Source organism: Microplitis demolitor, chromosome 5 (genome assembly GCF_026212275.2).
Source record: "Microplitis demolitor isolate Queensland-Clemson2020A chromosome 5, iyMicDemo2.1a, whole genome shotgun sequence".
Taxonomy (NCBI): Eukaryota; Metazoa; Arthropoda; class Insecta; order Hymenoptera; family Braconidae; genus Microplitis; species Microplitis demolitor.
The window spans coordinates 8,524,031-8,668,209 of record NC_068549.1 but is presented as its reverse complement, the minus strand read 5'-3'; the positions used below and the strand labels follow the sequence as shown (position 1 = coordinate 8,668,209).

Below are 144,179 nucleotides of genomic sequence, written 5' to 3'. Positions count from 1 at the left end.
ATTTCTTTAATAGTAATTTTAGATTATTAATTTCATTTACGTAAATGACAGTTCTGACTTTACGATTAAGTTTTATAAAAATAAGTGTAAATAATAAATAGTATTTATAGTGTTTGCTTAATTACAAATTACAATTTACATTTATGCTAATAGTTGACCACACCGTTGGTCTTAAATTAACTTGTTTCTAACTGGCTGCCTTCACTGAAACTTTAAGTTCCAATGCAGGTTATCATAAAAAATATCGTGTGTGACATGTTGAAGCACGATTCCAGGCCATGGATAATGTCAGCTCTCCTCTACAATTCGGGCAAATAACTTCACCCTCGTCTGAAATCGTTTTGTTTCATCTCTTGCCATACAATATACTATTAAAAAAAAGTGAGACATTCAGATTTTTTTAATTGAAATATTTGTAAACCCCTTGGATTTAAAGTACATTGATTTAACTAATTTATTATTAATTTCCCCTTAGTAAACTCTCTTTTTATATAAAATGTGTTATGTAAAATGTTTAAATGCAATAATTTTATCACATACTCTCATTATACTGATCATATCACTCTCTTTGTAATATAACTATTTTCAGTGATGAAATGCTATTGAATAGGAAGCCTCAATTATTAATATTTAATCGTCTATAATCACTGCTAAAAGTATTTATTTCTTATACCAAAAAAATCAATGTATATTATTGAAAAATTAATCAACGAATCTTTTCATTTCATGGGAGGTATAACAATTGAATGAGAAAATGTAAAGGAAAGGATGATAATTATTAGATAAAAAAAATAGTAGATTGGACATGCAACTATAGATAATTGGATTAATAAATATTTTTCTGTAATTAAATTACACGTCACAAATTAAATTTATAAATTTGGTGACACGTCCATGACAACTGACAATAACGACTGCGGTTGCAAGTGACTTTTACCGAATATAATTCATTTTATTTCTTCATCTAAAATATATTCAATCATATAAAAAACATACGAAAAATTTATTTTAAATTTATTATAAAAAATACATAAAACTTTAATTATACATATGATTGAAATAATTTTCCTATAAGAATAGGAAAAAATTTTAAGTGACGGCAGTGTCTAAACGATGACCGTCCCCGTCCCTTAATTAAATAATTAGTGACATTAGGTACAAAAGTGAAAATGAAAATAAAATTTAAAAAATCGATTATTTTCAGAAAAAAAATATTGTACGTAAGGAAGCATGAATCCATAATATTAAATGATTAATAATGTTATATATACATAATGTGATTCATTAAGTGTCATCCGTACAGACGAAGAAAAAAATCCAGCTTAGATCGATTAGCCAAATTATTTCTAAACATTTTGTCGGATAGATAAGTTGATCTTTTAATGAAAAAACCAAACGCTTTGTAACAATAATTTTTGTAAGTAAAAAAATATATATCACAAATAGTAAATGAAATAAATAATCTCCTACGCAATAGCAACGTGTCAAATTTTTGTATTTTTTGTAATATTACAATTTTTACTCATATAACAATCTTATAGCAATCTTGCCCAAACCTGGTCACTAGTACACTATTGTACTACTAGTTGTCTACGGCTTTGCATAACAATGGATTTTGCTGCAGACACTATTACGAAGTTTTAAATTGCACGTGTTGCGCAAGACTTGTTAAAAAAATTTTGTTATACATATTGCATATTTTGCGCCAGATCTGCTCAAGAAGTGTCGTATTACACTATCCATCTTACTTCTGTATCTGTCTGATACTTTTTGAGCAGATCGCGCAAAATATGCGTTAGTGTCTTCATGTAATTTCTAGTGCATTACCCACTCAAGATACGTGTAAGTTACTTTACTAACACGTCTTGAGCAAAACATCTTCAATGTTCTTTTGTACAATATCATGTACGAGTCCTACAACAATCTTGTCTTAGAATTTTGCATTAATATCTTGTGGCAAATTAATAGATATAAAAAGATGTAGACACCTTGGGATTTTCTGCAAGATACAAAAAAATAGTACAGGGCTACTGCAAGATTGTCTTGTGTACGTCATCTTGGGCGAATACATGGAGTAGCTATCGATAAATTTTTAAGATCAGTGCCTTGACCAAATGCTTGTGATGGAAATTGTTACATGGATAAATAACATATTTGTATGTAATATAAGTTATATTTTTCATATCATCTGAATATATGAGTTTTAATGCTTGTTAAATCAGTCATAACAAGTCAGTTTCTGACCGATATGTTTTCAAGAGTTTAAAATAACTGGTCGCTTTGCTAAAGCGAAAAACGTCTTTTTCACCATATCTGCACCGAAAGTTTACATTTATGTTGCACTGGCTTTAGACATTGGAACTTGGAACTTTAATGTAGGTAATCATGAAATATGCGCTCTGTTACAAAGAATAAAAGCACGATTTCAAACTTCATATGAAGCTAGGACTTACCTCCCCGTGGAAACACGGTGGAATCATGGTGGATCCAGGGTGGTTACAGGGTGGGTTTGTGCCATTTTATCACCGTGTATACACGATGGTTACACGGTGTTTCCACGATGGTTACACGGTGTACTCACCGTGATTCCACGGTGTATTCACCGAGATTCCACGGTGTATTCACCGAGATTCCACGGTGTATTCACCGAGATTCCACGGTGTATCCACGGTGGGTACACCGTGTAACCACCGTGGAATCATGGTGATATGATAAAAAACTCACCGTGTAACCGCCGTGGAACCACCGTGATTCTACAATGTTTCCAGGGTGATTCAAAACCGCGAGGGCTCCAATGAGGTCAATCAACCCGACCTTTAACTAAAATCATCTGGTTTTATCTCTTGTCACACAGCCTTGTTTAGAAAATATCATAGAATCCAATAGATTCTCATAAATTTGCATAGAAATTTTAAAAGAATGAATGAGTTCTATGAGAAGTGCTATCGATAATATAATTAGCGGGAAGTTAAAAATGAATATTAAAGTCGAGCTACTGAAAGAATGTTCGGATTGCTCTAATATTATTAATGATAGGGACTGTGGGTATAAAATGATATGCATATGCATCCTAAACAGAATTCTCCCCTATAGGTATATACTATAGTGTGTGCTGTGTATTGTGCATATGTGCGTGTGTAAGAACCTAAGAACGTAATATATATTTGAAATTAAAAAGAGTAGTTTATTTTTTACAACTGTACTGAGCTGTTTATATCGTCATGTCTTCATCAATAAATTCAAATAATGAAGAATCCATAAAGAAACGTTGTCGTCCATTTGATGAAAATCTTACTCGTCAATTGAAGGTTCACGTCGGATTAAAAGAATCCGCTGACAAAGATGAGAAAGAAAAAGAATTGCAAAAAATTTATGGTAAAGAGGTTATCATGATATTACTAAAATAATTAAATTATTTTTTTTATTTAAATAATTATAAATACCAGATCGAACTATGCAGTTGTTAAAAAATGGACCTAAAATAACTAATGATGTTACAATTAACAAAGAAAACAAAAAAAATGCTGGATATCACTTTGAACTACCAAGATTCAAGCAAATGGTTCTTACTAATAACCTTGAGTTAGAAGTCAGTAAAAAAATTATCATGGTAAGAAACTTAAACTACCTTCGTGTTTAAGTTAAAAAAAAAATAAGTCCATAATACCAAAGTTTTAAAGACCAATTATGCAAGTTAAAGATAATAATATTTTTTAATTACAGCCACTGGATAAACAGATATGTACTAATTGTAAACAGTTAAATGTCATCGATCGTACTTGTTGTTTCCTTTGCATCGAATTTCACTGTCCGAAGTGCCTCAACGAGTGTAACAAATGTCTGGAAGTATTTTGCCCAAAATGTAGTTTAACCATGTAAGTGGAATTTTAAATTACTTAACAGTAAAAAATGTTGTGTTAAAATTAACATAGTCTGTAAGTAACACTTGATAAATGTTGATAATATATAATTAGATGTACAATTTTTAAGTAATACAGTGATATGCGTTGATTTAACATAAGTGTAAATGTAGAAGACGTCAAACAAATTTTAAATTATTAATAAATAGTGTAAATAATTAATAAAATATAATTTTTAAAAAATGCGCATTTAAAAAATTAATAAGTTATTTATAATTTCAAATTTGTCTGATGTCTGCTACATTGACACTCATTGATTTAACATACAGAGAAAAATGGAGACAAAAAATGTACAAATTTTTATTATGCTGTTGACCAAACTTGAAATAGGAAATTAAGTTAAAAAATTATTATGCTGCTCTATAATTATTATTGTGAGCCTCAAAAAATTTTTCATGTTCTACTATAATTCCTAACTTAGACAGATGACATTCATTACAATTTATCGATATGGTTCAAATATATAATATTTTTTGTAGCGTAGCATAATAATTTTTTGACAACTCAATTTCTTGTTTCAAGTTTGGTCGACAGCATAATAAAAATTCGCAGATTTTTTAAGCCCATTTTTCTCTGTGCACAAACAGTCATGCCGCAATCACTCCATTAAAAAAAATCTCTATTCAATTCGCATACGGAGTAATGATTTGTTTTTTTTTTTAACTCCGAGTGACGGAGTGAATTCAGATTTAAATAAAATCCGTATTCACTCCGGATTTATTACCCATTTTTTTAATGAAGTTGATGGTAAATGTAATATATTAATATTATAAATTTTTAATTGATATTTATAAAATGTCGATTTCATTTTTGTTTTTCTATTAATTTTTCCGTAACTATCGGTTGAGTTTTTAACATAAATTTTGTGTTAATTTTAAAGTATCATTTATTAAATGTGTTGATTTAACACAAAATAATCAACACAAAAAATTTGGCTTGATGGGTTATCCCAATGTCTTATCGAAGAACGAACACAAAAAATTTAACGTGGACTGTTTTTGAAACAGATACACAATATTTTTTACTGTGTTAATTTAAGCAAATAATTAAAAAAATATTAATTAGTACAATTTAATTTTAATATTTTATTTTAGCTATGACGGTGGCGAACACGTTGAATGTTTAGCATGTTATCATTGAAGATTCAATCTATTAATAATATTTCGGTTGAACGTGTAATTGTTCTTTCTAGCATTAAAGATAAATATTACCTCAACTGATTTTAAGTTAAAGTAGCTTAAATTTAAATTTATAAAATTAATTATTTTTTAATTGATTTGTTTGTACACAAGTTTAATAAAATCATTAATATTTTTAATTTCTCATTATAAATTAAAACTTAACAAACTTATTATGGTTATATTTTTTCTATTGTTAGATTTTTGTTAATTAAAATACGAAAAAATAAGTTTAACTATTTTTTCTTCGAATACGATAGTTTACATTAAAATAGATTTTTTAAAATGAAATGTAAAATAAAACAAAACAAGCATTGTAATAAAAATAAAAATAAAATAATTGAACACATTTAATAATCGAATTAAGTAGAATAAGGTTAATAATAAATTTTATAAAAATTATTTTTCAGTCTTAAATATTTCAATTTCATAGTCATTTGAAAATACATTTGTTATTTTTTATACACTTAATAATTACATATGTACATAGATTTTGAAATATAAAAATTAATCTTTAATCTTTAAAATCTTTTCATTTGTCAATTAAATAAAATTGCTTTCTTATTTTATAAAGGATTCATAAATTTTATTACTGATGGTAAATATTAAGCAAATATTGTCTTACACCCCACACACACGCACACATATATGTGTCTGTTATTTATACATGGTAACTATTAGATTACATTACTTGCAAAATTAATTGATACTTGATAAAATAAGAAAGAAAATTTTTATCATTACTTTGTCTTCTGAATGTAAGCATGTTAAGTACAAAAACAAGTTTTCAATTATCAAAAGCAAATTAATATATATCACTGGTATGTGTAATAAATTTATTAAAAAATTATTAAAAATGTATTATGATATAATTTCTCCATTAACAGTAGAAATTTTTTGGTTTGAAAAATTTTTCACTGTAAATCCTACTTGATCTTCATCTATAAGGAGGCCTTCTATTTCATCTTTAGTCCCAAACAACCTATAAAAAATATATATTTATTTATAAATATCGATTGATCGCACTTTCTACGACGTTTCGTTTGCACTAATAATCTCTTACAGCTAGAGCAATATCGAGTAAGCAAATCGCTCATTTCGCAATTAACGAAAGATTATTAATATAATTTTTAGTAAATTTGAAGACCAGGCACAATAAAAGCCACAAGTAGTTAGATTATCAATTAGTATTTAATGGTGTTACGAGTAAATTAAAATCTTATTGATTAAAACCATTGATCATTAATGTATATAATAAAAAATATTGTGTTAAAATCAACATAATCTGTGCATTAGAAACGGTCCACACAATATTTGAGTTATTTTTTAATACAACTTATTTGTGTTGAATTTAAAGTTTTAGATACAGGTTTGGTAAAAAATAGTATACACGCCACGAAGGAAGGTAGGACGTCCCAATCCTTTCGGATCGGGTAGACAATTACACGTACGGGTTGGAATTTCCTACTAGGTGTGTAATATACTATAAGTTTTAAAACTCTAGGTCGGAATGGATGCGGATTGAAATAAAATTCGCATCATGCCGAAATTACTCACAAAAAATCTATTCAATTCGCATACAGTGATTTTTTTTAAATTCCGAAACTTCGAGTAACAAAGTGAATTCAGATTTAAATAAAATTCGTATTCACTCCGGATTTATCCCTCATTTTTTGTAGTTAATGGTAAATTTAATATATAAATAGTTTAAATTTAAGTAAAATTGACAGTTGATGGTAAATGTAATATATTAATATTATAAATTTTTAATTGATATTTATAAAATGTCGATTTCATTTTTGTTTTTATAATAATTTTTTCGTGACTATCGAGTGAGTTTTTAACATAAATTATGTGTTAATATTAAAGTCACATTTAATAAATGTGTTGATTTAACATAGATACACAATATTTTTTACCAGTGATATGGTGAATTAATTTATGATGTACATTAAAATTAATAAAATAGAAATACTCACAATTAGTTACATTATATCCCACTATTTTTTGTATTATATTATCTAGCAAGAAGGTGAATAAAAATTCATACAAAAATTGAAGTGCAAAATATGTTAACATAAGCAATATGAGAAGTTTGAATACGCACCGATAAAAAATTGTTATAAATTCATACAAATCATCATGCTAACGTGCTGATAAATTCAAATTTAATCATAAACAGTTTGTTAAAAAAATTGTATAGCTATTTTTTTTTTTTTTTTTTTTTTTTTTTTTTCATACCTCGATAATGTTGACGAAGAACGCAAAGGTTCTATAATTGAAGTATCTCTACTACGATGATTCATCGTAATTACATGTTCCAATGGTTTCGTACAATGCATCTGCAAATTTGACAAATACTCCGGAGTTTCTAAGGTTTGTTTGGTTGGCTTTTTATATCTATGATAAAAAATTAGCTTCATAAATAATTTTAATAAACTATAATTAACTGTTATAAATTATATCAGTTACAATTTGAGCATCAGTGAGCTTGCAACAACTGAAACTGAACTCAAGGCCATAGCAGCAGAAGCCATCCAAGGTTCGAGAAAAAAACCAAAAGGACTGAACAATCCAGCAGCTATCGGAATGCCTAGTAAGTTATAAATACTTGCAAATAAAAAATTTAATCTTATTCTAAATACAGTTTTTCTTGATAGATCTAGACATCCTACGACATCTAATAAATCATTCTGAAATATATAAAAAAAATAATTAATAACATCTTATTCTGATAAGTGACAAGAAAAATTTTTTCAAAATAATGATAATCTAACTTTCATTAAAACGACATCCGCAGCTTCAACAGCAACATCAGTTCCAGATGCAATAGCAATACCAACATCAGCTTGAGCAAGAGCCGGGCTATCATTTACTCCATCTCCTATCATAGCCACACGAATTCCTTGCTCTTGGAGCTTACGTATTTTGGCTACTTTGTGAGACGGTAGCACTTCTGCAAATATCTTAGTGATACCAATCTAATAAATTTAATATACATTAGTTAAATATTATAAAAAAAAGGAGAAAGAAAGACAGTTAATCATGTTTACTTGTTTCGCAACAGATGCAGCAGTTTTTCGATTATCTCCAGTTAATAAAATTACTTCTAATCCCATTTTTTTCAAAGTATACACAACTAAATGTGCCTCTGGTTTTACTGTATCCGCAACATTTATAGTTGCTACTAATATATTATTAATTCCGACTAAAATCGATGTACATCCTAAACTTTCTTGTTCCATCATTTGTACATCAACATGTTGAGGTATCGTGATACCGTTTCGACGCATCCACTCACGATTACCAATAAACACTTCATAATAATCTTTAGAACTACCTTGATCATTTGGCATATCAGGATCTAATAATTCAAGCTGAAGACTAGACTTGAGATTATTTAGATCATCATCTTTTGTTGGAAAATTTATTAAATCTACTGGAACATTATTTAAATTAAATGTACCGGAAGATTCAGGTCGCACTTGATTTAAATAATTAAGTATCTTTTCCGATTTATAAGCATAAGACATCATTGTAGATAAATGCGTAACTTGACACTTGAGACCACATCCTGCGACACCTTGGAACTTTATACACTTACCACTAACTTCAGTACCAAGAGTTTCTTTAACAAAACGAACAATAGCTGAAATAAAAACGAATAATGACTGAGTTAGTCCACTTGTTACGTAATATACTACTATAGAAGCTAATTTTATTTATTTACACTCTACTATATTTACCTGAAGCGATCGGATGCTCACTGCGAGTTTCTGCGGTACCAATAATAGCTAAAAGTTTGGTTATTGAAAATATATTTTCATTGACAAAAAGTCCTATTCTGGAGACGGTAGGTGTACCATGTGTTAAGGTTCCAGTTTTATCGAAAACAATACATTTAACTTTGTGCGCATTTTCTAGAGAATCAGCACCTTTTATTAAAATTCCATTTAAAGCACCAACACCAGTACCCACCATAACAGCGGTAGGTGTTGCTAATCCTAAAGCACATGGGCATGCGATTGCAAGCACTGAAAGAGCGCACCTAAATGCATACTGGAAAATAATTTCATCTTTATTTCTTCTAAATCCATTGATTTCATTTATTGTAGATATTGGCAAACCATTTATGTTTACATATCCCACTATGATCCAGACAATAAGTGTCAGGACAGATACTATTATTACAAATGGTATAAAATATCCAGCAACTTTATCTGCCAATTGTTGAATAGGGGCTTTGCTTGTCTGAGCTTCCTCTACTAAACGGACTATCTGTGCAAGTGTTGTGTGTTCACCAGTGTGCGTTGCAGTTATTAAAAGAGGTCCACTTTGATTAATCGATCCACCGATGACAATTGAATCGGGTTTTTTTAACACTGGCATACTTTCACCCGTAATTAAACTTTCATCACAAGCTGATTGTCCAGATAACACTCGGCCATCTACTGGGACCTTTGAACCTTGGAAGACTTTAAGTACATCACCTTGTTGAACTAAATCAATACTAATCACTCGTTCTGATAAAATCTCCTTGTTAGGTCCCAGAGTTACTAACACTGCGTCAGTAGCTTTCAGTGATAAAAGTTTTGATAAAGCTTCTGATGTTTTTCCCTTGGCTACGTGCTCGAGCCATCGACCTAAACTGATAAAAACCAATAACATCGGTGGTGTGTCAAAAAATGTTTGAGGACTCGTATGCTCTTGCATTGCGATCGCCGCTATTAATACACATAATGAATAAACATATGAGATAGTTGTTGTCATTGAGATAAGAACATCCATATTCATTGTACCATGCTTCAGAGCTTTGTACGCTTGAACATAAAAATGCCAACCACCAAAAAATTGTACAGGGGTTGAAAATATTAAAAGTAATAAATTTTCCCAAGACACCCCGGGAATAACACAACACATATCTTCATGGTTTTTATGATTAATCGACATGTCTAACATAAAATAAGTCATTATTATCATACTTGGAAGTCCGAAGATTAAGGATATTAAAAAGGATGTCCTCCACTTTTGAATTTCTTCTCTGTTTTTTTTTTATGTAATAAAATATTCTTATTAATTTATTGAATTAAATATTCAAAAAAATTAAAATTGATTGCATAATTACTTGCCTTTGACTTAAATAATTCCTACTATCTTTTTCATTATTGCTAAATAAATTAGCAGTAAATCCAAGTTTATTTATTTTTTCAATTATGTCTCGAGCACCCGTTTTCGACGAATCGAATTTAAATTTTCCTCTCTGGGTCGCCAAAGCTACATTTGCTGATTGTACACCTGGTAATTTACTTACCGTAGATTCTATTTTATTTACACAAGACGCACAAGTCATTCCTGAAATCTAAAATATGGTAAGAAAAAGTATATAGTTTATTTTTAAAAGATAATGAAGTCAAATTAAAACGCTCCACAAGTTGTTCAATATATAAAATTATTATTTTTAAGTTGAAAAAACTAATTTTTCTCGAAGTGTCCTTAATTATCGAAGAATAAACAGTATTCAATTTTTTCATTTATTTAGTTTATGTTTTTATAGTTAAAAAAGGCCATTTGATATCCGAAATGGAGGTAGATATCTTATTATTTATTTAAATATTTTCAAGTTTTAAGATAAGATTGAATAAAAATGAATTTTTTTTCAGCTTTTTTTATACATTTCGAGGTCGAAAACATTTGAAGGCATAATAATTGCAACAAACTTAGTAATGACCTTTCGAATTGAGATATTCAGATTTGAAAAGTATTACATGGCAATAAATTTATTTAGAGCAGTCCCAGAAATTTAGAAAAAATTAGGAGAACAAAGGCAACAGCTAAAATTCAATAAATAAATAGATAATTTTTTTTTAAGAAAAGGCGATTATAAAAGTAAAGTAGTAAAAATTAAAGCTCAGTTGATAAACTATAATATAAAATTAACGAAATTCAACTATTATGTACTAGTATTACTCGAAAGTTATTAAACACTAAAGCAAAAAATGTTTCTTTCAATTTTAAAATTCATCAAAATACTAGAAAAAATTATCGAAAAATAAGTAATATAGCACCAATTAAATTTAATTGAATAAACCAAAGGATGCAATCACCCGAAATAGATTAACTTTTTATGTTCAGAAGTTACTCGACCATAAATCAGCAAAAGTCGATTTTTTCGAAAAATCAAAAAATTTTAAATGATCATAGCTTATTAACTTTTTGGCTGATTTGATTTAGCGTTTTCTAAAACTTTAGCAGAGGGTTAAAAATTATAATTCTTCTCCGAGAATAATTGTTTTTAAATTTTTATCATATTCACTCTACGAGTGCAACAAAGATAGTTCCGTTCATCTTCTGATTGTGAGGACCAACTATATTTGCACATCGATGAAATATATTTAGGCAAGAATAAAACCGTAGAAGCGTAGTAGAGCGTGTATGAAAAACAATTGAATGATACTTAAATTATCATAATTAGTACCTGTAATTCTACTTCAGTTACACCTGTTCCAGGTTCTTCAATCAATGTTGAAGGAAAACCCAAATTCGTAATACTAGAAGCTATGTCCATAGGGGAGATTTTATCTGGTGCATATATTACTTCTGCTTTAGCAGCCAACAACCCGACTGAAATATTTTCAACTCCATACAATTTTTTACAGTGTTTCTCTATAGCAGCAATACATGAACTGCACGTCATACCCTGAAAAATTTTAGTTTTCATGTTTTAAAAAAGTTTATAAAAAAAAAAGATTAAAATAAAAATTTATCAAATTTTTCATTACATTTATCTGCAAATGACATTTAGAAAAATTATCAGCTTTTTTATAGTCACCAGCACCGTTAAGTGATAAAAAAGATTTATTACATTTATCTTTACTTATTGTTTTTGTTGGTGAGATCATAGCATTGCCATTAATTTCTTTAACATATGCATCAAATCCCATTTCTTCTATAGATGTTGCTATTTCAATTGGGGTAATATCTGCATCATTATATGTAACTTTAGCTTCTTTATCATTTAAAGAAACATTAATCTTTATTACACCTCGTTTCTTTAATATGACATCTAAAAAAAAGTAAATAGTATAATTATGAAACTTTCCTTATCAAAAAAAATCCACGTGGAAATGCAGCTTAGTTTCCCACATGCCGTTTTCGGATGGATTCCCATATGATTTCCTATAGGAATCTAGCAGATTCTTATATAGATTGTTAGGAGGATTTCTATGAGAATCCACACCATGAACAAATCCATATGGGAACTTAATTTAGATTCACATGTGAACATACATGGTTTACCATGTATGTTCACATGTGAATGACATGTGAAGAAAATTTTTAGATCGAAATCCAAATACCCAGGTTCCTATATACATTTATAACATGGGAATCCAGATATCTAAGTCTCTATATGTATTTTTTGTATGGGAATCCAGGTATCTGTAGTTTTTTATATGGATTTCTATAGATTCTCGTATAATCTTACGTGGATTTGTTTTGATAGGGTTTTGTTTTACTACATATTGATTTCTTATTTTATATATTTACGTATAATAAAAATAAAATCTTTATACCTGTAATACTTTTAACACAAGATTGGCAAGTCATACCATCGACATGAATGGTACATACAGTGGGATTAATTTCCAATTTATTAACTGCATCATAAACATTAACATCATCACTTTGTGATGGCTCTAAAGATGCCTCGAATCCCATATCATTTATAGCTTCTACTACCTCATTTCTAGATATTTCTTGAGGATCATACTTGACGTAACCAGCGCTCTCTTCTAAATTAACTCGAATATTTAAAACTCCTTTTTGTTTTCCTATTGTACTCTCAATATTCTGAACACAACTTTGACAACTCATTCCGATAATTTTAATTTTTATCGATACTGTAGTATCTCCATTAGTTTGGGATATTCGACATTCTTGATCATTTTGAATTGTTCTATCGTCGTCAGGTTCATCATCAACATCCCTATGAAAAAATTTTTTTATCATTATAAATAATATAACAATTCATCATTAATATTAAATTATTAATTATAATCAATGTTTATAGTAAAACTAATAAACAAATTAATACCAGAATATATCTGCGACCCTGGTAGTTTTGTTAATAAGTGGTATTTTATCAGACATTTTTTGCATAGTTGCAACTCTAAATTTGTTATTAGAACGGCGATAGTATTAAATTCTACTGAACAATGTGAACTATTTGAATAACAAGTTTTACACATGTGAATATTAAAAATAAACAAAAGTCGAAATTTTTTAATACTTATTTATATATTTTCTTATTAATTGAAAAAATATATTTTTCATAAAAACCGTACGAAGTTCAATATAGCTAATCTAACTGATAACGAATTATCTGCGTGATTTGTAGTAACTTTAAGTGCATACTCAATAAACGTCTCTTTGCTCAAGAGTTTCACAAAATTGAAAGTGTGTAGTTTCACATGATAACGATCATTAGTAAAAGCATATTTTAATATACTAATTGCAGATTTTTCTTAATGTGTTACTACAAAACAAAAAAATTTTTGTTTAATAAAACTTAAAAAATTATAAACAAAGAAATAATAAATTTGTTAATAAATCAGTCATTAGAATAAGTATTTATAAAGTGTTAAAAAGTTTTGTTATTTAATATCGAGAACTAGACACAAGTGACAGTAACTTGAACATTATGGTATGATTGCGCTTGTTAATGATCATCATTACAAGCTTAAATTACAGTTTTTGTACATTATATTAGATCATATTACTTAATAAAGAATTCGAAACCAAATGCAACAAGTATATTTTGCTTGAATATTTATAATCTATAACTATAATTTAAATATTATTAAAATTTAAACATCACGATTTTTTATTTTACTGGCATTTCTACACAGAAAAAAAAAGATTTCTTGACGTGAAAAATGTTTTCTTACATCAATAAATATTCTGCATTATGAATTGAAAAAAAAAAAATTCCTAAGACGAGAAAAATTTATTTAAAACAAGAACAAATTTTTACTAATTCTAAGATAAGTTTTAAATTATTTAAAATGTGTCCTTGAGTGTTCTATAAGCAGTTGTCTATTAAAAAAGTATCAATTCACAACAGTTTTGTTTTTTTGTTACGAACAAAAAGGAACCAAGGTCTATTCAATAATATTAAACTTGTCAGACTAAGATAAGTGGTTCAGAGACTATAACTCCCGAAAACTTTTCCCCTCTCTTAAATATATTAAAATTTTTTCATCTACAAATTTATAAAAAAAAAATGATCACACGTTATTTTATACTGTTATAGTTTTTCAATCAAAAACTTTCTTTATGTGAAACCAAAAAAAAAGTATACGTTAATTTACAAAGTCACTTTCGAACAGTCATAATGATGAAAGAAAATTAAAAAATTTCACGACTAAAATAAATAGAGTTTTTAAATATAAAAAATGAACAGCAAATTACTGACCCAAGTAAGCAAGCATTTTCATTAGCAGTATAATTATTGTACTTGTTATTATATCCATGAAATTTAACTGATTTCACAGAAGGCAAAAGATTTTCATCAACAAATTTTATCTGATTCACTGAAGTTTCTAAGTAAAAACTCATATTTAAATCAATAAAATAGTGCACAGTCCCAATAAATAAATTTACTCTTTAAGTAATTTTTTTATAAAAAAAATAAATAAATAAAAATAAGTAAAGTAAGTTTAATATTTAAAAAAATGTAGTGCACAGATGTCAGTCGTTTAATGAACTGAGTGGATGGCAATCCTTAAGAGAAAGGTACGCGCGTGCTCCAATTTGTGGACTCAGAATTGTTGGCTCTCACAAACATAGAAAACTAATACCACATCACACACTATGAGATCGCAGAATGAAAGTAAATAAGAATTTATGATATTATGAATTATTTGATTTAAATTCTATAAGTATGCTGAGAAATGTCCAATACTTTGTAAAAATGGAAATAAAATTTTAATGCTTCATTATAACTTAAGTCTTATATAATCTTTCACCAGTTTAATTTAACTTTGAAATTATCATTCTCTTACAGAGAAATTTTGAAATGATTTCTCTAATTTGTTACAGTATTAAAAAAATAAATGAATTGAAAATAGAAGTGTTTCTTTAATTATTGAGCTCACCAAAAATCATGGTTATCCAGTGGCTGATACCGCCAAGTTTGTTTAAAACTCTTTATTTTTATGTTGCTAATTAAAGAATATTTTTTGTTCAACACACTCATTTAACTCCAATAAATAAATAAATAAATTTTCATTAATAATATATAGTATACTATTAAAGTTATTTCTTCAGATAAAAATTCATTATTTGTGTCAAATTTTGAAAGATATTTTTTATGAATGAATTAAACGAATTAAGAATGATTTTTCAAAATATGAAGCAAATGAATAATTTTTATAATTTAATATTAAATTTTAAATTAAAAAAAAATTAAACAGCTTAAAATAAAATAAATGTAACCATTCATATTGTTCTTTATAATATAAATATTCGAAACAGTAGGAAAAGAGATAAGAATATCACGAGGCTCTAAGCGAGAATGATTATCACTCGGTTGATAAAAATTCACACATTAATCTGAATAAATATTAATTTGACTTTATATTTAATACTTTTCATTTTATTTATGTATATAGCTGAATAAATCACTAAAAGATAATGAAAAGTTGTATTATTATATGATCATGTGGGTTTATATAATCAACACTAAAATGCAGTTGACAAATTTCGTTTAAAACGAACTACAATATTAAACTCAATGTTGAATTGATAAATGTTTCATTAGTATAATTCATAGAAATAAAGCATACAAAAAGAAAAACAGCCTGAAAAATATATCAAAAAAGAAAATATTTGAACGAATTTTTATGATAGTATATTAGATAATAATAAATCAATATCATTGTAACGCTGGCATAATAATTTTTAATGTAAATTTTTATGGCTTCTATTATTATTCTAGAAAAAATATTACAAATATTTTAAAAAATGAATTATGAATCACAAATTATGACCGGCTGTTTTTTATTATTTATACTTTTATAATTACAATTTTTAATATTTTAAAAATAATAAACTTTGCAGTATATTTTATTATACTTATTTAATTTAAGTAAAAATTATTAACAATTCGATAATAAATGGATAGTTTAATCAATATTTAATGCATCCATTATTAACTTTTCAATAACTCAGTAGTAATAATTCTTTGACCACAGCTATTTACATTACAAGTATATGTACAAATACAAAAATTATAATGCCAGTATTATGAAATTGTCGAGTGCTCTACAGTAACTGTATTTATGCAACGAATTATACAAATAAACACTGATTTTCATTTTTGGTAGGTAAAATATTATAAAAGAATAATGATTGTTACGACGTATACTTTAGTTTCTAATATTTGAATAAATCAAATAATAACTCGATAAATATGTGTAAATAAAATATACTTTCATTTAAGGTTTACCAGTTGTGTGGATAAGGGATCTGTCAAAAAATTACGAGGATCAGTGATCGCGCCCAGCACTTAGAAAGAAAAATTTAAAAAACAGTTGACCCTGCAGGGCAGCTCCGAAACTTCCCGCCTAAAAACATTATTGTCAAGACATGTTCCAGCTCTTTAAGCTCGACAACACCTTCGAGTACATTGGTATTTTCGAACTTGAAGAGGTTTCGTATTAATCTCCGAGGAATTTTAGAAAATGAAAATAATCAATAAGGGTCGTTTTTTAGAGTTTTGCTAACGATTACGCTTGTTAAATTGACAGAAATGATAAAAATGATCAAGATGAAGAGTTACATGAACTTTAATTTAAACCAGTGAGTTAATATATACAACATGTGAAAAAATGAGAATATTCGTTATTTTTTAAATAATTCATAGCTGATATCTTTTGTACTACTAATAAACTGATTTATTCGAAATCAACAAAACACGATTCGAAAAAAAACGCTTTTTTGAAATTTTTGTTAATTAAGTAAATATATCTCTTGAACAAATGATTTGATTTTGATGGTTGGGGTTGCATTCGACGCGGCTTATTGAATTTGAAAGCTGATAAAATTTTGTAATTAATCCATGGAGTAAGTTAGAAGTTATTTAAAAAAAACATTTTTTTAAAAATGTTATTTTTCAAATAACTCCGAACATACTGTACTAATTAAGCTCAATTTTTCACTGATTTTAGAAACTAATAGGCCGCTTCGAATGCCATCTGAACGATTTAAATTGGTTAATCCGTTCAAAAGAGAGAATATTTACATACGTACACACATATATACACTCAGGCATCATCTCGAAAAGAGTCAGAATAGCTTCCTAAGACCTCAAAATGTCAAGATCTGTCGAAAACTCGATTTTTGAAAATTGGACCGAAACCAATGACCCCCTTTTTATTTGAAAATTTACAATTTTCTTAGTGGGAAGGTAAAAGGTGCTTCAAAATCTGATTTCTCAATCCTGCACCATGTCACTAAACTACTAAAGACTTTTGTTAAGAATCAAAGCTCACTCTCCCACTCTCTTTTTTCTCGAGAAATGTAGCTTCCCGGGAAATAATTTTGTATTAAATTTTAGAAAATTCGAATTTTGGTCTTTCACGAAATTTTGCGAAATTTCATAAAAATATATAACAATTTCATACCAATAACTCCTTGGCATCTTGAAAAGAATAATGTCAAATTTTACAAAATGTTAATAGTATAATTTCACAAAATTTTATGAAAAATTTTTTTTCTCGGGTTACTAATTCTTAAATGCTGACGTACTAAGTAATAATTTTTATTAATTACAAAACTCTCTTTTTAGAATATAATTTCAATTTTTGTTATGCTAGACTACAAATATTATACGTATAGATTAGACTGATTAAAAAAAAATTGGCCTGTTTCAAGTTTGGGAGACTATTATAATAAAATTTGATGTATTTCCTATTATATTATTTCAAACATTTTTATTCATGTATTGTTAGCATTAAAACAAAAAAATGACAAAAGAAAATAAGAATGAATATTTAATAAAATATAATTTTGAGTTTTTTAATTACCCATTTACTACTGGTTTATCAGCAAGCTCAGTATTACATTCTGCAATAAAAAAGAAAAAAAAATTTTATGTATATAAATATTTCGAAATTACGTGAGTACATGTTAACATTAAAATTTATAAAAATAATAGCATTGATTAGGTCATAAATATAAAAATCTACTTTATAAATAAAACTAAAAATATCAATTAAAAAGAATTGATGTCATACATTATTTAATTATATTCGTAATAATATTTACAAACCTTTTTTATCCGTGGGTGTTATTTTATTTGTAGCTAAATATTCGATTGAGAGTTCATTAGTTTTTAATACATCTTGGATTTCCATTGTTTCCTAGAACAGGAAAAATTAAAAAATTAACAATTTATTAATTTCAGATGGATGAATTATTTTTATCAATGAGAAATTTTACTGTTGTAGGCATTAAAATCTCTTAAAGTAAAAAACGAAATTTGTATTTTTATTTAATTTAATAATATGTGAATTTCATTTCAATAGCTGCGGTAATTCCGGAGTTTTATGCTATTGTCAGAGTTGTGACGATAATGTTAAAAAAAATGTTTCTCAATGATAATTAGCATGTCCGTTTAATTCGTTAATGAAATTAAATATTAAATATTTATTTTTTCATTTTTTAACGTATTCAATTAAATTTTATTCTTCATAAATTTTAATAAAAAAAAAATCGCTGACTCTTGAGTAAAATGTCTTAAATAAATTTATCGATTTTAATAGATTTTGCAGAAATTGAAAAAATTCATACAGAACATCTCATAAAATGTTGATTTGAATTAATTAGATAGTTTGTTAATTTTTCGAAAAATTTAAAAAAACAATTTTTAAAAAATTATACTCGTTATATATCTACTAAATTAATTAATTTAAAAATTGACTGAAACCTGATAAATGAATCTTAAAATTTTTTTTGTTTAATTGCTGACAGCTTTATTTGAATTTGAATTGATGTTCATTAATCAAAACTTGTTAATTTATTAGATCTGATTAGATCTTAAAAAATTAATCTGGCTAGTATTTGAAAAATATTTAAATCTAGTGTAAAAAAAATTTTTTTATTTCATTTTTTGAATAGTTTGAAAAAATATTTAATCGATTGGTCTCAAAAAATTATAAAACTAAATTCAAGCCTTAAACTTTTTTTATTGCTGCAAAAATTTTTAAAACTGATGGATGCGTTTGAGAAAATTGCAAAACAAAATTTTGATCTTCCACACGAGCTCGAAAATGTAATCACAACAATGTTTTCGAGCTCCTTGAGCTCGAAAACAGCGGGAGGTTTTGGGTCTGGCCCACAGGGCCAACCGATGCCCAAATTTTTTTTTTAATTTTTACCACAAAAAAATGAAAAAAAAAAGATATAAGGTTAAATTTAATAAAATTAAATTTTGTACACAATTATGAAACACAATAAATTTAACTTAATTCAAATTAAAAAGTTGAACTATTGAACGTTGAATAAAATCTTTAATCCAAATTTCAATAAAAGTAAATCAAATATTAGGTAATTTATACAAAATTGTTTTACTAATGAGACGGGTTTTTGCACCGATAAATTAATTAAACTTTTAAATGAAGTATAAAAAACAATGATTAATAATAATATAAAAAATTTATATTATTTTCTATTCGCAAGTTCACAGTGCGTAAATATTTAAATATTGACTTAATATAAAATTTTAATATATTGGTTTTTAAATAAAAATAATTTTTTTGAAATAAGGTATCACACAATAGGCTAATTAATTAATACACTTTAGCATCATAAATAATTTAAGAAATTTGTTTCCATAGATTTATAATAGAAAGTTCTTTGTTCACAAGTTATCTTAATTATAATTACTATTTACAGATTTATAAATATAATCAACAACAGAACTTTCTGTCTCAATACTCACTTGTTATTAAAAATGTACAATTTTCATTTTATAGGTCAATCCTACTGATAATTATGTATAAACAAAGTACTCATATTAATGTTTTGTCTTTATTAGAAAGATGAATGACTGATGGAGACTACGATCAAGACTATTGTCAAATGTGACGGCCCTGTTTCGATACTTTTACAGTACACACAATAGGTACAATAGTCAAGTTATAATAATAACTACCTTATCAATACCACGATTACTCTCTCCAATTCAGAAATCAAAATCCAAAGAAATATACTGCAGCGCTGCAAATGATATATGTATCTGTTAATATAAACTGCCAGGTGGGCAATACTAACCGAATTTTACTTTTCTAATTACGTTTTGAATAATTCCGTCACTCGAATGATGAAAATCTTCGGAAAAAGTTTGTCCTACACATTTTTTCGGAAGCTATAAAAATTTCTATAATAACATTTTATTAATAAATTAAAAGAAAAGTAAAATTCAAAAATTCGCTTAGTATGGCCCAGCCTTAATTTTAAAGTTTTCTGAGAAAACATGAAAACGCCATCCTGTAGCAGAAATGAAAATAGGTTTTTCATAATGAAAATTAATAACACCAAAAAATAATAATGTGGTAACACAGTTAAAAATATTGCGTAATTGTGTTTAAAATTTCAAATCGATTTACACACTATCGACATTTATCAAGTATTACTTTAAAGTTAATATAAAATTTATGTTGGAAACTCAATTGATAGTCACGGAAAAATTATTAACAAGAATAAAAGTGAAATGAACATTTTAAAAACGACAATTTAACTTGAGAATTCGAACTATTAATATATATGAATAATTTACTATTTACTAAAAACTGGAATGTTTATCATAATAATTAGAAAGATTTTAGTATAATTTCGAATCATTTCATGTCATGTGAAAATTATGTTTTCACTAAATGAAAGTTTTTTTGTCTTGTAAAGAAATTTAATTGATTTACCATTTATGACTGTTATAAAACATTACGTGATTTTTTTTTTTTTTTGGTATTAATGGAACATTGTTTACTATAAAAAAAAATAGTTAAATGTTGAATAATAGTTATTACTTTTGATAACCTCAAAATAATATGTAAATTATATTTAACGAATGTCAGCGGTACAAAAATGAAATGTAAACGTTAATATTCTTTTGTGTTGAATCACTACTGACATTTAAAAAGGGTTGAATTTACTTCTGATATTACCCGAATTTTGTGTTAAAATTTTCAGACAAATTTTGTGCTATTTTTTAACACATATAATATGGGCTAAAAAATATTACAAATATTGTGCGGATCTTTTTTAACACTCAGATTATGCTGATTTTAACACGATGTTTTTTACTGTATGGTAAGGGTTGCTCAACAAAAGTTTGCTTTGATTTTGCCGTCTAATGCTGGCAACAGATTTTGGGTAAGCTAAATTCCAAGTTGCTGATCGGATTTCCGTTCAATTTGACGGCAAATAATACGTCAACTTCTGTTCAGTTTTCTGATTATAATATATGGATGAATGCAATTTTACCACAAAATTTACAATTGAAGTCGTCAGAGAGTTGACCACAAATCTTGCTCTTCAATTTTTGCTAGGATTTTGCTGTCCGATGCCGAAAATTTTGAAATTATTTAATTTTACTTTTATTTTCATTCATTAATCGCTGGTTATTACAGTAACTTTTATAGCTTTTAAAAAAATTAAGAAAAAAATTTTTTTTTTTATTTTTATCATGTGAATCACACAATCTTTGAGACGAGGGTTTCCAAGTTATAAAAAAATTGGAAAAGCCGTAGTGACTCACACAATCTTTTATCGAACATTAAAATTTAAAAGTAGCTTCTTTGTAATAGGAAATAATGTATTTACAGTAAAAACTTGTTGAATACTCCTCTCGAGTTGTATGAGCGTAGAAAATTCTTGAAAATGGATTTTTATTTGGATTCTCTCTTTTTTTTTTTTTTTTTTTAAGCAAATGGACACGCATGCGTTATATCTATAATACAAATACAGTAGAGTCTCTATAACTTTTTCGTTCTGTAACTTTGACTTCCCTTAATTTCTCCTTCGACAGCAGGGGAAGTGTTCTCCCACTATCACTTAACTGTACATGCGCAAAGGTAAAGCGCGGTTCTGCGTCTGGTGGTAAAAAATCAAATTAACGATAGCTTACACAGTCAAGTAAATACACAATAAATGAATGTTGCGCGTTAACATCTTCAGTAAATTTTATTCAAAAAATTATTAAGAAATAAAAATCTAAATGGAAATTGGAAAATTTAGAGAACGTAAGAAGTAAAAAAATTGAGTATTTTGTGTAGTAAGAAATTGTCGAAGTAAAGCAAATAAACATTTTAACGCAGTTTTCTATTAATTTCCGGAGGCTGGTGATCGTTCAGTGTTATTAGAAAATTTTTTTGATAATTTGGAAAAAGGATTAATTAAAAACGTGGCAGAAATTATTAAAAATAAATAAAGTTACTCCTCAAATGAAAGTTTGTTCCTTACATTTAAAAAAAAACCATTATATATTGCCAGATACGTTTGTAAAGTTTAACCTAAAACTTAAAAATTGAAAATATTATTTTTGTTTTTTCAAGTAAATAAATATTAATTATAATGATGTTTTTATTATTCTGCAACTCTTTAAACTTGTACATTAATTTCATGGGGTTTTCTTTCACATGAGACGTTTGTACACAAAGCGCGGTAACCACGATCCCATATTTATTACTTTTATCACGGTTTATTCCACATTTAATTGAATAGTCGACCAATAAAATTAGTTCGGAATCGTGTATATTTTTTTTTTCTTTGGGTTTTTACCCGACCAAGATAATATCTCTATGAAATTTAATAGCACTTTGTTTATTTACCCTACTATCACATAGGTTACGCATTTAAAAGTGTAAACTATCATCCGACATGTTTTTAAAGCCACGCCTCCGTGTCAGTTCCCAATATTTACATTACTAGAATCAGTTCTTACTATACTTTTATTATTATTAGTAGCGTAATAATTTATAACATTTTTTAAACATCGCAAACAAAAAAAATTCAATCCAAAAGTCCCCATAGAATCCAGTCAAATTGAACAAAACCGCATAGTAAGCAATACAAACCTATTGGTTTTTATGTGGTTTTTGACCCATTTCAGTGGATTCTATAGGGACTTCTTGATAGGGAGTTTAGGAACGGACATAAATTAAACATAAATTAAATCACTACTTGGACTCCTGCATATGATGCACTTGAAGCTAAAGTTTTCGCCATGAGCGTTCTGTCTTCTTGTTTGCACTTCCAGTTTGTACTTGCACTTTAAACAAAGGCATTTATGTCCACATGGACAAAATGCAACGTTTGGAAGGTTGTAGCAGCATGCGCTGCAAGGTATTTCTCCATCCACCGCTTCAGTGTCATCAAAAATGATCCCTCTGGTGGACTCAGTAATCCACGAAGCTTCGGAAAAAAAACAACTTTCTTATGGTCTCAAAATTTAGTCTTAGGTATAACAATAATCCTTCCAAAAGAGCAGCTCGAAATCTTCATTTTAAATTGTATAACTTCGTGTTTTTATTACATTAAACAATTTTTTGATAGAAATTTATGTTTTTTTAACTGAGCTAATGCTATCTGTAAATTTTTTTTTGAACACATGAGAGAAATTTTCCTTACTTTCAAGACAGAACTTTCTTTTTAATTTAAAACCACAAAAGGAAAAAAAAATTCAATTCTCAAAAAAAATATTTTTCTTTCGAAATTCATACGGAAAATAAGTAAGATCAGGAAGAAAAAAAAACATTTTAAATACTTTTATATATATATATATATATAAAAAAAAAAAAAAAAAAAAAAAAAAAAAAAAAAAAAATTTACGTAATTCAAATGAAAAAATGAATATTTATTGAGCTCTTAGCAGGATTGAGCTTTCAAGCTGCTCTTTTGGGAGGATTTTTTAAATACCTAAGACTAAGTTTCAAGACCATAAGACTTGAAAAAAAAAAATTGTTTACTTTGAAACACCCTAGTATATTATATGGGATCTGGGAATCGTACTCAAATCAAATCGAATATGTACAACAAACAGATATTTCTATTTTAAATTTACATTCTAAACACAAGATTTATCAAATAATGATGAGACTTGTTGTAGAGCATTCAATATCCTACAAAAATATCTATCGTGCATAATTCGTTGATTGGCTTGTAAGTTAGAAAATTCTAAAAAATAAAAAGTTTTTTTCCCGTGTTATTTAAATAGGAAATAGAAAAATTGATTGACGCAAACCGTAGTATTATTATTAAGAGCTTGGATTGGTACCGAAATTTTTATTTTTAGATAGACTTTCAATTTTTGGATACCAAAAAAAAAAAATTTTTTTTTTTAACCAACTTAATATATATATAATTTTTTATTGATGTTTCCTTTTATTTTCGTGATAGTTTTAAACTCAATCAATACAGTTTTTTAAAAAAAGTTTTTATATAATCCTGAAAAATGCTTGTTTTAACTTTTTATAAAAATTGATTAAATCGGAAAGACAGATAAAATTCTATACTCGGATATTTTAAAAATTGCTGAATTAATGATAAATGAAATTCATATCTGCCCAAATTTTAATAATTATCAATACTATCTGAATTGTTATTTTCCGATTGAATCAGATTGAAACTGATTGAAAATTTTCTGTCGGATTTAATCGGAAAATAATCGATAAATGAATTATTATTTTCTAATTGAATCCGCTTCGTTTGAAACGAAATTTTTTTTTCTAGCCGACACAAGAAAATTTTGTTGTTTATATTGAGAAAAAAATTCCCTGAAAATTTCAGCTCTTAAATTTAATTTAAAGTACTTTCTCTCGAGTATCAAATTTTTCCATTTAAAAAGTATGTTAATTGAATAACATTTTTTTTTAATTGCTATAACTTAGCCAGATTTTAAGCTATCGTTTTGAAACCAGTTTTAATTTGCAGAGAATTTGTTAAATTTGAAAGTCTATAAAACAAATTGCTCTAAGTCCATCTATTATTTTCCGATTGAATCTGTTTGAAATTCAATCAGAATTCTATCAGTTTCAATCGGAAACGAATTTTCAATCAGAAATGTTCGGGAGCGTTTGAGGCCTAAAATGAGCCTAAAATTCTAACTTACTACGAGCGAGGTTATCTGTTTGATTACATATCTATAAAATGTAAAAATACCAAGATTTATAGTTTCCCTAAATTACTTTGTACTATTTTTTATAATACAATGATAAATTAACATTTAATATTCATTTTTATAAATAAAAGATTATGTATGTAAATTTTAAAAACATGATCTTGGAATGATAAAATTATGACTTTAATTATTTATATTTTAAATATTGAAAAACTATGTTTTTGTTATAATAAATATTCAATTTATTTATCTAAATAATAATTTTAGTTTATTCTAACTTAGTAAGTACTTCATAACCTAATTAGGGTTTAATTTGAGGGTCAGAGACTGCGACCTAAAGAATTCTGAGGGACAGAAACTGGGTCTCTGAATATGTTAATTTTTAAAACGTCAATTTAAATTATTAATTCAATTCAAGTAATTATTTTACGCACATGTCTCTAATTGACAATCCTAAACTAGTCGATAAAATTATTATTTTTCTCATTAAGTTAAATCTTACATTAATTATTATAGTACAACCTCAATTGACACTCTAAACAGGTCAGAAACTGAGCTCCTTACCTTACAGTGTTTATATCGAACATTACTTGTCTCGAGAATTTTATAAAATTTATAAAACGATTAATTCTGTTAATCGTAACTCTACAAAATATATGTTTATCAAAAAAAGAAATTGTCATAATTTATATATTTTGTGATATTAATTTTGCTTTTTAATTCTATGAAGAAAAAAAAATATATATGTATAAATATATACATATAATTTTCTCTAAAATTAAAAAATCCCGCTTGAATTAGTGCCCTCTAAAGACTAAAATCGTTATTTCAAAAGTAAAGAATCGATTGATCTAATGATTCGAGTATTTATAATCGATCGTGAATCGAACATCCTCACAATAATATTGTCATGGACCCTGATTATGACAGGAGTAACTAACCAAGTGTAAAGAATAGTATTGTGATTGAAAGTAAATTTAAAAATATCGAAACAAAGTCATTACAACAATTAAATTTATAGAACAATACGGTTATAAGAAATTTTGAACACTACTTACGTTCACGTTAATTTAAAATTTCTCTGTAAGTAGAAATGAGACAAGAAAGTTGCATTACAATACAAAAATATTAAATAAGGTTTAAAAAGTATTTTTGTTATACAAATTAAATTTGTAAATATTTTGAGTGATTATAATAATTTTACAAAATGTCAACAATTCCCAAGTGGGAAAAATATAAATATATTTATGATTTGCCCTATAACGAACGTGTGGAGTTTTGTCATATTTTAAATCAAAACGATAAATGGGAAGAACTTGCAGGTAAGATTGATTTAAAAATACTTATTTCACTGTAAGAGTATTGAAATTAATTTTTTATTGACATGAATTAGGTAGATGGATGCAGTATGACATGCTAATAATTCAAAATCTTAGAAGAGAAAAAAATCCTACCGATGAATTGTTAAATTTATGGAGTATTCACAATCATACAATTTTAGAGCTATTTGTTTTACTCCAAAAAATGCAGCATTATCGTGCAATGGGTTTGTTAAAGTCTTTTGTTGAAGATAAATATCATTTTTTGTTAGATAAAGGAGAAGGAAATTTACGATTAACCATCAATCGTGAAAATAATTATCCGCCAGTAAATGAATTAAAAATTGATACTAAAAATTTTGATAAAATAACTTATCGTACTCCAATTGCACCTAAAGTTACTATAAAAGAATATAATAACAAAATAATTAATCAAGCTGGGCCTATTAATTTATTAGAAACAGCTCCAAGCAATTCAAATAATCTTTTGGCCGCATCACCATTAGTAGCTTCCCGAGTTTCACCAATTCTTAATCGCACTGGAATTTCACAAAAATTGAATGCATTGACACTTAAAACGGAAACGACATTGCCCCAAATATCATTTGAAGAACTTACTCGCGCAACTGATGGTTGGAATCAGTGTAAGATTCTTGGGAAAGGTGGCTTTGGAACAGTTTATCGAGGTATGAATATTTTTTGATATGTACTTTATTATTTATCAAAATTATCAAAAAAAATTTGTTTCAGGAATGTGGAAGAATACAGATGTTGCTGTAAAAAAAATAGAACGTCGAGGCCCGGAATCCGATGATAGTTATATAATTCAACTCCAACAATCACTTAGAGAAATAACGATATTGAACTCTCGGCCACACGAAAATATACTGTCACTCTATGCGTTTAGTATTGGTGGTCAAGCACCATGTCTTGTCTATCAATTTATGATAAATGGTTCACTCGAAGATTGGATATTATTAAGACACAGATCACAACCTTTAACGTGGCTACAACGACATGAAATAATTAAAGGTGTGGCTAGAGGTTTGCAATATTTACATACAATCGGGGAGAGGCCGCTTATTCATGGTGACATAAAAAGTGCAAATATTTTGTTAGACAAAAATTTCGAACCACGAATTGGTGACTTTGGCTTAGCACGAGAAGGACCATTAAAAGATTTTATGAAGGTAATTGCAACTTTATCGAGATATTTTATTTTCTGACATTAAAAAAATTTAATTTTCCTTTAGCGATTATCCAATAATTTAAAAAAAAAATATGTTTATGAAATAATATTTAAAATATTATAAAAATTTCCAAAGTTATATATCGTCCTAGGTGAACATGCATAGTAAAAAATATTATATTAAACTATTTGTGTTAAAATTTAAACATGAAATTCGGGTAATATGAACACTAAACATTGAACTATTTTTTGCTAGTAAACAATGTTTTTATTAGTCACGATTAAAAAAAAAATCACTTAATATTTCATAGCAGTTGTAAATGTTACATCAATTAATTTCTTTGAAAACAAACAAAAACTAATTTTTATTTAGCGAAAACATAATTTTTACATTACATGAAATAATTCGAAATTATAACAAAATTTTTTTGATTATTATGATAAACATTCCAAATTTTAGTGAATGCTAAATTAAATATATTAATTAAGTTAAATTGATATTTATAAGATGTTCATTTCACTATCATTTTTATAAATCGATTTAAAATTTTAAAGTAACACAGTGAAATGTGTTGGTTTGATACAAAAAATATAACAGATACACAATATTTTTACTGTGTACAAGGAAAATTTACGCCTAATAAGGCGTGTAAAAATATTATTTCTATCAAAACTATTTGAAAAACCCTTGTTTCATAAACATAAATTTAAAAAATGATTAAAATCATCATAATTTTGCCTTTATTGACTTTTTTTTTTTCAAACTCCCATTTTCGGACCGGACTCATTGGAGTGACCTCCTGAAGTATAGTTATGTATTAAATTATTATTATTATTACTTTGTTAATATATAAATTAATTTCTCATTATAGGTAAGTAAAGTACATGGAACAAGACCATATTTACCTGAAGAATTTCTGAAAGGAAAAATCTTGTCAACTAAAGTCGACACCTACAGTTATGGTATTGTTTGCTTTGAATTAGCAACAGGTTTATCTGCTTATGATGATTCAAGAATTGAAAATAAATTTCTTAAGGATTTTATTGATAGTTGGGACGATAAAGATATTTTATTTTTAAAAGATAAAAAACCTGGTGATGAAAATGATAAAGTCTTTAGTAATTTAATTCTACTTGGTAAATGGTGCTCTAATAGATTAGCTAAAGATAGACCTGAAATGGAGCTTGTTTTTAAAAAATTGAATAGTATATAGTTACAATTATTAGTTATACTACAGTCGAGTCTCGTTATGAACCCGCATAAAGGGGTGTAGGGGAATATAATTCTAAGAATTTGTGTACCCCCACTCTGTCAGCGCAGGCGACAGTCGTGAGTTGAACTTCCCCTACTTTTTAAGCGTGTGAGTGTGTACGTGATTGTTTCCAGTATCTCGTTATGAGTCCGTTTGACTTGAGTGTTATGTTTCTTATATGTAAATAGGACTAATATGATAAATAAACTCTTAAATTCTTTTCATGAATATACGGTCTCATATCGAGACTCTGAAGTTAATTTTTTTTTCACGTTGTGGAGGGGGAAGGTCTTCCGTGGAAATCCTGGTTCACGGACTCATAACGAGACTCGACTGTATATTGTTTATGAAAAAATATGTAGTTAATGTAGAAAATAAGTCAGAAAAGAATCTAACTAAAAAAAAAAATTTATAATGAGTGCGATTTAGTGTGTAGAGACCAAGAAAATTTAAAATTACTTGAGAAATCTCCAGTCAGATTAAAAAAAAATGCAACAGAGGCAATTGAAGTCTGCAAAATTGTTTGACTTTGACATGTTGAGAGTAATGAACTACCTCAAACGCTTCGCGTTATGAAGCGTGCAAAAAAAATTATTTCAACGATAAGCTCTTCATCCAAAGGTTAAATGGTCGCTTTTTGCATTTTGGTGTTTTTTATAAATTTAACATAAAGGCATTTTTTAATATGATTAAAAAAAAAAACAAATCGAAGGTTTTTACTCTCACAATTAATTAAAAATATTAATATAAAAATAAATAATTATTTCTATGACATAATTTACATACTTATATGCAGGACATATATTCTAGCCATTTAATATAGAAATATGTTTTGTCAGAAGTACTCCCACTAATCGGCTATGTTTAGATGGAAGAATTTAATAAATAATTACTATTATATATAAGCATATTTGTCTATACATAAAATGAAAAAATAGGAGAAAAAAAATGATTAGTAAATACAGTCAACATTCTTTTTAATATATTTATAAACAATTTCTGTGATATGAAAATAAAATAAAAATAAAAATTTTTTTCGTTACAATTTTGAAAAATTATAAAATATTTACTATTGTACTATATATCATTATAATGTCATCAAATTTATTATAAAATATTATACAATTTTTCGTACTGTATGCTTAAAAGTACACAGAGAAACATGTGACTCAAAAATACATGAAATAAGAATAGGAAATCCATATATTATTATGTTAATCTGCCAAACTTGAAACAAGCCACTTTCTTTTTCAACTAGTGTAACATATATTTATAATATTCGTAGTCTAGCATAACAAAAATTAAAATCATATTTTAAAACTCGAGTTGTGTAATTTATGAGAATCATTACTCCGTATAATAAATTTTGCAGTGATTAATTTTATTTTTATATTTTAGTAAAACATTTTCAATCAATCTGTTTATAGTTTTTATAATGTTAGGATAATAAAAATTAGTAAGCCTTTGTTAAAGTCTTTGGCACGACCACTGGTCCTCGCAGTTTGTTAGCGAATCCTCTATCCACATAGCCGGTAAACCTCAAGTAAAATTGCATTTTATTTACACGTCTTTATCGAGTTATCGTTTGTTTCATGTATTAAAATATTAAAAACTGTAGTAAAGTAAAGGATAAAGTACCCAATGACTCTATATATTCATATGTCTATATTGAGTAAAATTTAGTAGATATAGATGTACCAATATATGAGAGATCGGGTACTAGTACCCTGATTGGGTATTGTGTCTTTTACCTTACATGTAGTAAAAATCGTTATTCTTTTGTAATGTTTCGCCTATCAAAAATGGAAATCTTTATGTTTATTTGTATAGATCTTTTCAAAAATACAGTTACTATAGAGCAGTCAACCAATTTTATTATGCTGGCAATGTAATTTTTGTATATATATTTGTAATTTAAATAGATGCGCTTAAATGAATTACTACCCCTGGTTAAAAATACTGATTGAAAAGAATTGAGAAGCGGTCGCTCCATGTAAACTGTATATCTACATAAACAAACAAAAGAATTGAAATTATTGAAAATAATTCGAATTTCATCATTTTTAATTCTTTTCAATCAATATTTTTAAACAGAAAAAACTGAGATATTGAAAAATTAATATATGATTCATCAAATATTGATTAAGCTGTACATTTATTATCGAATTGTAAATAGTTTTTAATTAAATTAAATAAATATAATAAAATATTCTAACAAGCTTATTCGTTTTTTAAAATGTTAAAAAATGTAATCATAAAATTATAAATAATAAAAATCAGCTGGTCATAATTTGTAACTCATAATTCATTTATTAAAATCTTTATAATTTTTTTTCTACCATAATAATAAGAGTTATAAAAATTAAAGACTAAAAATCACTATGCTAGCCTTAAGATTTTATTGATTTATTATTATTTTCTGATATAAAACAATTTTTTTCAATTCTTGAGCAAGTCTGCTCTCAAGATCAATAGACGCTAGTGTCTTTTTCTACATATGTCTTTCTCTAGATACTTATGACCAGATTTTAATTGCAAGCTTTATCCAAGAAATTTATGCCGGATTATAATTCAATTCTGGAGGAAGACTATAGTTGAAAATAGTTGCACATGGCTTGCTCAAGTACCTACTGTAAGTTATGATGGTGCAAGGAATACGTCAGACGCTTTTTCATTGCGCCGTGTTCAAAATATCTTCAATACTGTTGAGTACAATACCATGAGCAAGATATACACAAATCTTGACATAGGTTTCTTAATACATGATCTTGCGAAAAACACATACGTAGAAAAAGACATTAGCAGCTAGGGGTCTTGCTTAAGATACTTACTCCAAAATCTTGGTCAAACACGTGTTACTAGGGTGTATGCTGTCAAAATGTATGGCTAAAAATTCGTTCAAGTATATTATTTTTTTAAATACTCTTTGGCCCTTGTTAACTTGTATAGTAAACTCTGGGGATATTTGCAAAGTTTATACTGCATCAGAAAGCATAATTTATGTAATCTGTGATTCTCAAATTCAAGAACTATTTACTTTTTAACAACATTAATTTTTACAAGTTTTATAGTTATATATAACATTCTACAAAATAAAAAATTGATAATAAAAAAATATAGTATTAAAAGTTATGTAACCTGATAATTTATAATATTTTTTAAAATAATATCTTTACGATATGATTTCTTGAGCACTTGTGCGAAAATTATTTTTTAAACGGTCAAGATACTTTTGACGACACTCCATTTCATCAGCAGGTCTGTTATAAGGCAGCCATATTGGTTCGCCAACAAAATAACGTTTAGCTTTTATATAATTCTATTTAAAAAAATTATAAACATTAAAATATTTGTCCACAAAAATAAATAAATGAAAATGAGAATTTTAATTATTTACATTTATATCAAGCGTAAATCGGTGATATATTCCACTGGGGATAATAATTAAATCTCCAGGTTTAACTTCAATCCTAATCCATTCATCATTTTCATCTCGAACATCAAAATATCCTGATCCGCTCAATACTAAACGAATCTCTTCATCAGTATGAAGATGTTCAGTAAAAAAAGTTTTCAACTATTAAAGAAGTATAAAATTTATTGAAAAAAAGTTAAAAAAAAATAATAATTATATAAATGTAATACTTTTTTTTCATAATTATCCAAACATTCTTGAGAACACTCAATCTCATCCTCATATGAGTATCCCCTTTCTGATCTTAATTCTTGTAAAATTTTATCTGTTTCATAGTTTTGTGGGTCAATCTGAAATATTTCATGAAAATAAAATCAAAACATACAAAATTAAATAGTATGGATTATTATATATTATTATATATTAAGAAAATAATAAATAAAGTCAACCTTAAAATGTTCTACTCCAGTGATTTTAAACAATTCAGATAAAGAAATATACTTCGGAGGTATTCTGTGATGTTCTAAACGTTGATCAGTGGAACTATCGTCCATGTACCAAGCTCGGACCATTTCAGTTATTTTTTATTTTAAAATAAAACAAAAATCAATAGTTCAACAATTGCGACGTCAAAGATCAGTCGTAGAAAAATTTGCGGTTATACGCAGTATAAGATATATACATATGACTACTTATAGCTTGATAGATTGATTACAACTGGTAAGAGACATAACTTTTATTTTATTAGTATGTCTAGATAAAACACAATTGCTGCGTGTACTTTGACTACATCTATATCATTATAGCTCACTTAACTATATTTATATGTTTATTGTTGATTTTCAAAAAAAGTACTGATTATTCTATATCAATTAATGTTACTTATGAAATGATAAGATAAAAAGTACATAATTACATGAAAAGTCAAACAGTTTATACTTTTACATGGATTTCATAATTAATATCATTTTTATATATGACCAGTTATAGCTGTGATTATTCACTCAATAATATCATTTTAAAACCAAGAGTATTACAAGCGTATTATTTTACCATACATTTTATAGCAGCGTGTAATTGATGAATATAAAATCAGTGACCGTACGTTGAGAAGATGGAAAAGAGAAAGAGAAAAAATTGAAAAAATGTGTAGTAATGAAAATACTAAAGACCGCAAAAAAGTCGATTACTATCAAATGAAGATTTAGATGAAGCTGTTTATTTAAGGTTCTGTCAAACTCGCTCAAACGGTGTACTTATATCCGGTCTTATGATTAGACAAAAAGCTTTGAAACTGAATAAACAATTAGGAGGTTGTGAGTCATTTAAAGCTAGTGAGGGCTGGCTTGACAAATGGAAGTTTTTCATTTCAATGTCAAGCTCTTAAGAAAATAGATTTCTGATTGATTTTAAGAGCTTGACATTGAAATGAAAATGACTTGTGAACAATGCGGAATTTCGAAAAACTTTGTTTGTAATAATTCATAAGGAATAAAATTATCTACAAAACAGTTTCTACGATATTTTTTGATAAGACGGATACATTCGCCGGAAAAGTAAAAAAAATCTTAAAATTTATTATAAATTTGACTTGAAGCTTAAATAACTTTTGAACAGTGCGATTTATCAAAAAATGATTGGAGACTTTTTTTTGTAGAGCGTTCAATTTCCTATCAAAACATTAATTGTGCATAAAAATCCGTTGATTGGTTTGTGAGCTAGAAAATTAAAAAAAAAAATATTTTTTTTTCCCGTGTTATTTAAACAGAAAATAGAAAAATGGATTGAGGCAAATTTTAATATCATTATTAAGAGCCTAGATTAGTACCAAAATTTTTATTTTTATTTATACTTCCAATTTTGGGATACCACAAAAGAAAAAAAATTTTTTTTTGAAACACCCATATTTACATATATCTTCACTCCCAAGTTATTTTTCTTTCTTTTCTATTTTTGTATAAAATTATATATAATTCATATAGAATTATATGTTTTTATATATAATTATATACAACGCTGAGAAAAAATCACAGATGACCATATATAATTATATATAATTATATGCAATTGTATATAACTATATATGAACATCTGTGATTTTTCTCAGCGTTATATATAATTATATATAATCTTGTAAAATTATATATAGTTGTATATAATCATATATAATCAGCTGTGATTTTTTTCTCAACGTTATATATAATTATATATAATTCTGTATAATTATATATAATTCTATATGAATCATATATAATTCTATATAAATCATATAGAATTATGTATAATTTTTTTTACCCGGGTTGATAAGTTGATTACAACTGGTAAGAGATATGACTTTTATTTTATTAGTATGCCTAGATAAAACGTAATAGATGCGTGTACTTTGACTAGATTTATATATATATCATAACACCGCCCTCAACGACATTTATAGTTTTCCTGTTGATTAGTTGATTTAAAAAAAAAGTGCTGATTATTTTATATCAATCAATTTTTATTTACGAAATGATAACATAATATGTACATAATTATATAAACATTTAAGCAGTTAATACTTCTACATGGATTTTATATTTAATATTTACTAATTCCATGAATCTCTACGTAGATGTATATATATATATATATATATATATATATATATATATATATATATATATATATATATATATATATATATATATATATATATATATATATATATATATATATATATATATATATATATATATTATTTTTATTTATGATCAGCTATAGCTGTGATTATTCACTCAATATTATCGTTTTAAAACCAAAAGTGGATGAGGGTATTATTTTACCATACATTTAATGTTTTCTATGTTTAATGTCATAAGAAAAACTATAGTTTTTCGTAGTCACTTACGACAAATTTTACGGTGTGTTGAATATCGATAGTTTGCTTATGGCTTATCAATGTTATTTGGCAAGTATGCTAATTTCGACTTATATTCTTGGTTTTGGAGTGATATTTTGATTCTAATGGTACTATTTTATCAAAGATTTAAAAAATTATTAAATCATAAAATCTCAATCAGTCTTACTATTTTTAATTTCAATTAGAATCGAAATATTTATTCAACAACCAAGAGTTTATCTTAGTTTATTTTTAATTATCTAGGTAATTGTTAATTTTTTAAGATTATTTTTAAGAGTGATATATTTACGAACTTACTTAAATAACTTTATATATTATATTAAGATTATTTGTGTTTCTCGAGTCAAAATATTAGACGTAAATTAAAAGTTTTCAAGCTTTTAAACGTAAATTGAAGGTTTTGAGCGTATTAAACATTCAAAATGAAGGTTCAAAGTTTTTACAGTATCCAAAATGTAATTTGCGATAAAGCTAGATTCTTTATTTTTCCGATCTCTTTCCTTCCTTATAGGCCGATAATTATCCCTTGAGCTGAGTGGACTTCTGATAAACTTAAGTAAATACGGTTTTACACTGATAGAAGGATTTTTTAATATTTAATAAGCCTTATTAACTGTTAATAGATGATTTTTTAACATGAGATGATTTAATAAATATTTATTAATACGTGGCACTATTATATTCTACTTTGTAGTAAAATAAAATCAGATAGTGATGAATTATAAAATCCAATCATTTTCAAGTTTTCAATCAGCAATGAATAATAAAAAATTAGCAACATCTTCTAGGATTTTTAAATTTCTATTTTAGCAAACAAATTCCCGCCTATCTGCTTTGCTACATTTGAGAATGTTTCTACACTCGTTGACTAAAAATTTGATCCTCAAAAAACTGAGACGACTATCAGAGATATGAGCGGAGAAATGCTTTTTGAGATAATAGTTAATTATGGGTTTCCTTAAAAAGTCGATCACACGGGCGTTTTCCAAAGTCGGATGACTTAACAAATCATGTACATATTCAGACTCGGAAAACAATTTTTTGTGTAATGATACTTTCCGGAATCATTAGTATGCTTTTATTTTGTTTTTGTAAGTCTAAATAGAATTTAATGGCGTTTCGGATTCGTGATAGTCTAATCTACGTTTTGAATAAGATAAAAACGGCCAATTTGAGATTTTAATGTCCAAAACATTAAATTTACGTTCAAAACGTTCAATTTACGTTCAAAGCTTTTAAAACGTTCAATTCACGTCTGATAATTCGACTTGGGTTATGTTTCAAAAATTTAACATTTAGATTTTGAAAGGGGTTCCAAATGGAAAGAATGCACAGTAAAAAATATTGCGTATTATAGCACAAAAACGGTCCATGTTAAATTTTTACGCTGATTATTTTCTGTTGAATACGTAAATCCAAATTGTCAACATTTATTAATTGTTATTTTAAAATTAACACTAAATTTATATTCGAGACTCAACCGATAGTCACGGATAAATTATAAAAATGAAAGTGAAATTGACATTTTATAAATGTCAATTTAACTTTAAAGTTTTAATTATTAACATGTTTAATTTACCATGAACTGAAAACTGGAATGTTTATTATACTAGTCAAAAAAAAAATTATATTTGTTTATAACTAATCAAACCAAAATTATATCATCCAAGAGTGAGATTGCAAAAATAATAGTATAATACATACCAAGATAGGAAAGTAGAATATTCCAAGCCGCGTGTGTAATTGCCTACTCGAGCCGAAGGCGAGAGTGGAAAACACGCGTATTGGGGCGTCCTAACTTCCTCTGTGGTGTGTATACTATTTTTCCATAGATTTGTACGTGAAAGTTTAAACTCTTGCCTCTGTTTACGGTGAGAGTAATAAATCCGCTAGCTTTTATTATTTGTTTCCTCTTAAGAGAAAAGAACGACGTTCCTCCCTCTAAACAGGGCAGGAATTTAAACTTTTGACGCAGATATGGTGAAAGCTCATTGAGAACCATTTCATATCTATTATATCTCGATCAGAAAAGCTGGGTCACGATAAAACACATGAAGATAGAGAATACACAAGTTTTGAGAACAGTTTAAAATGTTACTGAGAGATCCACGATCTACTAAAGTGATTTAACATTTGAACAAAAATTTGAGGTTTTATTATTTTTAAAGTATTCCGTTAAAAAAAATTAATTTTCCAAATGAACTCTCACTTTAATCAATTTTCGGTCTCAATCAAACCTATCAATTGCTGCTGAAATTAGCTTTATTAGTTTGTTTTTTCAAGAGTTTTTGTAACAGAACGCATTTTTTGTCATGTATTTAAGCTCTTTAGTCTTGAAGCCGTCAACCGTTGCCTAATTTTTTCATTCTCTCAAAATTTGATGATTTCCAATCCCGAAAAATAATTTTTTTTGTTACCTCAATAATTAATTAAAGTCGAGCTTTGAAATGACAATCTTCTTCTATTAACATTTATGTGCATCGCTATACATAAAGAAAAACGGGCCGAAGAGTACTTCAAAAAATATAAAATTAAAATGAATTTTTTTGATAGCATATCAGATAATAATAAATGAATATAATAATTGCAGTGCTAGCATAGTAATTTTTAAATCTTTGATCTTTGATGTAAATTTTTATAACGTTTATAATTATTTTAGAGAAAATATTATAAAGATTTTAAAATGAATGATAAATGACCAATCATGACCTGCTGATTTTCATTATTCGTAGTTTTATGATTACACTCTTTAATATTTTAAAAACAATAAATTTTGCAGTATATTGTATAATATTTATTAAATTTAAGTAAAAATGATTTCTAATTCGATAATAAATGTGTAGTATAATCAATATTTGATGCATCTAATTTTAATTTTTCAATAACTCAGTAGTAATAATTCATTTGAGAGCAGTACTTTAAACTACAAGGATGTGTACACAACAATTACACTGCCAGCATAATAAAATTTGTCGACTGCTGTATAGTAACTGTATTTTTGAAAATAATTATACAAATAAACATTATGGCTTTCATTTTTGGTTGGCGAAATATTATAAAGGAATTATGATTGTTGTAAATTGCTACTTATACAGTGCAGTTTTCAATATTTGAATACATGAAACAAACAATAACTCGATAAATACGTGTAAATAAAATGCAATTTCATTTGAGATCTACCAACTATATGGATCAAGGATATGCAAACAAACTACGAAGACCAGTGATCGCGCCCGGGACTTGGAAAAAAAAAAAGAACTTTGAAAATGACTCCTTAATTTTACCCCACGTCATTGAACTAGTGATCTTTTATTGAGAATCAAAGCTCACTCTCTCGTCCACTATCTCTTTTTTCTCGAGAAATATAACTTATTAATTTTTATTATGCTGGGATTATAAAAGATAAAAGCAGATTGATTAAAAATATACTAGAATGTAAAAAATAAAATTAACCACTGCAAAATTTATTATAGTACGCGTGTGATAATTTTTATAAATTACACATCTCAGTTTTTAAAATGTGATCTTCATTTTTGTAATTCTAGAGTTCGAATATTATAAGTACAGATAACATTAATTGAAAGAAAAGTTACCTGTTTCGAGTTTGATAGACTAGCATAATAAAATTCGAAGTACTCTCTATTATTCTTCATGTATTTTTGAGTCTCATTTTTCTCCGCGAACGTAAAACAAAAATATGTTAAAAAATTTTGTAGGCATGTTTGCATATGAAATTTAATAAATGCAACAAAATCTATGTTGACGTTTATAAAATGTATCTAAAATATATTTAGAGTCAAAAAAAAAAAAATTTCACACCTATGCTTTGGATGTGACATTTATATATTTATATGCCGGATAAATATATTTTTTTTAACATATAAACTATTGTACCCAGTGATCCCAACTTTGTCGAGTAATCAATAGCACTCTAAACTTACCAATATGATGTATATATAAAATATCTATAAATAAACTTAATAAATAAGGTGTTTTAGCTGAACAAATCTGTTTTTGAAGTTATCTTCTTTATTGCGGGTAAAATTCGGATTGCCGTATATTGACCATATCCAAGTGGTATTTTCAAGTCAATACTGTCTCTTCTTCCATCAGTATTTTGTTCAGTTTGTTGATTTAATATCCATAGCATTCCAATTAATGATAACAAAAATGTTGTCACCCCAGCTATTGCAAAAAGACAAATCATTACTGTTTGCACGATGGGTCCGATTTGGAGTAATAGCTTTATTGTCATTAAAAGTTCAGAATTAATGGATGGAATTTCCTGGAAATTAATAAGAAAAAATAATCATTTTTAATTTTTATTTTCGGAAGTTTAAAACTTCAATAGGACTTTTTTTTCTATACGTACTAAATCAGTCCAAAATAATGGTATTGTAAGATCACTAAACGCTTCAATCCTACTATTATACTTTATTTTCTGCATTACAAGATTAGTTTGTATTCTTGAATTTACTTTTATAGGAATGCCAATTGCCTGAAAAGAAAAACAATTTTATTACAGTTATTTATTGTAAGACTATTCGTAGATAGTGCCCTTGTGTAATTTTTAAGGGGATCTATCATGCTCCAGAGGGTCCGTTGTGTCTCGTACTCCCATATAATTTTCAAAAAATTATTTACAGTTATCAATTAGAAGTTTAACGAAATTCGTTAAATAGATTTCAGTGAAATCTTCATGTCAAAATTATAATTCAAAATGTTAAATTTTGTAAGCTAAAATTGATTTAATAAATTTCGTCTAACTCTTAGTTTATTACAATTGTAAGTAATTTTTAAAAAATTATATACCCTTACGAAAATATAACTACGTTCTCTTTTTTCTAACTATTGCTTCAATTTTTTACACACCTCAAACGCGAAGCAGATAGGTTGGACTCTACTGTCAATATGTCAAAGTCACACGATTCATTCACATTAAATCTTGTTTATTATTTTAATAATGCACAAATATGTCATAAAAAGTACATTAATATTCGGAAGAAACACTAATAAACAAATCTTTCGTTTTCTTTTATTAATTTGTGCAATACGTATTATTATGAAAAAAATTCCAATAAAAAGTTTTAACGTCGTCGTCCTCTAGCCTGTGGTAAAAAAATGCTTGTCAACATGATATCTCAAGAACGATTTGATGAAAATACCGAATTTTTTTTTTTTTTTTTTCATTATCTTCCAAAGAATGTTGAACTGGTTCTTTTCGAAAACCACTTCTCTAGTCCTTTCCGTTTTTTTTTTTTTTTTTTTTTTTTTTTTTTTTTTTTTTTTTTTTTATTACTCATGTAGTATCGGTACTATCTTAGTGCACGGACTTTTATTCGACAAATAGCTGTTTGTGTATTCAACTGTTACTTTGACTTTTGCATGTTTTAAACAATTATTTGCGTGCGGCAATCACTTGCCATAAAGAAGAATCACCGGTGTCATACCGACAATAGATATTAACAATAATAATTAATTTACAAGAGTAAATTAATTATTAAAGATCTAACATAAGCGTTTGAGAAGTGCACTTCTGGGTTTTCCCAACATTTTTTAAATAAATTTCTTAAATAAAAAAAAAATCGACGCGAGAGCTAAATACGTGGACCCGCCATAATGGCAATAATTTTTTTTTTGTTAAAGATTATTTTACATTGGCATCAGTTTAATTATTTTTATAGTTTATATTCAATCCAAATATTTGTTAGTAAATAACATTTAAAATAACATCTTCATTATGATTCGAAGTTAAGCAAAAAATTAAATGTTGTATTTAAATTGAATTATCCTAACCGGTTGAAGTATAACTCTTGTTTGATGTTTCTCACGGATTGGTTGAAGGCCTTCAATATTTTTTAGAAGACTCGGATCAGCATCCAGGAAGTGTGGTAATGACACTGCGGCTGGTATGTCTTAAAAAAAAAAAACATAAATGAATTTTTAAACAATTATTAAGTCTCGAATAAAATTTTAAAAATATTTTAGTAGAAGCTATAAAACTAAGTATTTTTTTCGACTTGTATTGGAATAAATAACGGTATATTGTTTCTTATGAAAGATGCACATATTTTATTTTTAAAAGCCTTGATTTTCAAAGGTCATCATTCAATGTTATGTTGTTTTAACTACTTTTTTAATTTCGTAAAATAAATATTGATAAAACAGTGAAAATGTAAATATTATGAAATAATTATCTACCACGGACTTCTATTTACTATATATATTATTAATTGAGGAAAAAATACGTACTATAATAGCAGGGAGTAAGATCAGAGAGACCTTTTTTCAAACATTTTTTCATTTTACGGCAGTAACATTCATTATCGGGATTCATATCAGGTGGATCAAGAAAATTGTCCGCCAGCGAGTACTCCCATCCCGTAATTCCTGAAGATGTTGTTACTTCATTTTTGAAGACTATCGGAAGTGCTCGACAGAAAGCTTTTCTAAAAACTCTAAATACTGCATTTTTGTCAAGATTAGTTGGAAAAATAGTGCCTTCGGTAGCTCCTTCGATCCGATTACAAATTGTATTACTGCAATTCATTAAAAGTTATATAAATAATATTACGTAAAGATAATATATTATTGATTATCTTACCCAGAAATCGTTTCATTGCCTTCCTCTTCTTGATAGCCCCAGTTTGGTAAACCAGGACTTCCATTATAACGCTGAATACTCAAATAACGACCATTTTCGTCTGACATGTTTTTATTTTTTTTAATATTAACATTTACCAAATTATCGCCCTCATCATACATCTGTCAAAATAATAAATTTAATTAAAATAAAAATAAAATCTTTATGAAGTCTTTAGGTTCAAAGTTCGTTCAAATATATATGTAAATGATATACCCGTTTCCTAGACATATTATGTGAGTAAATATTCTTAGCCTTAAGTAGTTGAAACAAACTTTGCATTTTTTGTTTTTGAATCAATAAAAGTGAAGGATAATGGTGAAATCGTAGTAATACAGGTAGTGAAAGGTAACACAAGTTATCGCAGTAAAACACATGAAACATATTATGTATATGTATGGATGCAATAAATATCAACGGGATTAACCGCATAATTGGGATTTTCTTTACTTTTAATTTAAACTTCAGTGAACTTTATTAACACAAATATATTTATACTTAAGAATTTTCAAATAATTTATGGTTAGTAATTTATTGGTTATTTATTCCGATATTATGTTATTTTTAATTATCATTTTACTGAGGGTAAACTATTTTACAATGTATCTTTCACTCATTTGTAATTTTTAAAATAATATTTTAAATACTGACCCTATCGAGAAGTCCAAATTTTTTAAAGTTAATGAAGTTTGGAACAATACCACTAGCTAAACGAACTAGTGGATCTTCATATCCCCAAAGATATTCATATACAGTCATATTGAGAATAGGTTTAGTGTCTAATAAATTAGTCAGCTGTGCTAATGGATAGTTAACAAAGAAACTGGCGTCGTAAAGTGCTGACGAGACTCCCTGTAAAAAAAAATATATAAACATAAAAGCATATAATTAAATATAATAATATACGCTTATTCTCTCAAGAGAAACTTGTTTTACTTCTCGTCACAATTTACTCCTTTTGTATTTTAAGTTACTTTTGTAAACGAATATAAATAAAATATATTTAAAATGGTTATAGCGCTTGACTATATTTATTTACTTACTGGAAAGGAAGAAAACGTTTAAACTTGTCTACATGTTATAATTTACTAATTATCTCATTTATTGAAATCAATAAAAGTGAACTGAAGTAATGTATATGTACAGGATCAAGGTTTAATAATAACTATTGGCATTATAAATGTATAAATGAGATCAATGACACCCGAGTCAAAATTATAAAAGTAGATTGAGCCTCAAAGGCCTCAATTCTTGTGTTGGATTTGTCACTGAACATAATATGTTATTTGAATTTACAATATCCTAAAAATCGCTTATGAAGGAGTAAATCACCATTTTAAAATAATATTTTAACCCTCCAAGGTCTACCATACTTTTAATTTATAACTTTGAATCAGATCAATTCGTCATCATATGATTATTATTAGAACAAAAGGCGCTTCCTGAGTAGATTAAGATATTTCTAACTAAACGTGAGCGTTCTATTCTCTAAAAGTGAATAAGCGAAGTTCACTAGCAAATAGTAAATATTCAATCATTTTCATTAACTCATTTTTAGAGAGTAGTAGCAGTGTGGCAATGGACATGCTTCATATTCGTTAGGTCTCAATTTCGAATCCCGACGCTAGCAGATTATTTTTCAACAATATTTTTCAGCAGTTTCCATTTTTCCAAAGATTCTAATTATTCGATTCGAATTTCGAATTGATTAGTAATATTCGATTTAATACTACTTGCATACCTTTAATTATTATTATTCATAAATTCGATTTTGTCTTTTTTAATCTTACAATAAAATATTTATTATTATTGTTATTTATTATTGTATTATTAAATGCTATATAAAAAAGAGCCATCCGGCGTTACCCGGAATGGAAAGGTAGATTTCTTATATATGTCAATACAATAAAGCTACAATATAGTGTAATTAATACTTATTTTAAAAGCTTAAATATGAATTTCTAGGAAATGAGTTATGCCTTATCAATTAAAAGTTATTAGAATACTAAGCTGCAAAAATAAGCTTTTTTTAATTTTTGTGAAATTTCCAATGTCATCAAATTTTTAGAAAAGTTTTTTTATAAAATTAAGTATTACAGTGAAAAGAAAAGCTAATCGTTTGAATTTTGAGATACTTTTTACAGAATTGAGTTATTTTCGGTTCAAAAGTTATTTTAGGATAAAGCCAGACAATTTATTTTTATGAAAATCTGAAAAAATTTCAAACACCCACAACTTCCAAACTAATCGACCGATTGGGCTCATCTTCGAACTAGATCAAGGTAATTGTCCAATAAATAAATGTATAAAATTTCATGAAGATCCGTTAAGAATTGCGGGCGCTATCGTGATGACAAGGCGCGTTATATTGTATATATATATATATATATATAAATTAATATTTTAAACAATTATGAATATGAAATTCTTGTTTTTTGCATCAAGATATACGTGGAAAAGACATTATATTACGCGACGAAAGTGCCATATCCTTTTTGATGTTATTTGTGTATATATATATATATCCATACATACATACATACATACATATATAAACTTTTGAGTGGATGGTATTTTTTGACTCTACTAGGTAAAATAAGATATATGGTGGCAAAATTCTTTGATAATTCGATCATGAGATCCATTACAATAGGCCGATTTCTAAAGAAATCTACCTAAAAAGTAATAATAAGGGAAAATGAATATTCAATATATCTATTTAACTGAAGAAAGAAAATGAATCTACCGATTAATAAATAAGCATCTAGAAAGATCAAATATCTCAGTACATATTAATTAGATCTGATCAAAGATGTTGGTGTGCATTTCAATCAAGTCAACACATGACTCTTACTATGAAAAACTGCATTGGACTTTTTTGGGTTTAAAAAATGATATAGGAGGAATGAGCTTTTTGGACTTAATTTTATAAGTCGATAATAAAAATTAGCTAATATATTAATATAATACAATTTCTTATATGTACATGATATAATTTTTATTAGATAGAATTCATATAGCTCGAATATATGCCAACATATAATATTATATATCATATTCGTATATTTTGAAAATATATAATTAAAGCGGCAAAAAAATTGTTATTTCAATTTATATAATTTCTCACATCAATAATTATAAATAAACTGTGTCATATTATTCAGTATAGTTTCTGGATGTAAATTTTTGTTCACGCGGAAATTTTATCATTTTACAATGATAATTTAAAATACAAATCATCATAATCTAAAATGATAATTTCAACCTCTCCTTGTTCTCGTGTAAGATTTAATGGCTTATGTTACTTTTTTAATTTTGATTCGGGGTACCTAATGGAGTTTTTGATAAATTAGATTTAACTAAAATGGTTTTTAACTGTAGATTAATTTTTAGTAGATAGTTAATTACGTATATTCATTTAATATTAATTATTCGCTTATTATTAGATAATCTTACCAAAAATGGAATGTTGGTAACAGTGACTATATCTTTTGTAGGATCACTTATTGACATATCTGGACGATAAACAACTGTTCGTTTAGGTATGTAGGAGATGGTACCGTTATCATGCCATAGCACCTTGGTGTTTTCTAAAATCTCCCTGTTTATGAATAATCATTAAGTCAGAAGATTTGGATTCAATTAATATTTCATTTTATATTATAGTACATACTGGTAAACGTAAGGTCCAACTTCTTGTACTCGTAATTTTTCTTCGTTATTCAAAAATGCTTCGGCATTAGTGATATTAAATACATATACTTTAAGAAATACATCAACTGGTGGTTTTCTCCACATAAGAAAAACTGTTGATGTCGGTGTCATTGTTAATTTCTATAAATTTACATTAGTTACATTATATATTTGAGAATGTAACTCGTAGAGAAAAATCACACAATATTAATAGGGATATATTTTTATATATCTTTCATTAAATTTTTGAAGTATAGTTTGATTAGTAAGAATACATTATAAAAATTATTGTAACAGTCTACACAGAGCATAAACAGCAAAATTAACGATCGCATAAAGATGTAGACAACTAGAACTCTGGTTAACCAATTTTTTTACCCTTATATCTCGTAGAAAAGAGAAATGAATACGTCAAGTATTTTGAATCATTCCAATTATAAAAACTAAAAAAATATTTTGTTTCGTCAGTCTGTTACATTTAAATCTGCTCAGACCTCGATTTTTATTATAAAATATTTCGGCTGCTAAAATCATTTCAATTTTTTAAATTCTTTTAACGATTATTGCGAACAAAAAGTTCTATTATCTTTTACTTTTATTACTTTGATTTCTTATCGCCTAATTTAAATGCCAAAAAATAACATTTTTTATTTTAAAAATATATCCTTATAACAGACTTCACACTCATAGAGCAGAAAGTCTAAGCTGACTTGCAGGTTCAATCGTTTTTTAAACTATAATTTGCTCAATTGATAATATAAACTTACCCATTTAAAAACTATATTAATTGGATCTAAGGCGTAGATAGTACATGATAAAATACTGCATATGATGCCAACCATAAAAATAATAAGACATTCTGAAAAAAAATATAGTTATTAATACTTTATTAATGTATAAACTATTATCGATAAATTTTAAAATCTAAACAAAAATTTAGAAAATCAAAAAGTGCACATCCCAAATGCTTATTTTGAAGTAAAATATTTTATATTCTATCATGTATTCATATCACACTTAGTTACATACGTACTAATAAAAAATTGCTACTAAAACTCTACGGACACGTAACTTTTTAAAAAAATTTTTGTTTTATCGTCCCTTATAAAAAAAAAGTATATTATTATTATGCTTCCACACACAACGACTGATGTTCATGATATACATCACAGATTTGGTAAACTATATTAAGGGCATGATCTATACGTATTTATTGTGAGTGAACCAAAACGATATAAAAAGTGATACTTCAATGAGTTTAATTCTAAAAAATTTTGGATTAATTAAAAAAAGAATCGTTGCATCGCTCATGAGTTATCTTGCTAACGTATAAACATATGCATATAGAAAACAGAATTTTTCCTTATAGTCTCTACTTCAAAGTAGGGCTAAAAAAAAAAAAATATATATATATATATATATATATATATATATATATATATATATATATATATATATTATTATTGAAATCTATTCTTTAGATCCTATAGAATATGACTTCACAATTTCTTAATCGCATTAGACGTCATATAATATAATAGCCATCATGGAAGATTGCCAAATCGAAACTAGATAGGCAATAACTAGATAAGGCCTAATATGCGTATAATATTATTCAAGTTCACGACATTAGATTAATAATAGATACGATTTAATAGGAACAAAACGTTCTGAAATCACTATAATCGTTTCGAGACGACTATAGAACTCTATAAGCACGTTCACTCATCAAGTGTGCAATAATTGTAAAATAATCTTAAGTAAATGCCAAGTATAGAGGATAAATGTGATTATAATAATACTATTATTGCCTTGGCTTGAGACCATTCACCCAAGACAATTTATTAATTCTTAAACTATAATGATAACAAACACAATCATAATTCATTGACTTATTCAATTGATACTTGATCGTCATCCTAAGTGAATAAACGCACTTGTTTACAATTAAATAATTTGTCATAAAAAAAATAGTCACAACTGCGAAGAAACTTTACTGTTGATTGATGATAGTAATGAATGCTCGGCAGTTGTGAAACATCAAATCTTATATGCAAGGAAAATTCATTCAATAATTTATATACTTCAGACAATATTTAAATACAACCTATTAGTATTCCGGAACTTTTATCCTCATTAATCAAATTATTTATTATCGTTCAAGGCTAATTATAAGATTAAAAAAAGTAAAAAAAACGGAGCATATTTAACGATTTTCCATCGTGAAACGTTCGTGCGTCCCAGTTTTCTGTTTACCTTGGCTTACATTTATTGTGACACAACATTCCCAATCACTAGGAATAATTGGTGATAAATAAAAACTTGTTAAAGATCCATCATAACTGAATAATCACAACATAAATAGGAGCAAAAAATTATTTTTTCGTCGACAAAAAGTCAATAATACACAACAACAAATTTAGAAAAAAATTATATTAAGAGCACTAACGATAAATTTCAATTGCATAAAAATGCCAATTGGCAAGAAAACGTTTCAATAGTTATTTTCAATTTTAATTTTTTCCCATAGCATTAATTAATATACGTAGTTATAAATAAACAATATATGATTTCATAAAATCGAGTGGTTGTAGTAGAATAAATAAGTAGATCATTTAAAAGTCCCAAGTTGATATTAGTAGGTTCGTCCAGTAGCTATCGTTTAGACCCAGTAATTACAAGGTCGGCAATTCGCGCCCAGAGCCCAGCAGAATTTTTTATCGAGGTTTTTCAATATCATTTACCTCACTTAAATAATTTAAACGTTAATGATCATGAACTTCTACTATGATAATGGTAAAAATTTTTTTGTTTACCCTGATAACACGAGTTGATCGTGAAAAAGTTGGTCATTCATTAGTTTCCGATCAACTTAACGACAAGTTATCGACAACTTTAGCTTTTGCAACTTTTGGCTACAAGTTACCGCCAACTTTCTCAGAAAGTTGGCACCAGTATGGAGCCGCACCTGGAATGCAAGTTTCTGAGGAAATTGAAAGGAAACTTACCGTCAACTTATGATTGCCAACTTTTGCAAGCAACTTTTGCCACCAACTTTCTCAGAAAGTGACCGTCACTTTTTGGATTTCCAACTTTTGCCACCAACTTTCTCAGAAAATGTCTATCAACTATTGGAGGTACCAACTGTTGGCGGCCAACTTGGTGTCCAGTTGCGGCTGCAAGTTTCTCGTCAGTTTCTTGCCAACTTGGCTATTAGGGTAATTATAAATTCATTTGCATGCTTGGCCGATTGCCGGCTGCAAATAATCGGCCGATAGTCGAGCGCCATTAATAGGCCGGGGTTATCATTTACCCTGATATAGCCAAGTTGGCGAGAAACTGACGAGAAACTTACAGCCGCAACTGGACACCAAATTGGCCGCCAACAGTTGGTACCTCCAAAGTTGATAGACATTTTCTGAGAAAGTTGGTGGCAAAAGTTGCTTGCAAAAGTTGGCAGGGCTAAGTTGACGGAAAGTTGCCTTTAATTTTCTCAGAAACTTGCATTCCAGTTGTGGCTCCATACTGGCGCCAACTTTCTGAGAAAGTTGGCGGTAACTTTTAGCCAAAAGTTGCAAAAGCTAAAGTTGTCGATAACTTGTCGTCAAGTTGGTCGGAAACTAATGAATACCAACTTTTTCACGATCAACTCGTGCTATCAGGGTGTATATTCAGCCGTTCATGGGCCATTAAAAGTTGTCAATGACTGGCTGTTACTCATCATACTTCGCCCAGCGATCGATCATCCAAGGGCCGGTTTCCAAACTTTGTATGAGTAACCGATTTTGATCTTCACGGTGGCATTCGACGCGACTTGTTAATTCTTACAAGCTGTGAAAAATTGAGCTTCATCGGTAGGGTGCGTTCGGAGATATTCCAAAAATAAAAGACATCATTTTGCTATCTAGGACCGTTAACGAAAGAATTAAAAACAAAAATTATTTTTTTAGTTTATTGAAATTTCTCAAAAACGACAAGATAAATCAATTTCAAAATCTGACCAGCTCTAGAACTTTATAAAACTCGTCGATTGCCACCTCAACTGCTTCAATCAGTCAATTCGTTCGAGAGATATCGTTGGAGAAAAAAATGGTAAAAAACATTTTTTTTGAAAACAACAGCATACAAAAATATTTTCGAGCTCAAGAAGCTCGAGAACAGCGGGAAGTTTTGGGGCTGGCCTGCAGGGTTAACCGATAGATAGATTTTTTCTAATATTTTGATAAATTTCAAAATTTTTTAAAAAATAGAGAGAAAAAAATTTTTTTTCTTAAGTATTTAATAACTCTCGAGTAATTTATTTATTGAAATTATTTATTGATAGGTTGCATTTGTTCACCTAATTTTTTCGAAATTTGTGGGACTGCTTTAATTAAGTCTATTGCCGGACAATACTTTTTAAATCTTCACATCTTAATTAAAATAGTCATAACTAATTTCGTTTCATTTATTATATCTTCGAAAGTTTTCGACCTCGAAAAATATAAAACATGTCGAAAAAAATTTCGTTTTAATTCAATCTTATCTTAAAACTTGAAAATAAATAAACAATAAGCAAAATCTACTTCTCTTTTGGATGCCGAATGGCCTTTCTTAACAATAAAAACATTATTAAGATATTTTTTTTGTCTTTTTCATTATTTAATACAAATGTTATTTTATTACATATGTAATTTGTATTCTCAACTTTTAATTTTATTTTCCGCATTTAATAACAATTTTTTTTATCAAATATCACAATAATTTTTTTTTGATTTATTGCATACGACTCAATTATTATTATTATTCGTGATATTTATTTATATTTCTACTATTTATTCAATCTTTATTAACTTGAAGTTATAAATACAGGTAATTAATGATAAAATGATAATATCTTAATTAATGTCAATTTTTCTCGCCTATTATTACCATATTTTACATGATGTGCATCATTGATTCTCGCATCGTGAGATTTCATTTAAATTTTTTTATTCAATAAAAACTTATTTAGCATGTCGTATGTATAAGAAGGAAAAAAGTGTCGCATATCTTACATTTTACATTACTCGAGACGAATAAAAAATTAACATCGAACTTATCGTCGTTTGTCAGTGGCAATTATTTATTACCGCCGGCTTGTTATTCAATTTTTTACAGATTAAAAAAAAATGGTTTTCAAAATCTTTCTATTTTACACGTGATTGAATTAATCGAGCAATGTGACTTAGAGTCAATTAATTTTTTGTTCAATTAACTTTTAAATACTTACTTTTAAATTCTTGAAGTTGTGCTGGGATCTTCATAATTATAATGGAAATTTTCTAATACTCTAGCTTAAGGTTTTTAAATGATCTATAAAAATAATTTTTTTTTTCATTACATAAAAAACTTTTACAACTACCAAATTAAATTTTTCGACACTGAGAAAAAAATAGCTTTTCTGAATAATAAAGACGTATGTCTTTGTTAATTACAAGGAAATTACGAATATAACATTTTTTTAATTTAACAAGTCCATGGTTTAAATTGTACTACTGTAAATTTTATAAGTAATTATTCTTTATGTTTCAACGATAATTGAATTCTTTATTTATTGTTTAATCAAGGAAGTAAAATTCGTATAAATAAACTTTTTTATTTAAACTTTTTAAGAATTTGTTTAATTAAATAATTTAGGAAGTTAATTTATTAAATGTAAATTTTCTCCAAGCATGAAATTAATTTTCTAATCAAGTATTCATTGTTTTACAAATTTACAGTAGAATTTTTTTTTTCTCTAAGAGAAGTCTCTCTTTTTAAAAGTTATTTTTTCTCTCAGTGAAAAATTTATTTGTACACGCAGAAACCAAATATTTCTTGGCGCAAAAAACTTTTACTCGCCCCACTAAAGTTTTTGCATCAAAAATTGAAAACAAAAATTTTCTTAAGACGAGAAAAATTTTTTGGGGTAAAAAAATATTTGTTTTCAATTAATAATACGAAACGTTTCTTGCATCAAGAATAGTATATTACATACCTAGGCCAGTAAAGTAAGAAAAGTCTCAGAGCACATGTAATTGTTGGCCGAGGCTGACAAACATGTGGTCTGAGGCTTTCCTTTTTACTAGCCAAGGTGCGTATACTATTTTTCTGCTCGACGAAGCCGGAAAGTTGCAACTTCGTTCACGGCAGCGGCCCGAAAGTTGCCACTTTCCGGCCGGAGGGCAGAAAATTATTTTTTCTTGTGTATAAATTCAAATGAGCTCACACATTGAATGTCCATTATTCAATATGTTAATGTTAACAATTTAAGTATGTATGGGCTATTCCACCAAAAAAAAATTTAATTACGTGTCCTAAGCTGAGATGTTTTCGACATTTTGCAAAATTGCTATCCCGAGAAAAATAATGACTACGAATTTCAGCTCTTAATATAAAGTCGTTTCGTAGTAATTTTTTTTTAATTTTAAAATTTTTCCAACTTGACATTAATTTTTTTTTAAGCTGGAATAATTTTATTAATAATACAAAACAAAAACGTTTTTTTATATGTTAAAAAAACTCTTAGCTTGTCGATGTAAATATTTATTTGTTCCATTATTAATTTCAGGTCCAATATTAAATGATAGTAAAGTTCCAGGGCATCAAAAACTATCATATTATGAGTCTTTATTATTAAAATATTTATTTATTATTATAAATAACTAGAGACCGTCCAAACGCTATCAAAATATATTAAGTGAATTTTCTGACCTTAGCCAAAATTTTAAATTAATTTGTTTAAATACAAATAAATTAAATAATAATAGCAATCAGTCGTGAGATTTTTTTAAATAGTCAATTAATTTTTTCAAACGTAACTTTTCTGTTTTAAAGTTCAAATACATGACGTCACAGTCTGGACGTCATGCTAATTCATACTTAAAAACAAAAAAGTTACATTTGAGAAAATTAATTAACTGTTTAAAAAAATCGTACGACTGATTGCTATTATCATTTAATTTATTTATATTTAAATAAAAAATGTAGCTATTCTGAAAATGTCAAAGTTGTGAAAATTATATCAGCTTTTAGTGAAAAATTTCAAAAGCATTTAAAAATTTTGGGACAAAGCCAGAAGAATAAATTTTTCTACTTTTAAAGCGTTTTTGAGTGTTACTGTTTATTAGAGACAAAAAATAAATACCATACACGATTAATAAAATTGTTGGAAAAAAAACCGTAAAAATTGAAAAAATGAATCCTCCAAAAATTTTTGAATGGAAAACTTAAATTTTCAGCGAGTCATTATTTGTCGGTGAGTAATAATGCCTTAAAATTTCAAAAAAATTGGATTATGCCATGCTTTGATAACGTTTTTTTTATAGTGAAATGACCCATTTATAATAATTCATTCACAAAAAAAAAAAAAAAGAAAAAAAAAGCAATATTAAAGATATCTTACCTCGATTCATACGTAACGATTACTTAATATCATTCCACTTATCGGTTTTCACTTGGTTGAAGCATATAGAGTTTATAATCAAGTAACACCTGCACCGAAATGTTATTTTTTGTACCAAACGAATCGTCCTGACACGATAAATCTCTCAACGATATAATAATGATAAAGAAATCAAGAACTCTTGATAGAACAAGTTAAAGTCGATGATAAAACCGAGTGAAAACTAACGGTGAAAAAAAAAGCTAATAAAATATGGTATGATAAATATAAATATTATACAAGTTAATCGATTGATATAAGAACTAAATAATATTGACGTAAACACGTTGTAACAGAACTGTAATGAATTTAAAAACCGGTGGATCGATTCAACTTGATTTTATAGTATCGAATGACTGGTAACCCCACGACCCTTTTCCTACCACCTATCTATCGCCAATATTAACATTACAACTTAACCGCTAATATAACATCTTTGCATTGCTCGCATTGGCCAAGGAGATGGTCGGTACCGGGTCTCTGTCTCCCTGTCTCTCACTTGTATTCTCTCCAGAAGTCACATACGACTCCAGCCGATTCTAACCGATTCCAATCGTTTCATATAATATTTTATCTTCGTTATTTATATTTAATAATAATAATAATAATAATAATACTAATAATCATATATTATAACTATCAAAATCAAAAAATTTTAATTACTCCAAAAAGACTTAAGACAAATAATTTTTTTTTTATTTTTAAAATTATTTTAATGACACATTCACGTGGTCAAAAAATATTTACTTAAAGCTGGGATTTTTTTTTTGCGTAAGACTAATTAAAAATCATTATATCATATTATTAATTTGAACAAGTCATATCTTACATTATAATTAAATATAAAAATATTTCTATCTGTAATATTTAATTTAAATTATAAAAATAAATTTAAATTATAACTTCTGTTTCTTTATTATTTTATACGCTTCGATGAATATTTCGAAATTAACAAAAAATAATTATTTTAATAATTAATATTTAACATTTCAGTTTATAAATGATCATCGGTGATAAAGTGACGACAAGAAAAGAAATTAAAAAGAGATATGCTAAATATTTTATTACTTTTCTGATTCGATGAGCGTTAATAGTGTCTTGTCACATCGTAAATTCATGTGGTAATTAATATCCAACGAATACAGCTAAAATTATGCACAAGTTGATACTACTTCTCAGAGACCATACATATTTATTGAGTAAATGTTAAGTTATTTTTTTTATCTACCGTTGTTTTATAGAATTTAAAATGATTAAACAACTTATAATTATATACTTTTGAAGATAAACAAGTATCTTGATTAATACATTAATTGAGTAAAAATAAAACAATTTCTTTATTTAAATCCTTCTCGATTATTTAAAGAAATTTTTATAATTCACATAATATTATTATAGAGTATTTACTAATTTATGTACTAATTTATTATCAAAATTACTTCATCAATATTTATTAATATTATATTTTGTACAAAAAAAATTACTTGGTTTTTTAATACATTCTTTTTTCCAACCTTCTTAAAAATTTAATTTTTTTTTAAGATTTCATAAAAAAAAATCTATTTATTATGTTTGTTACTCTGATACAGAAATTAAATTTCAAATTGATTTTTTAATATCATTTGAATAATAATTAATGAGAGTGAGTTTTTTTTAAATATTCTCAATTTAAATTGTCATAATTATCAAAGCCAAGACGTAAACCGGGAAAATTCTTGTGTAAAATTATATTCTAATCTTTCAAACTTAATAAAAAAGAACCAAATAGATTTAATTAAGATATTACAAAATCGATTATTATACTCTTCAAACGTTGTAAAAAATGAACTAATCAATTAAAAATGAAGTTATGTGTTAATTAATGCTTATTTTATAAAGTACAACATGAATTTTATGAAATTGAGTTTTGTCATATCATTCAGAAGTAACTCGATGATAAAGCTGCGAAAGTAAAGTTCTTGGATTTTTTTTCAAATTTTCAAGACCATTAAATGGTTAGAAAAAATCATTGAAATAATAATTTATATAGCGGAACTAATAGCTAATCGCACGAACTTTGAAGTCCATTTTACAAAATTTAGTTATAACTTTCAGCTCAAAAGCTATTCAATGATAAAGCAATAAAAGGTCATTTTTAAGAAAATAAAAAAAAAATTCAAACACAATTTTCAAACTGACCGACCGATTTTGCTCATCTTCGATCTTGATCAAGGTAATCGCCCGAAGAAAAAGTGTACCGAATTTCATGATAGTCCTATAAGAATTGTAGCCACAATCCATATCATGTATATACATCGGTTGATATTAGTTTAGTTTAATAAATGTGCCACACTTGAATCCCCTAAATGGAAGAAAAAAAATAAAAAGATTTTAAAATTTACTAAGTAAAAATACATCTTATTATTATGACTAAATTATTCATATCTTTTCATGGTCATGGATATGTTATTTGCTCCAATGCCCACGTGATGTTTTAAATTATAGAGTTAAGCAAAAATGAAAAAAAACTTACGTTCAATTATTATACGTGGAATAAGAGATGTCTCACAAACTATTTATCTATGTATGTAAGGGTTCGTTAGAATGCACAAAAAGTACATTAAAAAATTTTTTTGAATTGACTTCTGACTGGTAACGACGTTTCTGTGATGGACATAACATTATTTTATTTGCAAAAAATATTAATCATCTATAACTTTTTGACCTCGATTATAAGTATGCTCATTTATAAGATAAAATTTATTTATCGATCTTTTAAAGCATGCAAAATCACGTAGATGAAAATAAACATCCATTTTGGTAGAAAGAAAAAAAAATCATAATTATGTCATAAAATTGGCATTCAGTAAAGATGCATTTAGTTTCATATGAAAAAAAAAAAAGATGTTATGATTAATCTAAATACATATATATACATATGTTGAGTTATGCCATTTTATATAGCAACAATTTTTTTTCAGATACAATAAACAGCTAGTGTGTCACACGAGCTCGACTTAAAAGTCGTTTTTAAACTTCCTGCAAAGAAAGTTGAAAATTTTTAGAAAAAAGGGAGTGATTGGTTTCGGTCCGATTTTCGAAAACCGAATTTTGAACAGATCTCCTAAGAAACCCTAAGAAATTTTTTGCATTGTGCATTGGAAACGAAAATTTTCTTGGGGCGAGAAAAGATTTTTTGGAGCAAAAAAAAATTTCTTAGCTCAAGAAATTTTTTTAGTCCTAAGAAAATTTCTGTTTTCATTTCATAATGCAAAATTTTTCTTGCGCCAAGAAATCCTTTTTTTCTATGACACTAATTACAACCCTACTTAAAAATTTCGATTGAATCTGATTAAAACTCAATGGAATTCTATCGGATTCAATCAGTCATTCAGTTGGAAAATAATATTTTTTCTTTTTTTTTTCGATTATTTTCCGATCATTCGATTGAAATTTTCTCAATCAGATTCAATCGGAAAATTATAATTATTTAAAACCGAATGAAAGTTATTCGGAAATTCCCGATTCGATTCAATTGGAATTTTTCAATTAAATTCAGTCGGAGTTTTTGATCAGGAAACATTTGGATTAACTTCAGTTACTATATATTAATCAATTTTAAATCGAATACAAGGCTACATATTTTCTAAGAAATTTTTTTTCAGTCTATTTTTACCTGTTTAGTAAGGCAATTTCTTTTTCGTTAAAATTTTCCAATAATCAAGCTTCTGTTTAACTGATTGATTTTAAATATGGTCCAAGTTTTATGGTTTCCAACAAGCTTTGGTGATTTCTGTGAAGATCCCAATCGATTGTAGTTTAAAAGTGATGAACGAATTAAACAAATACGCTCACGCATGTCATCTTACAAAAAAATAACTTCTCCCAAAACATCAATTGAACCTCGATTTTTTAAAACCTCACCGAATTCAAGAATATCTATTTTTTTTTTATTCAAAATTTTTTAAGCAGTAAATTTTAATTACAGTGAAATAGTTTTCTCTATGACGATGCCAACTATTTAACAGCAACTATATTAACAAACGAATTTTACTTAATGGCAATTTTGCCGTGTAGATCTGATTTATTTTATAGACATATAAAGCAGACTTCTTCATATCTTGAGCGGAAATACAAATATGACAAGGAGCGTTGATTGTGCCCGGGACTTCGAAAAAAAAAAAAAAAATGAACTTTTGAACCTGACTCCTCAATCCTACAACATGTTCTTAAACTTGTGGTGTTTTGTTGAAAATCAAAGCTTACTCTCTCTCTCTCTCTCTCTCTTTTTCTCGAGAAATATAGCTTACTAATTTTTAATATGTATCATATTAAAGTATGATTTTATATATTTTTCTATGCTAGGCTACAAATATTATAAGTGTAGATAACAATAATTTAAACAAAAAGTCATCTGTTTTAAATTTAATGAACTAGCATAATAAAATTTGATGTATTTTCTATTATTATTCCATGAATTTTGGAGTCTCACTTTTCTCCGTGTATTAATGTAAATGCTTAAAATTGTGAATAAATTATATTATTATTAAAAAAAAGAACTCTGCTTGAAAAATTTAAATAACTTTATTCAAACACAAAACAAATTCTTGACTTTTTGTTAAATTTAAGTTGATTAATGACTTTAAAATCAACAAAACATGTTTTTTGTACTGCTTGGGAAATTATGAAGAATTTCTTATAAAATAACAGTTAGTGTTAGTTTTAATTTTTCCCACAATTTAAACCTTCAAGATGGCAGCACTCCTCCATCCAAGCAGATCCAGGTCCAGGGTTATGTATGCACATACTTCAAGGGACGTAAATGACATATAAACTTTACAACACAAAACAACTTCAGAACTGATATTTTTTATAATTTTCTGATTTCAAGTATAAATTTTTATTTGTTTGATGAGTGTACGTAAGTAGACGAAAAAAAGAAAAAAATAATTGTAGTTGTGTAGCCGTTCTTTAACATTTACGAGTGTATACACATTTATATGCCCAAATTAGTAGATCAATCTTATTCACAAGTATGGAATTATAGTGTGTGATCTAATAATTGAAATATTATTATCACAGCATTTTTAAATTTGACACTTATATTTTGGTGAGTAAACATTGTAGTGATCCATATGTTTTGTTGAAACATACAAAACCATTTTATTTAATTATAATATTTTCTTACATAAATTATAATAAATAAATATCTTGTTAAAGTTTTACTGTGTGAATATAATTCTGTATAAATTCATATTATATTCAAAATAATATAAAATAATTTGTTTTCATTTATAAAGTGGATCAATTATTATTTTTTCTTCAAATCTTGCATAAATAAGATGATATTTTTGATAAAATATTTTATCGTATTATAAATTTATGAGCCTTTAAACAAGAAATTTAATTTTTTATTTTTTATTATATTTTAGACTTTATAAGAACTTTTATTATTATTTTTTTTTATTTGTGAGTTTTATTTATTTATTTGATTGTTTTTATATCTGATAAATAATAATTGCAGTTCGAGTTAATGGAACAACCACAATGATGGAGTTAAGCCATAGTTTAACATTAAATGAAGATGCCCTAGATCAAATTCCTGAAGCAAAACGACCTGTTTTTGTATTCGAGTGGCTGCGATTTTTAGATAAAGTTTTAGTCGCAGCACAAAAAGTAATGATATTAATTTATATAAAAATACGAAATAAAAAATATTCTGTTAAAATCAATATAATCTGTGTGTTAAAAACGGACCACGCAATATTTGGGTTATTTTTTAACACATACTAATAGTGTTAAAATTTAAACACAATATTCGGGTAAGACGGGAAGTAAATTCCACTTTAAATGTTAATAGTAACACTAAAGAGATGTTAAGTTTTACATTTTATTTTTATACTATGGGTAGTCATTGAATATAATTAATGTAATTTTAAGATTATAGAAAATTTCAACAATGATTATTCAACATTGAACTGTTGTTTAAAAGTAAACAATGGTTTTATTAATCAAAATTTAAAAAAAAATCACGTAATATTTCATACCAGTTGTAAATGGTAAATTAATTAATTTCATTTAAAAAAAAAACAAAAACCAGATTCGCATAATAAACGTTCCAGTATTTTGTAAATGGTAAATTTGATATATTAATAATTGAAATTTCTAAGTTAATTTAACTTTTATAAATGTCGATTTCACTTATATTTTTATTGTACTTTTTCTGTGACTATCGGTTGAGTTTCCAACATAAATTTTGTGTTAATTTTAACGTAACCTTAATGAATTTTGATAATTTGGATTTCTGTATCAGGTAACACTTTTAAGTGTTAAATAGTAGATCGATTGAATATTTTAAAATAACACAGTGAAATGTGTTGATTTAAGACAAAAAAATTTAACACGGACCTTTTTTAACACAGATACACAATATTTTTTACTGTGTAGAAATTATAACCTGTTTATATTGTATAAAAGTGTAAAAAATTGTTTTTGTTTATTTAGAATGATATCAAAGGTTGTCAACAAAAATTGGTTGAACAATTGTGCAGGCATATGCAAAATGCACCAGGCCCGCCGACACGTAGACTAATAGCTCGATGTCTAGCTACATTGTTTAGCGTTGGGGATACATTTTTGCTGTTTGATACTGTCAATAAATGTAATGATATCCTTAAGAATAAGGATGATTCTCCAAGTTTTCTCCCTACAAAACTGTAAATTTAATTTATTATTTTAGTTAATAGTAAAATAGTAAAATTATAATAATAATAATATTTGATTGTTTAAATTTATTTAATTAGAGCCGCTATATGTTGTGTTGGGGCCATGTATGAGAAGTTAGGTCGTATGATGGGAAGATCATATGAAGAAACAGTTCAAATTCTCATAAAGTCACTACGATCAGCAGAATCTCAAGCGAGAATTGAAATAATGCACACGTTAGAAAAAGTGTGTGCTGGTATGGGTTCAGCGATAATAAATGTGCATAAAGAGATATCCAAAGTTGCTCGTAATTATTTAATTGACAGATCAATGGCTGTAAGATGTTCTGCCGCAAAATGTCTTTTAGAAATGCTAAATCACGCTCCATTTCTTTATACTACCGAAATTGAAGCCATGGCAACATTATGTTTCAGAGCATTTGAAGGTTCTAATTATGAAGTACGATGTTCTGTTGCTAAATTATTAGGTACTTTATGTGCAATGACACAACTTCCAACTTTAAAATCAAAGAATCCTATGACTGCACAAGCTAAAAGTAATAAACCCATATCACTTGAAGAAGTTTTAAATTTATTAATGGGTGGATTTTTACGAGGTGGAGTTGGATTTTTGAAAGGAACTGGAGAAATTATAAAAGGAAATTCAGGTGTTAATAAAGAAGTTCGTGTAGGTGTAACACATGCTTACGTTGTTTTTGTCCAAATATTAGGCGGAGCATGGTTAGAAAGAAATATTGGAGTATTTGTTTCTCATGTTCTTGATCTTGTAGCAAATCCTAAAGCTGCAAACTCTCACATAGATGCTGTTTACTCTAGAAAGTGTATAAATTTCGTCCTTCGAGGAACTATTGGTAAACTACTAGGAGAAGGAGCTCAAGCAGCGGCATGTAAAGAAATAGCTCATATTATTTTAAAGCAAATGAATTCAATTGATTTTAACCCAGAAAATGCTAAAGACTTTAATCAAGAAACACTCTTTAGTCAACATTTATTGGTTTGTGCATTACAAGAAATAGGTAATTTAATGCTCAGTCTAGGAACAACTGCATCTAATTTAATCTTAGACCATTCATTGTGTCTGATTGATACAATTATGGCAGTATTAATACATCCATGTCAAGCGGCACGACTGGCAGCCTCATGGTGTCTTCGTTGCATTTGTGTTGCTGTCCCAAGTCAAATTACACCTCTGATTGATAGATGTGTTGAAGGTATTGAAAATATGAGAAGTTCTCCAGAAACTATTGCTGGATACAGCAGCGCTCTTGCCGCGGTATTAGGTAGTGTCAGATTATCTCCATTAGGAGTGCCTCATACTAAAGGAAAAATAATATTTAACACTGCTGAAGAATTGTTAAGAAGTGCTAATCAAAATAGCCGATTATCTCTTAATAGAACTCATGCTGGTTGGTTATTGATTGGAGCTATTATGACTTTGGGTACTGCTGTCGTCAAAGGATTACTACCAAGGATGCTTTTACTGTGGCGAAATGCTTTTCCGAGATCTGCTAAAGAATTGGAAAGCGAGAAAGCTCGAGGTGATGCTTTCACTTGGCAAGTTACTTTGGAAGGTCGTGCAGGCGCACTCTCAGCTATGCACAGTTTCTTATTACACTGTCCCGAACTTTTAAATGATGATATTATTCGTAGACTACTTACACCTATTGAATCTGCACTTGCAATGCTTATAAATCTTTCACCGGTTGTTAAAAATTACAGTCAACAACTAAAAGCACCAACGGCGATGGTTCGTCTTCGATTATATGAAACACTTTTACTCTTACCACCTCAAACCTTCGAGGGTTCATACACTCATTTGCTTAGAATGTTGGTCTCCGAGTTTACACTTACAGAAAATCCAGGGAATACTACAACATCATTACTACGAATCGTATGTCATGCCAGTGATTCTGTAATTTTAGGAACTTGGCTTCAAGAAACTGAACATCGCACTATTGAAGATCAGGTATTTTTTTTTCTTTTTTTAAATCACAATAATTTTATTGAAGATAAAAATTACTATAATTCCGTTTTTCACATGTCATACATGATTATATTGATGTATAGATGGAACCTAATCGAAGAGCAGATATAGAACACGTGAGTAAAATCTTTTAAAGAGGCCCTATCAAAAAAATCTATGTGAGAATCTAGCTTAGATTCCCATATGTATTCTCACATGGCGTTTTCGGATGGATTCTCTTATTCAGCATAGATTTCTATATAGATTCTTACGTGGTTTCCCATGGGAACCCACACTATGCAAAAATTCAGATTTTATACTGTATTAAATTTTAACTTTTATTCAATTGCTTTCTTAAAAACTTTACGATTTACTGAATTGTTATTTTGGTTATTCGATTAATAATGATTCTTGTAGTGATTAATAAACAATTTTCATAAAGGTCCCTATAATTTCAAATATTATATTAAAAAAAAAAAAACTTTTTTTAAATATACTCGTATTTAATGGACATTTATTATCTTTTATATCTAGTATTTTTTGACAGTTACACTTTCCAAGTGGATATTGCAAAAAATTTAGGTACCAAAGATTTCCTATATAATGGTCTTCCTATATAAGAATCTATGGTGTTTGTACTATAAATTTGTTACATAGAAGTCCAGGTACTCGGATATTTATAGGGATTCCCCACTTAAGAATACAGATATCCAAGCTTCTATATGTATTTCTTGTGTAGAAATTCAGATACCTATAGTTTCCTATGTAGAAGCCCTGCATGGAAATTCAGGTATCCATAGTTTCCCATATGGATTTCCTATGTAGGAATCTAGATACTCATACTTTCCTATATGGATTTCTATGGGTTCCCATACAATTCCACATGGATTTTTTTTATAGAGAAACCAAATAGAAAGACATAATTTTTTAATATTTTATTTTATTTATTTACAGCTTGTTCACAAAATATTTTTTTATTTATTCAAATTTTATACATTAAATTATTTTTTTATATCAGTTACAGCCTAACAGTGCGGCAGGTTCCGGGGCACTTGAACATAATGCATGTTGCTTATACAGACCTGTATCAGCGGTAAATATCAAATATTTAAAACTGTTTTTTTTAAATTAAAATAAAAAAATAACTGAATAATTAAATCTTATTGTTTAGAATGAAATGATTCCCGGACCACTTCCACTTGGTGTTGCAGTAATTGATTTGTCAGTATCATTATTTGGTCAAATATTTCCTCGAGTTGCTAACAAGCATCGTTTGCAAATGTTAGATCATTTTGGAGAATGTATCAAACATGCTAAATCTGGTCGTCAAGAAGCTATACAAATGAATGTATTTACAGCCGTATTAAGCGGTTTAAAAGGGCTCAATGAAACAAAAACTGGATTTAGGCAAGAAGACGTTAAGAAATCAGCAACAAATTTAATTGTAAGCACGCTTGTTAGCAATAATTCAATTTTACGATGGGCCGCTGGAGAAGCTGTTGGCCGTATGGCGCAAGTTATTTCAGATTCAAAATTTACAGCAGAACTAGCTCAAATGAGTTTTGATCGTTTGAAATCAGCACGAGATGTTATTACTAGAACTGGTCATTCATTGGCACTAGGCTGTTTACATAGATACGTCGGAGGAATGGGTTCAAGTCAACATCTAAATACAAGTGTTAGCATTCTTTTAGCTCTTGCTCAAGATAATACATCTCCGGTAGTCCAAGTATGGGCTTTACATGCTCTAGCGCTTATTGCAGACTCTGGAGGCCCAATGTTTCGCGGTTATGTTGAGCCTACATTATCTTTAATACTTATGTTGCTATTAAATGTATCACATTCACACATTGATGTTCATCAATGCATCGGAAAAGTTTTGTCTGCTTTAATAACAACCATTGGGCCAGAACTTCAAGGCAATACATCATCTATTTGTACAGCTCGACAATCGTTTCTATGTGCTTGTGCAATAATGCAAGATCATCAAGATCCTTTAGTTCAAGCTGAAGCTACTGGATGTCTTCAACAGCTGCACTTATTCGCACCACGTCACGTTAATTTATCTTCACTTGTGCCAACTTTATGCCGTACTTTGTCAAGCAATCATTTACTTCTTCGTAAAGCCGCAATATCATGTTTAAGACAACTCGCTCAACGTGAAGCCAAAGAAGTATGCGAACATGCAATGAGCTTGGCAAATGAAAGCAGAGATACGAATGTTGTTGAAGGATTAACGATAACAGAGACAGGTCTTCCAGGAGTTCTTTTTAGTTTATTAGACATCGAAACTGATAGTGGTCTTATTAAAGATATACACGATACTTTAACAAGTATGCTTCAAATGTTAGCAGCCAACAATCTTTCTCAATGGATTGCTCTTTGCAAAGACGTACTTACTGTAGCATCAGAGGCTAGTACATGCGAAGAATTAACAACAATAAATAGTGAAGATGTTACAGCAGATAACGACAGTGCTGATGCAGAAGGTGATGATGATCAAGCTGAATTTCATGCTGATGAATCTAAACAACGACCCAGTGTGTCTCCAAGATGGCCAACGCGTGTGTTTGCTGCACAATGTGTTCGCCGTATCATAACAGCATGTATAAATCATAACAAACAAGCACACTTTGACTTATCTGTGGCCAAAGAATTGCAACAAGTAAAAGGTCGAGGTGATTATTTAGTTTTACATCTTTCTGATCTTGTACGAATGGCTTTTATCGCTGCTACCAGTGATTGTGATCCATTGCGTTTAGAAGGATTAAAAACTCTTCAAGAAATAATTGACAAGTTTGCGAAAGTACCTGAACCAGAGTTTCCTGGACATTTACTATTAGAACAATTCCAGGCCCAAGTAGGAGCTGCTTTAAGACCAGCATTTTCTACAGAGACACCGTCTCATGTTACTGCTGCTGCTTGTGAAGCCTGCAGTGCTTGGATTGGTAGCGGCGTAGCTCGAGATCTTAATGATCTTCGACGTGTTCATCAGTTGCTTGTTTCATCTTTGGAAAAATTACGTCAAGGTCATACACGTCCGCCATTGTATAACGAAAGTCTTTCAACTTTAGAAAGATTGGCTATTCTTAAAGCTTGGGCTGAAGTATACGTTGTAGCGATGATGAACAATGGATCTACACCAAATTTACGCGGTTCTTCATTACGAAATATTAATAAAACAACAGATACAGATAACGATGATTTTGGTCAATTTGAATTTCAAAATGAAAGTCTTTTGAGTTTAGTACAACCTGAATTATTAAGTTTAAGTCAATATTGGCTTTCAGCATTACGCGATCATGCTTTACTTTCATTACCACCGGAATTTGCAAGTCAATTACCTCACGATGGAGGTGCATTCTATACAACAGATACAATGGAATCTGCGAGACCTTATTACATAAAATCATGGGCGCCAATTCTTCATGCTGCAGCTTTATGGTTAAATGCTAAAGGATTTGACACCAATCAATCTACTACTGATAGTATTCCAACAACACTTAATAATAATTCTAGTAATAATAATAACAATAATAATAATCCTACTGACAATAATATAAATGATTCAAAAACAAATGCAAATATTGAACATTTTCATCTTCTCTTTGGTATTTGTATAGAGGCACTATGTAGTTCCCGCTCTTCCGAGTCCACGCAAAATATTAAAACATGTCTTAGTGCTTTATTTACTTTCTTAGATTCGACATGGGTTAGAAAAATTTTATTGGCCGATATCTCACTTCCCATTGAACTTTGTAACGTTCTTCATAGACTTTTATTGACCCAAGACAGTTACACAATTCAAATGATGACAATGGAAGTACTAAAGCAAATAGTAAAAGCTTTCGAAGAAAATTTATCAGAGAAAAAATTAGTTAAGTTGAAACAACTGGTACCATCTAATTCAGAGACAAGAGATACTGAAGAATTAGAACTAGTGGGTGAAGGCGGAGAAACAGGAGAATTAATACCCGGAAAATCATTTGTTTTCGCAGTTTTAGAAATTTGTCTTTGTCTTTTAGTACGACAAATACCTGTTCTGAATCCTAACCCTGAAGGAACTACCGCCATTTTGTCTCAAAAAAGATACATTGCTTCTGAAGAAAATGGAAGACTTATTACTTTAACTCTTAGTATTATGGAAACTCTTCCATCACTTTGTTCAATGCAAGGTGCTCTATCAATTCTTCCAACACTTCTTTATTTAACTACTGGTATTATACGAGAAATTGGAGTCAGAGTTGATAATCAAAGCATCAGGATAGCGTCCGAAGCGCCTATTCATGCTTCGTTACATTGTTTAAAGAGTTTTATTACAAATAAATATTCAAGGTATGAAAAAAGTAAGCAGCAATGGACTGAATTACTTCAAAGTGCTCTTGCAAAAATAATTGATTTAGCTAAATCAGGAAATGACGAAACGAAAATGGATGAAGTTACAATGACGCTTGGTATTGCTGTTTTTGTTCTTCATGCATTACCAGAAGTTGTGAGTGCACCAAACATACAATTTCCCTGTATCAATCACTTTAGACAATCTTTTCAATCTAACAATACAATGGTTAGTGATTTTAAATATTTTTTGTGTTAACAATAGTATATTGTAAGATAAGGGATCAAGCAAAACCATTTCAGACCAGGGTAAAGTTTGCTACCCGAGCCGTATACAGTAAAAAATATTGTGTTAAAATCAACACAATATTTATGTTATTTTTCGACACAGACTATATGTGTTCAATTTCGACACAAAATTTGTGTTAAAATTTCAACACAAAATTCGAATAATATGAGAAGTAACTTCAACACTTTGTAAATGTTAATGGCGACAAAAAAAAAATGTTATCTTTTACATTTTATTATTGTACCATGAATTATTTTTAGGTTATCAAGTGTTAACAATTATTATTTAACATTGAACTATTTTGTGATAGTCAACATGATCCTTGAGTTAGCAGGCAGTTAACAATTTTCGAATTTTTTTATTAACAAATCAATTAAAAACAAAAAATCGGTCTATCGGTTGACCCTGCGGACCAGCCCCAAAACTTCCAGCTATTTTCGAGCTCCATGAACTCGAAAACATCGTCGTAAATACATTTTCGAGCTCTTCGAGCTCGAAAATACTTTTGTGTACTTTTAGTTTCGAAAAAAACCGTTTTTAGCATTTTTTTCTCCCATGATATCTCTCAAATGCATCAACCGATTGAGATGGTTAAGGTGGCAATCGACGCGTTTTATTAAATTCTAGAGCTTATTAGATTCTGAAATTAATCAGATGAGTCACTTCAAAGATAATAAAAAAAAACCGTTTTTTACCACTTCGTCTCCCGCGATAACTCTCGAACGAATAATCCGATTTTGATGTTTGAGGTAGCAATCGACGCGTTTTATTGAGTTCTAGGGCTGATTAGATTTTGAAGTCGATCGTATAAGTCGTTTCTGAGAAATCAATAAAAAACTAAAAAAACAATTTTTTTTTTTCGTAATTGGCCAATATCTTTGAGTCTACTTGATCAAATGATCTGAAATTTTCAGAAAAGTCGATGGCCAAAAAGCTCTTTCGATTGCCGCTTTAATCATCCAAATTGATTTATTAGTTAAAAAGATAAAAAGAGTTTACATACATACATACATACATACACACACACACGCGCGCGCGCGTACAGGCACACATACAGACACTCGGACATCATTCTGAAAATAGTCAGAATAGCTTCCTAGGACCTCAAAACGTCGACATCTGATGAAATTTCGATTTTTGCAAATCGGGGTAAAAACAATAACTTCCCGAATTTTTCGAAAATTGTCGATTTTCTTAGCGGGAAGTTAAAAAAACATCAAAAATAAAAATATGCGCATGTAGAAAAGTAAAAAAAGCTACAGATGCAATTTTTGAAATCTTTTTTTTTTTTTTAAACTACACGAATCATCAACTTTATTTTTTTATGTCCAATTGAAAATAAATAAAAACCAATGTTACAATAATAATAACTAACCAAGCAGAGCTGATGCTTAATGGCGCTTCTCGCGTGAATAGAAGAAAGACATTTCTTTTAACACAATTCAGCTGTCGCTTCAACACTTTTGTTGTGTTGATTTTGAAGTAACACTTTATAAATGTTGATAATTTCGATTTTTATACTAGGTAACATTATTCAAGTGTTGAATAGTAGATCGGTGAAAAAATTTTAAAGTGACAGATATTTGTGTTGATTGAATCACAAAATAATCAACACAAAAAATTTAACACGGACCGTTCTTAACACAGATATACAATATTTTACTGTGTAGGCGAGGGTTTACATCACCTGCAGTCTGAAATCGTGTTTTATCCTGTGTCAAACATTATATTTTTCATGATTACTTGCATTGGAACTTAGAGTTTCAGTATCAGCAACCAGTCCGAAACAAGTTAATTTAAGACCAACGGTGTGGTTAACTATTAGCATAAACATAAATTGTCATTTGCAATTTATAATTAAGCAGAAACTATAAATACTATTTATTATTTAGATTTATTTTTATAAAACTCAATTACAAAGCCAAAACTGTCATTTACGTATATAAAATTAATGGTCTGAAATTACTAGTAAGCAAATGACAAGTATCAATTAATTGATTAGACGACACTCTTAGCGGAAAAATATAATCAAGTGACAACTAAGGTGAACATTAACTGGAGGTATCAAACATTGTTTGTTTCTTCCCAAGGGACGGAACAATTTTGTTTTTGCTCGCTGACTGAAAGTATTTGTTCGCAACATTGGACTAAAATTAGTTTGTGGCGACTGGCTGTAGAGACACTGAAACTTAAGGTTTCAATGCTGGTATCATAAAAAAAAATTTTTAGCTTTATTGAATTGTTTTTTTCTTTTTTCAGGTGAGGTTGAAGTGTGTTCAAACACTAAAAACAATATTCTTGCATCCGGATAGAAGTATTAGCACTCCTTATATCCATGCTCTTGCACCTCGAATAGTAGAATATTTATACAGTGATCAAAGTAAACAAGTTGAAAATGATTTGGAATTGTCGTTTACTTTAGAATGTATTAGTACTATTGAAGCTCTCATTGCACTTACTGAATCTAAGAATCGTAAGTTTTTTTCTTTCATCAACATGACTATCACAAGTTTATTGTACTTACTATACTTTATTTTAATAAAATTTTCTTTTTATTGTCTTTGAAAAATTGCATACGGATCAGGAGATCTAATGCAAGGTATAAAAATATAACATAACTTTTCTATGACTAATTAAGCAATAAATGTTATCTTGTAAATTAAAGGTTTGTAAAATCAAAAAGTACACGCCTCATACGCGTTTGCCCTTATTTTTACAATAGTTGATTTAATTAATTTATTATTGAAAGTCTATTGATATTATTTTTTCTACATCGAAAGGGATATTTTTGAGCTCAAAAAAAATATAAAGCTTGCAATAATTACACAAAATCATATTTTGGATTTTGCGCTCCTGGCGCGACTGCTAGAGTAACTGCACTGCACGTAGTACATCAAATGTACAGTAGATGATACCGACACGTCAGTTAGATAAAGATAGCCAGAGATAATCTATCCTTTAATCAAAAAAAGGATACAAACAAAACAAGGTTTTATGTTGTGGGATTATAGGTTTTGAGTTTTTATTAATTATAATTAAACGACAAAAGTTTAGGCAGTGAATTTCAATAGAGTTCTTGCTACTAACAAAATTAAGCTGTTAAAAAAAGAATCGTATGAATTAATAGTGATTTTCAAAAGTTATCGTGTTTACGAAGTTTCATACAAGATTATTGACATAAAAGGTTTTTTAGACTGAAATATTTATTTTTAAATAAATTTATTGATGAATTGACTGAAAACTGTCAGAATCAAAGTTTAATAAATTGTCTACATGCTGATATATGAATTATCTTATTTCCACGTACTGATGGAGTGTAATAGAGGTTTAAAGTCAGTGAATTGGACGAAAATTTTGTAGTAGTTATAGAGCACACTTAACGCGGCGCGTTATGAGGCATGCAAAAAAATAAACTTTGAATGATATATTTTCCTAACGGTTAATATAATGAGTTGATGTTTATTGTTATTTTAGTTTATATTATTAATATTTTATGGTTCATTATAATTATAATATTAATGGATCTGAATTTTTTTTTTATAGGAATTCAAATGCTTACTCTTCTTGTTCCAATACTAATAAATTTCTTATTAGAAGAAGATAAATTACAACATGGAAGTCGATGGCAAATAAGTCTACATCAACAAAGTTTTCAATGGCTAAATAAAATTGGTCCAAAGTATCCTCAAGTAAGATAATAAATATTGAATAACATTTTTTTATCTACGATTCCAAATGTTAACTAAAAAATTTTTCAAAGGAATTTAAGACTTTGATGTCACAATCTACTGAATTAAAGACCAAATTGGAGAATGCAGTGCATTTGAATCATCAGCAAGCTCGGAGACACTCCAAACAATCAGAAACGATAAAACCATTATTTACTAAAGTAGTTACTCCATCAATTAAATTAAAAACTGATTTTTCAAATTTTAATTGAGCTAAAAAAAGATTTAATTTATAAAAAAACAAAAGTCATAGTTATCAAACGCTTTTATAGTGATATTACAATTAATTTTATTATACATAATTAATTTAAATTTTAAAGTTTACTACCGATAAAATAAGTTTTTTTAAATGCCAACTATAAATCATGTGAAATATTATAGGCATATGAGAATTCAAAGTATAAATGATAATAGATATGCGTTCGATATTTTTAAAAATGTATTTTTTTAATTATAATTGCACAAATTTTATGATTTTTACGAAAATTAAATGAATTATCTAAAAAAAATGTAGTTTTTAGAGCACGATTAAATATAAAAAAAAATTTATTATCATTTAATCAAAGCATTATGTATAGAATATTAAATAAAAAAAAGTAGAAAATTATGTTAAATTTTCTTTTATGTAAATAGATGTCACTACTTTTTTATATAAGGATTTTTATTTTTGGCAATTGTTTAGAAGAGGGTCTCAACCATGTTTCATTTATCAAAAATTCAATTTTGGACATATCGCTTTGAATCCAAACGCCATTATTTTTAGGCGGATTGAAGCAATAATTTTTTATTCATGTGTTATTTAAGCCTTAGTAAGCCATAAGTGTATACCATAGGTATAAATTATGCTTGATTCAGCGATTTTTGTTTGTTATTTTTCAGTTCCGTGCTACACTGAACTATTTGACATATTTTTCATTTCATTCTATGTATTGCCTCTTAAGTTAACCACCAAAACTTAAGATATATACCTATTTGCCATAATGTTTGTAGTTTCGTCCTAGGTACGTTAACGGACTCGTCAGTAAGGCTATGTTAACGCACTCTTACCTTAGACTTCACCTCTTAATAGTACGCGCCGGCATAAAACAGTGTTGTGGGCTTCAGTCAGATACTATACTAGCAAAAGAAGGCAGATAACATCCAAACTGCTTGCACCAAAATGCGATGTGAGCTGTTGTACACATTTAAAATACTGAAATAACACAAATATACTGATTTTCACTATTACAAGAGTTCAAAAATTATTTGTAACTTTTAGATAGACCTTTCTACCGCCACCGTCCATCTTACGGTATTATATAAAATTACTTATATTTATTAGAAAAATTTATTTTTGAAAATTAGCATAATTCTATGATATTCTTATCAATTTTGTACATTTCAATTGCAAGGTCCAGATAGATATCTAGTGTTGGAGACAAAAACTCATACAGAAAATTTAATCCGCCGTGTAGCTGAACACGTGAAAAAGTTTAATTATAGATTTTTAAGGTGTAAGCACTTGGGACTTTAATAAATGTAGTGAGCCCTGATTCCACACAATTACCTTATTTTTTATTATGCCATCAGCATAATCGTTATGAGAATTTTGCTCACATTCATTTTAAAACGCTGATAAATAGTATAGACACCACGGAAGAAGGTAGAACATCCCAATCCTTTCGTCTCGAGTAGGCAATTACACACGCGTGCTTCGGATGTCCTACTTTCCTTCATTAGTTTGAAAAATACTATTTTTATTGATAGTCATATTCATAAATATTTTTTTTTAATATAAAAAAAAAACTTCATAAAGCACCCTCAACGCTTTCGCGCTTGAGGTGTGCAATACATATATTTTCATGCCTCACAACGTACTGCATTAGGCGTGTTCTATGACCGCTAAGAAATTTTCGTCAAATTAACTCACTCTAAATCTCTGTTTTCTCCCATTAGTACGTAGAAATAAGATAATTCATGAAGTATATGCATATACCATCGTGTAGACAATTTATAAAGCTTTAATTCTGACTTAGTTTTATGTCGATTCATCGATAAATTTATTCAAAAATAAATATTTCGATCCAAAAAATATTTTACGTCAATCATCTTGTATGAAATTTTGTAAACACGATAATTTTCGAAAAACGCCATCGATTAACACGATTCTTCTTTTAATACCTTGATTTTGTTGGTTGGAAGAACCCTATTGAAATTCATTGCCTAAACTTTTTTTGTTTAGTTATAATTAATAAAAACTTAAAACCTACCATTCCGAAGCAGAAAATCATACTTTGATTGAGTCTTTTGTATCATCTACTGTAGGTACATTTTGTACTATATCTATGTGAATAAGTGCCCTTATCTTTTACACCAGGAGCGCGAATTTCAAAATGTATTTTTGTGTAAGTATTGCACACTTCATACTTTTTTTAACTCAAAAATATTCTTTTTTGATGTGGAAACAATAATATCAATGAACCTTCTATAGTAAAATAATTAAATAAACTGTTATAAAAAAGAGATCCAACTCGTATGAAGCCTGCACTTACGGATTTTCCAAGCTTTTTTTTAATAAATTCGTAATTTAAATGCAAGAATCGTAATGTTCTGAAAAATATAGACAGTTATTGAAAATTCATTCATAAATAAATATATACAGTAATGTATTTAACTTGATAATTTAATTATGGATAGCGAATAAGAATAAACTTGATTATCTCTAGATAATACACACACACATTGTGTATTTACATTATATATATATATATATCTGCCATAACCTCTTTAATTTTCATTCCGCTTTATTATAAGTATTTTCTATTTATTATTATCAATAGAAATAAATAAAAAAATAAAATAAACATGGATAAAAAAATAATACTAGTCACCGGAGGTACAGGTCTTGTTGGTAAAGCTATTGAAAAAACTATTGAATTGGACAAAAAAGATGATGAGGAATGGGTATTTGTTGGATCAAAGGATGCAGATTTATGGTAATGTTTTTTTACCTTCAGTTATTAAGTATTAAATACATTTATATAACTTAAATTTATTTTAGTGATAAAGAAAGTACAGAACAACTGTTTGAAAAATATAAACCAACTCATGTAATACATTTGGCTGCTATGGTTGGTGGTTTATTTCACAATATGTCACATAACTTAGATTTTTTAGTGAGTACCAAGATCAAATCAATTCGTGTATTATACAGTAGTATTGTATGTACTGATGATTAATTAAATAATGATTTTATAGCGTAAAAATCTTCACATGAATGATAACGTTTTACAAACTGCGCATGAGAACAATGTCATTAAAGTTGTTTCTTGTCTTTCAACTTGCATATTTCCCGACAAAACAACATATCCAATCAATGAAACTATGGTAAATAAATTTTAATAAAATATATTTAATATATTTAAAAAAAATGCCATCCAGTCATACTCGAAATGGAAGGTATACTTTTTATTTCAATTAATTTAAAAATTAAAATTTTTTTAAAGACTTGATAAAAAAAATCTACATATTGTTTTTTTTCTCTAATACAGAAATTAAATTTCGAATTGGTTTTTCAATATCATTTAAATAATAATTAATGAGTGTTAGTTTTTTTTTTTAATATTTTGAATTTATCAACGCCAAGACGTAAACCGGGAAAATCCTTGTGTAAAATTATATTCTTATCTTTCAAACTTTGTAGAAAAGAACCAAATAGACTTAATTGCGATCTTGCAAAATCGATTATTATACCTTAAAAACGCTGTAAAAAATAAACTAATCAATTAAAAATGAAGTTGCAATAGTGTTAATTAATGTTCAACCTAAGTTTTACGAAATTGATTAACGTCTCATCATTCAGAAGTAATTCGATGATAAAGCTGCGAAAGTAAATTTCTTGGATTTTTTTTTTCAAATTTTCAAGACCATTAAATGGTTAGAAAAAATCATTGAAATAATGATTTATACAGCGGAAAGTATAGCTAATCGCGCGAACTTTAACATTTATTTTACAAAATTTAGTTACAACTTTCAGCTCAAAAGTTATTCAAGTATAAAGCAATAAAAGATTATTTTCATGAAAATCAAAAAAGATTTCAAACATGCACAACTTTCAAATTAACTGACCGATTTTGCTTATCTTTGAACTTGAGCAAGGTAATCCCCAAATATATATTAACTTTTGAAGATATTTTTCGGCATTTTTCGACAAAATAAAACATATTGTAACAAAATTTTTTAAAAATTGTGACATGAGACCCTCTACGATAGTTATCTTCCTAAAAAATATATACTTAAAAATCATTTTTATTGGAGCTGGTAATAATTTTTAATTTATAATATTTAATATTTTTTACAGATTCATAATGGTCCACCTCATCCATCTAATTATGGATATAGTTACGCAAAACGACTATTAGATGTTGCCAATCATGGATACTTCGAGCAACATAACAGACTTTATACTAGTATTATTCCGTGCAATGTGTTTGGACCTCACGATAATTTTAATCCACATTCCAGTCATGTAATTCCTGGATTGATAAGAAAACTATATGACTTGATAAAAAATGGTAATCCATACTAACTTAATGACTTGGTAAACTTTTCTTTATGACATTATTTTAAATATTCGTTGTCTTCGATTACAGAAAATACTGAAGATAAAATATTTACAGTGTTGGGATCAGGGAAACCGTTAAGACAATTTATTTACAGCTTAGATTTAGCCAAACTCATAATATGGGTTCTTCGTGAATATAATTCGGTTGAACCAATCATTTTATCTGGTAGGCTCATTCAGTATTTAATTGTTTTTTACTTATTATTATTAATCGTTTTCATTCTAGTGGATGAAGCAGATGAAGTGTCAATCATCGAAGTGTCTGAAACTATTGCCAAAGCTTTTGATTTTAAAGGAAAAATTGTATTTGATACTACAGCAGCAGATGGTCAATACAAAAAGACTGCTAGTAATGCAAAATTAAGGAGTTATTTATCTGACATACAATTTACTCCATTTGAGAAAGCGATCAAAGAAACTGTTGATTGGTATCGTAATAATTATAATTTAGCAAGAAATTAAGACATATACATTTATATATTAGTATGTGTCATAATAAAAAAATATTTTTTATGTAGGTTTCATGGTCTCAAAAGTTACTTTGAGACCAAAAAAATATCCTCCGAAAAAGTCCGATCAATATCTCACAAATTGAGCTGGCATTTGACAAGTTTATTTTCTCATGTTAAATATTTTTTTTAATTTTATGTGGAAAAATCTACGAAAAAAATCGGTCTATCGGTTGATCCTGCAGGCCAGTCTCAAAACTTCCCGCTGTTTTCGAGCTCTTTGAGCTCAAAAATATTTTTGTATGCCTTTGTTTTCGAAAAATAACGTTTTTTACCATTTTTTTTACAATGGTATCTCTCGAACAAACTGACCGATTAAGATGGTTGAGGTGATAATCGACAGGTTTTATAAAGTTCTAGAGCTGATCTAATTTTTAAATTTATTTATCGTTGTTCTTGAGGAATTGTAAAAAAATAAAAAAAAAAAAATGTTTTTTTTAATTCTTTCGACGACGGTTTTTCTTGAACGAATGAACCGATTTTGATGGTTGAAGTGGGGTTTGACGTGGCTTATAGAGTTTTAGAGCTGATTAGATTTTGGAATTGATCTATTGAGCACATTAAAAGTTAACTAAAAAAAACATTTTTTAAAAAAATTTTATTTTTGGAATATCTTCGAACACATTCTACCGATGAAGCTCAATTTTTTACGGCTTCTAGATGTTAACAAGCCGCATCGAATGACATCGTAACGATCAAAATTAACATGATTTAATTAACATGATCTTGTAAGAAGTTGAATTCCCCAATCTTGTAGGAAAATATCTAAATGACTTTGAACTGTTTAAAATAGTTGCAATATCAAAAAAAAATTTTATTTTTTTAATTCAAATAATTATCACCATACAATATGAGTGATATTTGTAGTAAGGATAAGAGTTTAAACTCAGTTTGGAAAAATGTATTTATTCGACCTATTAATGGACTTCGTTAATAATAAATTATATATTAAATATTTTGTATTTTTTCACACTACAAAGCCGTATAACTTTTCTTCTATTCACTTTATAAATAACAGAAATCGATCCATTTTTGTGGAAAATCGAATTTCCTATAAGACCTCATTAGTTAGAATAAAAAAAAAACTTTCATTAATTTAATAGAGAAGAAATAAAAAGAAATAAAGCTTATAGAAAAAATCATTTTTTTTTTTTTTTTACAAACTTTGGAGGGATGTAACTTCTTTTTAGCTGAAGTTACAAACTTAGTGATTCAAACCTTTTAGTGGGAAATTCAATTTTCCACAAGCCAGCTCAACTTTTGAGATATTGAACTGATTTTTTAGGAGGATTTTTTTTTCTTGGTATCGAAGTAACTTTTGAGACGATAAGACCTAAAAAAAAAAATATTGCTCTATTATGATACATCTAAATATATATATATATATATATAGATTTTCTCCAACTCCTAATGTTTATAAAAATACTATGGACTTATTAATATACTTTCGTTGTTTATTAAATTATGGAATCAGATAAGTTATGAAACTTGGGTGTTTGTGTGGAAATTTTACTTTCGATTTAATTAAGTTATAAATTTCTAACATTAATTATAATTATTAAAATAAAGAACAGCATAACTATTTTTAAATAAAAAAAATTCTTTGTTAATAAAAATGTTATTGAATCACAATAGAATATTATTATTATAATGACGATGCAAATAACTCATAAGTTAGTATAATCAAATTATTGATTTTCTGAAATATAATTTATTATCTTAGTTTTCGTAGATGATATATTTATACTTATTTCCCTTTTATTAAGTATATTCAAGTGAAAACATTATCTTGTATTGACTTTATATTAGTTTATATAAATTATTATTTTTTACACAAAACATAACACGTTGAAACAAACATTTATTAGATACTTTTAATAATTTTATTACATATTTGAATATAACTACACATGCACTGTGCAAGCTGTTGAAACGCGTGCGCTAGAGCGCCGGAACGCCGACGCCGTAGACATCCTTCTCTGTAATTCTTTTCGCAATTTATAAATGAAAACCTCAGTACGCTTGAGAGAATTCTCGTGATCAGTTATTATTTAATTTTTATTTCAATTAGTTATTAATGAAACATTGAAACACGCACGTGGTGCCAATATAGTTTTTAATTCTCCTTAAATTTTAATTAAATGTATGGCTCATTAAAAATAAGTATATTCATCTCAGTGAAAATAAATCAACGATCATTCAAATATATACACACATAAAAAAAAAAGTGTAAATATAACTTAAATAATTAAAGCAGTTTAGTGGTGCATTATTTTTTCCACACATTTTTTATGTCATAATCATAAAGATAAAGGTCTGCCTTAACAGCGCGAGCTTTCGATAATTGTTAAAATTTATTCATGTGTAACATAAACCGTGGGTTTCTTTGAAGAATGAGTCTTAAAGAAGATAAAATTATGGATATACGATTAAATATGAGCAATCAGTGTAAACTGCGAACTTGAAGGAAACGAAACTCAATGTTATGGATAGAAAAAAAATAGGAGAGACTTCTTATTGTATTAATTGTGATGTATTTCTATGTCCTGCATAAATATTTTTTAGTCTTAAAAATTTATTATAGTCCCTGATTTCTGTGGTAAACATTTAATAATTTAAAGAATAGAATATCCATCAATAAATTTAATTGACCCATGAACAGGGATAATAATTACATAAAACTATTTTGTTTACTGTCAGTACTAAAGGAAATGAAATTTAAATTATGTTATCGTTATGGCATAAGCAAAAAAATGAATAAAAATATATAAAAAAAGGCTTATAAATCTATTAATACTCATGAAACTCAATAGGCGAATAAGAAATAGACAAAAGAGAGCAATAACGTGTGTGTGGACAATTGCAGAAAGTTGCCAAACTGCTTTAGAAAAATGGTGGAAAAAAAAACTAGCTGAAAATTTTAATCGAAGATGGAAAAAAATTTATTCACGTACAAATTAAAAATGAAACAATAAATTTTTAAAATGTATGAGAGTTTATACAAATCAACATAACAAATTATATTATGAAATTTAATATTAAAAATACTTTTACCACAATTATATTTGTACTTAAAAAAAGAAAATGATCTATTTACATGATAAATGATAGATAAATTAATTTGATAAATAATGCCGGGTATAGTAGTATTTCGACGACGATGGAGTGTTGGCAGCGATGATCTCGTGGTTCCTGGAGCATTTTTGTGTATTGTTCACATTATATGGTAAGTTAATAATTTAAACCATAAAGCAAAACGTGATAAATCAAAACTTTGAGAACTTTTAAAGTTAATAATTTTTTTTTCCTTTCAACAATTAATTATAAAATATCTAATGAATCATGGGGTACATTCAGAAATGCGCTAGCTCTATCTCTAGCCAAGCGTTGCCATATAGCGAGAGCTAGAGTTAAAGAATCTCCGAATGCACCCATAACATTACTTCTTTCATTTAAAATTATTTCAAACATAATTTAATATGAGTAAATAATAAATTCCTTTCTGCACAATAAAAAATATTATGTTAAAATCAGCATAATTTGTGTGTTAGAAACGGTCCACAAAATATTTGTGTTAAAATTTAAACGAAAAATTCGGGTAATATGATGCATATATTCAACACTTTTTAAATGTCAGTGGCAATACAAAAATAACATGTTAACTTTTACATTTTATTTTTGTACCATGGATATTCATTAAATATTATTTATACATTTATATATTATTTTGAGGTTATTAAAAGTGACAATAATCATTATTTAACATTCAACTATTTTTTGAAAGTAAACAATGTATTTGTTAGGAAAATTAAAAAAAAAAATCACGCAATATTTCATACCCGACGTAAATGATCAATCAATTAATTTCATATAAAAAAATACAAAAACACATTATTGTTTAGCGAGAAAACAATTTTGACATTGGACAAAATAATTAAAAATTATAACTAAATCTTTTTAATTTGTATGATAAGCATTCCAGCATTTCGTAAAGGGTAAATTTAATATATTAATAATTAAAATTGTTAACCTAAAGTGACATTTATAAATGTCAATTTGACTTTCATCATTGTTATAATTTTTTCTGTGACTATCGATTGAGTTTTTAACATAAATTTACTGTTAATTTTAAAGTATCACTTAATAAATGTTGATAATTTGGATTTTTGTACTAGATCACACTTGTTGTTTTAAACAGTAGATCGATTTTAAATTTTAAGACAACACAACTATAGTAAGCATTTAAACATTGCTCAAAATTAATTTCAATTAAGAACATAAATAAAATTGTTCACACTTGACGTATGTAATAATTATAAAAGATAGATTTTAATCACTTATTTAATAATTTTTAATTCTCAACAACAGTTAAAAAAATAAATATTCCAAGCATTATCGTTATTTTATCACAAAATTGATTTCGAATTTAAATTTGAAATTCAAATTTTCGTCGTATTAAAACGGAATGAATTACTGCCGTATTGCAGTGAGCTTTTAGTATAATTTTGAATTTACGTTACGTATGAGCGAAAAAACTCTGAGGTGGGACAAAACCTATATAGTTTAATACAGTTTGATTACTTATCGCGATGTCGAAAAAGACAGGTTAACTATTGGCGAATTTAAGAGATGATTCTCGAACCAAAGTGCTTAAATATTTTAATGGCTATTATAATTTATTAAAAAATAAATATCAATGTGAATCTATTTTAATAATTATATTTGTTTGTAATATTACCGTGAAGTAATGCCAAGTCTCGTGGCGTTTGATAGACGATGGCATATCGGCAGTGATGATCTTGTTATGCCAGGTTTTTTTTTAAGCTCTGTCCATTTTATTCAGTAAGTTCTATCGAATTATAAATACCTATATTCTTTATCAAAAAGAATGTTGTTTATTATACCGTTTATAGGATAAATATATTTTTTCCTATACAGTTGTAAAATTCATTTTCGAAATTGTCGAGTGTAATTATTAAAATTTTGCTGGTGGTCTATGAATACTTTTTTTTTTTCTTTTAACCCATTAAGGATGTAGGAGATTTAGTGGGGATGAAGAACTTTCAAATTTTCGAGATATTTTTAAAATAAAAAAAAAAAAAATATTGCAATATAAAACACAAAAAAAAAAAAAAAACAATTTATAAACTCTTTTTTTTTTTTATATTCGTTCGGTTCTATCTAAACAATTAACTAAAAACATCAGATTTTACCTGCGAAGTATAAGTCAAATACGTATTTGTATTTAATATTATTTAAAATAAAAATAATCATGAAGTTAATTCTTGTAATACACATAATAAAATTTAAATAATATAATTACCTCCAATTACCACGATCAGACTTGGCGCGTCAGTGATGACTTAAGCTAACCATAATTTAATTTTAAATCACTATAGACGCGCTAAGTACATTCTTGTTATCAGCACACTATTATGTTTTTAACGTTTTATCTTTTATATCAAAAATTAATAATGATAGTTTTTACAAAGGTAATCCATACTTGGGCGCACTATTTTCAGGTGAAACTTGTTTTTGGCTGATTTTACTAGATCGACTAATTTATGATAATTTGTAAAAATATATTAACAATAAATCAAAGTTATTTAATCAAAAAAACAACATAATTTACATTTATGTATACAACGCTGCTATAAAAAGTTTTTTCTCCCCTCCGGGCGAAAAGCGTCAACTTTTTTCCCGCTGTGCGAAACGAAGTTGATGCTTTCCGCCTCCGTCGAGGAGAAAAATAGTATTGACACCTTGGGCAGTAAATAAGAAAGCCTCAGATCACATGTTTGTTGACCTCGGCTTCGCCTCGGCCAACAATTACATGAGATCTGAGACATTTCTTACTTTCCTGCCCGAGGTGTAAAATATACTATTATTCAACGCATGCACGGTTATCTTTTTTTATCATACTGATAAAGCGAGTCCTAAATCGCTGCTTATCGACGATGTACTATAAAAATTAAAAGGCAATGCAGATTTCTAGGTTTTCCACCAGTGTGACATAATGAGCTCATAATGACACTCTTTCGAAGCTATTGTTGAATACCTTTCTTACACAAACTTTATAAGTATATTTCGTTATTCGGAAAAAACTTTTAATAGAATTTTATTTTTTAAATATCTTCAACGTACTGTACCGATTTTGCGCAATTTCTCAAAAATTGTTGGAATTAATAAGCCGCTTTAAACTCCACCTTAAGAGGCCAAATCGGTTAATCCTTTCAAAAATGACAGAATATTCACATACATACGTACATACATGCACAGATATTCGGGCATCATCTTGAAATTACTCACAGTAGCTTCCTAGAACCTCAAAACGTCAAGATCTGTTAGAAATTCGATTTTTGAACATCGGACCGAAACCAATAATTTTCCTTTTTTTTGAAAATTTCCAATTTTCTCAGCGGAAAGTTAAAGCTTTGCGATGTGTTGTACTTGAAGAATTGTGTAGGAATATTAAAGATATCTTGCTCAAAGTGCATTGGCACAGTGACTTGTTGCACCATGGTTTTGTAGAAATTATTTGCAAATACTAGCTCATATCTTGCACCAGATGTGCTCAAGAAGTTTCATAATATACTATCTATCTCAATTCTGTTACTGTCATTATATCCCCTCCATTGTCATACGATACAGGATCCTGCACAGAAAAAAAATATTTCTTGGCGCAAAAAAATTTTACTTACCCCAAAAAAATTTTTACTTACCCCAAGAAATTTTGTGCATTATAAATTGAGAAGAAAAACTTTCTTGGAGCAAGAAAATATTTTTTGGAGCGAAAAAAACATTCTTGCGCCAAGGAATTTTTACTAGTTTTTAGAAATTTTTTGTCTTCATCCTGTTTAGAAAATCTCATACACTGTAAAAAATTTGGTGGACCCGGTGTAGCGTAAATGCCCACATTTTTTAATTGTTCATTTTAATGGACAAAAAAAAATTACGGTCGAAAACGTGGCTAGAGAGTAAAAAAAAGTACAACAAGTAAAGAAAACTGAGGATTCGAAAATTTTGTTCTTAAGGGGCCCATTTTGCCTCAGTGACCCATTTAACCCCTCCCAACACTTTTCATGTTAAGAATTTTTACGGGACCATTTTTCCTCTATGGCCCGTTTTACCCCTCCCCCTTTCAACACTTTTCATGTTTAGAATTTTGGGGGCATCATTTTTCCTCAGTGGCCCATTTTGCCTCGGTGACCCATTTTACTCCTCCCCGTCCCAACACTTTTCATGTCAAGAATTTTGGTGGACCCAATTTGCCCCCAAATATTTCAAGGCATCAGAAATTTTAGGGGGACCATTTTGCCCCCAAATATTTTCAGGCATCAACAATTTTGGGGGTCCATTTTGCCGCACCCTTCTCTTACATTTACACATTTACACGTTTGGTGGTGTAAAAAATAAAAATTCACATTGTACAAATTTCACACGGGATTCGGTGTAATTTTCACACCAAAATTTTTACACCGATGCATTTACACCACACCGGGTCCATCAAATTTTTTACAGTGTAGAATCCAATAGATTCTCATAAATTCCCATAAAGATTTTATAAGAATGAATGAGTTTTATGAGAAGTGCTATAGTTAAATATAGGGCCTTACACATATAGCTATAAGAATCTATCGAATTTTTTAAGCAGGGCAATTCGTATTCGGAAAGAACAAGATGATACTGGCTATCATTTCAGATTATACTCAGTTACATCTGGAGTAAAAATAAAATCTCAGATAGTATCCAGTATAATCTAGATTATACTGAGTTGCATCTAGATTATACTGGTTTTCATCCTAGATAATAACCACATATATCTGGATTATACTCAGTACCATCTCAGATTATACTCAGTACTATCTGAGATTTAACTCAGTTACAACTCAGCGATTTTTTTTCTAGCGCATGTGTATCTAGTATACAAAACACCCATGCACTAGAAAAAAAAATGGCTGAGTTGTAATTGAGTTGAATCTCAGATAGTACTGAGTATAATCTGAGATTGAACTGAGTATAATCTAGATGCAACTCAGTATAATCTAGATTATACTGGGTACTATCTGAATTTTTTTTTTATCTTAGATGTAACTGAGTATAATCTGAGATGATAGCCAGTATCATCTTGTTCTTTCCATGTAGTGTAAAATGTTTCTTGTGTCAAGAAATACTTTTTTTCTGTGTGGGGTAAAGTGACAGAGAAAGAAGTGAGATATATAGATAGTGTAATATGAAACTTCTTGAGCAGATCTGGCGCAAGAAATGCGTTAGTTGACTGCCCAATCTCAAAACACAGTAACTGACAATAATGCAATTTTTTAAATATGTATTAAATCATGTTCGCAAAACTCTATTGGAACTAAAACTATTAAAAAATCGATTTTGAAAAATTTGTCTCTTACTGTATTTTGGAATAGCGTAGTGCTCGCAAGTAATTTCTGGTGCAAGACTCGCTTAAGACGCGTTTTCATTTGTTTCTCTATTCGCACTCAACTGGATAAACGGTACTATCTCTGTTGCACTTGTACATTAAATAGGAACTTTGTCCAAGCTTTTCTCGTAAACAAATGGAAGATCAAAAAATTCAAGTGCACTTCGCTAGTTCATAGAGTAAAGCATCGGGTCTGTGTCTTTATTTTGCGTTTAGAGCTTTTATTTCAGAGAAAAGCTGGGACAAAATTATCTGAAAACCGTTCTTAAGATGTGCGTAAGTAATTTTACCAACACATCTTGAGTAAGACATCTTCAATGTTTTTTTGTACAATTTGACGTAGACACCTAGCGATCTTCCGCAAGATACTTTTATAAAAATCGTATTCATGACTACTACAAGATTGTATTGTGTATGCCATCTTGGGCAAGTCCATGTAGAAGTCGTCAAAAGATTATTTTGATCAATGCCGCGAGTAGCAGCTTGTGATGGAAATTGTTTCATGGGTAGTGCAGGTTTTTAGTTAATTTTAATATTTTTACAGAATAAAAATCGTTTAATGAAATGTATTACTTAACGTTTAGTAATAATTTAATATACTCTTTATAAAAATTGCTGTTTTATTAATAAAGAATACGAATGAATTAGTAATGAAAGTAATGATATAGCAATTTTTCAGATAAACATAAAGTAATGATTAGCATTTTGTGATTTTTACTATACATTTAGTAACAAATAGTATAAGTAATGCATTTGTTAATGTGCAATAGTATTTCTTATTACGAAAATATATTGAATATTATAATATTTTCGAGACTCGTTTTCTCCGTGTACTATCATATGCTCTCTGAAAGTGAACTATCGAAATTTACAAGCAAATAGTACATATTCATTAATTTTTACTAATTCAGTTTTAGAGACTGGAATCCATTGCATCATATATTCATGTATAACAAAACTACGATTCATTGATGACTTATAATTTGTTTTCGACATTTTTTTTTTATAGATTTCATAAAAAACTATCTTTTGCATTTGTCCTCATAGTAGAATTTTCAAATAATTTTGCCATAATCTATCATAATTCATCGAGTAGGTTCCAAAAATACTATTGGTTCAAAAGTTTATACATATATTTATATATATGTAATATGACGCGCCATATTGCGACGATAGCGGCGACAATTTTTAACGGATATTAATGAAACTTGACACGCTTATTCTATGAACGATTATCACGATTAAGTTCAAAGATGAGCAAAATCGGTCAACTAGTTTAGAAATGGTGGACATTTGAAATTCCGAAAATAACGAAAAGTCACACTTTTTCGGCTTTTTTCGTAAATAACTTTTTACCGAGTATATCTATCCTTATTATGTGAATAAGACTTGACAGCCGATAGAAAAAGCTATATTTTCCTATTTTTCTTTTTTCTTTTACGATAATTGTTCCACTTTTAATAAGGGTTGAGTCACATAATTGATTCATGTGTTATGGTGATAATGCTATTGTTTATATCTTTGAAAGTTTTTGATGTATGATTATAAAATTATATATACTTCTTAAAAGTAGAATAATTATCATAAGAAATCTACTTCCATTTCGGATGCCGAATGGCCTCCCGGGAAAAACGAATTATATATGGCCACATATGGAAATTGGCAATATATTGTAAATTGGCATATATAGTTTGATATGAATATATATAGCTTGATATGGCCATATATGACTTGATATGACTATGTATGGAAATTTTAACTAAAATTAAAATTTTTTTTTTAATTATTTTGGCAATGCAGAGATTATCAGATCTGTGAATCATTGAATTCCTAATCGAATTGAAATTTTTTAATTCAGAGAAAAAACGCTAGGCTTATTAATGACCGCACCCGCTTCAGTAGGATTCGAACCCGGGACCTTCTGTACGAGAGATTGACGCTTTGACGACTAGGCTATGCGACCGACAGTTACAACGAAGTTTAGTTGTGCTACGTAAGATAGAAAGAGTATAATCACTTTCGAAAAAGCAAAATATAATGATATTAGTTGATTGATTATTGTTATTATAGTAAAAATTGGTTGATTGGTATTCGATGTGTATGATATCGAGATGTATGAAATTTTTATGTTCACTTTTATGTATGACCTTATATTATTATATATACCCATATATAGTTATATATGGTCATATATAGAATTTGAGATGCATAAAATTTTTATGTTCACTTTTATGTATGACCATATATTATTATACATACCCATATATAGTTATATATATCCATATATAGAAACAATCGAAAATTATATATTCCTTTGCATTGTTATATATGTCCCATATATGGACATATATGATCTATATATAACCATATATAATCCATTTTTTCGGGTTTTTTTTATTTGTATCTAATCACTCGTCACTACTTTTTATTACAGGATAACAGTTCTTGGAGTTCTGTTGGGAATAATCTCTTGGAATCGAAGTATTATTTGTGTTCTATTACTATGGAATTATATTCTTGGCTACCTCATCATATTTATTATAAGTTTAGCTGTGGAATTAGCAATATGTATTTTATCAAGTCGAGGGAGTATTCTCGATACTGTAGCACGTGCTCCTATTCAGCATTTTATATATATTAAACTTTGTAAGTATTAGTTGAGAACCAAATTTTCGGTAAAATATCGAACCTTATAAATATTTTTTAGTTTTCTGTTGTCAACTTGTTAATGTATTTTGAATAAAAATTCAAATATAAAATGTTAAATCAGTAAGTTCATATTCCAAAGTGGGTCATCATTTAAAGCAAATTTAGGTAGAATGACAATAGCTACAACTAGTAGATAATAGTACATAACAGTTTCCATTTTGAGGGAACTACACACCTTAAATTAATTACAGAAGAAAAATATTCCAAAGTCATGGTAGAGTAATAGGGTCAAATATTGACCGAGCTCCACATACCCTAGTAGCATTCTTAAGGAAGTTTTACGTAAATCTGTACCTTTATTCCTCAGTAAGTCTGTATTTCAGTCTTAAACAAGTCTGAGGCACGATACTTCCGTAAGATACCTTAAGTAAATCTGTAGTAATATTTACTTAAGACAAGATACTTGCTCAAGATGAGTTAGAACAGACTTGCTTAAGGTACCTGGACATGTCTACTCTCTTCGTTACTTCGCGGGTCGTCTATACAGCATTAGTATAATAAATTCAGTAGTGTTCACTTAATGTTCGATAATTTTATCGAGTGATAATATTATCAATTTGCAGCACTTTAAATTTAAATGAGAACCACCAAGTTTGCTATAAGTATATATAACTATATAAGTCTAGAATACTGCGTTCGAGCTTGGAGTGACTCGGAAATAAAGACACCCGATATCTTAAGCAATTCTGCAGCATTTCTGACCACACAATGTTAAATATTGCTTAAGAATTACTGCAAACTGTTTCTACAGATTTTCGTGAGTCTTTAAAAAGAATCTTAAACAAAACTTAATGAAGTCTGTGTCAAGTATCCTAATGAAATTCATCTTGCTCTTATTTTAATCTTCCGTAAGAAACTTGCTGGAAAAAGTCCTCAAATAAATTGCTAAAGAAAAAGCTACTAGGGATAATCACCGGGTACCTAATTACCTTAAAAAATTATAAAATTGGTGAATTGAATTCATAAAAAATATATAATAATAAATTATAAACATCTCATCAATGAAAGTCACCAATTTTTTAATACACTTCATATGTTTCCAATCACAAGAATTTTTGTTCCATGGTTGATTCCAAATTTTGAAATACATGTAAAGCTTACATATAATATAGTTAATTTTAACGGTAATATGGTCATGAATTATATAAGATATGGTAGCACAAAATTGAATTCCATTTCAAATAGAGTGACAAAAGTCTTAAAAAATTTAATGAACTATTAAAGTCTGCAATATTCTCAAAGCACCCACTGTTATGTATTATTCGTAACTTCATTATGTACTAGTTTTAGCAATTACATTCTTTACGAACTCGCTTTAGAAGATGACTTTTTTTTTGGTACTAATTCACTAGTGTATTGAAATATTTCTTTGGCCATATTGAATTTCGATTAACTTATTGGACTATTTATACTTTTTGACCCAGTTTACAGTTTATTATTCTATCCAACGCCTTCATCAAATCGAGACTTTTCTTAGTTGTAAAACAATGTTGATCAATTTAAGTCTATTTCACCCAGTCTTATCTATTCAAAACATTTTAGAGCTTTTGTGTATTTCAAATACGCATTTAAGTGCTTTTTTATTATATATCTCATACTTCTTAAAATTTTATTTTCAGCTCTTCTGCTAATAGAAACAGGGTGGCTCTGTGCCGGTGTTACATGGTTAATTTATTATTATAAAAGTTGTTCTGCTGTCAATGAAGCAAAAGATATTATGCTGGGTAAGCCGAAGTAAATTTATTGATTTTCATTTCATAACTGTAAGTGATTGTTTTCATATATATGGGGCATTCCACGTCAAATCGACCACTTTGAAACCTAACCCCTTTAGATTTGGCTGAAAATTTTTTTCTCTTTTTCTACCCCAACCAAAACGCTTCTCATAATTTTTCAAATTTTTTCACCCTATCAAAAAAAAATTATGATTTTTTGAAAAAAATAGCTTTCTTTTTTTTTAAATAGCTATAACTTGTTCAAAATTCGACTGATGGGGGCATTTTTTTTTTTTTCAAAATTATTATTTTTAAATGTACTTTTCGAAAAAAATTACAAAATAGTTATTTTCGATACATAGGATTAAAGAGCAGGTTTGCGGTATGCTTGTATTGGCGACACAAGTCTTGGGTTATGACGCTGCGCTCGTGCGACAAAGATGTAGGTATGAGTTCTCGGTGAGAATGTAACATAACCTAAGACGAGTGTTGACATAACAAGTATACCGGATTTCTGGTTTGAATCATACGTGTCGAACAATAATTTTTATAATGACTGTGTTTAAAGTTCAATTAAGAGAAATTTAAATAATTAAAAAAAAAAAATTATTTATTATTTTACTAAAAACTGTAAAATTTTATAATGGTATATATGAATTTTTGTAACAACTTATTCACATGATTTTTTTTTTGATTTCGTGTCACATTTTTTTATTTATTTATGAATCTCAATCAAAAATTTAGTAACATCCGTTTTTTAAAATATTAAACAATACAATTAAAGCAATATTTTTATTTTAGTTTATTTTTGAGTTACACGTGCGCGGGTAAATAAACAAGACGTACGATACGAGTATACAGAGCGACGATTTTCTCCTTCTCTTTCTGTCTAGAGTGAACGCCGATCACTCCCTCATTTGTATATAATTCCTACAGCAAATTACTTTTCAGCACAGTAAAATCATGCTGAAAAGTAAAACAGCATCGTTCTATAGTTTCGTTGAGTTATCGAAAAAAAGACCTATTTTACTCGCGTCACGAGTCGCTCGAATATTGAACTTTAAACGCAGGAGTTATAAAAAAATTATTGCAACCTATATTCATTGTTTTTTGAAGTTATACTTCTTTAGGCGCGTTATGAAAAAATGATGAGAGTGAAATTTTAAGATGCGCACGTATCTGTAACACGAAAGTTACAGGTTGAAGCTGCACGCTAAATTAACCGCTTATTAAGTCTCGAAAAAAAAGCTACCAACAAAATAGAAATAGAATCTCTATTAGTCGCGCATGTTGGCACGCTCGTCGCTTTTGATCATTATTTTCATATTTATCCACATGTTTCTAGTTTCTACATTCACAACACGTGTTTTAGTTTCATACAAATTCGAATTATATATGTGCTAATAAATTATATCTCGAAAAAATAGTGTTCTAATCTATTTTAAGAGCTTGATTTAAAAATGGATATAACTAGAAAGTTAAGCGGAATTTGAAAAAAAATTATTCAAAATAATTTGTAGAGCATAAGATTCTCTACAAAAATGATCCCATGATATTTTGTGATAAGTCTAATAGTTTCGCTGAAAAAGTGAAAAAATCTAAATATTTACTATGAATTTGACTTCAGGCTCCAATAACTTTTGAACAGACGGATTTATCAAAAAATGATAAGAGACTTTTTCTGTAGAGCGTTTCATTTCCGACGAAATTATATCTTGAGCTCGTCTGTGCAATGAGCCATTGCCGAGGAATAAAATTCCAAGCTTAAAATTTTTTTTGTCATATCAACCGCGGAAGTTGAATCTTCGAGTAACATGCGAAGGTCGCAAACTATACGATTTCTGGCAATCTATAGTTTAGTTAACTTTCCTCGAACTAGTATCGAAAAATAACTTCTCTCTCTAGCGGCTGAGGCAGCCGTTCGGCACGCGCGTGGCTCGGGCGATCACCGAAGTTAAGTAGCATCGAGCATGATCACTACTTGGCTGGGTGACCGTTTAGCCACACGTCGGGTTCAAACGAAAGTCTCTGATCGCTAGGCGCGGGATGAAGATCCAGTGATCGGTAAAATGGGAATTTTATCGATCACTGGAGCTTCACCCAAACCGAACTGTACTGGCTAGGTTTTCTCTGTGGTTTCCCTAGCCACTGCACCTCCATTGCACAAGGGAGGTTGCAGGGTATCACCGTAATGATGCAGTACAGTATAAGCACAAGTCGGGCCACAGCCGCACAACGAAAGGCAGAGGAGGAGAAGTAAAGCAGTTTGCGATATAAAGGCAAAAAGTGTAAAAGGCCGTAATTGCGGCTATACACTAGAAAACAATTAAAAAAAAAAAAATAACTTCTCTCTCTCTATTTGTCTCTACATTCCTACACTACTACAATACGCTATAGATGAGTCGAATTATTTTTTAATTCGACAAACGTCCGCTAGGTAGAACTTTCAAATTAACTAAACAGTAATTAAACATTTTTGACTGTTTCTCTCGCAAATTCAACTTCCGCTGTCGATATGACAAAAAATTTTGTTCGATATATTATGCTCAAAGGGAGGAACCCTGACAAACTTGAAGTGCAGGCACGCGTTTGAGGCTATGGATACATTCTCATCAAGACCTCATACTATATCTGGTCTTGCTAAGGATGCGCCCATAGCCTCAAACTCGTGACCTCACTTCAAGCCGTCAGAATCTCTACCGTTCCGCATGCGTATCGAAAATAACTATTTTTCCCATGTTATTTAAATGGAAAATAGAAAATTATGATTTGCGACCTCTAAATATTAATATTAAGAGCTCATATTTTCACAGAAACAATATTTTGAAGTTCTCTGACAGAATTCTACGACCATTCGGAAAAATAACATCTGTCAATTTTTTTGACACACCCTAATATATATATATATATATATATATATATATATATATATATATATATATATATATATTATTAATTTTCAATTTTTTAAATTTATTATGAATTATTAAATATTAAATTTAGAAAATTATAAACATTTCTATAATAAATAAACAAATTTAATAAAAATTCTTTGACTAAAATAAAAAGTTAATATTTCATAGAGAAAATAAGAAATATGTTAAAAGTGAAAAAATTTGAATTCAATTATCTAATTTATTTTTAAAATATTGAATAATCAATAATAAATATTTTAAATTAAGAATTTTATAATATTTAGTACAAATTATATCATATATATTTATTATTCTTTAAATTTTATTTTTAATGATTATATAGGGGAGGGGGGGGGGCAAAAGGGGGTGCCTAAGGAAATACTAAGTTTTTGAGGGCTAAAATACGCTAAATCTTTTTTTTTTAATCATATTCAACGTAAATAGACAAAATTTTTAGCTGCCGTTAAGTAATAAAATTTTTACTTTTGGCGGGCAAAATAGGGTGCCCTGAAAAAAAGCTGAAAAAAAAAATTTCTGAAAGTTGATCAAATTTCATTAAGAACGATTTTCAGATAATTTTGTCCCAGCTTTTCTCTGAAATAAAAGCTCTAAACGTAAAATAAAGACACAGACCCGATGCTTTACTCTATGAACTAACGAAGTGCACTTGAATTTTTTGATAACTTCCATTTGTTTACGAGAAAAGCTTGGACAAAGTTCCTATTTAATGTACAAGTGCAACAGAGATAGTATCGTTTATCCAGTTGAGTGCGAATAGAGAAACAAATGAAAACGCGTCTTAAATTAAATTTTTTTGATGTAATATACCTCAAGAAAAGGATATTTTTAGGCTAAAAAACATATAAAGCATGCAATAATTACATAAAAACACATTTTTACCCCTAGAGTGAATACACCACTAGAGTGACTGCACTGCACGTCGTATATTAAATGAACAGTAGATGATACCGTCACGTCAGTTAGATAAAGATAGCTATAATAATATATCTCGTGAGAAAAAAGAACACAAACAAAACAGGGTTGATGTTGTGGGTGTGTAGGTTTTGAGTTTTTATTAATTATTAATAAACACTAAAAGTTTAGACAGTGAATATCAACAGTATTTCTCCTATTGAAAAAACCAAATTACTAAAGAAAAAAAGAGCCATCCGGCCTTACCCGGAATGGAAAGGTAGATTTGTTATGTAAATACAATAAAGCTACAATAATGTAATTAATACTTATTTTAAAAGCTTCAATATGAATTTCCAGGAAATGAGTTATGCCCTATCAATTAAAAGTTATTAGAATACTAAGCTGCAAAAATAAGCTTTTTTTATTTTTTGTGAAATTTCCAATGTCATCAAATTTTTAGAAAAGTTTTTTCATAAAATTAAGTATTACAGTGAAAAGAAAAGCTAATCGTTTGAATTTCGAGATACTTTTTACAAAATTGAATTATCATTTTCGGTTCAAAAGTTATTTTAGGATAAAGCCAGACAATTTATTTTTATGAAAATTCAAAAAAATTTCAAACACCCATAACTTCCAAACTAATCGACCGATTGGGCTCATCTTCGAACTTGATCAAGATAATCGTCCAATAAATAAGTGTGTAAAATTTCAATAAGATCCGTTAAGAATTGCGGGCGCTATCGTGATGACAAGGCGCGTTATATATATATATATAAACTTTTGAGTGGATGGTATTTTTTGACCCTACTAGGTAAAATAAGATATATGGTGCCAAAATTCTTTGATAATTCGATTATGAGACCCATTTCAATAGGCCGATTTCTAAAGAAATCTACCTAAAAATCGTGTTGATTAGCGAGGTTTTCAAAAGTCCTCATGATTACGAAGTTTCATTCAAAATTATTGACGTAAAATGTTTTTCGGATTGAAATATTTATTTATAGATAAATTTATCGGTCAGTTGACTTAAACTAACTCAGAATGAAAGTTTAATAAATTGTCTACATGCTGATGTATGAATTATATCATTTCCACGTACTGATGAAGTGTAAAAGAGATTTAAAGTTAGTGAATTGGACGAAAATTTTGTAGCGATTATAGAGCACGCTTATAGAGTGACGCGTTATAAGGCGTTCAGTATTTTTCAGGTAAAAGTTTTTTTTTCAATTCAAACCCGTCTGATATCTGATAAAATTACAAAAATGATCGTTAATGTAAAATAATAATCTATATCTTAAGGAATAAAACGAGTAAATAAAACTTTGATAATTTATTTTGATTCATGTTGAACGTTTCATCGTTTAATTACGATTTCCTAAGTAACTATTTTGATATACAAATCAATAGTTTATGAATATAACATAGATATTTATCATGTATACCTTGGTAAAATAAATTCTATTGTTTGTGGATCGAAACAAGGTTTAATTTGAAAATTTTAATGTGATATGACAAATTATGATGCATTATTTGAAATCGAATTCCGCTAAAAATTTTTTCTCTTAAGTAATAATAGCTCCTCTACCTTTTGAAAGGTCAGACAAGTAATGAAAATTATACACGACTTTAAAATAACTATTGTATTTTTAATTCAATATAATTTACTTCTGTAAATATATTTTAATATTGATTTATTAATTAAGCTTAAAAAAATCAATAGTAAATGCATACTTTATACATGCAGAGAATTTTATAGTCAAAATTACCGAAAAATTATAGTTTATGGCGGGACAGCTCGATATTCTTGAGAATTATACTATTTGTTTCAGTAATTATTCACGGAAAATAAATTGTCGTAATGGCAACAACAACTGGAGTTCCATTTACCACAGGCTGTAGTATGACATGAGACAACTCCAAATTGTGGTTAGATTTACTACAATATTGTAGTTAAGCGTCAACTATCGAAAAAAGTAAGATATGCCACAGCATGCGGTATTTGTAACTCCAATTGTAGTTCAATTTACTCGATATGCGGTTACGTAAAAATAAACGGTATATAACCTAAAATTTTTATAAATTATTTTTAAAAATCACTTATTGAATTATTTGTATATAGTAAACATGGTAATTATTTACTAATAGGGTCCACCCATGCTGGGCCATGTTAAATTTTTTTTGATCAAATTGATCAATTTTTTTTTTAATTGTTCATTGTTTTATGTACTTTAAAAAAAGAAATACATCAATATTATCAAAAAAGATAAAATAGAAATTTTATCCAAAAACATAAAAGCCAATTTTTTTTCCAACTTTTAAAGACAAAAAAGCTATCAAAATCTTTATTTTTTTCTCACGACATTTTTTATCATAAATGCGCCGTAAGAACAAGCAGAATGAAAAAAAATTAAAAATTGTTCATTTTTGGGTTTTAAAAAAGTCAGATGATTATTTATGAGACGCTTTAATAATTTAATATACACAACAGATTAACTTCAAAATGGCGAAATAGCAGGAAGTGCTCCTTCTGTAGTACTCTCAACTCCCGCCTGGAGTATTTGTTATTGCAGTATGTAGTAAAATTTACCGCAAGATAGGAGTAAATTCAATTTATTAACTTAGTAAAATTTGTCGCATATTTAGTAACTTTTATCATTTATGTGGTATTTTTAACTACAAACACATTTACTGCAATCTTGTAGTAAATGATACTACATATTATTTTCCGTGTTAATAAAATTTTATTAAACTATACTCGCCCTGATAAAGAGAAACGATTTTCAATATTAAATGCCCATAAGAAGGGCGATTCAAAAGCATTAAAAAATATTAAAATTTTTTTCTTTTTCTAATCGTTTTGAATCGTTTCTTAATAAGGGCGAAAAGATAACGGTTTTTAATACACTACATAGTAATATTATGACTTATCAAAAAATTAATTTTAATATTTACAATAAGAAATAACTAAAAAAAAAAATAAAGTGCAATCGAAAATTGATCAATTTAAATTAAAAAATTCCAACATTTATGGTATTGTGTACTTAAGGAGTCATAATTTGTAATTAATCATTCATTTTTTTAAAGTCTTTGTAATGTTTTCTCTAGAATAATTATATACACGCTGAAAAAAAAATGCTAACTATTACCATCTTGCGATAGATAATGATTACCATCGTGTATGTGATAATCATTATCATGCGTTTATGTTAACTATTCTTTTCTCGAATATCAATAATTGCTATTGCCGATAGTAATAGTTACCATCTAGATCGTAATATTTCTTATATCTAAAAAATTTTTAATTTTACCTTCTAAGATAGTAATGATTATCATCAAGGATAGGAATGGTTACTATCTAGATACGAACGCTTACCATCTTCGATAGTAATAGTTAACATAAAAGAATGAGAATCATTAAAATGTAAGGATAGGAAAAGTTACTTCGTTAAGATAGCAAGTATTACCACTTTTTTTTCAGCGTGTAGAAGTTATAAAAATTCAAATTGAAATTTAGAGACTTCCAAAATTACTATGCTAGCATTACAATTATTATATATTCGTTTGTTATTGTCTGATATGCTATCATAAAAACATGTTCAACTATTTTATTTTTTCAAATATTCTTCGGACCGTTTTTTTCCATCTACAACAAATATTAATTTTGAATACTTTTCGCAATATTGAATATTGATAATAGGGAACAATCAGTAACAAAGCGTAATAAATGAGAATAACAACTACTTCAGGATATAAATACAAATATATACATATGTATTGCTGAACAATAAATTAATGATGAGATACGGTGTTCTTGTAATAAATTTTATTTATTTTATATTATTCATCTACCGTACAGCGCGAAAAACATGCCGATATGACCTTTAAAATATTTGACCTTGTAGAGACCGGGAAGTTCCGGTACTGACCCACAGAATTACATGATAATGTCATTTTTTTATTATAAAAAAAAAATAAATAAATGAAATGAAGAAATTAAAAGTAACAGCGTAATTATTGTAATTATATAGGTCTTGTTATATGCAACTGGTGTATTTTGGCATCAGTAACCATTACTGTTTGGTGTACATATGACGCAGCTGGAAGATCTTGGGTAAAGATGAAAAAATATCAGCGTAGTATGAGAGAAGCTGAAACACGAAGTGGTAGAATGCATTACAAACGCAGTGGCAGTCGTAATAGAAACTGGCGACAACGGTAGTTTTTTTTACAATATTCAATACTAAATATTTTTTATTTCATATTAATTAATATTTTTATTAATTTTTAATTTACAGAAAAGTTATTCGCGCTTATCAAGACAGTTGGGATAATAGATGTAGATTGCTTTTTTGCTGTATGGGCAATTCAGACAGAAATCAGGTAATAATCAATTTAAATGATAATTTTTAGTAAACTTCATAGAAATCTAACTATTACATTTGTCTTCATGACGTAACTTTCAAAAAATTTTACCATTTTTGGTTTCAAATAGTCAAGTAGATTCCGAAAATACCATTGATTCAAAAGTTTATATATATGTATAGTTATTCTTTCGTTAAAGAGCTCGGTTCAGTTTGAAAATGAGTTAAATCAATCAGAAAGTTTATAAGCTATAGTTGTTTGAGATTTTTTTATTTTTCGAAAAAATTGATTTTCGCTGATTTATGGTCGAGTAAGTTCTGAACCGAATAAGTTAATCTATTTCGGGTGATTGCATCCTTTGGTTTATTCAATTAGATTTAATTGGTGCTATATTACTTATTCTTTTGACAATTTTTTGCACGCCTCAACGCGAAGAGTTTGAGGTAGTGCATTACTCTCAACATGTCTAACTCAAGCAATTTTAATATTTTTATGAATTTTGAAATAATTAAAAGAATAGAAAAAAAATTTTTTTACTTTAGCGTTTAATAACTTTCAAGTAATACATTAGAGTTGAATCTCGTTTATTGTATATTATAGCTGATCAAACGAGCTCTAATTTTCACTACCATACTTTTATAATCGCCTTTTCTTAAACTAAAATCACATATTTATTTATTGAATTCAATTCGAAACGTTATCACTAATTTCGTTGCAATTATTATACCTTCGAATGTCTTCAACCTCTAAATATATAAAAAATGACAAAAAATTTTTTAAAAATTCAATCTTATCTTAAAACTTGATAATGTTTAAATACTTTCATTTTGGATCCCGAGTGGCCTTTTTTTAGTTATAATAATAAGAATAATACAATATATATTTTATATAAACTTCATATGGTTAAAATAAAACTCATTTTTCCAGAATTCTTTTACAGATATTGCAAGGCTTTTGAGTGATTTTTTTCGTGATCTAGATGTTGTTCCTTCAGACGTTGTAGCTGGACTTGTATTGCTACGGAAATTCCAAAAGGTTGAAAGAGAATTAATTGTAAAACAACGTAAAAATGACACATATGAATTTCTTTCTGGTGTTCCAATAACACCAAGAACAAAGTTTTTATCATTAACTGAAGATGGAGATTTAGTACATTTCCAAGCTGCAATTCATTATATGCATTTTGCCTTAGCAGCCTACGGTTGGCCATTATTTTTAATAAATCATAAAACAGGCCTTTGCCAATTATGTACAAGGTAAATACGCATATCGAATAAATTTATAGTATATAACACAGCTAGGCTAGTCAAATAAGAAAAGTCTCAGATCATATGTGATTGTTGGCCGAAGCGAAGCCAAGGCTGATAAACATGTGATCTGAGGCTTTTTTTTTTACTGGCCAAGGTGTGTATACAATTTTTCTACTCGACGAAGCCGGAAAGTGACAACCGTTTAGCGCAGCAGCCAGAAAGTTGCTATTTTTCGGCTGGTGGGCAAAAAATACCTTTACGAACCATAAAATAGTAATTATTATAGCTTATTATGTGATTCTTTGTTAATAGATTAAGATGTGAATGTTTTCCATGTGTAAAATTTAATGATGACGCCATTGTAATTGATGACAATTGCTGCCAATGTAATTATGCGGCGCTTCGGCGTATGGTTGATGTAGGTGAAGTTGAAGTTATTTATGCAACTTTCCATGTAGATATTGGAGAAACTCCATTTTTTGTTGCATTAGATTATACAAGACAAAAGGTTCGTTTCCAAGTAGAAACCCATATAACAATCATAGCAATTTTGCCCAAGCCTGGTCACCAGTATACTAGTTGTCTACGTCTTTATATAACTATAGATTTTGCTACAGACACTGTTACAAAGTTTTAAATTGCACATCTTGGGGTAAAGACACAGAGATAGAAATGAGATTTATTCATAGCGTAATATGAGAGTTTTTGAGCGGATCTGGCGCAAGACATGCGTTAGTGTCCGCAAGTAATTTCTGGCGCAAGACTCGCTCAAGATTCGTGTAAGTAATTTTACTAATACATCTTGAGCAAAACATATTTAATGTTCTTTTGTACAATATCATGTGCAAGTCCTACAACAATCTTGCATTAATATCTTGTGCTAGATTGATAAGTATTTAAAGACGTAAACACCTAGGGATCTTCCGCAAAATACTTTCATGAAAACAGTACGACTACTATAAGATTGTCTTGTGTACGTAATTTTGAGAAGGTCCATGTACACGTAAAGATTAGAACCCGACTGGTTACTGCTCTGCACCGTACTGAGTCGGATGCAGAGCAGTAACCAGTCGGGTTCTAATCCTTCCGTGTACTATCTGTCAAAAATTCTTGTGACCAGTACCTTGATCAGCATCTTCTTGAAAATTGTTACATGGGAAGATAATATAAACTTCTATTTCCATATTAACGGCATCATTACAGGTTGTTATTAGTATTCGTGGTACACTTAGTATGAAGGATGTTTTGACGGATTTAAATGCTGAAGCAGAAGTATTACCATTAACACCACCACAGGAGGACTGGCTTGGACATAAAGGCATGGTTCAAGCTGCTGAATACATACGAAAAAAAATATCCAACGAAGGCATTATTACAAAAGCTTTAACCAAAGTAAATCCGTAAATATGTTTTTATTTATTTAAAATTACTAATTAAATAAAAAAAAAATAATTTTAGAATCCAGAGAGAGGTACTGATCAGTTTGGATTGGCACTGGTAGGTCATTCATTGGGTGCTGGGACTGCATCAATTCTTGCAATACTTCTTAGACAGGAATACCCAGATTTGATATGTTTTTCGTATGCTCCACCGGGTGGTCTTTTGAGTATGCCAGCGCAACAATATACCCAAACGTTTATTACATCAGTTGTTGTTGGAAAAGATGTAGTCCCGAGGATAGGTTTACGTCAAATGGAAAGCCTACGCGCGGATTTAATAAATGCTATCAAAAGAAGTGTTGATCCTAAGGTACTAAAAACAAAAAAATAATAAATAATTATTTTTTATTTTACCGTTCGGCTTATTTATTTAGTGGAAGACTATTGCGTGTTCTGTGATGTGCTGTGGGTGTGGTTCAGTGCCAACGTCCGCAGCAAATTTAGAGGCAGGGGGATGTATTGCTGATTATCAAAGAGACAAAGATCAAGCAAGGGCGCAGACAATTGTTCCAAGTGATTCTAGTATTGCTCTTACGCTTCATACTCCACTTTATCCGCCTGGTAAAATCATTCATGTGGTTCGACATCATCCAAACAAGGGAGAGTAAGTATTTTATTTTGTTATATTTATCGTAAAAATATGAAAGTTAAAATACTTAAGATAGAAATATTAATTGATCACCAAATAAATATTTATTTATTTTTTTATTATAGGCAAAAATATGAATCGCGATGGAGGTATGTTTACATGTTTAATATTCATATTTAGAAATTTATCAGTAATTACAATATTATTTTGGTATAAATGCACGCGTCATTGACATTAAATAGATTTTATTAAGCTTATAGAAATAGTATTAGAACAAAATATTATTCAAATAGAATTTTAAATTATTTGCCTTGAAATTTTAAATATTTAACTCTCAAAGTCCAGGCTATTTTTTCATAAAACAACGCGCGCATTGATAATCATAATCAATTATAGTAGTCCCGGCGAAAAAGTCCTCTTAAAATGGATAGTGGGGGTATAGGAAATACGTGCTAACTAATGGTAGTCGGAGGACGACTTTATCGCCGGGACTACTATACATTAATTTTTCTACGCCATCAATTTTTTTTTATTTTATATAGATGCTGAAAGTTTATAAAAATGTAAATTTAATGATTTTGGTGTTGTTAATTTTTTTTTACTTCTTCATACAATTATTTTCCATTTAAGAAACTAGAAAACAAGAGTTTGATAAAATAATGCATATTAAATTTTTTTTTTAATTAAATTTCAAATTTCAAGTTGGAGAAAAAAATTAGATTTTTTTTTTTTTAATTATTAAAGAATAAGATTCTTCAATATCTTAAAAGGAACATTATTGACTCGTCAGCACTCCCGTTATAGGCATTTTGCTCATACAGGACACTATTCAATTTATAGGATGTCGCTGTAATGCAAGCGAGATACTGAAAAACACAGGAGTGCTGGTTGCTGGAGGGTTAAATTTTAATTAACCCTAAATATTGTACAAATGTCATAATGGAAGAATGAACACAAAATGCTTAGTGAGAATATAAAGAATAAATAATGAATTTTAATAGTAGGTCGCTCAATCGTGTTGGTGGATTTAAAAGAGATATTATATTATCGTAAATCTAGTACCATATTTTTGGGGTTGAGGTATAGGTCCACAATGGCTAAGTGGTTAAGACGTCAAGACTGAAGGTCCGGGTTCTTATAGAAATATTTATGATTTTAGTTGTTCAGTACATGGGTTTGATCCCGGCACTGAACAATTAAAACCAGTGATTGATTCCGTGTAAGATTTCAAAATCTCTAATTCAATATTGTTTATTTATTGCACGACTCTTGATGCGACGCATCAGAGAGTGCTTTACGATTGAAAAATTTTTTTCGCCTTGAATAAAAAGCTTGTATTTATAGATTCATTGTAATTAACTTCTAATTTTTTACTGAATACAAAAAAATAAACATTTATATTCGTTAGATTTTGAAAAATATATGAATTTTGTTTTTATTTCAGGCAATTATTACGAAAAAGAGAACCTGTTTATCAAGCTTTATGGGCAGAGCCAGGTGATTTTGATGAAGTTCTCATTAGTCCTGTAATGATACAGGATCACATGCCAGATAATATGCTCAAGGCGCTTAATAAGGTAAGTTTTCAATTGAGAAATAAATCTGAAAAAGAATTTAAAAATAGGCGAATACTAGAAAGTCGTGGCTCTTCTTTAAAACACGGTGATTATGAGCCTCTTGAAGAAACGACGGATAATCAAGAAATAACTATCGATACCGATCATACTTTTCAACAAAATTTTACAAATCCAAATATTCATTCAATCAATGACGCAATAAATTCAAATGAGTTTAACAATAATCCAATTACTGTTGATGTTGAAGTTTATGGAAAACATTAAATAGTTTTTAATTAGAAAAATCACGTAAATTTTCAATTTAGCTATTCCCATTTTATCATATACAATATAAATAATTGGATTAATAACATTCAAATCATTCATATCAAACTATTACCGATCTGCTAATATGTTATACTTCATTAATTGTCATGAATATACATGGATCTTATGTATATTCATAAGAATAAATAACGATATATAAACCGTAAAATTTTTCATCAATGATGCCGCATGTGTTCTTATCATCAGCACCGCATGGCGTATAGTGTAATTAAAAATTTTAAATTATGTTAATTGTAATATTATTTATGATATTATCGTCTACATTATTATTGAACAAAATGTGATTGCAATATTATTTTATATTATTGACATTATTATTTGATTATTTTATTTGCTAGTCCAAGTATATATACATGGAGAAAAATGAGACTCAAAAATACATAAAATAACAATAAACAATACATCAAATTTAACTATGCTAGTCTACCAAACTTGAAACAGACCACTTTTTTTTTTTTAATTAGTGTAATCTTTATTTATTTACTTTTAACATTTGCTTTCAACCTCTTTTTATTTTTTATAATGCCAGCATAATAAAAAGTAGTAAGCTATAATCCTCAAGAAAAAAGAAAGAGAGATTGTGAGCTTTGACTCCCAACAGAGAACCACTGGGTTAGTGACATGGTGCAGGATTAAAGAGTCAGGTTTTAAAGTTCATTTTTTCTTCTAAGTGTCGGGCGCGATCACTGGTCCTCGTAAATTGTTGGCAAATCCTTTTTTCACATAAGTGGTAGATCTTAAGTGAAATTACATTTTAGTTACACGTGTTTATCGATTTACCGATTGTTTTATTCAAATATTAAAAACTATAGTACATGTGGTAACAATTGTTATTCCTTTATAATATTTCATGGACAAAAAATGAAAATCATGATGTTCATTTGTATAATTCGTTGCAGCAATACAGTTACTATAGAGCACTCAACAAATTTTATTATGCCGGTACTATAATTTTTGTATATATACGTATAATATAAATAGCTGCGGTTAAATTAATTACAAATGTTATTACTGATTTATCAAAAAATAAATGATGGATGCATTAAATATTACTTAAACTTTACATTTATTATCGAATTGTTAATAATTTTTACTTAAATTAAATAAATATAATAAAATGTACTACAAAGATTATTATTTTTAAAATGTTATGATCATAAAATTATGAATAATAAAAATAAGTGGATCATAATTTGTAATTTATTATTCATTTTTTTAAATCTTTGTAATATTTTCTCTAGAATAATTATAAAAGTTATAAAAATTTATATTGAAAATTAAAGACTTCAAAAATTACTATGCTAGCACTATAATTATTATATTTTCGTTTATTATTATCTGATATGCTATCATAAAAATTTGTTCAAGTATTTTATTATTTTCTGAAATATTCTTTGAGCCGTTTTTCTCCGTTTATATATATTATTTTTATTGAGTTATTATTATTTAAATGCTACATTATTCTTAATATTAATAGTTAATAGAATATTTATAATTTTGTATAATTATGTATGATTTTGCAGATGAATAGAATTAACGTTGAAGTAAAATTCGAGTTGTTAAATTGTTGAGTGTCTAGTTAATTTTTAATTCCTTAGTCCAATATTCCTGTTATCGCTCGGTTATCATGCTACAGTATTTTATTGCATATTTAGTTGCTTCTTTTTATTTGTGGATCTTTAGATACCTTTGAATAAATCTTTCTTTGTAAAATTATCGTAAAATATAAATTTTATTTTATATATAAACACAGTTTCTGATTAATAAATTTTTCGATTAACTTATAATACAAATTTAAAATCATTTGCATCGATTAGTACTTATTATGAAAAATATGTTCATTTTTTATTAATATTCACGGGAACTACAAAATACGTAAAATAAAATCTAAAGAATGATAATGAATTATTACTATCGTACATTTATTTCATCGGTACTAGGGGTTTTGTACGACTCTTAATGCGAAGCATTAGAGTGTGCTTTACGATCGAAAAATTCTGTTTGCCTCTTTTTCGCTACTGCTTTTACTGTTCCACTCTTGTTAGCCCACGGATCTTTATCAACTTACACATCATCGGATAGAGAATTTAATAAGGATTAATTCTATGACTTATAAAGACCAATTTGATGAATTAAATAACTAACAAAACATCAAAATGTAAAAAAAAATTTTCCCGTCAAGCAGTAAAAAAAGTGTCCGTAACCCGTAAACACAAAAACTCGGGAAAAAAGTCATTATTTGGATCACTTTTTTTTTTAAAAGATCATTTTAGGACCAAAGAAGAAGTGTGTCATAAATGGCCATCCAATTCGGGCCCGTTTAATTATAATTAATAAAAAGAACTTAACTAATTTTGTATATCTATATATGTTTTCACATATACTTTCGTCACACTAGTCGCGCATGCGCGAAAAAACATCTGATTATTTTTCGAAGCGAAATTTAAATTTCTAGTGTAATAGAAAGAAAAAAAAATTGTCCTTGAAACTTTTATCGTGTATTTTTTTTTTTCGCACGACTTTTTTTTTTTTGTTTTTATATATATTTTCCACGATCAAATGAGCATTAAGAGTCATGCTCTTTTTTTGATTTACCAAATTTTTTTTTATCTCTAATTGGAATATTATAATTATAATGCATTAGAAAGAATAATCGATTAATTTACAACTTTGTATAAAACGTACCATTCAATACGAAATCGATAAAAAATTATTTCCGGTTACTTTTTATATTAATTCTAATGAAGCGAAACGTTTTTTCATTTTGATATATAATTATTTTACGCCATTCGTTTAAATCTGGTCCCGGAATAAATAGACTTCAAGAAAATAAATCAGCAAAAATAGACCAAAAAAAACGGATGCAAACATCTAAAGTTTTTCATTAGGCAACTAATTTTATTCTATTTTGTATAAGACTTTGCCCCTGGACCCTACCGGGACTTTGCACCTCGATCCCTCAGAGGTGTCCTTTTTTCACGAAAGAAATTAACAAGTGAATTGATGGCTACGTAACTTTTGACCCGAAGACAAATTAGTCCCAAGCCAAAATATCTATAATTAATATACTATCAGATAATACACTAACAAAAATTATTGTTATTAAATCAAAATTTTGTGTGTGTAATTAAAAAAATGTACCCACACATAAAAAGGTGTAAAAAATAGCGTCTTTTTTTTACGAATTTTGTGTGTGTGCAATTAAATCAATGTACACACACAGAAAAGGGTGTGAAACATAGCGCCCTTTTTTCACGAAGTTTGTGTGTGTGCAATTACAAAAATATACCCACACAGAAAAAAAGTATGGAAAATAGCGCCCTTTTTTCATGAATTTTGTGTGTGTGCAATTAAAATAATATACCCACACATAAAAAAATGTCAAAAGTGGCACTAGCGAGTATTTTGTCGTGAATGATTTGTCTTCGGGTCAATGGTCGTGTCACCAAGTTCCAAATTGATAGACATTGAAAGACATGATACTATCAAATTGTAAGGCCAAGTGCGTTCCTCATGAAATCGGTAGTCAGCTGATAAGTTGATTTACCTTCAGTCAAGAATTTTTTTTTCTGTGTACTCTCTAAATCTGAAACAATGACTATTCGATCACTGTTTCACAGTTATAAGTATACCAAGTGGTATACTTATAGCTGTAAAATAGTGCATATACACTGTTTTTCAGTGGTTTTCACTCATTCAGGTTTAAAGAGTAGGACCACAAAACGTCGAATCTGATGAAATCTCGATTTTTGAAAATCGGCGTGAAAACAATAAGTTTCCGAATTGTAAAAAATTTTCTATTTTCTAAGCGGGAAGATAAAAACTGTTACCCGAAAAAAAACCTGTGCGATTATTTTTTATAAACGAAGAACGATTTTTTCGCCGCAAGCGCATAAGCAAACAGCTCTAGAATGAAAACTATTAATCAGGTCAAAACGTCCAAACTCTCATTTCAACGTTAATTTCCCATGAACTAGGGATTTTTCCAACATCATCAAGTTTGAAACTGAGTATGTGTTGGTATCCTGATATCCTAATTAAAATTCTTTTGTTATCTACTGATATTTGTTGACCGATAATAGAGTCAGCTAAAGCTTTTGTTACTAGGTAAATACATACACGATTAATTTCGATTCTTGAGATATATCTAATGTTTTGTGGTCCAATTTTGTTTCCAAGTGCAGTTGTATAATTTTGTATTGGTTTTCTTTCAACTGCGTCAGTAATAATTGCTTGTTTACGAGTCAGGGATTGCCCTCAGTCTGGAGAGCTCTTGTAAAGTTCATTGTGTGTGTCATGGTACCAATTAGCACCAATTAGCTCTATATCACTAAACGACGACGGTAACTTAGATTCATAAATGTAATAAATCAGAATAACCAACCATGTGTTGAATAAAGTATATTGTGTTGATACGTGCCCGGAAAAAATTAAATAATTGTGTTTATTATGCTAAATTTTTAATTCCAATCATCTAGAATGATTAGAACGATTTTCAGTGCAAAAATAGTTGGTGTTATAATTTCTTCTAATAGAATTAATAATTATTTGATGATAACTTCTGCAATAAATTTCGTAACAGTTACCATTAGGATGATAACAGTTACTATCAGGTTGCTAATATTTACTATCAGGATGATAATACACTATAAAAAATAACTGGGATGTCCAAGCGGTGTAGGTGTTAAAATTTGCAGTGCTAAATTTCATCACCGAAAGCGGTGTGAAAATAACGCCACCGCCGGTGCAAATATTCTTTACCGGTGTTAAATAACATTTCTTGGTGTTAAAATATTTTACTTTGGGCATATTTTTACTTACTCGATCCCTACAGTTGAACAGCGTGCGTGTTTGTGTGTGTTTCGTGTGTTTGAGTGTGTGCATATGTATGAGTGTGTGTGAGCACGTGTGTGTGCATATGTGTGTGCGCGTGTGCCTGAACGTGTGTGTGTGTGCTCGTGAGTTTGAGTGTGTGTGTGCGCATGTGCGTGTGTGAAGAAATTTTTGCGTTTTGTAAGCTTTAGAAAGTTGATACTCCAAGCAAATGCAGTTTACCCCGCTTTTACACTGGTATTACTCCGCTTTTCCCTCGATTACTCCGCATTTACACCGGTATTTCAACACCACCGAATTACGCTTCCTACACCGGTGTAATTTCACTTTAACACCGCGCGGAGTTGAAACGAGTCCATTTTTAACACCGGTCTTTTTACAGTGTATTTTTTCAATTTTGTAACTATTATAATTTTGGATGTTAACTGTTACCATCTAGATTATAAATATAACTATTTAGAATAATAATATACACCGTTTTTTATCCCGAAGGGAGGAAAACGATTATTTCGGGTCTTGCCAAAGGCTTGACCTTTCGGAGATTACCTACCGTCCATTTCCCCGCCTTTTAGCCCTTGATAGTTATTTGTCGGCTAGCGCGATTTGTTTTACGGATCAATTCGCGATCTGAACCTCAGTACCACTCCGAAGAAAGCCGGCAAGGCCTTGCTCAGGTCAAGCCTTTGGCAAGACCCGAAATAATCGTTTTTCTCCCTTCGGGGTAGGAAACGGTGTATATTTCAGGTCTATGCCTTTGGCCTGACCTTTCGGAGAGGTGTTTGGATTCTGCCAGCACTAGAGCGTACTGTGATCTGAAAATGAAACTCTGTTTTTATTTATATACTAATAACAGTTAAAAGAACCTATAATGGAAAACAATTGGTTTCCTAAAGAAAATACATTTCATTAATTAAATAAATTTAAATTTATTAATTGAAAGAACCGGAACAATAATAATTATTATATCATTAACTTATTTTAATTGAATATAAACTTACATTGGATTAAACGCAGTAAATAACGCATTCTTATTTGATTTGGGTTTTTTAACAAACTTACAGTAAAATTTGAAAAAATTTTTCGGTCCACTTCAATTACCCCGTTTTAAAATATTTTCCACACTTTCATTTTTATCAAAATTGTAAGAAGCTACCGCTGAACGCACCAAACCTGGGGTTGCTTTAATATTTGAAGCCGAGAAAATCATTTTAATCCAACCCGCTATAATCGTTCTTGATGCTGCCTTAACTTTTCCTCTAGTTGAAACGAAAAGATTCATCAAACCTGGAACCGCCTTTCTACGACTTGCTGACAAGATTTTTTATCCAATAAACCAAGTTGAATTATTTTTCTTTCGCTTTTTTTAATTCCCAGCCTGATTGACGATGATTCGCTGAATCAGTTTTTGACCTAAGCATTGGCCAAAAAACAATCGAATTTTTTTCGAGTATCATACCCTCCGGAGCAATAGATAATAAGGTAAGGTCATGAATCTTCCTGCCTGAAGCTAACAATAATAAAATAGCAGCGTATCTTGAAACCTCGAAAAAAACTCTGCTCATCTGGTGGATTTTTCTTTAGCCAATCAATAATAGTTTCTACATTCCAAATTCTCTTTTGGGAAATCACTTTCTTCGCCTCTTGAATACTCATAACTTTTAAAATGGATTTTACTACTGGATGTGAACACAGCTTTGCCTCTCCTTCTGGATCAACTAGAGTACCAACCGCCGATTTTGTAACTAAAACTGTTTTTTAAGATAAATTCTTAACCCTAAACAGGTAAGAAAGATAAGAAGCAAACTGCTGTGGATCTGGTCTACTCGGTACCACTTTATTATCTTTACACCATAGCTTCCACTGCTTCCAAGATGAAGCATAAGTTTTCCACGTCGAATCTCTTCATGCAGATGAAACCAGATCCACATACTGTATACTCAAGCCAGAAGTCGATTCATTCCACCCCGTACCTTCCAAACCTCTAAACAAAGATTTTTGACCTCCGGGGTTGGCAACCCTGTCAACACATCGACTAAGTGAACCTCCAGGTTCCACAGGAGAAACGGAGCCGCAACGCTCCTGCTCTTCAGATCTGCTCTCCAAAATGTTTTCTCCCACCGAGGAGCCACTATAAAAAAAAGCCTTTCGCTTCGTTCAGGTGTTGGAGAACTCTAGGGATAAATGGCGGTGGAGGAAACACCCATGCTAGGTCCATCTTTCAAGGTCGGCTGAAGGCATTTATGAAACAAGCTTTGCTGTCGTTGGCATCCAGTGATACATACTTCGGAACTACTTTGGACTCGCTCGATGCAAAGAGATCTATTTGGGGCGTGCCGAATTTCCTGAAGATCATCTTGGTTGCACTGTTCCTTAGATGCCAATCCGGATGCGGAAGACCGCGAGAAAGCTTGCCAGCTTCTTTACTCCTGCGTCCAACAGCCCGACTCCATCACTTCGTCCAAGTGGAAACCCCATCCCAGATCCGACGCATCTGTTATCATAAGAATTTCGGGTTTTTTTTCGAAGATGAGGCTGGCCTGGTGTAAATTTTCCTGCCACCACACACAGTCCTCTAATGCCGTTGGAGCGATCGTCTAGAACTTTTTCGGATTAGCCTCTGATAGCTTCTTGAATGCTCTCTGAAGATTGCGGGAAAACAGACGACCCAGTGGAATCACCAGCGCCGCAAAGTTCAATTGTCCCAACAGCGATGCTCCGATCGTCCAGTTCCACTTCCTCGACGTTCTGATTTGCTGAATTACCCTGAGAATGCGGTTTTTTTTGTCCTCGGGTAGCCACATTCTATTCGATTATGTGTTCCATTTGATTCCCAGAAAGACGATTTCCTTGGTTGATTCTAACTCCGATTTCTTTAAATTCACTACCCAACCTACAATTTGGAGGAACTCTATCACCTTCTGAATCTGATTTTTCAGTACCGCTACTTCCTGGTGTGCAAATAAGAAATCGTCCAAGTACACTAGCACTCTCATTCCTAACTGACGAAACAGACTCGCTAGCCAGTTGCTTATCCTGGAGAAGGCTAGGGGAGCTGTTGCCAGACCAAACGGAAGACAAGTAAAATTGTAAATTTGACCCTTGTACGCCACACAGAGAAAACCACGATGACTTTTCTTTATTGGGATGTGGAAATAAGCCTGAGAAATATCCACCTTTACTAGAAAATAGTTTCTTTGAAGAAACTTCGGGGCTTTTTGCTGGTTTACTAAACGAAGCTTCTTTGGTTTTAAATGCTGATTTAGCTGGAACAGATTGAAAATTTGTCGAACTGAGCCATCTGGTTTTGGTATAAGGAACATTAGAGAAATAAAACCGGTCGAGCACTCCGAATCTTCCAATACTCCCAACTTGATCAATTCCTTTATTTCCCCTGATATTCGAAAAGAAACTTTTGTCCTGAACCTTTTCTTGTTTTCCTTGGGAAATGACATCGAGACTAGTTTTTTGACGAACGGGATCAAGTAACCTTTTATTATCTTAAAATGTAATCCGGAGCTCATTGGGGAATGAAATGCTTCAGTTGACCACCTTGGAACGAGTAGTCATGCTTTTTGGGATCGAATATTCCTTTTACTGGAGTTACTCCTCTTTGAATCCTTTCGAAAGTCTCTTGACGTATGTTTACGAAAGGAAGAACTAGATGACGATTGGGGTCTTGATTTTTTGGAGGAAGCACCACCAGAAATATCTGATTTCGGAGAATATTTATTTCTATTTCCGTAAAAGGGTTTGTCCTTCAAGGGTTGGCGAAAAGTTAGAAAAACCTTAGTCAAATCCCCTCGCTGATCCAAAAACTTTGACAAGAGATCTTCATCAAATAAATGGGACTCTGACGAAGGAATCTCTGACAATTTTGTTGCAGCTCCTTGAATGCCGAATCCCCTACAAAAACTTCCTTGATGCTCTCATAAGCCTTCGCATGTTTTGATGCCAGCAGTTTCAGCCCTTCCTTCAGCTTCTGCCGTTGCTTCAACAACCCATGCGTCACCGTTCCAGCCATCTCATCCATGCGCTTCAATAACGTATGGTAATATGCCTTCTGGATTACACCTACCAGCTGAGAGTTAACCTTCAGGGTATCGAATACTGGAGAAGCATGAAGTTTTTTCTGCACTTCTATGTATCGAATTCTATTCCAACTCGCTGAGCCCAGTTTTTGGCAAGAAATTCCTTGCTCCTTAATATCAGCCGAAGGTGGAGGAATTGTCGGTTCCTTCTCCTTTACCTGCGGCACTAATGACAAGACCTCCAAGTCGTTAAACGGCTCCACAGGGAAATCCTCTAACCTTGGAGGAGCCCAAACTGACCCCATCGACTGATTTTTCTCCGTTGTTGACTCGTGATCACTCGTTGAAGATTCCTCCTCCTCGCTCGAACCTTCTTCTTCTTCTCCAACGCCACGATTTTCTTTTAACCCGTAAATTTTTTCTAACAATATGTTAAACATATTGTTCATTTGATCCTCTATAACATCTAACCTAGATTTCTGTTCAACTGGTCCTCTACAGCACGAATCATCTGAAGGTCTTTTCGTTCCGGTTGGCCGACCTTTCTCATCCTCTTCTTCACACGGTCTTAATTCTTCCGCTGCCAATTTACGCGATACACACAAATGTTTTATCGGAGCCACCGCGTGTAGAAAAATCTCTGCTTGAGCAGCTGATCCGTTTAACTTGTTTAACAAGCTTGGAGGACTGATTATAAGACCACGACAAAAAGACCAACGGAGCATATTTACTTTATAATCCCTGTATTGCTTGTCTGGTAGATCTGTCGCTGAAGGATTGAAAGCCTTTGCTATTCCCACCGTTGGAAGAGCAAAGCGCAGCTTGTTTAGAATTTGAGGATCAACTTGTAACTCCGAACCAAATAAATTTTCCATTGACAGGTCCAATTCTTCCAACCTTCCAGTAATGACTCCTGAGCTAACAGCTTCAAACGATCCAGAATTCGATCTTCTTCCTCCATGGGAGCAGACGCCTCCACTAACTCCTCCATTGTGGACCAACTCATCTGAAAGTAACCATGTGGATTAAACAGTGGATCCACCGATGAAAGATTGGGCTCGAGAGAAAATGTCTGCGAGCCACGATAGATCGTATCAATACACTCATATACATGCATTTATCGTGTGGCTGAATTAATCGAGCCGCCACGGCTGCAATAAGGCTAAAATACAAGCCATATTTGAAAACAAAAATAAGCCTCAACTACGTGCGACCCGCAGCGGCTGCGGTTGCGACTACATTAAGCCGAGCCAAGACGTAACATCCACACGTCTCCCTGAGACGTATTGGCTACAACCTTTGAGCCGTCACCGCTGCGGCTGGCGAGCCAAATCGCTCACTAAATGGGTTCCTGAAAAACTTAAAAATCAATAGTAATTAACTTACCTTAATAATAATACTCTTTTGTCACAATACAAGAAGTTTTAACGAACGTTACACAACGTTTGTTTTAAACATGTACACACATCAGAAAACAATAACGTACTGAGGTTCAGATCGTGAATTGATCCGTAAAACAAATCGCGCTAGCCGACAAATAACTATCAAGGGCTGAAAGGTGGGAAAATTGTTACCCCTCAAGCCCCTAAGATGGTCAAATTTAACAAAATTTGGATGTGTATGCATGTTGGAAACGGTAGGTAATCTCCGAAAGGTCAAGCCAAAGGCATAGACCTGAACTGAAATAATAATTAACTCTAGTTAATATACATGATTGTAACAATTATTATAAATATGGTAAATGTTACAATCTAGTTGATTTAAACAATCATCTAGATAGTATTCACTACTATCGGATTGATGGTAAAAAATTTTACCATAATTAGATAGTAATTGCTATTATTTAATTTTCTCCGTACGGACTAAATCATGAAAAAAAAACGCTTTTTTTATGATTTTTTTTTTAGTCGTATGGATTGAGCTAATTTATTAAAACCTTTTGAACATTATTAAGTATATATTTAACAACATTAGGTAATTTTTTTATGTAAAAGTATCCGTAAACAAGCTAATGATGGAGCTTTTCCCAGAACGTCTTTAAAAAAATATGATTTGCGGTGAGCAGTGTATCTCAGCTGGAAATTATCTAAAATAAAAAAACCATTGGAATTTAGTCAAAGCATTATTAAAACCTCTCCCCAACGTTCCCTGATTATTTTTTTTTTCATTTTTTAATGGTCATTTAAAGTAAAAACTGCTATTTTTTACGAAAATTTGCGGTGTTTTGAAGGTGAAAAACCCCCTTGATGTAAAAAAAAATTCTAAAACTCAACGTTAGGGGGAGGTATATTATACGTAGAAAGTGTGTACCAAGTTTGAAATAAATCGGCAATGTTGTTTTTAAATAGCAGTGAGCACAGTCCGCGAGCCTTGCTATTTAAAAACAACATTGCCGATTTATTTCAAACTTGGTACACACTTTCTACGTATAATATACCTCCCCCTAACGTTGAGTTTTAGAATTTTTTTTTACATCAAGGGGGTTTTTCACCTTCAAAACACCGCAAATTTTCGTAAAAAATAGCAGTTTTTACTTTGAATGACCATTAAAAATGAAAAAAAAAATAATCAGGGAACGTTGGGGAGAGGCTTTAATAATGCTTTGACTAAATTCCAATGGTTTTTTTATTTTAGATAATTTCCAGCTGAGATACACTGCTCACCGCAAATCATCTTTTTTTAAAGACGTTCTGGGAAAAGCTCCATCCTTAGCTTGTTTACGGATACTTTTACATAAAAAAATTACCTAATGTTGTTAAATATATACTTAATAATGTTCAAAAGGTTTTAATAAACTAGCCCGTACCCCCCCCCCCCCTCCCCTTAATCTACTCGTTACACAATAATGAACAATTCTTTTTTATTTTGCTGTTTATCGCAAATCACGATGCATACTGATAGTCTTAAATTGACTTATTTTATCTAGTTGCCGGCACTGAAGCGAATCTTCAATGCAGATGTTATAAAGAATATAATATGTGGCTTCGAATAATACACGAATTCAGACAGAGACTTTGTCAGTTGTCACATTCGGGCCGGATAGTCAACTTTAGCCAATTTCGAATGCGGCTTCTTTCATCCCTAGCCATACACCTAATATATATTCTATGTAATTGAAAAATTTTCAAAAACTTTAATTAGAAACGTTATTCTAAAAAACGAATCATATCATAGTAGTTATTTAAAATAAAATACATAGGTGAAAAAAATTTTGTTTGCAAATCAGCATGTAGCATGTGCACGTGTTCGCTTTAGTACACATGAAATTAAATGTATTTCGTAAGGTAATATCAATATTTTAAAAATGATCAGTGTAAGTATCACATTCACTCCCCAGTTTTATACAAACGCTAAAACTCTGATTAATTTAACCATCAATGTTGTGAACGTGTAAAATACATTTAAAAAAGTCCAAATCAAGTGTCATTGATTATACCTATCTCTTTGTTTGGTATGATTTGAAATTTTGAATATTCTAAAATTACCCTGATTAAGAAAAATAATTTGAAATGATTCGAAACAATTTGAAATGATTTAAAACAATTTGAATCGATTAATATATAGATATACACTTAGCATAGATAAAATCATTTTTCTTAATGCGCAAGTTAAATAAATAGTATTCTCGTCCGAGCGAAAGAATTGCTTTGATTTAGATAGTGGGAATAAAAAAGTTATATATTGAAACATAACGACACGGCGAATTTTTGACTGGTTTTATTGTAGACGAGATTAAAAGATTGTTTATGATTTTATTCTAGTTCATTTCTTGAATTGTGAGAAACAGCTCGCGCGAAAAATATATGTTCTGGCAAAATAGGAAATATCCGGCTTATATCTTTAGAATAAAAAGTTGCGCTCGAATTTTTTTTTCAAAATCCGGATTTTTTCGCTAAGCCTTCATGGCTCCCGGTATCTGCCTTAAGAAGCAGAATTTGATTCTTTTTTTCATAAATCGGCGGTTTAAGAAAACAGCGATTTATAAAATAAATGGTGAGAATTGATTGAATCTAGAGCTTCCCGCTAGTTGCCGACTCGAGCGACTTGCTCTGAGAATACTTATTCACTATATGTAACTATGGCTTTTATAAATGTTTATAGCCTCCATATAACATTTGCATCTTTGTTTTTCTGCCTTGAACTTTGCTCGAAAGCATTTTAATGTATGGAGATATATACCTACTCTGAGTAATAAGCCAAATTTGCTATAATTGATTTTCATAATTAGAGGAGAACGAAATTTGATGATCCTTTTCGATTGTATCAAGGTTTATTCGAATCAATCGATTTGTTCGGATAATGCTTTAAAACAAAATTTTAAAAACACGTTAATAACCCAAGTAGCACAAAGTCAACTTTAAGATGTCTTAAAGATGTTTTTTAAAAGGATGACAAATTTTTTTTTATCTCAAAGTCACCTTTTTTTCATAGCAAGAGAACAAAAAAATGAAAAGAAAATGATTTTTAGCAGCTCAAATTGGGTAATGCAATCCCACTTCTAGATGTTTGCAGTTTCCAATTTTCTGAATGAATATAAATTCTATTATTTAGTGAAATTTTCAATTTAGATTGAAAAATAGCACATTGCACACCTAGAGAAGAGAAAGTAGGATACTTTAACCCAAGTATACGTGACTGCCTGTTCGAGCCGAAGACAAGAGTGTCGGACACATGGTCGGAAATCTCTTACCAGACTTCCTGTATATACATACTATCTTTCGCTACATTTGCAACGCAAAGTTCGAATTTTTTAGTTTGAGGAAGGCTTAACGCACGTGAGTATTCTATTTATTATTTCTCTATATCATAAAAGTGCTACTTCCTTCCCATTAAAGAAGGTGAAAATTCGAACTTTCCACACAAGTGAGGTAAAAATAGTATGCAAACCTAGGAAGACTGGTAGGTCGTCGTAACCTACGTGTTGGCTACCCTTGTCTACCCTATATTTTCCCAGACAGCATTCAAGTCGGAATGACTGCTTTACGACGTCTTTTTAAAGACGTCTTACTGAGTTCACTAGGCGGCTGATTCGACATCTTGAGAACTTCTTAAAGACTTTTTTAAGATGTGAATGAGACGTCCAAATCATAAATAGGAACTCATTTAGGACTCATAAAGATGTCATTTTGCTATCGGCTTGGATTAAAATGTCCTCCTTTCTCGGGTCAAATAAATAACTTAATATAAAATTGACTCTTTTTGACTCAATGAAATGAATATCAAGTAGGTCAAGATAGTTAAAAGCAACTCATAAATAAATGAAAAACACTTCATTTTGGCTAACTTGACCTATTTAGTACCTATTTAAGTCAAAAAAAGTCAATTTTAACTTATTTTTTTTTAACAGGGTTTCTCTCTAAGCATAAAATATACTATTTTTTTTTCCGAAAAAAGAACAGAATGACGATATGTCTTTCTAATCACTAGTTGATAGTTATATTGGTATACGTGATCTGATCTTACATTGGCTTGTTTTAACTTGATCTAGTTGTTTAAACACGAAGCTTCAATGCAAGTAGTTATAAATAATATAATGTGTGTTCAGGACAAAACGTTATTTTAGACGAGTAGAATGACAACCCTTGTTACAACTCGTGCAGTGTATAGTCAACTTCCCACTCATCGGAAATGACGTTATTTTATTCCTTGCCACATAATATATTTTTTTTCATTTATGCTTGTGATAAAGTGTAAAATATGTTTCATTCTTTTTATTTGTTTTAAATGGTAAAAGCAAATATATATTACTCATTTGAAGTCATTACCAATTTAGATCGAATTCGGTAGAGATATTTGTTTTAACATAATATACAATACTGACCGAAAATTAAAAAAAAATAAAATAAAAATGTTTTAAGAAGCTATGCAGAGTAAAAACTTAACGTTATAAATTTATTTTTTTAAATATTCCGAAAAAGTTAAAAATACATGATATGATTTCAAATTCATTTGGAAGATGATTCTTGAGTATCATGCTGTTTAAAATATAATGTACTAGTTAAATATAAATGGAAACAGTGGAAACAGAAATTTATTTAATTCTGCAAAACGACATAACTTAAGAAAAAAAAATTTTTCAAAAAAGTTTGAAAATATTAAAAAATCGATGGATATTTTACAATCAATAACTATTCATTCAATTAGGTTAGTTTACTAAAGAGTATTAAATTTTTAATAAAAAAATATTATTAACAATTGTTGAAATTAAAATTAAGATAAGGTAGCGTAAGAAAATAATTTAATAAAAGTGGCTGAGGGTGTGTGGTGTGGATTAGGTGTCTGCGTGCAGAACTAATAGTGATGAGATTACAACGTTGCGAGCAGCTACGGTTCAATTATTGGGGCTTAGGACATCCAACAGTCAACATTCCATGACGCTTCAACTTCAAAGCTCGACCCTGTATGACGCTGACGCCTATGCCACCACACCCTCTTCCTGCCACGATACAAGGTACTTTTACTATCTTCGAGGCCCTTGAAAATAAGATCTCAGAAAATACTAATTATAGTATTAAATTTAATACTCTTGAGCTGTCTGGGGAAAAATTATTTAGATCTGTGTATAACTCATCTATAGATCTAATTTGTTTCATTTTGGAGGTCAACATAGGTCTTTAGTTAGATCTATGAATATTAACTTATCCAAACTATGTTAGATAAAAGCACCAATTACTGACACCCATTTTATTTAATCGTTTATTTAATTAACTTCACGCTATAACAATTATAAATTTTTTTTATGATTCCTTTCTCACTTGTAAAATGTAAAAAAAATTAATAATAGTGAAGATAAAAGAGAAAATATCGACCGAAAAAAATAAAAACTTTACTCAACTCTGCCAACCCGTAAAAAAATTATGTATGGACATAGGCGGAGCCCATGCATAGACATATTAACTTTTCTCATGCGATCGTATATGGCTATACATAATCATAATCACCACCTCAATTAACATCTAACATAATTCCATAAAACCATGCATGACTTTATCTAGCATTACCTCGCCATGTATAAATGTATCTATTTCCATAACAACCCATGTAACAATTTTCATCACAAGTTGCCGATCAAGGTACTGGTCACAAGAATCTTTTGACAGATACTACATGGACCTTCTCAAAATTACGTACACAAGACAATCTTATAGTAGTCATACTGTTTTCATGAAAGTATTTTGCGGAAGATCTTTAGGTTTTTACGTCTTTAAATACCTATCAATCTAGCACAAGATATTAATGCAAGATTGTTGTAGGACTTGCACATGATATTGTACAAAACTACTGACACTAACGCATGTCTTGCGCCAGATCTGCTCAAGAAGTCTCATATTACACTGTCTGTATATCTCACTCCTATATCTCTGTAACTTTAACCCACACAGAAAAAAAGAGTTTCTTAGCATAAAAAATATTTTATATTATGAATTCAAGACAAAAATTTTCTTAGAACTAGAAAAAATTTCTTGGCACAAGAATTTTTATTTCGCCTCAAAAAATGTTTTCTTACTCCATCAAAAATTTTTCATGCCCCAAGAAAATTTTTGTTTTCAATTTATAGTGCACAAAATTTCTTAGGGCAAGTACAAATTTTTTGCACCAAGAAATACTTCTTTTCTGTGCATGCACAGATTCTGCAGAATCCTGTATCGTATGCCAATGGAGGGAATAAAATGACAATAACGGAAGTGAGATAGATAATGTAATATGGCACTTGTTGAGCAGATCTGACGTAAGATATGCGTTAGGATATGCAAATAATTTCTAGTGCAAGATGAGCTCAAGTCCACTATACCAATGCACCTTGAGCAAGTTATCTTTAATACTTTTACAAAATTCCTTAACGATTTCGTTAAAACTGACCACCCTAGTTTTTACAGCTAACTTTCTATTCCTTTCTATATCTAATTATATCAATATTTTTTGTTTAATATCATGATATCAACTCTATGATAAAAGAAATTAAAATCTCAACCATATTTTTCATAGTGTCAATAATTGGTCTTTTTATCTCAGATTTAGTGATCTACATGACGCAACGTAGATCTGATGAACGAAATGTACATATTATGTTTACGTAATTAACTTGAAATCAATATTGATCTCCAAAATATAACGAATAAAGTCTACTATAAATCTAAATAATTTTTTCCCGTACATTTTTCAATATATACTACTATTTAATTATCGATGGTATTTATCAGAATCTTGATTCACTGGTCTCGATTAATACTTTATCTTATATTTAAATATTATTATTGCACTTTGTCGTGATTCATAACACTCAAATACATAAGCATTAGCACTAAACTTGATGTAGAAAATATCAATTCACCATAATATGTCAATATTTTTCATTATTTGAATTATTACATGTAATTAATAATACTCATATCATCTTTATATCATCTATAAATTATTAATTAATTATAATCATAAAAATAATGAATACTTAGTCCATCTTTTTAATTTGTCCATTTTTAAAATTTTCTTTAAAATACAGAAAAAAATTAGCATGTTAATTGAATTCTTGCATGTATATTAAAATGAGTGACTGTACTCACCTAAGAAAAAACTATACTTGATATTTTTGCATCCCTATTGTACGTCAAAATGCATGAACAAATATAAACATAGCGATTTTGAACCACGAAGGTGTATCAGTTGAGTAAAAGCAATAGTTATTAGTCGAGTGACTAGGTGTAGGAATCAGAACTCGAAATAATGAAAATTATGGACGTACGAGCCATTCTCTTGATTAGATGTTTGTTATAATATTGAAACGACGCATGACGATCAGGTTGTAACAACTTTGGGACCAGCAAAACCACAACGTTTGACATCAGGTCACACGTCATCAGCAGAGGTTTCAGAGATTCGTTATCCGAATGAAATTCAAGAAATGGAAGTAGAACAAGAAATGCGGGCCCTGCTGCCAAAAAGTCCATGTAAATCACGTTCATTAACAATCGGCACTCCACCACACAGGTTGTGCCTCGAAACTAGTTTTACATCACTTCAAAGTCCAATGGAATTGCCCCAGGCTGGGCGCGAGTTAAGCGTCGATTCCAGGGGAGTGCCTTGGGAGTACGTCAGCCTAGCAAGCGAGTTGATAACTACACCCAGGCACGACGACCATAAATTGTAAGAAAATAAAAAAAAAAACACTGGAATACATATGCGATGGTTTTAAATCCTTGGTTATCTAATGTACTAATTTTACTTTATTTTTTTTTTATCTCAATATAAATTTTAAAACCGGTTTTATTATGGCAGCTCTTAGAAGTTTAAACATGCTAATTACCTTCTCAAATTATTAATTGGTAGAAAAAAAATTTTCGCTTTTGTGATAATAATTTAAGTAACATCATATTTACTTTGTCACATTTTTTCATTGTTTCGATTTTGTCCACAACCCTTGTAGTATTATTATTTAATATACCCGATAAGTAATTAATGAAGATTATATTTTATAAATATTTTCTATCTTTTCTCAGCTTTAACCATCCACTTAATTGGGAATACACTCAGAGAATTGCGCCTCTAGCCACGCCTGAAACTATGTCCGAGGCGAGCAACTCGCCGTCACCATTACCACCAACTAGACCAATTAGACGTACACCAAAAATATCTGGGAACTTATCAACAGCTGCAGATGATCTTAAAAGTAATATTCATTTTGCAATGCTTGCAGCTAAAAATTATGGATTATGCGATGAGATTGCTGGTAGCAATAGCAGTAGTGGAAATAGTGAAGCTAGTTATGAAACAGCGAAAAGTCAACGTCTAGGAGGACTACCACCACCTCCAGTTCCACGACGACGGGATTCCGTAATCTTGAGAAGGTATATAATTTTATTATATAAATCCGATATAATTTATGAAAAATTTAAACAAATCGAGTAATAGAAAGCATCCGTATCCCGTGTTATTATAACGAAGTTTAAACTCTGAAAACTTTAAGTAATAGCATTAATATAGTCAGAGAATTAAAAATTCTAAAACCACGATAAGCTTTTGTCTCATAAGGCATTTATAAATTTTATGAAATGCCATCAAATGAACCTCATAACGTTGTCCTATTATGCTTCGTCGACATTGAGTAAAATCGTTGATTTTGATCTTTTCAGCAACAGCTTTAGAGATATCAGTTGATAACGCTGATATATTGTCATTGCAGAATTTTCCTGGTCGAAAGCGGAATCGTCGATGACTAGATATTTTAAATTTCGTTTTCTCAAAAAACTCAAATTTTGATTTGTTAGCGTTCGAAAGTTTTTGTCAAGCAAGTATTGTAGGCTGCTACAATACATGCTTGATAAATCCTGATTGATATTTTTTTTACAACATGAGCATTTGGTGTGTGCATTTTTTAATTTCCCAAACTTTATTTTATTATTTATTACTTTTAAGTAAATTATTAACAAAATTGGTATATTTGGTGAGTCCTTCTAAATCAAACAATGGAATAGTATATTACACACCTAGGGCAGTAAAGTAAGAAATGTCTCAGATCACATGTAATTCGGCCAAGGCGAAGTCTAGGTCGACAAATGTGATCTGAGGCTTTCTTATTTACTGCCCTAGTTGTGTAATACACTAGAGCTAGCGTTACTTGATATTGTATATAATATTAAAATGATAATTATAATTTTCCATTTTATTTACAGAGAACATACTGTATGTACCGCTGCTTGTTGTAGAGATGATCTCTCTGACAATTCTACTCCTTCATCAATTCATTCAACTTGTATTATTCGCAATACTTATCCTGTACAAATAGATTTTTCTAATGAAGATAATGGTACAAATGAATCGAGTGTAGATTTATACGAAGTCAGGGTAAATAATGCTAATTAAATTTCTTATATTTCTACATAAAATCGTTTGGAAAATTATAACTAGCCGTTTATTTTCTACGTATATCTTTAGAAAAATAAATTAATTTTGCTGAAACAATAATTTTGCGAAAGTAAAATATACTAGATCCTTAGCAGCAATATCATGCAAGATGCTTGGGCAGATTATTTGATTAAATATTTAAAGCAAAAAATATAAAATCTTGTTCAAGAATATTTGTTCAAAGTTTTTTTATGCAGAATTGTAATAAAATTTGCGCAAGAATTGCTCCAGGAATGGAACAAAGCATAAGTTTATTCCCCTTTTTTCACAGAATTGTGAAAAGTATAACATATAAAGTTAAAAGAGGAGAGCTCCAGAGTGCAATTTTTTTCAGTCAAAATTTGGAGCAATAGTTGTTAAATTCTAGCTCGAGCAATCTGTTTCGAGTCTCTTGTACAAAATTTCAGTCAATATTGTATACCATTATGTTGATAATATTATGAACAACTTTTGCGCAAGCATCGCTCAATATTGCGACTAAGGATGTTTCTGCTTGATGTTAGCGGCGTGAAATATTTTGTTCACATATTTGTGAAATAATGCGATCACACCATAAGGATAAATTGTCGGCAGATCAACTATCGACGGATCAAATGTCGCATGGATCAAATGTCGCGGATGTATTGTCGCGGATTATTTGTCGTCGGATCATCGGTCGCGTCACCGGTCACACCATTTGCGTGAAATTCAAAATGTATAATTATTGCACGCTTTATATTTTTTTTAACTCAATAATATCCTTTTCTATGTGGAAAAGATAATATTAATAAACTTTCTACAGTAAATTAATTAAATAAACTTTTGTAAAAGTGGGGTCAAACACGTATGAAGCGTGCACTTTTGGATTTTCCAAACTTTTTTATACTTTCAAATGAAAATTGTGTCGATTATAAACGGAGAGAAAATTATGGTAACAGTTACAATATATTATGGGAATGGTTCTCATAATGCATGGTAACTGTTCTTTTTTGAAATGTTGATTATAGGAACGGCACCTATATATATTATGGTAATCATTCGTATAATTATGGGTATAATTCCCATATGGTATCGGAATAGTTCCTATGGAATTATGGTAATCGTTACCATGTAACTATAATAATGGTTACCATAATATTATGGTAATGGTAACCATAATATTATGGTAATAATTCCCATACATTACGGTAACGATTACCATAATATGTAGAAAGTATAATAATTTTTTTTTTGTAATAAGCGTTTTTTTTGTATACTTAAAATTTTGTAACATTTTGTAATATACAAAAAAAAAACGCTTCTTAAAAAAAAAAAAAATATTATAATTTCTAAATATTATGGGAATGATTACTATAATATTATGGTAACCATTACCATAATATATAGAGCTTATTCCCATATACACTTTGGAACCATTACAATGTGGTGATAGGATTGGTTACTATTTGCTTATGGAACTATTCCTATGAGTATGGCAATTATTACCATGATTCTATCACATGCGATATGGAAACTGTTACCATAATGATAGGAATTGTTCCCATACTTATGGGAACTTTTCCCAGAAAGTATGGGTCTATATATCATAATCCCAAGTAATCATTACCATAACGGTAGGGGATGATATTTCATAAGCGTACTAGGAACAGTTACCATAATTTTCTTTCCGTGTAAAATAAACAATTTTAACGCCGTTATATCTTTTCAACTGTATCTTTTGCAAGAATGCACAAGTTCTCTTATGGTACTTGATAACGCAAAATCACAAAAGTCTGATCTTTTTCAAAAGAAATAATATATACTTTTTTTCTTTAAGGGATCACTGGGTCTACGTGATTGCAATAATGATGTATTCTTAAGTGTGAAAAGCTCTCCAGAATGTAAACGACTTATGACGCCAGCTACAAATATCAATGCTGAATGGAGGAAACCATTTGATACAGTTGGTGGAACTTCTGTTGATACATCACTTCCACTACTTCGTGGTTTATCTCCAACTCCAAGTCATGTACAACATACATCGCCGTTTTCTAGTGCTAAAAGGAAAAAATATGTATATCCTATCACGTTAGTTGGCCGAGGCGAAAGTAGTGTTTAAATTTTTAGCAATGCACAAAATTTATAATGCCATGGGACCATAATTTTCACTTAATTTTCTAAATAAAAGCTCAGCTCTTTTTACAAAGAACTAAGATTACAAGAGTGAAAACCAGGACTCTTGTGACCTTTAGATGAACCTGGCGACTCCGCCGTCCATTTTACGCCAATATTTATACTTTTGTCCCTGTGGCTTTATTTATCTATTATTGATTTTTTTTTATTTTATGATATCATTTCTCAGAATGTTAAATTAATAATTTTTTTTATATATTATTTAATTTTAATATTTTTTGAATGATGTGCCAATAATTAATACTTAGCTGTTGTAATTATATACTAAATAATATTTAGGCCTATTGTACATCGAACGAAAAAATTGTTTGATTCGTTCTATAAAATACTTTCTTTATTAATACACACAGTAAAAAATACTGTGTTAAAATAAATATAATCTGTGTGTTAGAAACAGTCCACACAATATTTGTGTTATTTTGTAACACAGACTATTTGCGTTGAATTTAACCACAAAATTTGTATCAACATTTCAACAGAAAATTCGCATAAGACGACAAGTTAATTCAACACTTTAAACGTCAGTGGTGACACAAAATCATCAGGAAACCAGTTGACCCTGCGGGCCAGCCCCAAAACTTCCTACTGTTTTTGGGCTCACATTCGAGCTCTTTAAGCTCGACAATATCTTTAAATACATTAGTATTTTCAAGTCCTTCGAGCTCGAAAAAATGACGTTTCGTATTACTCTCCAAGAATTCAAGAAATTGAAAGTAGTCAATAAAAATCGTTTTTTATATAGTTTCTTACGGTTATGCTTAAGAATTTCAATGTTTTTGGACAGGAATTAATCGAAATGATCAAAATGGAGAGTTACATCAATTTCAATCAAATCAGTACGTTAACATATGAAATATCCGGAAAAAAATGTCAGAAATAGTGATTTTTTTAAAATTTTGATTGATCATATTATTTAGACTAACAGACCGATTGCAATCAATTACGTAACCATCATCAGAAACTATGAAGACATTTACCTTCATACTATGGATATTCATTAAATATAAATAATATTAATTTGAGATTATCAAAGTGATAACAATCGTTACTCAACATTGAACTATTTTTTGACAGTAAACAATGTTTTTATTAGTCAAAATTTAAAAAAAATTTTTTAATATTTCATAGCAGTTATAAATAGTCCATCAATTTATGTCTTTTAAAAAAACAAAAACACATTTTTATTTAGCGACAGCATAATTTTTAAATTTCATAGAATAATTCGAAATTATAACTACCCAAGCGGCACAAAAAAAAATTGTTGACTTTTTGTTAAATTTAAGGCAACAATTTGTTATAGTGTAACTATTTGGTAACATAAATTTAACAATTTTTTTTTGTGCCGCTTGGGTAAATCTTTTTGATTGGTATGATAAACATTCCAGCTTTAAGTTAATACTAAATTTTATTTTTTGTTTATTAATATTTTTAAGTTAAACTGGTATTTATAAAATGTCGATTTCACTTTCATTTTTTTGTCGTAATTTTTCTGTGACTATCGATTGAGTTTTCAACATAAACTTTATGTTAATTTTAAAGTAACAATTAATAAATGTTGATAATTGGGATTTTCGAACTAGGTAACACTTTGAAAGTGTTAAGTAGTAGATCGATTTTAAATTGTAAAGTAACACGTAAGTGTGTTGATTTAACACAAAATTTGTAATATGGACCGTTTTTAACACAGATACACGATGTTTTTTTTTATGCAGTTGTACTTTGATCGAGAGTTAAGATTTTAAATCCAACGAATTGCCTTCAGATGTTAACATCAAATTCCATAAATGATGATGGCATAAAAGTTACAAAGATTAATTATTGATTTGAGAAAAAAAAATAAATAAAATAAAAAAATTTAATATCCTAGTCAACACTTTTTACATTTTTTATTAATGCTCTGCTAGTTAAAAAAAATAAATAGATTGTATATAGAAAATGAATAAATGCGAAATGATTGCGTTATAAATTATAAAAATGATATAAATAATTTTAGTATACAGTTTTTAAATTTCAAAGACAAATATCAAGTTTATAAAAAGAATAATAATTTTGTTGAATGTGATAATTATAAGATGTAAAATTATAATTTTAAAAAATTATATTTAAAATAATTTATAAAGGTAATAAATAATTTATAAAATAAAAAATTATTGAAAAACTTTATTTGCAAAATTTATTCTTTCGACTTTTCCTTCATGAAAACAATGACTGCTTTTAATTTGATCAAATTAATTTCCATACCTAATAATAATTTCATTGGATTACAGAAGCCCATGGTGGTGTCATAGGTTGTGGATTTTGTAAATATGACATCACTACAGCGGATATAGATAACATAAAACTGCTTAAAATTTGTTTGGTATCATCACTAACTCGTGAATTTGCAAAACTGATGCAAGAACAATACAATGCAACCCATGCACACCATTTTAGTCTCATCATAAGTCCGCACATACTAAATATCATTCCTAAAATATTCATGTAATCTGGTGTTAAATCATCACCTGGTTGAACCTGGCTATTTACTACTGATGGCTTGTATCGAATTTCTTTATCGGGACGTCGTGGATCCGATGAATTAATCATTCTACAAACAGTTTTTACTGTTACAATATTTGTATATTGTTCTAGTTATAAATATTCAGTATTAATACTATTAATTAGTAAACATTAATTGTAAAATATAAATAAACTTACTTGGAAAAGCTGATAAAATAATAAATAATTGAAGTACTTTTTAGGTTATCACGTCACAGACAAGTGTATAAATTTTAATTTGTATTATTATTATATATATATGTATGAAATTAGAAAATTTGACAATAACTCAATATTATTCAATTTTATTTATGCAAGCAATAAATTAAAAATAGTGTACGTGTAAACGATTGAGCAATCACACTAAAATTGTCCCAGCAAACGAGTGTACCTCGGGTGTTCTCGGTTATTACTCCTACTCCTTTTCGTTGACTGTTATTACTGTATATTTACGATAGATGAGCATTGAGCCCGATAACAATACAATCGAAGATACCCGAATAATATTCTCTTGGTAACTCAACTATATTTATTGAAACAACTTAATACAGATGCAACCACAATTATTATGATTGTTAAAAATAATATTGATTAATAATTTAACAAATCAATTAGTTGCACACTCATGAATTTTATTCAAACAAAAATACTTTTTTGTTCTTTTTTTCAATAAAACCCAAACACTTTTTTTTTTTTAATTTACTTATAATTAATATCATACAGTTTTTTTGCACTACAATTATTATAACCTAACTATAAATATCTGTCAATTACTTACATCGTTTGTGTATTGTGTAATTGAAAAAAAAAAGTAATTATCAAATCATATTTTTTACATTTCTAGTTATGACAATTTTTTAAAATTAGTCTTAAATTTGCGAAGTATTTTAAAATTAAATTGTTTTGTTACGAATTATATTTAAATACATGACTTTATCGAAAACTTACAGAATTAAATATGTTTATAAAAAATATATTTATAACATATAAATGGTGTGTTTTAAATGAACCTGAATTTAACAGACAATTAACAATTTTCTGATTTTTATTTCAATTACAAAGAAAAAAAAAAGAGAAACTTAAAATTATACACATATAGAAAATTAAGAAAACCATGGCTGAAATTTTTTGAAATATTTTTTTTTTTTTTGTAATTTATCGTTTTGACGTAAAGTCCAAAAATTATTAGACGTCGGCTAACTTTAGTATCATTATTTTTAAATTTATTTCGAGTAAATGTACTAGACATTGTTTTCCCTTTTGTTTATTTTTTTCTCTAGAGAAGTTTTAATGATTTAAAAACCATTTTACATTTAAGTAAAATCATTTTGTCACTATTTTTTATCATATGATTAAGTATATTAATAAATAATTTTAAAAAATGATTATAGAGTAAACTATGGCCTCAGCTGCAATGCCTCCAGCAGAAGATGACGAGTTGACGTTACCACGAGCATCAATAAACAAAATGATAAAAGAAATTTTGCCTCATGTAAGAGTGGCAAATGAATCACGTGAATTAATTCTCAATTGTTGTACGGAATTTATCCACTTATTGTCATCAGAAGCAAATGAAATTTGCAATCAGCAACAAAAGAAAACAATAAATGCTGAACATGTACTTCAAGCACTCGAAAAACTTGGGTTTGGTGACTACGTTGGTGAAGCTGAATCTGTACTAAGAGATTGTAAAGCAGTAGCTGCTAAAAGAAGACGTCAAAGTACAAGATTAGAGAATTTGGGTATACCAGAAGAAGAATTGCTACGCCAGCAACAAGAACTATTTGCTAAAGCAAGAGAAGAACAAGCTATTGCTGAACAACAGCAATGGCAACAATTGCAAGCTGGAGTTGCTCAAATGGCCTCAATGCAACAAGTTGATAGCGAACAGGAAGATTATTCTTAAATATTAATGAGTATAACTTATACTTTGTTTTTAAAATTTTTTTCTTACATAAAAAAGTAGTTATATAAATAAATAATACATAGTAATAAATTTAGGTCTATCGTAAATAAGCTATAGGATTTTTGTCGGTCGGTAAACAACTCAGCCATAAGCGATTCTACCAAAAATACAATTTTACCCAGTCAAAGTCTGCCGCAACATGTCTACCTAAAAAATTCCCTCACCAATAAAATATCCATCGTCTTGAACTCTCTACCACTGAAAAAATCTACCACGATATAATCACTACAGAAAAAAAATACTACCAAGTTGCATTTATGAATAAGCTACCATTTGAAATCCCTACCATCAACTTACGGATATATATTTAACAGACAAAAAATTTATTTTTAATGAATTAGAAATTGTTTGGGAAGATTTCGGAGTATGATTTTATTATTAAAGACTAATTAATTAATGAGTAATTAGCATTTAGCATACTAAAGCTAAAATAATTTATAACTTTCTTCCCTAATAGTTTACTATCAAGTGAATTAGAAACCATGTTAGTTTTATTTTCTAACGTGTTTACTATTTGCTCGAAAAAGATTAAATAATTTTAAATTACTCATTAATTAATTAGTCCTGAATAATAAAATTATACTCTGAAATCTTCCCTAACGATTCCCAATTAATTAAAAATAAATTTTTGTCTGTTAAATGTACGTCCGTAAGAGGATGGTAAGGATTTTAAATAGTAGAGTTTATTCATAAATGGAACTTGGTAGTGATTATATTCGTGGTAAATTTTTTTATTAGTAAAGATTTCAAGATGGTAGATATTTTATTGGAAAGGAAATTTTTTAGGTAGACATGTTGCAGCAGAGTTTGACTGGGTAGAGTTTTATTTTTGGTAGGGTTCGCTTATGGCTAAGTTTAATACCTGTCTTTTTGTCAATACTAAAATATCTGTTATTATAAATGTAGTTAAAGCCGATGTGCCTATGATTTATTTTATATCTTACAATAAGCAATATTTATAAATTATCATCTTAGGGAAGTAATCTTCCATATTCTGAGGATAGATGACTTTTTTTTATGGCATCCACGACTTTAGAAGCATAATGATACCTAAAAATATATAATAATTATAAAGAAAAAATAAATAAGATACAATATATTTTCGAATTATTAGACTTTATAATATTTACCAATTTTTTTCCGTTAGTGCTGATGGAGTTAATGGATTACGTGAAATTCCATGAATTTTATTTCGTAATTTTTGTATCAATTCTTTTTCATTTTCATGGCTGATTGGTTCATCTGAATTGTAAAATAATATTTTAATAATAAAAATAATTGCAAAAAAAAATAAAATTTTGACAATTCAATTACATACTTTGTGAATTAATTACAGGAATAAGAAATAAGTTAAGTTGTTCATTTGATGAGCATGAATTCATGTTCAGTCCACTATGCGTTTGTAATCTAGATCGTGTAAAAACTTTATCATAAAAATTCTAAAAAGAAAAAAAATTGATGTATGGCAATATTACGAATGATATATTTGAATGTATTACCGTCATTGTCTGTAGAGTATCTGGCATAAAATCATAGATTTCTGCTTTATTGTGTAGAAACAGTAGATGAGGATAATATTCAACATAATCTTGATCTAAATTTGATGTTGACGATGGTTTTAACATTTCGGCAGTTTGAATAAATCTGTTTAGAAAATAAAAAATATGAGTTTTATAGAATATTTTATGTTACAGTTGATATAAGAGTGCATAGATAGACCACAAGGACGTATAACATAATTTGTTCTGTTAATTGTTTAATTTTTTATCAAAAAGAATAAAAATAAAATTCAAACTTTTCAAGAATTTCTTCATTTTTAAACTTTTAAATTAAAAATAATGATTGATTTGGCATAAAAATAATTTTTTAAATAATATATTATGGATCAAAAAATGGAATCATGTTCAAACTTGATATGCTTTTGAATTGCCTGCGGGAAAGTGGTTGCAGTTTTTTCTCACGAAAAAATAAAAGAAATAAATTTACATATGCGCCAAGTTTCACAAACAATGGAAAAAATTTAAACTTTCAGCAGCAGATCCGGTGAAAAAAAACGTATGCGCACAATGGAAGCCAATAAAATGACGCATTGTTTTGAGATTAACTTATTTAGACTGACTAAAAAAGCATTGAAATTCAGTTTTAATACAGGTGATATGCAAATCAGGGTAGAGGTACTGTTTTTGGTCACTTTGGGGCCAAAGACACTTGAAAAATTTTAATAAATTTGTAAAAAACGCAAGGATATAATTAATTTTTAAAATGTATACAGATATTTTCATTGCATTATTGCAATGGAAATTTTATTTAATACTTCTTCACTAATTAAAATAAAAAATCAAATCGCGTTACTAATTCCAGAAGGATTTATATTTCTAGACGCTTTTTTGGCTTTAGGAAACGTTCTAGAGCCCAAAAAGGCGTATAATTTTTTTCCATTGTCAATCGATTTGTAGACTTATTTTATAGCTAAAAATAAAAAAAATATGTCAGTTTTAGAATAAGTCTACAATATGATTAGTAATTAAAAAAAAAATCACACGCCCTTTTGATTTTAAACTTAGTGACCAAAGTCAAAAACGCGTATAAAAATATAAGTCCTTCGGAAATTAGTGACCCGAAATGCCGAGCAATGGAGCACTGGCCGCAAATGGCACTCATACCCTAGTTAATGGATAAATTACCTGATAAATGATTAAAATAAAAATTAATAACATAATTTTAGTAGTTACATGCAAGTTACGTACCTTATTAAATTGGGATCGACAAACCAATCCTGAACAAAGATAATAACATGACAAACAGAATATAAAAAAGCCGTGAATTGTAATGATTGTATCTCTAAATTATATTCTGAGTTAACATAATGTTCTAATGTTGATGATGTCGACGTTATTACTGAGCTTGAGAGAATTGGTTGAGTATCTAAATAAATCACACGATTTTTTGTTACATAAAAATCAATTCCACTCGTACAATTTAATCCATTTTTATGGTGGGATAAATTTTGAACAGGAAATAATTCGGATCTGAAATAAACCTCAATAAAATTATTTGTGATTTTATTTTAAATTACGTTGTTTTAAAATCTTTTATACCCATAATTTGAAGTAAGAAGTGATAAAATTGTCGACTTTCCAACTCCTTGAGGTCCTAAAATTCCAACAACCAAGAAATCTTGTTGATCAATTAATTCTTCTAGTACATTTTCATAGAGTTGCATGTTTTCATCCATAAATTTTATACTACTTGTCATTTCTTGGGGTAACGTCATTAATAATCGTGCTAAAATAATGACAAAAATTAAAAATAACATAAAAGAATTTCTATGAAAGAATAATATGATACTGATAAGTTGCAGACATCAGACAATTTTTTAATTGTTATAAACAAGTTACTTGTAAATAAAATAGAATTTTTAGAATATGCTCAAATAAATTTTTAAAAATTTTTGATGTGTTATTTTTAAAAGTTTTTTTTATAAATATTTAATTTCTTTATTTAAAGAAATTAAATTTTTTTTAAGTCTGCTACTTTCAATATCATAGAAAAATTATCATACTTTCGGATGTCTTTGAAGATGTACTTGCAGAAGCATCAGTTTCCTTTCTAAAAATAAAAAATATATATAATTTAATTAAAAATAATAATATTTATTATTAAGTAAATAAGTTAAAAATAAATCATACTTTGCTCCATTACGTTGACTTGGAGATACTGCTCTACTTTCACCTTCTCGTGTTTTTAATATAAAAGTTGGACGATCTGCAACTTTTATTACTGGTCTGTTGTCTGTTTCTTTCGTATCATAGTCTTTTGTTATAACTGTTGTAATTTTTCGGGAATTCATTGTATTATTTTCAATAATTAGATCAATATTTTTAATTATAACATTTTGTAAATTCAAATAATTAAAGGTTATGAATTAAATTATTATTTCAGGTTAGGTTTTAAAAAATCATTTGTTTATAAATACCAACATAATGTATAAATATATCAAATTTTAAATATTAAATATTTAAATTATAGAATCTTTGGATTTTTATCATAAAAGATTACTCGAAAAAATTCAATAATTTATTTTTTATTATCAAAATTTTATTGTTTTAAATACAATTTCTTACATACATCAGTAATAGGAATATCCGAAACAGGTGGGATACTTCCTGGAACATTTTCATTTTGTACAAGAGAATATTGGTCTCTAATTGTTCTTACATCATTAATATCTGGTGTCATCAATAAATTCATAGCTGGGTAAATTATAAAAGCAAATACTGCGATTGCAGTTAATACCCATATTGGAATGGCTACTGCCCAATATTTAAGTGGCCAGTACGTAAGTCCTAATTTCTCATGTAAAATTTCGTCTGGTACCACAGCCCAAATAATGTATAAAAAAAATACAATGTTTGATCCAATATACAAAGCGTATCCATATACTGATCTTGGTCTATATGGAGCTGGTGTATGATCAGTCATGATTATTTTTTTTTTCTAAATTAATAATAACTGTAATTACTTTTTCGAGAATCAAATTCCTTCATAGTTTCAGTTACTAATGTAAGACTATCAAAAAATGATGTTAAGGCAACTCTTATTTTTCTAAGTTCTTTGCCAATGAAATTCCTGAAAAATTAAATTATACATATAATTTATTTTATTATTCCAGGTAAAAGACCCAGTACCCGATCAGGGAACTAGTACCCGATCAATGATACTGAAGTTAGCCGACGTCTTATAATTTTTGGAATTTATTCAAAACAATAAATTATGAAAAAAAAAATATTAGAAAAAATACACTTATAGTTTTTTTAAATTTCTCCATGCGCATATTTTTTTCTTTTTTTCTTTTGTAATTGATTTGTTGAAAAAAAAATCCGAAATTTGTTAATTGTTTGATAGCTGCAGGATCATCCCGATCATTCATGTATTTGTATATTTATTAAAATTTACTAAGTATAGATATACAAATATATGGAGTGATCAAGTACTAGTTCTCTGATCGGATACTAGATCTTTTACTTTATTGTCAATATTTTTTTAAGTAACATTATACTTACACGTTTAAAATATTACTGTTTACTACTAAAGTTTTTAAGACACCGCTTCTTTTGGGTTCACTGTCAACTTTCAATACTTGATAAGCTATTTCAGCATCTCGTTCAGTTGGAAAATGTATAGATACTTTTCTACATCAATATTATAAATTTTAAATTAAAAAAAATATTGGTTTTTCTGCAGCTTATAAATTTGTGATTTTACTTTAAAAAGGATACATTGACAAATCATTCATGATGAATTGTAATTTTTACAATTGAAAAAAATGAATGTATCGTCAAATAAATAAAAAAATTTTTTTTTAACATTTAATTGTTAAATGATTATTACATATGTACATATTTATACTCATGCATGTATATGCATTTTTACGACATATGTATATGATCCTGAAGTTAGTAGAAAATTAACAATGTTTTTTTTTTGTTTTTTCAATAATTTAATTTAAAAAAAAAAATAAATAAATAAAAATATGCATATGCAGAAAATTAAATCTAAGGGTGTAATTTTTTTTTTATTTTATCGTTTTTAAAAAAATTCAAAAAGTATCAGACGTCAGCTAACCTTAGTATCATGTATGTATAAAATATCCCTATTAGCACAGTTGTTATGTCCTCAACAGCCTCAGGTGCCTCCACCTGTTAATTAATTAGTAAACTTGAGATATATAAGAAGCGCGCATTTGAATTCCATTTGAAATTATATATTAATTTCTTACAACACTTATTGCGTCTTAACAATATTGAGTCAATAATTTAAATGATAAATCGTCGTGGCACATACTCATTAAATTATATATTTTTATTATAAGAAAGTTTAAATAAATAGATAGATAAACCTTTATTTTGTATTCAGAGAAATATAAATACAGGTTGAGTGGTCTTGGAACGTTTCCTGTCATCCGATACTTAAAACCTAAACAAAACATACGCATAAAAATCATGAATAGGTCCTTGTTCTAAAGTTAACCGTCAATATGGTTATAAACAAATACATATTCTATCAACAAGTAAGAAAAGAAAATATATAATTAATAAATGTTACTTACTAATGAAAACCATGTCTCACCAGAATTTAACTATTACTGTTAATATTAAATAAAGAGTGACGCGTATAATAAATAAATTAAAGAAAATATAGAAATATAGCATTATATTAATTATAATAATGTTTCACAATAAATAGTAATGTCAATCGTACTAAATAATTAAATATAGAATAATTATGGAGGAATACACCTCTGATAGCCTAGAATATTTAACTGGAAGATTGTATCTAAGTACATATAAATAGAATAAGTAATAAGAAGTTGTAGAATGGATAAAGTGAAGAACGTATATGTGTAAGCTTATATCCCAAATTTGAATTAGTAGAAAGTATAAATGTATAAGTATAATATTTAGTAAAGAACATAGATATATAAGAATATATACATATAAGCATGAGTGTGAACATGAGAGTAGTGGGGAGAAGTTGGAGAGTGAAGGTCCGAGATCTCTCTGCCGTCTGATGTAACTTCACTTCTCTCCGAGAACTCTTTACGAATACAACTGTTATTACTGATCAAGTTTTATCCATACTTTATAATAAAATTCAGTCTTCAGATAAAAGTTATTTTATCAATTACATCTATCCTTAATCATAGTTTAATTATTTCATTAAATAACAATCATAATCATCATCATCGTAGTAAACAATAAATTTATCCACTGTTTTCAAATTCAAAATTTGGTCCCGCGTGACAACGAACTGCCCACTGTCCAGGAGGTGGCGTCAGCTCCGATCCTAGTAACCTCCCAGGACATAACAACTGGTGACAGCGGTGGGATAGTCACACCAATTGGGTTCAACGCAAATCTGGAGATTCAACAGCGTTCTGGAAAATCCTGATTGGTCCATCAGCGTTTTGAAATTCAAAAGCATCATCGAGTGTATTATTCTGCATCTGTTCCGGCGTTCCAGTAAGTTTATCGGCGATCTTCCAATTCCAGAGGGTCAATTCAACTGCGAAGGGTCATCTAGGAGGAAACTTCATGCTGACAGAAGATATTAGTGAAGTGAAATTATGTAGTGCGATTTTAATAAGGGCAATTTCGCGAGTGAAAAGTGAAAAGTGATTATTTTCTTTTTTAAGGTATTTTATTTGTATTAATTCTGCAACCTGTAAGTCATTCTATGAAGTATTATTTTATATCAAAACTAAAGGCATTTTGTTTTAAAGGAAATTCTATAACTATTCATGTATGAAATTTGACGATTATTTGATATTTAACACTTTTAAATTGCTATCAGACATAAGTTTCAGTCGAAATAAGTACACATTATAATATTTTGTATTATTTACAATTCCATAATCTTAATAATTATAATTAAAAGTTCAACTGTAATTTGATATAGTATTTCCTTAATATATTAAATATAGTAATCAAATAGAATCAAGACTATAGAAGCATTAACATGATTTGAGGCGAAAATGTCTAATTTAGTGACTACAGACGAACACATTTCGGACGCGAGCACTGAAGTGGTGATTAGTTCTATTGACATTCAGAACACTAATAATGACAATTTTTCCACCATCTCTCCTTCTATAACCCCTAGCATTCCAGCTACTCCAGTTCATAATTCGAATCGCGTACCAATTGAACCGGTACTCGCGGGCTACGGAAATAATGAGCACAATTATGCTACCAATAATCTAGTTCATACAAGTAATTCCCAATTTTTGAGTATCAAAGACGCTATAAACCTTATACCCGTATTCAATGGAGAAAATATGCCAGTTAATAATTTTATTGAACTTTGTAATCAAACCTTAAATCTAATACATCCATCTGGTAAATTGTATTTAACTCAGTTGATAAAATCTCGTATATTGGGTAAAGCCAGCAAATATATTTCAAATCAATCGGGATTAGCATTTGAAGGGATTTTGGGAAATCTTAAAAGAGCTTTAGTGCCGAGTAGAACTCTATCTCAATGGCAGTCGTTACTTTCGAATATTTATTAAAAGGATGGTGAAACCATCGTAGATTACGTTACTAGAATCAACGAAATCGTTCAAGGAACGTCAGAAGTAATTATGGATAAGCATTCGGGTGAAATACGAACCGGGTTATTAGCTAGTACCCAAGAAGGAGCTCGAGATAGCTTCGTACGGGGTCTTAGGGGAGAGTTAGGATTGTGGGCTGCTAGTCAAAAACCTCTTACTCTGTCGCGAGCAGTAGATCTTGCCGTAGAATTAGAAAAAGAATTGGAACAAAAAAATTCACTTTTTAAAATACATTCCCACTGTAGTAATAATCCTTACTCCAGCCAATATTCCATTAGTAGTTCCCAAAATCATATCAAATTTGCGAACAATCATTATGGAGATAGAAGAAATCATAACAATAACAGACTGCCACAGGAATCATCAACTAATAACCAGGCTACTGTACGGGTAACTCAGACACATAACAATGACAATATAAGACGACTTGACCGTAATTCGATTATTTGTTTTTCTTGTGGAGGACGAGGACATTACAAAAAGACTGTAATAACTCCATGAACGTAATTTGTTCAATATGTTCTAAGCCTGGTCATTTCGCACAAATCTGCAAAAATAGGTTTACTTGGGTTAGAGAAAATAACACAACATCAAACCAAAATTTCAATGCATACAACGACCAACAAACTGACAATACAGCCCACACAGAAGACCAAATGAAACAAAACTTATTCAAAATGACGCTTCCATAAAAACTCACAACAACAAGCATATTACCTCACCGTGTATAACTATTAATAGTGATGAACTACTTAATTTGGAGAAATTTTAATTCACGATAGATTCTGATATTAATTATAAGTTGATATTAATTTATTCTCCAGTTCCCCCACTTTCAAAACTTTTCGTCACGACAACAAACACTTCTTTTTATGCCCTCGGTGCGATTCTCAGCCAGAAGACATTAGAAAATACCTTCCTACTACTCTGCCCCTGAACTCCTGAAAGTCACAGATCATAAATCATTGGTGTGAGCTCATAGAATAAAAATTCCTATATCTTAACTCCTACATCGGTTGCTGAAGTACGGAAATATGAATATGAAGTCAATTATAGGGAAGGTCGATTGAACGCTAATGTTGATGCGCTCTCTCGAAACCCCATTGACATAAAATTACTTAATATATTATTGATTTAGAACACAAAGCTTGGGAAACCGCTTCTTGAGGATAAACTCATAGGAAATAGTAGGTTGAGTATTAGCATGGATAAAAACAGAATAAGATAAAAAAAAAAGAGAGTGTGAAAAAAAAATTATGGCATCGACTCCCTGGGGTTGTTGGACAACCCCCTCCAAATATAGTGGCGTAAACAGCAAGTTTATGGCCACCCTTGGCACGTTGTGCACATATCTGAAGGATAGAGATGCCTTCCCGACGACTCGCCGACCTGACGTTGAGGCGGAAAGCGAGACTCGAACGAGGACAGTACTCTCTTCCCAGGGAGACGAGTTGTTGGATGAGTGGCAGCCCTCTTCAGAGGGGTTTATTAGCCCTGTCCCTTGGGTGGTTGGACCACCCAGCAGTTGTTGTACCGAGCTCGGATGTCGTGTGGGGGTTTGAGTCCCCCATGCATGAGATGCCAGAGAGGACGTCCTCGCCTGAAATGTGTGAAAATGAAAGAGACATTATAGAAATGCATGCTTAAGTACTAACATTAAAGTTATCTAAAAGAAGTGAAACTAGTTTATATTTAAATATTCCGGAATCAGCAACAAATGTTTGTAGTCATAAATATCTAGTTTTCTTATATCCGGTTCAAACCAACCTCCCTGCCAATTCTTTTAATGATAATGATACTTTTCCTGAACCGATGTTAAATGACGTTTATTCCTCAGACGATGAACCTGACAAGAACCCTAAAAACCCTGAACGGCTGACGAAAAGAATCAGAAAATCAATCTTACTTGTTGTGTAATTTCTAGTCTGCCGATTATAAGTCAAGTAACACAATTAAAAAGCTGCTGAAAATCCAGACAGAGCTACATTCAAATCAAAGGAATATTGTGACTGTCGGGTAAACCCTAATAAGTTTTCTTAAGGAAATTGGGTATTTTTGGCAAATGACGCGAAAACCAACGAACTTGATCGTAACTATATAGACCCTTATAAAATTACTGAAACCTGGAATAATGAAATGTAGCTACCTAATTCACCCCATAACATACCAAGTCGTACATACAAACAAGTTGAAATTAATATATCTGGAATAATATAACATAAGTGATAAGAATTTCCGAGTATAACTTTAATCAAATTTTCTTTAAATTCGTCAAAAGACTCTACAAAATTAAATTACCTTGTTGATCCGTATAATACTTCATAGTCTGGATTAAACTCTTGCTAAAATGTAAACACCGTGACCTCAATGATAAGGCTGGGCCGTACTAAACGAGTTTTTAAATTTTACTTTTCTTTGAATTTATTGATCAATTCTTATTACAAAAATTTTATAGCTTCCGAAAAATGTTTAAGATAAACTTTTTTTTTGAAGGTTTTCATCATTTAAGTGACGTAATTATTCCAAACGTAATTAGAAAAATAAATTCGAACATCCGGTTAGTGCTGCTCACCCTTAAAAAATATGTATTCTTGTGTAATATAAATATTGTGCGTAACCTGAGTTAATATTTACTGTTAGTTTTAAATCATAAAAATGATTATTTTTGTAACTTGTAATGTAAATGTGCGACCACGATTTAACAACCGGTAATGGTATTATTTATATAGGTAATTGTCTTGCAGAATTTATATTTCATTCAGAATTAGCTTCAGCTATTATTATATATCGTTATATACATGTGTATATATGAGAGAAAAATTCGACGAACGATATGTCGAATTTTCATTAACGGGGGAGGTGTTATGTCCTCAACAGCCTCAGGTGCCTCCACCTGTTAATTAATTAGTAAACTTGAGATATATAAGAAGCGCGCATTTGAATTCCATTTGAAATTATATATTAATTTCTTACAACACTTATTGCGTCTTAACAATATTGAGTCAATAATTTAAATGATAAATCGTCGTGGCACATACTCATTAAATTATATATTTTTATTATAAGAAAGTTTAAATAAATAGATAGATAAACCTTTATTTTGTATTCAGAGAAATATAAATACAGGTTGAGTGGTCTTGGAACGTTTCCTGTCATCCGATACTTAAAACCTAAACAAAACATACGCATAAAAATCATGAATAGGTCCTTGTTCTAAAGTTAACCGTCAATATGGTTATAAACAAATACATATTCTATCAACAAGTAAGAAAAGAAAATATATAATTAATAAATGTTACTTACTAATGAAAACCATGTCTCACCAGAATTTAACTATTACTGTTAATATTAAATAAAGAGTGACGCGTATAATAAATAAATTAAAGAAAATATAGAAATATAGCATTATATTAATTATAATAATGTTTCACAATAAATAGTAATGTCAATCGTACTAAATAATTAAATATAGAATAATTATGGAGGAATACACCTCTGATAGCCTAGAATATTTAACTGGAAGATTGTATCTAAGTACATATAAATAGAATAAGTAATAAGAAGTTGTAGAATGGATAAAGTGAAGAACGTATATGTGTAAGCTTATATCCCAAATTTGAATTAGTAGAAAGTATAAATGTATAAGTATAATATTTAGTAAAGAACATAGATATATAAGAATATATACATATAAGCATGAGTGTGAACATGAGAGTAGTGGGGAGAAGTTGGAGAGTGAAGGTCCGAGATCTCTCTGCCGTCTGATGTAACTTCACTTCTCTCCGAGAACTCTTTACGAATACAACTGTTATTACTGATCAAGTTTTATCCATACTTTATAATAAAATTCAGTCTTCAGATAAAAGTTATTTTATCAATTACATCTATCCTTAATCATAGTTTAATTATTTCATTAAATAACAATCATAATCATCATCATCGTAGTAAACAATAAATTTATCCACTGTTTTCAAATTCAAAATTTGGTCCCGCGTGACAACGAACTGCCCACTGTCCAGGAGGTGGCGTCAGCTCCGATCCTAGTAACCTCCCAGGACATAACACAGTTGTTATGTCCTGAGAGGTCACTAGGATCGGAGCTGACGCCACCTCCTGGACAGTGGGCAGTTCGTTGTCCGAGGAATCAATTTTGAATTTAAAAACAGTGATATATTTTTATTGTTGACTACGATGATGAATGATGATGGTTATGATTATTATTTAATGAAATGATGAAGTTATGGATAAGGATAGATGTAATTGATAAAATAACTTTTATCTGAAGACTGAGTTTTATTATAAAGTATAGTTAAAATTTGATCAGTAATAACAATTGTGCTCGTAAAAAGTTCTGGGAGAAAAGTGAAGTTACATCAGACGGCAGGGAGATCTCTGATCTCCACTCTTCAACTTCTCCCCACTACTCTCATGTTCACACTCATGCTCGTACAATATACATAGATATATATATTAGTTCTTTACCAAATAGACTTATACATTTATACTTTCTACTAATACAAATTTGAGATATAAGCTTATATATTTACGTTCTTTACTTTATCCATTTTAAATCTTCTTATTACTTATATTATTTATGTATCTATTTTCCTGTACTTGGATACAATCTTTCAGTTTAATATTCTAGACTATCAGAGGTGTGTTCTTCTATAATTATTCTATATTTAGTTATTCGATACAATTAACATTATCATTTATCGTGAAACATCATTATAATTATTCTAATGCTATATTTTAAAAATTCTATTAATTTATTTATTATACGAATCACTCTTAATTTAATATAGAACTATATATTAACAATAATAGTTAAGTTCTTGTGATATGGTTTTCATTTATAAATGACATTTATTTCTTATATATTTCCTTTTCTTATTTATTTATAGAATATGCATTTGTTTATAACCATATTTACTGTTAACTATAAAACAAGGGCCTATTCATGATTTTTATGTGTGTGTTTTGTTTAGGTTTTAAGTATCGGGTGACAGGAAACGTTCCAAGACCAATCAAACTGTATTTATATTTATCGGAATATAAAGTAAAGATTTACTTATCGATTTATTCAAATTTTTATAATCTAAATATATAATTTAATAAGTATGTGCCACGACGATTTATTATCTAAATTATTGACCAAATATTGATAAGACGCAATAAGTATTATTAATATATAAATTTCAAATGGAGTTTAAATACGCACCTATATATGTATCTCAAGTTCACTAATTAATTAACAGGTGAAGGCACCTGAGGCTACTGAGGACATAACACAGTTTGCTTTAGCAAAAGTTGACTTACAAAAGTTTCGGTGAATTTTTCATCAAATTTCCGTCGACTTCGGATTTTTCCATTTTTTACAATTTGTATGCAACTTGCTATTAAATTGACGTAAATATACTGCCCGAATTAGAATGCAAATTGTCACTTCAAAAGTTGACTTGAAGAAAGTTGTCGTTAATTTTGAGGCAAATTTTTACATCAATTTATTGTTAATTTGACTTGAAAAATTGTGAAGTATTTTTTTACCGTCAAATTGTAGACAATTTTATGTATAAATTTGCTTACCTTCTGAAATGGTAAGAATGAACATTACCGACTTTTTTTTTTATAAAAAGTCACCTTTAAATTAAAAAAAAATTAACCACAAATTTTTATTTTTAACTTTTGCTGTCAAATTGTCGGCAAATTCGGGCAGCAAATCTCAGGTAATTTTCACATCAAATTACCGTCAATTTCAAGCTAAAATGGCTATTAGGGTAAATTACAGATTGCAGATTTAATTAAAGATTTAACAAAATGATTCGCGTAGATGGCACTGCCGTTGTATTTTCCGGCGGTCGATTCTTTCTAGAAAGGATAATAAAAACATAATAAAGTAAACATATATTTACCTATACATATGCACGTTTGTTTACCATTAAGATCATATTAATTGGTACATAAAATGGGACGAAGAAAAAGTAAAAGGAAGCCACCGAGTAGAAAAAAAGCTATTGAGCCTCTTGATACACAATTTAATTGTCCATTTTGTAATCACGAAAAATCATGTGAGGTTAAAATGTAAGTAAAGAAAATAAATTTTTAACTCGTTTATCATTAAATTACACTAATAATTTAAGTAATTTATTTGTAAGTATGTATAGATCAGGTGTCATAGACCAAAATTGCGTGTTATTAATTAAGTAACAAAATTAGTAATTTGATAAATAAATGTATAAGAAATGTATGCATATATAAAAAATATTTTAATTGTATTTGTCAACAAGGATGGATTGAATGACTGTGTTGACTTACTATTCAGGTACTATGTACATGTAAATTAATTTTATTGATTTCGTCTTTTGTAATATTTCATGTTTTAACCTAAGGTAGGCATTTAATTAAAGTTTATGTAATATTCCAATAGAAACCTGATGATTATTTATTCATTCATTTATTTATTTAATGCAATTTACACCAATCGGCATTTTGCATAAAAATTTAATCTTATTAATTTAAAGAAAAACAAAAAAAAAAAGATTATTAAACATCAATCACTAAAAGATATTACACCAAATTGCCTATATGAATATTATTACGCAGAATCAACTAGTACATAGTAACTTTTTTACATACGTTGAAAATGAGAAGAGGAATCTTCCAAAGAAGTTGATATCAGTAGAGTGTTGATTTACCAATCTAGCAATTCTATTTCTAGGTCCATGGTAGACATGATTTTTTCATGACCCATCAAACGATAGCAGCTAGCAGCCTTCTTGTTCTTAGGTCAGTCCTTGAGCAAATAAAACCAAAGTCGTCCAGAATTTCAGGCGCATCTACCAGTTCGTTGACCACTTTAAAAAAGTTATGTTAGAATAATACTAACAAACGTCGTATACTGAATTAATTAATTAATAATACGCAATTTTGGTCTACAACACCTGATTTATACTTAATTCTGCGTATGTATATTGGGTCTTTGAAAGAACAGACGATTTTTGAAAAAAAAATTTCGTTTTTTCGATTATTCAATTTTTGTTAACAACGATTTTAAACTTTTGACTTTAGCAACTTCTGGACTATGTATTAGACATTTTAAGAAGTAATCCAAAATTTTTTCAGATTTGTTGAAAACCTAGAAATTTTGGAAACTTGACTACTCCCTAAAAGACCCAGTGCACATATCGTCTTTCAAGAATTATAGTGTTCACACACAGGGTTATATATAAATGAGTGTGAGTGTAGCAGACTTAGGACGATTTATAAATATTAAATAAATAAATAATAAAATTTAAAAAAATGCGTGTACGGATTGTTCATTAATCTATATACGCATTTTTTAATCTTTATTCTACTTATCTTTTATTTATTTATTCAAAAATTGCCAATTGTCAGTAACATTCAGACTTAGTATATATAATACTAATGAAGACCTGAATTTTTTAACTATTTATTTATTTGTTTATATTTTTTTTACAGGGATAAAGCAAGAAATACAGCACGAATAACATGTAGAGTATGTCTTGAAGATTTTCAAACTACGATCAATTTATTATCCGAACCACTAGATGTTTATAATGATTGGATTGATGCCTGTGAAAATGCCAACTAATTTATTAAAATTTAATATCTTATATATTTTGAGCAATAATACATTAGTGTATATTTTTGTTTTTAGCTTTCTTCATATATTCTATTGTGAGATAATTATTTAATAATTTATCAGTTTAAAGTTTATTTGTTGTTTTGTTTTTTAATTATAAGCCAAAGTCATTGTTTACAATCATAATTAATATGCAATAACTTGTGATTTATCGTAATAATTCATTATAAAAATAATATATATTAAATATTTATTATTATTAGATACATGTACTGTCATAGTTATTTAATGTAATTACTTTATTGAATTTATTTATAAAAAAAAATTTATTCATTACAAATGACTAATTAATATTGTGATTGGAATGATAATTTATGATTACCATTTAAATAAATATAAAATATTTACTTAAAACAAAAAAAATGTTTTAATACATACAAGATTTTGAATTGATGATTGTACTAATAATTTGTCTCTATTATTTATATAATCCACATATATATTTAATATAAGTAATTTGGAATAAATTAAGTATTCATTGACACCTGTGTCAAAATAC

At 28.9% G+C, this 144,179-nt stretch overlaps 14 protein-coding genes and 1 long non-coding RNA gene across 29 annotated transcripts; 7 read left to right on the top strand and 8 right to left on the bottom strand.

The window, feature by feature from the left end:
- The first annotated feature begins 3,109 nt into the window (after positions 1 to 3,109).
- On the top strand, positions 3,110 to 5,193 carry LOC103578196 (uncharacterized). The gene is made up of 4 exons (XM_008559184.2): positions 3,110 to 3,375; positions 3,447 to 3,610; positions 3,724 to 3,875; positions 5,015 to 5,193. The coding sequence occupies exons 1-4, from the start codon at positions 3,222 to 3,224 to the stop codon at positions 5,058 to 5,060; spliced, it is 516 nt and encodes a 171-aa protein (XP_008557406.1). The 5' UTR covers positions 3,110 to 3,221; the 3' UTR covers positions 5,061 to 5,193.
- Positions 5,194 to 5,621: 428 nt separating this feature from the next.
- On the bottom strand, positions 5,622 to 20,710 carry LOC103578197 (copper-transporting ATPase 1). Of its 5 annotated transcripts, XM_008559189.3 has the most exons (14): positions 20,454 to 20,710; positions 20,313 to 20,377; positions 18,429 to 18,519; positions 18,184 to 18,223; positions 12,670 to 13,082; positions 11,878 to 12,161; positions 11,574 to 11,795; positions 10,228 to 10,457; positions 8,845 to 10,139; positions 8,152 to 8,747; positions 7,876 to 8,079; positions 7,571 to 7,791; positions 7,340 to 7,498; positions 5,624 to 6,080 (listed from the first exon to the last, which is right to left on the bottom strand). In XM_008559189.3, the coding sequence occupies exons 3-14, from the start codon at positions 18,511 to 18,513 to the stop codon at positions 5,960 to 5,962; spliced, it is 3,870 nt and encodes a 1,289-aa protein (XP_008557411.1). In that variant the 5' UTR covers positions 18,514 to 18,519; positions 20,313 to 20,377; positions 20,454 to 20,710; the 3' UTR covers positions 5,624 to 5,959. The 5 variants fall into 5 exon arrangements, with proteins under 5 accessions (XP_008557407.1, XP_008557412.1, XP_008557411.1 ...); XM_008559188.3 differs by having other exon boundaries at positions 20,313 to 20,710; XM_008559186.3 differs by lacking the exons at positions 20,313 to 20,377; positions 20,454 to 20,710 and adding an exon at positions 20,100 to 20,299.
- A 5,398-nt stretch (positions 20,711 to 26,108) lies between these two features.
- LOC103578198 (pelle-like serine/threonine-protein kinase pik-1) lies at positions 26,109 to 30,069 on the top strand. The gene is made up of 4 exons (XM_008559191.2): positions 26,109 to 26,596; positions 26,668 to 27,279; positions 27,344 to 27,783; positions 28,655 to 30,069. Exons 1-4 carry the CDS (start codon positions 26,482 to 26,484, stop codon positions 28,994 to 28,996), a joined length of 1,509 nt encoding a protein of 502 aa, XP_008557413.1. The 5' UTR covers positions 26,109 to 26,481; the 3' UTR covers positions 28,997 to 30,069.
- Positions 30,070 to 32,048: 1,979 nt separating this feature from the next.
- LOC103578199 (acireductone dioxygenase) lies at positions 32,049 to 33,705 on the bottom strand. Its single transcript, XM_008559192.3, has 5 exons — positions 32,900 to 33,705; positions 32,681 to 32,800; positions 32,433 to 32,612; positions 32,212 to 32,354; positions 32,049 to 32,120 (listed from the first exon to the last, which is right to left on the bottom strand). The coding sequence occupies exons 1-5, from the start codon at positions 33,020 to 33,022 to the stop codon at positions 32,069 to 32,071; spliced, it is 618 nt and encodes a 205-aa protein (XP_008557414.1). The 5' UTR covers positions 33,023 to 33,705; the 3' UTR covers positions 32,049 to 32,068.
- A 1,510-nt stretch (positions 33,706 to 35,215) lies between these two features.
- Positions 35,216 to 53,474, bottom strand: LOC103578200 (scavenger receptor class B member 1). Its single transcript, XM_008559193.2, has 11 exons — positions 53,088 to 53,474; positions 50,934 to 51,016; positions 46,450 to 46,541; positions 45,663 to 45,823; positions 45,446 to 45,590; positions 42,641 to 42,841; positions 41,951 to 42,111; positions 41,599 to 41,885; positions 41,143 to 41,261; positions 39,719 to 39,844; positions 35,216 to 39,631 (listed from the first exon to the last, which is right to left on the bottom strand). Exons 2-11 carry the CDS (start codon positions 50,965 to 50,967, stop codon positions 39,341 to 39,343), a joined length of 1,617 nt encoding a protein of 538 aa, XP_008557415.1. The 5' UTR covers positions 50,968 to 51,016; positions 53,088 to 53,474; the 3' UTR covers positions 35,216 to 39,340.
- Positions 53,475 to 57,869: 4,395 nt separating this feature from the next.
- Positions 57,870 to 70,660, top strand: LOC103578201 (HEAT repeat-containing protein 5B). 3 transcript variants are annotated; one of them, XM_014440090.2, is made up of 11 exons: positions 57,870 to 58,215; positions 58,630 to 58,781; positions 59,610 to 59,821; positions 59,909 to 61,796; positions 61,898 to 61,930; positions 62,812 to 62,886; positions 62,965 to 66,357; positions 68,677 to 68,890; positions 69,002 to 69,016; positions 69,961 to 70,106; positions 70,178 to 70,660. In XM_014440090.2, exons 2-11 carry the CDS (start codon positions 58,653 to 58,655, stop codon positions 70,355 to 70,357), a joined length of 6,285 nt encoding a protein of 2,094 aa, XP_014295576.1. In that variant the 5' UTR covers positions 57,870 to 58,215; positions 58,630 to 58,652; the 3' UTR covers positions 70,358 to 70,660. The 3 variants fall into 3 exon arrangements, with proteins under 3 accessions (XP_014295576.1, XP_053595125.1, XP_014295577.1); XM_053739150.1 differs by lacking the exon at positions 61,898 to 61,930; XM_014440091.2 differs by lacking the exon at positions 69,002 to 69,016.
- Positions 70,661 to 72,872: 2,212 nt separating this feature from the next.
- On the top strand, positions 72,873 to 76,831 carry LOC103578202 (probable GDP-L-fucose synthase). The gene is made up of 6 exons (XM_008559195.2): positions 72,873 to 73,120; positions 73,186 to 73,300; positions 73,383 to 73,511; positions 74,485 to 74,698; positions 74,777 to 74,914; positions 74,975 to 76,831. Exons 1-6 carry the CDS (start codon positions 72,990 to 72,992, stop codon positions 75,208 to 75,210), a joined length of 963 nt encoding a protein of 320 aa, XP_008557417.1. The 5' UTR covers positions 72,873 to 72,989; the 3' UTR covers positions 75,211 to 76,831.
- Positions 76,832 to 77,036: 205 nt separating this feature from the next.
- LOC103575836 (diacylglycerol lipase-alpha) lies at positions 77,037 to 124,568 on the top strand. 4 transcript variants are annotated; one of them, XR_008403715.1, is made up of 15 exons: positions 78,394 to 80,099; positions 86,126 to 86,337; positions 88,020 to 88,124; positions 95,974 to 96,160; positions 96,241 to 96,325; positions 97,235 to 97,563; positions 97,870 to 98,065; positions 98,761 to 98,949; positions 99,016 to 99,306; positions 99,371 to 99,600; positions 99,711 to 99,734; positions 101,030 to 101,162; positions 119,845 to 120,192; positions 121,018 to 121,189; positions 123,045 to 124,568. XR_008403715.1 is itself a non-coding variant. In XM_053739124.1 (13 exons), the coding sequence occupies exons 1-13, from the start codon at positions 80,005 to 80,007 to the stop codon at positions 101,239 to 101,241; spliced, it is 2,097 nt and encodes a 698-aa protein (XP_053595099.1). In that variant the 5' UTR covers positions 78,394 to 80,004; the 3' UTR covers positions 101,242 to 101,340. The 4 variants fall into 4 exon arrangements, 3 of the variants coding, with proteins under 3 accessions (XP_014295583.1, XP_053595099.1, XP_014295582.1); XM_053739124.1 differs by lacking the exons at positions 119,845 to 120,192; positions 121,018 to 121,189; positions 123,045 to 124,568 and adding an exon at positions 101,221 to 101,340; XM_014440097.2 differs by lacking the exons at positions 119,845 to 120,192; positions 121,018 to 121,189; positions 123,045 to 124,568 and having other exon boundaries at positions 77,037 to 78,483; positions 101,030 to 102,761.
- A 977-nt stretch (positions 124,569 to 125,545) lies between these two features.
- Positions 125,546 to 126,437, bottom strand: LOC103575837 (protein Asterix). 2 transcript variants are annotated; one of them, XM_014440095.2, is made up of 2 exons: positions 126,098 to 126,437; positions 125,546 to 126,027 (listed from the first exon to the last, which is right to left on the bottom strand). In XM_014440095.2, exon 2 carries the CDS (start codon positions 125,984 to 125,986, stop codon positions 125,654 to 125,656), a length of 333 nt encoding a protein of 110 aa, XP_014295581.1. In that variant the 5' UTR covers positions 125,987 to 126,027; positions 126,098 to 126,437; the 3' UTR covers positions 125,546 to 125,653. The 2 variants fall into 2 exon arrangements, with proteins under 2 accessions (XP_014295581.1, XP_008554024.1); XM_008555802.3 differs by having other exon boundaries at positions 125,546 to 125,987; positions 126,098 to 126,325.
- Positions 126,373 to 128,861, top strand: LOC103575839 (protein Dr1). 4 transcript variants are annotated; one of them, XM_008555806.3, is made up of 2 exons: positions 126,373 to 126,452; positions 127,330 to 128,861. In XM_008555806.3, exon 2 carries the CDS (start codon positions 127,338 to 127,340, stop codon positions 127,842 to 127,844), a length of 507 nt encoding a protein of 168 aa, XP_008554028.1. In that variant the 5' UTR covers positions 126,373 to 126,452; positions 127,330 to 127,337; the 3' UTR covers positions 127,845 to 128,861. The 4 variants fall into 4 exon arrangements, with proteins under 4 accessions (XP_008554028.1, XP_008554026.1, XP_008554027.1 ...); XM_008555804.3 differs by lacking the exon at positions 126,373 to 126,452 and adding an exon at positions 126,574 to 126,749 and having other exon boundaries at positions 127,330 to 128,860; XM_008555805.3 differs by lacking the exon at positions 126,373 to 126,452 and adding an exon at positions 126,762 to 126,931 and having other exon boundaries at positions 127,330 to 128,860.
- On the bottom strand, positions 128,811 to 131,847 carry LOC103575838 (nonsense-mediated mRNA decay factor SMG9). Its single transcript, XM_053739707.1, has 8 exons — positions 131,594 to 131,847; positions 131,467 to 131,513; positions 131,003 to 131,189; positions 130,652 to 130,933; positions 129,404 to 129,548; positions 129,223 to 129,343; positions 129,035 to 129,146; positions 128,811 to 128,954 (listed from the first exon to the last, which is right to left on the bottom strand). The coding sequence occupies exons 1-8, from the start codon at positions 131,752 to 131,754 to the stop codon at positions 128,876 to 128,878; spliced, it is 1,134 nt and encodes a 377-aa protein (XP_053595682.1). The 5' UTR covers positions 131,755 to 131,847; the 3' UTR covers positions 128,811 to 128,875.
- Positions 131,848 to 131,972: 125 nt separating this feature from the next.
- Positions 131,973 to 132,386, bottom strand: LOC103575842 (phosphatidylinositol N-acetylglucosaminyltransferase subunit P). Its single transcript, XM_008555809.3, has one exon. It carries the CDS (start codon positions 132,384 to 132,386, stop codon positions 132,003 to 132,005), a length of 384 nt encoding a protein of 127 aa, XP_008554031.1. The 3' UTR covers positions 131,973 to 132,002.
- Positions 132,387 to 132,406: 20 nt separating this feature from the next.
- On the bottom strand, positions 132,407 to 133,537 carry LOC103575840 (uncharacterized). Its single transcript, XM_008555808.3, has 3 exons — positions 133,184 to 133,537; positions 132,968 to 133,096; positions 132,407 to 132,533 (listed from the first exon to the last, which is right to left on the bottom strand). The coding sequence occupies exons 1-3, from the start codon at positions 133,198 to 133,200 to the stop codon at positions 132,407 to 132,409; spliced, it is 273 nt and encodes a 90-aa protein (XP_008554030.1). The 5' UTR covers positions 133,201 to 133,537.
- Positions 133,538 to 135,207: 1,670 nt separating this feature from the next.
- Positions 135,208 to 140,059, bottom strand: LOC128667867 (uncharacterized). 2 transcript variants are annotated; one of them, XR_008403784.1, is made up of 2 exons: positions 138,316 to 140,059; positions 135,208 to 138,220 (listed from the first exon to the last, which is right to left on the bottom strand). It is a non-coding gene; the product is annotated as an uncharacterized LOC128667867 (long non-coding RNA). The 2 variants fall into 2 exon arrangements; XR_008403785.1 differs by having other exon boundaries at positions 135,208 to 137,617.
- A 1,691-nt stretch (positions 140,060 to 141,750) lies between these two features.
- LOC103575843 (transcription elongation factor 1 homolog) lies at positions 141,751 to 143,892 on the top strand. Its single transcript, XM_008555810.3, has 2 exons — positions 141,751 to 142,098; positions 143,497 to 143,892. The coding sequence occupies exons 1-2, from the start codon at positions 141,983 to 141,985 to the stop codon at positions 143,627 to 143,629; spliced, it is 249 nt and encodes an 82-aa protein (XP_008554032.1). The 5' UTR covers positions 141,751 to 141,982; the 3' UTR covers positions 143,630 to 143,892.
- The last annotated feature ends 287 nt before the right edge of the window (positions 143,893 to 144,179 follow it).

Bases quoted from the DNA above. Each gene is read 5' to 3' on its own strand.
- LOC103575842 (XM_008555809.3), bottom strand. From the start codon at position 132,386: ATGACTGATCATACACCAGCTCCATATAGACCAAGATCAGTATATGGA.
- LOC103575840 (XM_008555808.3), bottom strand. The intron at 132,534-132,967 runs GTAAGTATAATG...TTAATTTTTCAG, and splicing joins AACAGTAATATTTTAAACGT to GAATTTCATTGGCAAAGAAC.
- LOC103578198 (XM_008559191.2), top strand. From the start codon at position 26,482: ATGTCAACAATTCCCAAGTGGGAAAAATATAAATATATTTATGATTTG. The intron at 26,597-26,667 runs GTAAGATTGATT...GACATGAATTAG, and splicing joins TAAATGGGAAGAACTTGCAG to GTAGATGGATGCAGTATGAC. The intron at 27,784-28,654 runs GTAATTGCAACT...TTCTCATTATAG, and splicing joins CATTAAAAGATTTTATGAAG to GTAAGTAAAGTACATGGAAC.
- LOC103578196 (XM_008559184.2), top strand. From the start codon at position 3,222: ATGTCTTCATCAATAAATTCAAATAATGAAGAATCCATAAAGAAACGT. The intron at 3,376-3,446 runs GTAAAGAGGTTA...TATAAATACCAG, and splicing joins AGAATTGCAAAAAATTTATG to ATCGAACTATGCAGTTGTTA. The intron at 3,876-5,014 runs GTAAGTGGAATT...ATTTTATTTTAG, and splicing joins CCAAAATGTAGTTTAACCAT to CTATGACGGTGGCGAACACG.
- LOC103575837 (XM_014440095.2), bottom strand. From the start codon at position 125,986: ATGATTAATTCATCGGATCCACGACGTCCCGATAAAGAAATTCGATAC.
- LOC103578199 (XM_008559192.3), bottom strand. From the start codon at position 33,022: ATGGTCCGAGCTTGGTACATGGACGATAGTTCCACTGATCAACGTTTA. The intron at 32,613-32,680 runs GTATTACATTTA...CTTCTTTAATAG, and splicing joins TGGATAATTATGAAAAAAAA to TTGAAAACTTTTTTTACTGA. The intron at 32,121-32,211 runs GTAAAGATATTA...TTTATTTTGTAG, and splicing joins AGTGCTCAAGAAATCATATC to AATGTTATATATAACTATAA.
- LOC103575838 (XM_053739707.1), bottom strand. From the start codon at position 131,754: ATGAATTCCCGAAAAATTACAACAGTTATAACAAAAGACTATGATACG. The intron at 131,514-131,593 runs GTATGATTTATT...TTTTATTTTTAG, and splicing joins AGTCAACGTAATGGAGCAAA to AAAGGAAACTGATGCTTCTG. The intron at 129,344-129,403 runs GTAATACATTCA...TTTTCTTTTTAG, and splicing joins ATACTCTACAGACAATGACG to AATTTTTATGATAAAGTTTT.
- LOC103578201 (XM_014440090.2), top strand. From the start codon at position 58,653: ATGATGGAGTTAAGCCATAGTTTAACATTAAATGAAGATGCCCTAGAT. The intron at 66,358-68,676 runs GTTAGTGATTTT...TTCTTTTTTCAG, and splicing joins TTCAATCTAACAATACAATG to GTGAGGTTGAAGTGTGTTCA. The intron at 70,107-70,177 runs GTAAGATAATAA...AATTTTTCAAAG, and splicing joins TTGGTCCAAAGTATCCTCAA to GAATTTAAGACTTTGATGTC.
- LOC103575843 (XM_008555810.3), top strand. From the start codon at position 141,983: ATGGGACGAAGAAAAAGTAAAAGGAAGCCACCGAGTAGAAAAAAAGCT. The intron at 142,099-143,496 runs GTAAGTAAAGAA...TTTTTTTTACAG, and splicing joins AAATCATGTGAGGTTAAAAT to GGATAAAGCAAGAAATACAG.
- LOC103578202 (XM_008559195.2), top strand. From the start codon at position 72,990: ATGGATAAAAAAATAATACTAGTCACCGGAGGTACAGGTCTTGTTGGT. The intron at 73,121-73,185 runs GTAATGTTTTTT...AATTTATTTTAG, and splicing joins TCAAAGGATGCAGATTTATG to TGATAAAGAAAGTACAGAAC. The intron at 74,699-74,776 runs GTAATCCATACT...CTTCGATTACAG, and splicing joins ATATGACTTGATAAAAAATG to AAAATACTGAAGATAAAATA.
- LOC103578200 (XM_008559193.2), bottom strand. From the start codon at position 50,967: ATGAAGATCCCAGCACAACTTCAAGAATTTAAAA. The intron at 41,262-41,598 runs GTACGTATTTTT...TTTTTTTTTAAG, and splicing joins TCTTACTCCCTGCTATTATA to ACATACCAGCCGCAGTGTCA. The intron at 39,632-39,718 runs GTACGTATAGAA...ATTAATTTCCAG, and splicing joins CATTATTTTGGACTGATTTA to GAAATTCCATCCATTAATTC.
- LOC103575836 (XM_014440097.2), top strand. From the start codon at position 78,389: ATGCCGGGTATAGTAGTATTTCGACGACGATGGAGTGTTGGCAGCGAT. The intron at 78,484-86,125 runs GTAAGTTAATAA...TTTTTATTACAG, and splicing joins TGTATTGTTCACATTATATG to GATAACAGTTCTTGGAGTTC. The intron at 98,066-98,760 runs GTTCGTTTCCAA...GCATCATTACAG, and splicing joins TAGATTATACAAGACAAAAG to GTTGTTATTAGTATTCGTGG.
- LOC103575839 (XM_008555806.3), top strand. From the start codon at position 127,338: ATGGCCTCAGCTGCAATGCCTCCAGCAGAAGATGACGAGTTGACGTTA.
- LOC103578197 (XM_008559185.2), bottom strand. From the start codon at position 14,713: ATGAGTTTTTACTTAGAAACTTCAGTGAATCAGATAAAATTTGTTGAT. The intron at 12,162-12,669 runs GTATAAAGATTT...ACTTTTTTTTAG, and splicing joins TTGTGTTAAAAGTATTACAG to ATGTCATATTAAAGAAACGA. The intron at 11,796-11,877 runs GTAATGAAAAAT...AAAATTTTTCAG, and splicing joins AATGTCATTTGCAGATAAAT to GGTATGACGTGCAGTTCATG.